At 37.6% G+C, this 144,179-nt stretch overlaps 1 pseudogene across 1 annotated transcript; it reads right to left on the bottom strand.

Annotated features, from left to right (window-relative positions):
* Positions 1-8,224: 8,224 nt before the first annotated feature.
* Positions 8,225-91,064, bottom strand: LOC311203635 (histone H2A-IV-like; annotated as a pseudogene). The gene is made up of 2 exons: positions 91,021-91,064; positions 8,225-8,650 (listed from the first exon to the last, which is right to left on the bottom strand). The product of its transcript is annotated as a histone H2A-IV-like (transcript).
* Positions 91,065-144,179: the final 53,115 nt, after the last annotated feature.

Below are 144,179 nucleotides of genomic sequence, written 5' to 3' on the forward strand. Positions count from 1 at the left end.
AATCATAGGCAGCTTTACATGCAAATTAAAATTAAATATCTGTCTGGTTGAGTATAGATTGAAAATACATTCATGCTTAACAAAAGACAATTATTAGTTAGCTGAATAGAGATGGAAATTGAATATAAACTGAAGCAAAGTATTAGAGACATTGAAAGGACTATGAACTGATAAAGATGGTTTTATTCATTACTACATTAATTTTCTAAAACAACAATATAAGGAGAAGACACTGGATAATATCTTTAATAAGGGCAAACTTACAATAGGTTATGAAGCACAGAGTTTTCATTAGGTACTCTAGAAGCCTATAAGTGAGTAATTAAAACTGCAGAAGTGAAAACAAAACTGTGAGTTTTTCATATTTACTTATATAATGTTCATTATTATTTATCAAAAAAGCTTTAGGAAAAGGGAAGGGTAATTTTGGCGAATCACAGTGTCATTATGTTGCTTTAAGAAGCTGATTTGAGGGAATTGTGTGCATATTGAGAACTCATTTTCATAAGATGTAGGAAAACTGTGACCACCATTTCTTTCAGAAACAACTTGTGAACTTGCTTCTGCAGGTCAACTTTCTCTTGATAAACTACCCTAACAAATCACTGCTATCATGCTTTCTTTACCAAGAAAATGTATAGGTAATCTGTGATGTTAACTCTATTTCTCAGACTTAGAACATTGAAGAAGAGGAAAAAAATATCCCTGAGTAAAAGATCTTGAATGCTCATTTGAAAAGCAAGGAATAGATGATGACATGACAATACTTCTTTTGTCCACTTACAGATATTTATACTGTGTAGAACAAAAAATCGCACAAAACACAAAAAATTACTGCAAACTTCCAGATTAGTCATAATGGTTGTGAATTTCTTTGTTACAGTCGGAACCCTGATGTTCCATTTACTGCTGGATCTTCAATCTGAATAAATATGAACTTCTTAACTTCATTAATGTTGAACCATGGTTTTGTAAAACACCACCACTCTACTGAGTTTGATCTCCAGATTTAATGTATTAGTAATGAAATTAAAATACAGAGGTGGAAGGGAGAATTTTATTTTTCGCAGTCTAATAGGGTCACCCTGAGATTTTTCCTAGTGTATGGATGATACCTCACCAACCACTAAAATGTTAGTGGGTGTTGAGATAATCTTGGTCCACGTGCTGGAAAATTTTCACAAGACTGACCACAAAGTGTTATACCAGGTACCATCAGGACAGGACAGAAATAATTAACAAAGACAGTAGCAGGGAACAACTTGAAGAAGCTGAGGTCTGTCTGATAATAAGTTTTGTTAGCTCTCCTGGTAACACATCAAAAGCAGCCATAGACATCAAATTTACTAAACATCATTTCCTTTGAACTTGTAGCCATGTAACCATGACAGATACAACAGCATCATGCCTGCTAAAAAAAAAAAAAATCTCAGAAGTTTGTTTAGCCACAAATTCTCCTACAAGTATAGTCCTTACAAAAGGTTTACAGTAACTTGCAAGCTTAGTAAGATTAGTACAGTAGTATATTTGATTAAACATGCTTTCAGGTCTACATACTTACAAAGATCGGAATGGTCTTCCTTGGTTTCTGATATCACATGAGTTCAAAGATTTAACACATAGTGATAAGTAGGCATTATTATTTACTTAGGAAAAATGCTGCTATATGGAGTTGTTTGAACAGTTTTTGTTTTATACTACTAGTACTATAATATCAACAATGACAACAATAACAAGAAAAATAAGATGATGAGGATGAGTATTTTATTTTTTACAAATAAGTACATTCTATACAGACTTGAAGTGATATGAAATGGACCTCTCTGCTGCAAAATTAGACTCTGAGCGTCTTAAATTTGTGACTGTTTTCTAGCAGGTTGTATCTCAACTGCTACAGATTTCCTAGCAAGTTTCCAGACTACTCTTATAAAGGTAGCACTTCATCCATCCCCAGACATATGGGTACTTTTCCAAGCAACTATTTAGTCAGAAGTATACCTTGTCACACATGTAACATTCTATTTATGTTTATGCCTATTATGTTTAATATCTTCATCAACAACCTTGATGAGGGAACAGCATTCACCCTCAGCAAGTACGCTGATGATACAAAGCTGGGAGGAGTGGTTGACACACAGGAACACTGCGCTGCCATCCAGAGAGACCTGGACAGGCTGGAGAGCTGGGCAGGGAGAAACCAGATGAGGTTCAATAAAAGCAAGTGTAGAGTCTTGCACCTGGGAAGAAATAACTGCTTGAATCAGTACAGGCTGTGGGATGACCTGCTGGAGAGGAGCTCTGAGGAGAAGGACCTTGGGGTCCTGGTAGATGACAAGTTGGCCATGAGCTAGCAGTGTGCCCTGGTGGCTAAGAGAGCCAATGGGATCCTGGGGTGCATCAGGAGGAGTGTGGCCAGCAGGTCGAAGGAGGTGATCCTCCCCCTTTACTCTGCCCTGGTCAGACCCCACCTGGAGTATTGTGTCCAGTTCTGGGCTCCCTGGTATAAAAAAGACAGGTTTCTCCTTGAGAGAGTCCAGAGAAGGGCTACAAAGATGATTAAGGGTATGAAGCATCTCCCCTATGAGGAAAGGCTGAGTGAGCTGGGACTGTTCAGCCTAGAGAAAAGAAGACTAAGGGGGGATCTAATTAATGTTTATAAATATCTGAAGTATGGTATGCAGGGGGAAATGTCCAGCCCCTTTTCAGTGGTCTGTGGAGACAGGACAAGGGGCAATGGCTGCAAGTTGGAGCACAGGAAGTTCCACACCAACATGCGGAAGAACTTTTTCCCAGTGAGGGTGACAGAGCCCTGGGACAGGCTGCCCAGGGAGGGGGTGGAGTCTCCTTCTCTGGAGATATTCAAGACCCGTCTGGATGCCTATCTGAGTGATATGTCCTAGGGAGCTGCTTTGGCAGGGGGGTTGGACCTGATAATCTCTCGAGGTCCCTTCCAACCCCTATGATTCTATGATTCTATTTAGAATAAGACCCTAAATCCTTCAGCACTAATATATATATTGAAAGATAGTGAAAGGGTTTGATGTTTTGAAATTCACTAACTGAAGCCTTGAAAGTGATGGCAACAAAACAAAAGCTCAGCTTCAGAAAGTTAACGTTATGCTTATCTTTAGGCAAGTGAGAAAGGCAGAGAAGCTTCACACAGAAGCTTCACACAGAATCTTCTCACTTGAATTATGTAGATTTAGCACATCTCTTGTCAGAACTCCTTTTATTTTATATATCTATTTTCTTTAAAAGATTTATTTTTTGAGAGCTATTGACAAACGATGACCCAAAATGTATGAAGTGGTTCTGGAGCAATTTTGAAAAAATACACTATATAAATGTATACTGAGTATATGTTCAAATCTATACTAAAAGATACACTATATATATACTTTTAGTGTACACCAAGTGTATCTTTCAATATAGATTTGAACATATACTCAGTACATATTCAGAATATATTAGCTTCAGTATACAAACATTTAATATCTCATTTGAAAATACCTGTTCTTTATAATCCGTACAGGAAGTATATTTGTGAAGAAAGACATAATTTTAAAGAGGTTTTATAAACTTTTATTTGACAGTATATGGTTATTTTAAATGCTGCCCCTAGATAGGTGTTTCCTGTTAAATTAGAATATTTCAGAGAAAATATTACTCACTTGTATCTTTGAGAATCTCTTTCATTCACAGAATTTATTTTATTTTTGTATTCTTGAAGAAAGCATAAAAGTGCCAAAGGGCAAGTCACTTTGCCATATTGGCTTTGCAGAAAGCAACAACAGGAACAATAGTTTTTAAAATACAATCCCAGCCCATCTGGTTACGTGAGATAGTTTAAAAGTTTCATTAAAATTTCATTAGCATTATGACAACTGACTCAATATCAGCAGCCTACCTGGCAAGCTTACAAATTTTATCAGAGCATTTAAAGTAACCACAGTCTATTGTTTCTGCAACAAACCATGGCAACCACAATTTCATTCTACTTCAGATTAATCATTTCCTACGTAAACCAGAATGATTACATTTGTATTGTATAACTACACCTCAGTTCTATTGTGATATTTGCTTTTATGTTATTAAGGAAATTCTGCCATTCCAGTGTCAGGTGGAGTTGTTTAGTTGGTGAGGTTTTCTCGGGAGGGGTGGGGGTGGTGGGGTGGGGAGTGGGGTGGGGGATTTTTTCATTGCTTTTTTTCAGATGCAGTTGTGGGGTTTTTTTATGAGAAGAGTTAAGAAAGTTCAGCAGTTCAAAGATATGATTCCAGATCTGATGCTTAGTAAAGCATTTGGATATCTCAGTGGAATTGAGAACATTTAACTCTGAGAAAAAAATTGAGAACAGCTTTATACTTTAAGTTCTTGGATGTTTCTCAAGTGCAGAGGAGTAGTTTTTAAGCCATGTGAGTTGAATATTTTCTTGACAATTCTGTTTCCCTACCAAACTGTATTATTGCCATTCTTTTATCTAAATATATCCATTCTCATTTAATCTATTTTGTTTCTCCTTCAGTCAGGTAGTAGTAGATCAATCACATTACACAGTCTCAGTGAAAAACAGACCAAAGTTCTTTGCTACTTATAACTCAAATTGGAAATTTGACTCTCATGTGTGGCTGTAGAAAAGACTGCTGATTGGGGTCAACTAATAGGAAATGTTTGGTTGAGATCTGGGCAATGATCAAACATTTGGATAAAAGAGCTAAACTTTTAAAGTTTGGAGCTGTTTGTGCACATAAACATATTCCTACAAGTAAGTTCAAGGATTTTCTGTACTGTTTAGACAATGATAAGCTCCTCAGAGTGTCATCATAGAGGGAAGAAAAATAGGACTCTCTTTAATGGTACCTATTTCTGTTGTGGCAGACATTAATTCTCATTAGCTGCATTTTGTGTTGTCATTTGGGAAATATTAGTGAGCTTTGAAGACATGAGGTACCAGTCATTTAGCTAGTAGAGGAGAATGTTCTTTTCTCAGTTCTACTGCCTGTTATTTCACAGGTATATTGCGTATGCTTAGTCCATTTGTATCCCTCTGAGACAAATATGTGGCATTTGAACTAAAGTGAAAGTGTGACTATGCTTAGGGATGGAAGAAAAATACATGCATCTGCATAAGCTGAAGATAGGGGTTAGTTTCTTCCCTAAGGTTACAAGAAAGTTGCCCTTGTCTTAACTCCACAGATGCTCAAGGGCCTGGGTTTGTTTCTAAATGAATTATTAGTCTGACTTACTATACCAGTGGGGCAAATCCTAAACACATTTGTTTTCTTCTGCTGACATCTGTGGCAATTTTGCACACAGAATGAATATCGAACATACCTTTTAGACTTTCACTCGGCAACAGGCAGCAAGATCCAGCAGCTGAAATGCTGTTTTTAATTTTAATGGAAGTTTGTATGTGGAATGAATGGAAAGCATTGTCCTACAGTTTTACAGGCTAATTCCTGGCTAGTCTCTTTGTAGATATACAAGGGATTTTGGTTTCTTTAATAGAAAAAAATTAATATCTTTTCACTGGAGCAATGAGTGAACCTTCTCAGTAATGAACAAATGCTTGATTTTGATAGGCATATGGAGTAGTCAAGGTCTACTTGTTATGAAACCTTTTTCCAATGCAACCTTAAACAGGATTATGTGTTATCTTTAAATGTTACAAATTAAATGAAGGAAAAATGTAAAATGTTACAAAAATGTATAATCATAAAAGAATATATAACCCTTTTGTTTTATTCCCAGTCAATTGAGTAGCATGCTATTAGCAACCACAAAACATTCTAGTGCATATCAATTTGTATCATATGCATTTTTATTCATACAAATCAAGCAACAATACAAAAATGAACTTTAGAATTTTTAAAGATTTATGTCTACATCATTTAATATATTGTTTCTTGATAGTAGTATTTAATGTGGTACCTAAAAATCCTGTTAGAGATTTCCCATAATAAGATCATGTTTTATGTGTCTTTTTACTAACTTATTGTAGTGCCATGACTGTTGGCTTTTGTAATGCAGTCATAATTCTCAAGTGGTTCACAAAAAAATTGTTGTCTGTCATAGCCTACAATTTTGATGAGGTTTTTTGTGTATTTGAGTTTTTTGTTTTGGTTTGATTGTTTGTTTGTTTGTTTGTTTAATGGAGTTTACTTGCATGGTGAAAGGGTAGGGAGAATGTTACTATATTTTTGTTCAATGCAAATTACCTACTGGAAGGAACAGAGCACTGCACATCATGTAGCAATTCTATATCTTTTGTTTTCACATAGTTAAATTGTTTTCATTTTCCAGTCATAACTATGGTGATACCCCGTTACCCTGCTTTCACCATTATTCTGTAATTATCTGTTACAGGCATGATTTTGAATGTCAAAAATAAATAAATAAATAAATATTGAAAAAGACCAAAATATATGAATGTCTACCTGAAACAGTTTTCTGTAAAATTTCAAGTGAAAGAAAACAAAACAAAACCAAAACACTTCTCTGACCTGCCACGAATCTATTAATATGATTTGCCTCTTTATATAATTGAGACAACCTGGTTTTGTTGACATGTCACAGTCAAGGCTTTGTAACAATATATACTGGAACATATTATAGGTATCCAGGTATATTTTTAAGGACAAGATAATTCCTACAAATAAATTGTTTTAGCTTAATTTAGGTCTTTTTTCAAGTTACTGAATCAAGTTTCAAAACTGTTTATCAGTCTAGGGAAAAAAAAGTGAAATCAAGCTAGGAGGAGTGTGTTGAACACAAGGTAATTCTTTCTCCATCCATAAATCTGCAAAGGTACAGTGTTTCTAGAATAAAAAATAAATTTTGATTTAACTAGATTACTTTTAACTCTAATTTTATTATGAAAAAATAAAATATCTTGAATTCATGTGCTTCAACTGCAGGAAAGAAATAATTGTAACCCATATTTGTGTTTTTGAACTTTAGGAAAACCCTAGAACGCATATATTCCTCTAATGAATTTTATTTTATAAGGGATATTTAAAGAGATGTGTTAAGTTCATATTTTATTTGTGATTGTTATGATCAACATATTTTTTTTTCTCTCACAGGCTCATGCTGTAGTTATTGGATGTGGTCACATCAAAGTAGATCGTTAGTCACTCCTAAGGACTAAGTGAAATGACAGTACACTTATCAAAAGTGTATTAGACATAGAATCACAGAATTACAAGGTTGGAAGAGACCTTTAAGATCATCAAGTCCAACCATTCCTGTCCTAAGTTAAAACATATTCCTAAGTACCTCACCTAACTTGTTTATAACAAATCCAGAGATGGTGACTCAACAACCTCCTTGGGCAGCCTGTTCCAGGCCCTGACAAATCTTTCAGTAAATTTTTTTTTCCTAACTTCTAATCTGAACCTGCCCTGGTGCAGCTTGAGGCTATTTCCCCTTGTCCTATCCCCTGTCACTTGGGTGAAGATACCATCGCCCAACTCTCTACAACCTCTCTTCAGGTAGTTGTAGGCAGTGATCAGGTCTCACCTCAGCCTCCTCTACAGCCTAAACACCCTCAGCTCCCTCAGCCACTCCTCATATGATTTGCCTTCCAGCCCCTTCACCAGCCTGGTTGCCCTTCTCTGGACTCGCTCAAGGACCTCAATGTCCTCACAGTGAGAAGCCCAGAACTGGACACAGTACTTGAGGTGTGTTCTCACCTATGCCGAGTACAGGGACACAATCACCCCCTTAGACCTACTGGCCACACTATTGTTGATACAAGGCAGGATGCCATTGGCCTTCCTGGCAGCCTGGGCACACTGCTGGCTCATATTCAGCCTGCAGTCAACCAACACCCCCAGGTCCTTTTCTGCCTGACAGCTCTCCAGACAGCCTCCCCCAAGCCTATAGCGCTGCATGGGGTTGTTATGTCCCATATGCAGCTCTCTACACTTTGTGATGTTAAACCTCATCCTATTGGTCTCAGCCCATTGGTCCAGTCTGTTCAGATCCCTCTGAAGAGCCTCCCTACCCTCAGGCAGATCAACACTTCCTCCCAGCTTAGTGTCATCTGCAAACTTACTGAAGGAAACATTCAATCCTTTCCTTGAGGTCATTGATAAAGATGTTGAACTAGACTGGACCCAAGACTGAGCCCTGGGGGAAAAAATAATTAAAAATAATTACGGCTCTGAAAAGACCATTTGAATTATCTGGATGAAACAATGTGCCGCATTTCTGTTGACGTTTACTTAGCTTTAGCCTTGTGGCTGTCAGTCTTCTTGGGCAGCAGCACAGCCTGGATGTTGGGCAGCACTCTACCCTGTGCAATTGTCACCTTGCCCAGCAGTTTGTTGATCCTTACAGGTGGCGAGCTGCCGGTGCTGAGGGATGATACATGTCTTCTTGTTGTCATGGGCCACATTTCCTGCCAGCTCCAGGATCTTGGCCATTAGGTACTCCAGCACAGCTACCAGGTACACCTGGGCGCCGGCACCCACCTGCTCCAAGTAGTTGCCCTTGCGCAGCATCAGGTGGACACAGCCCAGGGACCTGCAGCCCAGCCTGTGATAAGCAGGACTTGGCCTTGGCGCGCGCCTTCCTGCCCAGCTTCCCGTTCCCCAATATCGTACCGTTCTTCCAAGAGCAATCAGCAGCAGTGTCAGCACCTTTGCTAGAAAAGTTTAGTTAGGTCACGGTTAAGCTATCTGAGAAAACTTCACAGTATTTCAATTTCCCCAGAACAATGTTTCATATAATGTAATGTATGAGAAAAAAAAGAAGCCTGAAGAAAGTTGTGGGTTTTTTTTTTTTTTGTTTCCTCAGTATTTAATGTACCCTCTAAATCTCAAGACTTCTATTAAAGTCTGTTTTACCTCTGAGCTTTCTCTTGTTCATTATACCTATGCTGAAATATACCTGTGAGTTGAAGTTAATTTTGATTTCTCTATGAAAAAGAAATCACGTTATGGATTATTCAGATATTTCATATGCATTTCTTTAAGACAGAAATATGTCTTGTGATTTATTTATGATTAGAGGTCTCTAAGTATTCTAAAGAAGAGAAGTAGCCAACAAATCAGACCTAAATACAAATTTTTGCACAATGTATTTCATACTCAATTTTCCACATAAAAGTAATACATGGCTATGTTTCCACATAAGACACCATTATAGCCCACTTCTGATATGTTTAAGATTTGTATTTTATTAAATATACAAATCTTGATATATAAAATACAGAATATTAAGCAAGTAATGAATTTGAAAATGTGCAAGCCTAGTAAGTTATATTTTTACTTGTACTGTGATATGTTCTCTTGGTTATAAATCATAACCATGAAATTTATATAATGGATATAAGACAATTTATCCATTTTAGTTTGTACCCAAGTTCTTTCAGCTCGGATTTTTTAAATGCATATGCAGAGTAATTTCAACAAGTATTACATTATGGCTGTAAGATCTAGCAATACAGCATTTCATTGAGACACCACCTTACTCTAAGTTAGTTTCAGGATGAAAACTGTAGCAATTTTTCTCCTTCTCAGAATTCAGAATAACACAGGAAAAAAGTTTAAGACAAATTATAATGTGTGAGTCAGGAAAAAAGTAATGATGGGGAAAAGCATAGAAAAAATATGCATACAGCTTTCCACTACATTTTGAAATTAAATATACAAGCCATTGTGTTGCTTCTTGTTTCCCATTCCTCTAGTAGATGTCTAATTTCTGAGGACAGGGTTTCTTTTTTCCTTTTCTTTCATCTTTGACTTGGCTTTTTCAAAGACTATCAGGGCTACTTGAAAAACCCTGACCAGATTTCCTGTGTCCTCATGACCTGACAGTAGTGAAAATATTTGCAAAGGCAAATTTATCACATTCAAGATTTTGGAAGAAAGGGGAACAGTGACACATAAATGATTTTGGATTCCAAGAAATGTAAATTTGTGCCTGACTTTCAGATGTGCAGAAGTTCTTTAAGCTACTTTATTGAAGTATTGTAAATCAACATACAAAGTTGGTTGATTTACAATATATCAGCAGTGTAAAATACATAGGAGTATTGTAGTTTTGAGTGACTGGGTTCTGGTGGAGAAGTGGCGAGGGGGGCTGCAGGGGTGGCTTCTGCAAGAAGCCGACAGAAGTTTTCTGCAGGCCCCAGAGAGTAAACACCAGCTGATTCAAGGCCGGAGTCATTGTTGATCAAGGGTGAGCCCATGCAGTGGTGGTCACAGCGCTTCCAGGAATCACATTTAGGAGAAAAATACCCATACAAGCAGCTGTATTTTGCCACCAGGGAAGGGAGTTAGAAGAAAACTGTGCAGACACCAAGGTCAGTGAAGGGGGAGGAGGTGGCTCAGATGCCAGAGAGAAAGATGCTCCTGCAGCCCATGGAGAAACCCACGGTGGAGTGGGTGTCCCCCCCACAGACCATGGAAAAGGCCAAGACCCCACCTGCAGCCTGTGTAGAGGTCCCATACTAGAGCAGGTGGAGACATGCAGAAGATGCTGTGACCTTCATTCGAGCAAGCCTCTGTCAGCATTTGCAACCTGTGGAGAGAGACAGAGACAGAGATGAGAGAGAGACAGCAAGAGAGATCTATGCTGGAGCAGATTTGCTGGGAGGCCTTGTGACTGAGGACTAGGCTGGAGCAGTCTGGGCCTGAGAGACTGAGAAACATTCTATGACTTATGACTGCACCCCATAGAAGTGACCCACACTGGGGCAGCTGGTGAAGAGCTGAAGTCCTGCAGGAAAGGACTCCCGTTGGAGATATTTGTGGAGGACTTATCACCCCTACATACTTACAATCTATGCCAAAGAACTATCTAGGCCCTGCCTACCTGTGGATCAGGCGAATAGAAGAGTGATCTGTTTTCCTTACCTGAGTTGAATCTGAAGTTGGAAGATAGGATAATCTGGTCACAACAACTTTCTTTGAAATTAGATGCATGAAACACTTATGAAACTAAAATCAAATTTATGTATGTGACTGAACTGGCAATTGCATACAAATAGATGACACATAAAGCATGCCTATATATATTTTTTTCTGGTTATGTATACTGAGAATTAGCATCTACAGAAAAAAAATTATGCAGTCCTAGTTATTCTGCAACTGCTGTATATGATTTTAAATATCAACTCAATTCAGAAGCAATTATATATGAAAGTAATCTTATTTTTTTATTTTGTTTACATATTCCTTAAATGATACAATTTAAATTTAAGGACTTATCTAGTATGTGTTCCATAGCATAGCCAAATTATTCTATCAAAAGGTAACTTTCTCTAGCTAAGGAAATAAGTGTTTGCATTTAAAACCCATCTTCTCTACCCAAGAAAATTCACAGATAACTGTCACAGTTTTTCCAGGTGATTTTTGAGTGCTACTATATTGTTGTTAAGAAATGTTATTAAAATTACTTTTTAATTCATAAAGTCATATACTGCACAAAAAAAATCTTTAAGACTTCTCAGAAACTGTGAGGATTCACTAAAGTTATGGTAGTTTTAAAATGAACATGCATTTCTGCTCTTTTTTCTTCTTTAATGAGTTAGAGCTTTCAAGTATTTCCAACTTACATTTATTATACTGTTCAGTATGCCCTAAAATTGCCTAGATTCTATGAGTTTGCATATTTATTTCCTGTTTATCTATGGCTTACTAATATATTTCAAGTACAACTACAAGCATTTTTTCAATTTCCAAGAGATCTTGGAAGTCAGGAGGAAAAAGAAATTGTATGAACTCTAAAAGACAGGTCAGACTTTACAGGAACATTGCAGACCCCCAATTTCCATATGTGGGGAGAAGACATTTTTAAGTACCACAAAGTGAAGAAAAACTTTGAACCAATACTTAATGAAGATGGTAATCTGACAAATAGGGACAAAGAAAAAGAAGTTATTCAGTGCTTTTTTTGCCTCAGTCATTAGCAATACTCACAGATCCTGGGATGCCCAGTCCCCTGAATTGAAGGACCATGACTACAGGAACAATAACTTTCTGTTTGTGGACACAGAAAATGTAAGGGGGCAGCTGAATTAGTTAAATGTTCATAAGTCCATGTGGCTGGGGGGGATTCATCGCAGAGCACTGAAGTAGATACGGGATGTTACAAGAAGACCACTCTCAATCATCTGCAAAAGGATTTGGCAGTCTGAGGAGGTACCCATGGACTGGAAGTTACCAACATTATTTCAATTTATAATACAGGCATGAAGGAAGAGCCAAGAAACTACAGACCTGTTAGTTAGTCAACTGGAAAAATTATGGGGAAGATTATACTTTATGCTATTGAAAGACATTTAAAGGACAATGGAATTGTCAGGCACAGTTAACATGGGTTCACAAAAGGAATGTCCTGTTTAGCTATTCTAATAAAACTTTAGAATAAGTCACCCACCTAGTGGATGAAGGGAATGTAGTAGTTTAAATTTTCTGGATTTTGTTAAGTCTTTTGATTCTCTCCTTCACAGCAAACTTCTGGATGAGTTGTCCTACTGTAAGATCATCAGATATATGGAGCACTGGGTGATGAACTAGCTGGACATCAGTTCTTAAAGGGTTTTAGTGAATGGGGCTATATGTAGCTGGCAACCAACCATAAGCTTTGGGGCTGAATCCTAGGCCCAGGTCTGTTCAATATTTCTATTATTCATCCTGAGGTATGAGTTGAGTGCATCATTAGTAAGTTTGGTAATGATACAGAGGGATCTAGATATACTGGATCATTGAGAATCATCAAAGGCATGAAATTAAACATGAAATTATGCTAGATTCTGTACCTGGAATGGAGAAACACTGGACATAATAATAAATTGAGAGAGGAGTGGTTGGAGAGCAGGCATGCAGAAAGGGATCTGAGGATGCTGATTGACAGCAGGCTAAGTATGAATCAGCAGCGTACCATGGCAGCCAAGAGGGTAGACCACATCCTGGAGTGCACCCAACACAGCATAGGGATTATCTTGCTGCAATTAGCATTGGTGTGGTCTTACCTTGATGATTGTATACAGTTCCATTCACCATAATTTAAAAAGAACATTGAATGCATCCATTGAAGGGCAGCACAGCTGGTGGAAGGGCTGGAATGCATTTTCTGTGAGAATCAGCTAAGGACTTTGTGTTTGTATAGTTTGGAGAATATGATGCTGAATTGTAACCTGACTGCTCTCTACAGCTTCCTGAGGAGGGCAATTAGAGGGAGAGGTGCTGAGCTCTTCTCCCTGGTATCTAGCGACTGGATCCCTGGGAACTGCTCAAGTTGCATCGGGGTCATTCAGACTTGACAATAGGAAGTATTTATTTACTGAGAGGAAGTTTGAACACTGGAAACAGGCTTCCGAGAAAGGTCATCAATCCCCCAAGCCTATCAGTGCTTAAGAGGCATTTGAACAATGTCTTTAATAGCATGCTTTAACTTTTGTTAAAGTTACTGAAGTAGGCAGTCTGATGGACTCAATGATTGTTGCAGGTCCCTTCAGACTGAAGTATTCTAACCTAGTCTACTCTGGTCTAGTAATATCTCTATTATCTTTTACTGATAAATATCTGGGAAATTTAAATCAGCATAAAAGAATCTGCCTTGGTTGATGAGGATTTGCTCAAGGATGAATTAAACTGTCTGCACATCCATAAATCTATGGGTCCTGATGGGATGCACCCAAGGGTTCTGAGGGAGCTGGCAGAAGTCATTACTGGGCCACTATCCATTATCCTTGCTAACTCCTGGGAAATGGGAGAGGTGCCTGAGGACTGGAGGAAAGAAAATGTTACTCCAATCTTCAAAAAGGGCAAGAAGGAGGACCAGGGTAGTTACAGGTCAGTCAACCTCACTTCCATCCCTGGAAAGGTGATGGAAATATTTATCCTTGGTGCTGTCTCTAGGCACATCAAGGATAAGAGGGTTGTTAGGAGCAGTCAGCATGGTTTTACCAGGGGGAAGTTGTGTTTAACTAATCTTAGAGCCTTTTATGAAGACATAAGCAGGTGGATAGATGTCCTGGTTTTGGTCAGGATGGAGTTAACTTCATTTGTAGCAGCGGATGGAATGCTGTGTTTGAGAGTTAAAATGAAAGCAGTGCTGATAACACCCTGATGTTTTTAGTTGCTATCAGACAGTCAAGGACTTTCTCAGGTCTTCATATTTCTCTATTCATGAGAAAGGAGGGGCGAAGCCAGGACAGATGACCCAAACTGGCCAAAGAGAGTATTTCATGCCAATTACGTCCTGCTCAGTTTAACAGGGGGCTGATGGGAGAAAGGGCAGGGGCGGCTCCGGGACGCGTGGTTTTGGGGGATGGTCAAGTTCCAGGACGGCTCTGGGTGGCACGGCCTGAGTTGTGTGGTTCAGTGAGAAACTGCATTGTGTATCAACAGTTTCATATATTTTTTGCTCTGAAGTCCTGTTAGCATTGTTATATTGTATCTTTCTGCTATTTTAGTAAACTATCTTTATCCCAACCCGGAGACCTTTTGCTTTCTTGGTTTTGGGGTTGTTATTTGCCCCTTCCTTTTCCCTTCCCTTGCCTCTCACCACCCCACCCCACCCCCCTCTTCCGCTGCTCTTTTCCTTTAAGGAGCAGGCAGCTGGGTGGATCTCGGCTCTCAGACGGGGTAAAACCACGACAATAGACAATGATAGGACAGTAGATGTGAACTACCTTGACCTTAGTAAAGCACCTCATGTCATCTCCCACAGCATCCTCATGGCTAAACTGATAAAGTGTGGTCTGGAAAATCGAGTAGTGAGGTGGATTGAGAGCTGGTTGAAGGGAAGAAGCCAGCAAGTTTTGATTTATGGGACAGAGTCTAGCTGGAGTCCCTCAGGGGTCGGTACTGGTTCTTGTACTGTTCAGTATATTACTTGATGACCTGGATGAGGAAATAGAGTGTACAGTCAGCAAGTTTGCTGATGACACAAAACTAGGGGGAGTAGCTGCCACACCGGAGGGTTGTGCTGCCATTCAGCAAGACTTAGACAGGCTGGAGAGTTGGGTGCGGAGAAGTTTAATGAGATTTAACCAGAGCAACTGTAGGGTCTAGCATCTAGGGAAGAGCAACCCCAGGTACTAGTATAGGTTGGAACTGGCCTGTTGGACAGCAGCCTAGGTGAGAGGGATCTGGGGGTCCTGGGGTGCAGCAGGATAACCATGAGCCAGCAATGTGTCCTCCTGGCTAAGACAGCAAAAGGCGTCCTGGGGTATATTAGAAGGGGTGTGGTCAATAGGTCAAGAGAGGTGCTACTTTCCCTCTACTGTGCCCTGGTGAGACCGCACCTGGAATATGGTGTTGAGTTCTGGGCTCCTCAGATCAAGAAGGACATAGAACTCCTTGAAATACTCCAGCGCAGGGCCACCAAGATGATTAAAGGATTAGAACACCTTCCTTATGAGGAAAGGCTGAGAGAGCTGGGCCTTTTTGTCTTTGAGAAAAGGAGACTGAGGGGTGACTTTATTAATGTTTATAAAAGGTGAGAGTCAGGAGGATGGACCCAGGATCTTGTCAGTGATGGCCAGCGAAAGGGCAATGGGTGCAAGCTGGAGCATAAAAAGTTCCATGTAAATATGAGGATAAACCTTTTGACTGTGAGGGTGACAGAGCACTGAGACAGGCTGCCCAGAGAGGTTGTGGATTCTTCTCCTCTGGACATATTCAAACCCCATCTGAATGTCTTCCTGTGTGATTTAGTCTAGGTGATCCTGCTCTGTCAGGGGGGTTGGACTAGATGATCTTTCGTGGTCCCTTCCAGCTCTTAACATTCTGTGAATCTCTGATTCTGTGAAAATACCAGTAGTCTTCATGTTAAATATGAAAATGGAAGAAATTGTACTCTTATGATTTTTTATTTCCACAAAAGAAAGAGAACTTACAATATCTGAGAGAATATTTTTCCCCAAAATTTGCTGATTTGTTTATAATTTTCATATATTTTTCAAGTATTTTGAAGATTTGCATTTGGATTCCACACTCCTATTCAGATATTTGGAATTAAGAATCTTAAACCCTTGTAAATTCTCGGTCCAAATAAACTATATTGTTTCCATTGTTCCAAAACTTATCCACAGACACTGAGTCAAATTAAAAACCAAGTGAGGAAGCTCAGAATAAGAAATTTACATAAGTTGTAAAGGACATTACTGTCAAGGAGCCTGCATGATTCACTGTGTCTCTTATTTCTTACTGTTGTGTTCAAGCAAATGAAAATCAATCTCATTGTCTACTTGTAAAATAGTTGATAGAAACTGTGCTAAAAAGGGGGTATCAGTATTGAAAACACTGATATATGAATAAAATCTAACTATCTAATAAAATTCTGATGCATTAATGGTTTCTTTATAGCAGAATATTCCAAAGAATGTAGTACACTCTTAAGGAGATTTTGAAACACTTTATGTACACTAACACTTGCAGATGCACATGTAGCAAATAAGCTTTCAGGACAAATATAAAAATTGAAAATTATATATGCCATGCTGAACAGCATTCTGTAATATAAAGTGTTTTGTAGTTGGAGCGATGGACATCAATACCAGTTCTGTCTGAAATGACTTCTTATTTATATATGTGGAAAGTGAGATGGTATTTTAACAGGTTTAGTTTCACTCTTTTTCAAAGGACTATCATATCCAAATAGCTGTAGCTGAAGGTTATAAAAAAAACCAACAGCACAGCGAACCCAAAACAAAACACATACGTATTTCAGACGTAGGCTGTGCTTTCACTTATCAGAAAATTAACTTTTACTTGTGAGATACTGTGTGATACATATATCTTCTAGTTCAGAAATTCAGTGAAGTATCCTGTGACTTAAATCAATGTTTTCCTTTTCCTTTTCTTTTTTTTTTTTTTTTTTAAAGGCTTTTCATAATTATTTGAGCACCCGTATGCTTCTCAGGCAGAGTCCTTCAGTGCACCTTCTGTCACATATTAGTCCCATTAATTGGTTCTGTAATGTCAAATATGTGTCTGGAAAGAGAATGAAGAAAATTATCTTGTGTACTACTATCTCCCTACCATTATGGGGAATGTTCCCATTATAACTCCTATGCTTTATCCCACTTCATCACTTAGACCTTTCCCATGCTAGCTCTCTAAAGAGCTCATGTTGGGCCAAATTGCTAGCTGGTGCAATCTATGAAACTAGATTTGATTTCAAAAGATTCACATTGCTGTGATGTCCCTGTCTTTTTCTCTCTGTATACAATACATAAACATATACTGATCTTTGCATCTATACCCCCACCTTTCTTTTTTTTTAAAAAAAGGATGCTGTACTTTAAGTTAGTGACAACAGAACTTTACAATTATTTTGGTAGCCTTTTTGACTGGCTTCCTTTTTACTCAAGTGTAGCATGTATTACACTTGCAAATTCATCTATCCCAGACCCACAAGCATTTTGTTACAGAATAGACTAGCCTCCAACAGAACTGGTGGAGAAAGGTTAGAAAAATATTCCATCTGCTTTTGAACAAAGTTGTATATTGGCTATGAAGACAGAAAGAGCAATTCTCTAAATGCTCTAACAAAAAGAGTATTAGGATATCAGAAAGAACAAAACATGACTAATTTGGGGTGGATTGTTCACCATTCTTCCATGCAACAGGGCACTCAGAACATGAAGTAGTTCAGGATGAATAAAGCTGAATTGTTTTCCCAAAGGAGGCTTTAGGGAAAATAAAAACTATGATATACATCTCTCTTACAGGGATCATACCTTGTCACCTTCGAAAGGAGGTTAAACGCATAACAGTGTAAGAGAGACCACAACAACAATAAACACCTAGGCTAATGCAATTAGATGACACAGGACTTTAATATCTTAGCTTTTTATGTTCAATACTAAATTCAAAGTTGAATCAATTAACACTAATTTAATGGTCCCATTTGAGCCACCAGTGGACATTTTTTTCACAGCATAAAATCTGTTTGGAGCACTTTAGGATGTTTCCCTTAAGACTTGTTATACACACATTTTAGAACAAGACTAAAAAGCCTTTTTAGGCATTCAAGAAGTAAATAGTGAACATTCTAGAAACATGTATGACAATTTTTAACATTCCCTCAATATTAAAGAATATTTAGATAATAATGTATGGGCAATCTTAGTTATGAAAAGCTTATTTGTGCAATTTTTTTTAGGCCCATATCGCAATAATCAGCAATGACAGACCTTACACTGAACCTTACATGATGGAACTGCAGACTCTGTTATAACACAGTTCTGGTTTTCAGAATAAACCTCTGATCACAGAACATCAGCTTTTAAAAGTAATTAAGAAGATTGGTTTCAAGTATCATAATGACTGGTGATAAGAACTAGGCTAAACTGCTTATTAGTTCTCTCTATGATTATATTTGACTAGCTAGATCTTTTCACTTTCTCCTCTGAAACAGCTGGCTATTTTATCAACAAGTACCTGGTTGATACAAGTCCTCAGCTTCTCAGTTCCAATCCAAAAGTGGCCAACTACTTTTGTTTGTTTTTTCCTGGATTTGTTAGGGATAGAACTAATTTTCTTTCTAGTAACTGGTGTAGTGCTGTGTTTTGGGTTTAGGATGAGAATAAAATTGATAACACATTGAAAATTTTATTTGTTGCCAAGTAGTCAAGGACTCACCCTGTCTGCTAATGAGAAGGTAGGGAGCAGCCAAGAAACTTGGAGGGAACACAGCCAGGACAGGGGAACCATACTGGCCAAAGAGATATTGCATATCATGTAATATCAAGTCCTGTTTATAACTGACATGGGCTGAGACGTATGTCAACTGGGGGTCTGGTACAGCAGCAGGGTGTATTGTGCAGCATTGATTTTGAAGTGATGGCAATTGTCTTCCCATGTAACTGTTACTTGTGGTGTATCCCTGTTTTCCTGGAGATGGTTGAACCCTTACCTGCATATGAAATAGTGCTGAATGAATTCCTCATCTTCACTTGTGCATGTGGTCTGAGAGGCTGAGGGGAGGGGGCTTCCACAGTAACTGTGCAGTCTTGTGCAGCAGCTAGGTTCTTATATGGCATAGACTTCATGTGCTAAGAGATCGTGCTGTTCATCACTTGTTCTGTGTATTTTTAATAATAATGATAACAATGATGGTGGTTATTACCATTACTTTCCCTTTTTTGTATGTGTCCTATTAAAATACTTTTATTTCAGCCCATGAGTTTTCTCAATTTCACTTTTCCAGTTCTCTCCCCCATCCCTTTGGGGAAAATGAGCAAGTAGCTAAATGGTGCTTAGTTGCTGTCTGGGGCTAAACCACAACACTGGTGAAGAGTTTTCCGTGTGGCAGCAGGACCCCTCATCTTGTTTTATCATGTTGGAAAGATAGTGGTAGACAGCCTGTATTTTTCATGTTGTTCAAATAGCCACAGCATTGTAGAGACAAAGGTGCAAGTTTTCTGCCGGCACAAGAGACAAGTCTGAAGTAACAGAAGAAAAAGGAAGACAGGCAAAATCATACAGGGTCTCAGATAGTAAGAGAGGAGGTCTCACCTGGCATTTTACATGAATGTGATCTGTCTAGCTTCTCTGCCAACACAGTATAGCAAAGGGCAGGCTGCTTTTCTACTGACAGGACTGTTTTCTTGCACAAAGCCCCAGTGAATACATGCCACAGAAGTTCCTTCATTCTTTATTGCAAAGTTCAAATGAGCTCACCCAGACCCTCTCATGTATAATGCTTTCTCAACAAAACTACCTCACCTTCTTGTTTTCTCCAGCTTGTAGCAGTTCACAAGGAGTAACCTATGCTAAGGGAAGTCTGTGAAAGCAGACAAAAGAATGTAAGACCACTGGATGTGATTACAGATGAATCAGATTCCGTCATATAAAAAAGAAAAAAATCAGCATGGGATGAGTGACAGAATTGGCTGATTGTGTGCAGCATGCTTGTGGTTTATGTAGCACCCATTGTGGTACAGTGTGAACACAACTGGGTCGCTGCTATGGTACTTCAAGAGACTGCAGTGTGGTAACAGCAAGATCCTGAGACTATGCACACGCCACTAAAGCTTCTTTTATTAAGTGATCAATCTCTCTTTGAGACTAGTTGTGTTGTTTTGCTTCTAATGCTTCCACTAGAAAAAAGTTTCACAACAGTCTTGCACAGAGTTCAAAGTTTTATTCCTGTTTCTGATCCTGTTTGATCTGGAGCTAGTCTACTCTTGTATGTCCTTGTACTACCTCTGTCCTCTGACTCAAATGTTTTTGCATTTCTCTGTCAGTGTTGAACTACTGTAACCCCTGCCTTGCTGCATAAGAGTCACACAGAAATACCAAGATAACACAGGCACAAAGAAAAGTTTCTGCTGCTAAATTCATTACCACAATGATATGCTGTCTTTGAAAAATCTGTTACTCCCCTCTCTGTTTTTAAAAATAGAGTGTGGTGGATTAGGTTGACCACTGGTTGCAGTATAAACTTAGGCAGAATCATTTTAATGTTCTCGTGTTCAATTCTCATATGTTTTTTGTATCTCTGTTTACTCAAAGTGAAGAGCTGTCTGGGAACATGCACTGTGAGTTTACACAGTACTCTGTATTTGTAATAAGGGACCAGCAAAATTGCTGTGCTTCCTGAGAATGGAGCCCTGTCAGTAATCAGGTTAAGTAATACATATCAACCAGAGCCACAACCAAAGCCACTCCTGGCACCTCCTGACAGCTTAGCATATACATACATTTCTTCACTGCATTTTAAGTCTTCTGACAGGGGCTGCTTCTCCTCTTTTAGGTTGTTCTGTTCAGGTTGTATTTGCTCAGACTATTTGTGGTTTCTTCTTTTTTTTTTTTTTTAATTTTCTAAACAAAATAGAAAAATACAAAGGCTCTATCACATGAAAAGTTACTTTTTTCAATATGCCTTTCCAACATGTCACCTTGTAGTAACACCTGGTTATATTCATTCTAAGAGGAGGTTAAAGTAGGATAAAGAAAAGAGGTCTAAATTTGTAAAAGCGAATGATATTGATAGCTCTGAAGAGTGACTGACATCAGCCTCAAGGCTATCTTGTCTTGAGAGGTTTCTCAGTGAAAAGCTGACTTCATCACATCTCTTCATTCAGTTATCATGAGCTGTTAGTTCACCAAAATGCTGTTCTCTTTCACCAGTTTATAGGATTTGAAAGCATGAGGGGAGGCAAATTAGTCCCTGGTGTAACCCCAGTAATTTTGCTTGTCTTATACCAAAGAGGAATGAAGCCAAGCCTGTACATTTTTTTTCCATTAAAGATTGACTAAAATGAAAACAGAAACGATCCTACATATTTTGAAATTATAGTATAGACACAAAAAAATATAACATTGTATTTCAAATCCTAATTTTGTCCACCTCTGAGTGGCACATTTCAATTAATTTGAACCTTGTGGTACAGACGATATTCACAAGAACTATGGATGAAAGAGATATTAAAAAGAAATATTTATCTGCAAATGAAGTTCAACACACAGCTAGTAATTTTTACCTGGTTAAAAATCTAAAAGTGCTTAATCTTGGTGTTATATTTGTCATAGCATTGATAACTTTTTAGAAATAATGGCAGTCAGAAAAAGAACTGTGGCCAGGAGGGTGAGGAAAGTTATATTCCCTTTTCAGTCTGATCTTGTGAAACTTCATCTGGAGTACTGCATTCAGGTCTAGTTTCCCAGCATAAGTAGAACATGAACTTACTCAAGTGGATCCAGAGAAGGGCCACAGAAATGATCAGAGGGATGGAGCAACTCTCCTATGAGGACAAACTGACAAAGTTGTGGTTGTTCAGCCTGGAGAAGAGAAAGCTCCAGTGACCTTGCAGCACCCTCTCAATGTATAAAGGACGCTCACAATAAAGTCTTAGACATTCTACCAGGGCCTATATGGAGGGGGGATGTGGTTATGTGTAAGAACAAACCGCTGCATGGTGCTTAGGCCAGCAACAAACAATTGCATACACACATTTCAACATCCAGAAGGAATGAACAGGTAATTGTTCATTCTACATGTAATGTAACTACATTACATGTTTGCATTTTGCACAATTCCTGCCTATCACAAGTCATATTCTAATGCATAACACAAAAATATGTACTGCCACTAAATGAGCAAATTAAATAAACAAGTTTTAAGATTTTTTATTTTGCCCACCTTTATCCATTATATTTAGTTTATTCTCTCTCAAACATGGAACAGAACACCTCTAAGAAACAATATACATGCTGATATTTAAATGAAAAAGAAATAAAATTCTTTAATTGGAGATACAGTAGCACACTGTGCTTTTTTTTTTTTTTTTTTTTTTTTTTTTTGGTAAATAATCCAGTCATTTATCTCTTGCTAAATAAGATTCCCTAACAGAAAGAAGTGTTCCTTTCAGACTTACTTGCTGGTTCTTGTTAACAAACTGATACTGTGGTTAGAATCCTGGTCTTACTTAAAGCTACCTTTTTATAGGGGATCATCTCACTATATTTCATTGATTTCCTATCTTTTCCTTAGCGTTACAATGCAAATTGTAACAAAAAGATTTCTTTTAAAATTCTTAATGTAGTAAGGAAAGAAAATGGAATAGTCTTATATCATAGCATATTATTTTGTAATTGTCAGCTCTAAGTGAAAGATATGATAGACAGTTTCAGAGATCTTCTAATTTCTTTACTCAGGGTTTACAGTCTTTCATCCTTATTACATATATGTACCATCACTGCATATAGTCATATCGATGCTGAACATCTACAACATTAATGAAAGAATACTTTCTTATCTCCTTTTGTCTTTCAAAAATGTATCTCTTATCCAGGCAGATACCACAGCAATGAGCAATAATGCCTGTAAATTTTCTTTCAATACAAAAAATGAAAGACTATGCACACTGCTGATGAAATGCTTCTTCAGATTGCCCATAGATTTATTTCACCTTGATTTCAGTGTCATATCAGTTCATTAATTTTCAGATACCAAAGAAGATTTTAATGTTGCAATACAATGTACCAATGAACCAAATGGAAACAACATGATTGTATCTTTTGGGAATATAATGGATCTTTGTTTTGAATTCCATTTTGTCTCATCCAGGGCTACCCATCTAAGTAATACATTCCTAAAAAGGTCTTTTGGAGACTTTGCACATTGGAGTTACAGAATGTTCATGTATAACTTTTCTAATAAAGGAAACTAAGATCACAGATTATTTCTGGACTATTTGTGACGTAATTGTCTTCTTAAATTCTTTGTCCTTAGCAAGTACAATTTAGTCACTCATACACGGTGATATAGCACTACTTGGTAAAAAGGATGTTAGGAGAAATTGTGATGTATAAACCAAAAAAGCCTCCTAAATATGTGAGTCAGTGGTAATGGCTGGGGTAGAGGCCTGCTCCGTTTGACAAATGATTTCTAGCAGCTGGCTTGCCAAATCTTAGTTTCAGTCAATTTGATCATTTCTGTTCATACTGTCAAGTGATCTATCACTAAATAATATTGCTTCTTTCTTCTTTTATTTAATGTTGTACTTTGCTGCCACCTCACTTTTCATTTTATCTCAGACTGGTCGGAATAAGGAAAATTTTTGTTCAGTGTCAGCCTCCTGCTTATAATCACCCAATTAAAAGGTAGAACTATTGGTGTCATTTGGATAAAGTGTCCAGTATCATCTAGGATTTTCATCTGCCAAATCATTGAAGTGCCTATTATATATTTATATGAGTTACCAACAACCAAAGCAACATCTCAGACATTATGATTGCAACTCTGGATAAAAAGGCTTATTTCTGGTACCACCGGCGAAGTCATTGTCACCTTTGAAAATGCTGACCTTGTTGCAGCAGAGTTCTCATGCAAGTGTTATTGAGAAAGAAGATCTGAAGCCCTGAAGCCCTAAGAGTTGAAACAACCACTTAATGTTACCTGCTTCTGACATCAAGGTATTACACATCCCGGATGTTTTCTCTGTGAAGGCCACAGGGCATTAAGCTCTTGAGCTCCACAATTCTCTGTGGGTTAGAGTCTGGCTACAAGAGACGACCATATGTCATAATACTGCAGCAGTACACTAGCAACAAAAGAGTTTCAGCTGATATCTTTAATTTAAACAATGAGTTCCAGGTCAGGCATTTTCTGTAAGTGTAATTTTGATCCTTCCTGTCCTTAATTGTAACTTCTTCTGAACTTGTGTGAAAGGGTCTGAGAGAGCTTGGGACTGTTATATAATCCCTGTGAATTTCAGGAATGCAAAGGCAAAAAAACCCCTCAAGCAGCTGCTTTTTGCCACTAGAGGAGGGAGTGAGAGACGTAAGAAATTCTGTAGAAACCAAAGTCAGTAAAGAAGGTGGGAGTGGGGAGGCTCTGTGAGTGCTGGAGATGAAGACCATGGTGGTGTGGGTTGTCCACCAACAGCCATGGAAAATGATGGGGAGCAGAGACCCCACGTGCAGCCCACGGAGACACCTGACACTGGAGACATGGAGGATCCTGTGACTCACATTGGAGCAAGCACCTGGCAGGACCTGCATCCTGTGGACAGAAAGGCCCATGCCAGAGGAGGTTTGCTGGGGAGAAATTGTGACTCTGTGGGGGACCAGGCTGGAGCAGTCTGGACCTGAGAGACATTCTGTGACTGCATGCCATCGAAGTGACCCATGCTGGGGTAGTTGGTGAAGAAATGAAGCCCCATGGGAACGGGCTCATATTGTAGATGTTCGTGGAGGACTGTCTCCTGTAGATAGGACCCCATGCTGGATCAGAGAAAGAGTGTAAGGAATGCCCCCTTCCTCCTCCTAGACCCTGCCTAAGAAGAAAAACAACTCACGGGGAACTCACCAAAATCCTCATCCCTGACTCTCCCTGTGACACAATGAGGAGAGACAGGGAAAGAAATCATGAATAAAGTTGAATCCATGAAGAAGAAACAGGTGGAGGAAAATATTTTAAGATCTGGTTGTACTTTTCATTATCTGAGTCTGGTTTCAGAGTGTGTGTGTAATAAATTAGATGCTTTCTTTTAATTCCATGTTGAGTCTGTTTTGCCCATGAAGCTGATTGCAGAATGATCTCTCCCTGTCCTTATCTTGACTCCTGAGCCTCTCGATATTTATTTTCTCCCGTCCAGCTGAAAAGTGGAGTGATAGAGCAATTTTGGTGGGCGTCTGGCCTCCAGCCACAGTCAATCCACCACAATAACCATTGTAATCCTTTCCAAATCTGTGTATGGAAGAATAAGTGATTGTTTCTGAATGTCAAATAGATGTTACAAATGTGAATTATATTCTGAAGACAGTCATGCGAAGAAGCCTTGGTTTACTCCGACATACCTATAAATTATAAGACATTTATCAGGCATATAAGAATAATCTGTCATATGTAAGTAAATTTATTATTTGTTAACATCTAATTGCTCCAAATTCCTTTTTTTTTTTCCAAGACAACACTGTAAAAATACCATTGGTATTATATTTTAGATTTCTTTGTCAATATTATCAAATTAGTTCTCAGTTCAACCCAGTTACATTTAATTATTCCTGAATTATCTGCTTGATTTCATTGAATTCCCTGGCTAGTAATTTGATGACAATCATATCTTATCTAAACATAGTAACTGAAGCAGTGATGGATATTCACATCATGTAACTTCAGGTTCTTAAATTATATATCCAATAACCTTATACTAGCTCAGATTCCCTAGGCTACGCCTGCATTCAATGAAAAGACATGTGCTGCTGCTTCACTGCAAAAAAATCAGGAACTGAATTTAGGCTCTTGCTCTGAAGGAATCCCTCTTTGTTCTTTGACTAAAAAAGTAGTTGACTTCTATGACTTCTACATCAAAAATTGATGAGCATTTATTGCTACTGATATAATTATTGTTCCCTCCCCTTTAAGTGAAATATATAATGAAATATGTTCTTCAGAAAACAGATTTATTTCCTGCTTCATTTTATAATTTTTTCTTCAAAATATATTTCCTCTTGCTAAAAAAAATGTTTAACTGGGCATTATGTTCTATTTTACCCTACATTTGCCTACTGTTGGAATGGTAAAATTATTTTATTAAAATCATTTTTGGTAACTGTTAACGTTCAAGTTAGTGTAAATAAAATGTTTCATTATAATTTTAAACTTCTGCAACTATTTGGAAAAATAAGTACTGGAGCTTCACTGCTGCTTTTATCTAGTATGTAACGAGAAATTTAAGGAGCTAATTTCATAATCTATTTTTTCTCATGATAGTGTGACCACATGCAAACATTTACAACCAAAACATCATAATTAAGGAGAAAAATCTAAATGTGGTTTTAGTAATTTTACTAGCCTTATTAACCCCTGTAGAAGGGTATCACCTTTTTAGAAGGGATAGGCTAGACAGGAGGGTTGGTGGAGTTGCCCTCTATATTAAAAAGTGGGTAGACGGTGAGGAGCTCCCTTTGAGAAGTGGTCAGAAGCAGGCTAAGAACCTGTGGGTCTGAAATAGGGATGGTACTAACAAAGGACAGCTACTGATAGGGGTCTACTACAAGCCACCTGATCAGATACTACTGACGAGGCCTTCCTCCATCAGCTGCAGGAGGCATCGCAGTCACAGGCACTCATCCTGATGGGGGACTTTAAACACCCAAATATCTGTTGACAAAACCACACAGTGAGCTGAAAGAGATCCAGGAAACGTCTGGAGTCCATGGATGACAACTTTCTGGTTCAGGTATTGGACAGACAGACAAGAGGCAATGCGATGCTGGACTTGGTGCTCACCAATGTGGGGGAGATCATTAAAAGTGTTAAGATTGGAGACAGCCTGGGCTGCAGCGACCATACCCTGGTTGAGTTTGTGATCTCAATGAATGTGGGCCTGTCAAAGAGTGGCATCAGGACCCTGAACTTTAGGAGAGCAAACTTTAGGCTGTTTAAGGATTTGTTGGCCAAGATCTCCTGGGAGATGGTCCTTAGAGACAGAAGTGTTGAGGAAAGTTTGCTATACTTTAAGAATGCCTTTCTGAGAGCTCAAGAGCTCTCTGTCCCTCTGAATAAGAAAGTGGACAGGAGGGGCAGGAAACCAGCATGGCTAGGCAAGGACCTGTTGGTCAAACTGAGGGAAAAGAAAGGCAAATACAAGCTCTGGAAACAAGGGTGTGTTGCCTGGAAAGAATACAGGGATGCTGTTCGGACTTGCAGAGATGGGATCAGGAAAGCCAAGGAGCAAATGGAACTGAACTTGGCAAGGGAAGTCAAAAAGAACAAGAAGGGATTTAACAGGTACAGAAGAGATAGGGTAAAGAGAGCATATCCCTCTTTGGTAAAAGAGAATGGAGAATTGGCTGCAACAGATGTGGAGAAGGCTGAGGTAATGAATGAGTTCTTTGCCTTGGTCTTCTCTGGCAGCCAGGATTCTCATAATTCCCAAGTCCCAGAACCTTTCATCCCTGGATTTCTAGGTGGGAACTGAGGGAGTAAATTCCCCCTGCACTGTAAGGGCAGAGCAAGTCTGAGACCACCACATGTGACTGAATGTCTACAAGTCTATGGGGCCGGATGACATGCATCCCAGGGTCCTGAAGGAGCTGGCTGATGTGGTTGCCGAGCTGTTCTCCATCATATTTGAAAAGTCATGGCTGTAAGAGAGGTCCCTGGGGACTGGAAAAAAGGTCACGTCACCCCCATTTATAAGAAAGGGAGCAAGGAAGACCCAGGGAACTACAGGCCAGTGAGCCTTACCTCTGAGCCTGGGAAGATCATGGAACAGATCCTCCTGGATGACGTGTTGGAGCACATGAGAGATGAGCACGTGATCCGGGACAGCCAGCCCAGCTTCACCAAAGGAAGGTCGTGCCTTACCAATCTGGTGACTTTCTATGATGGAGTGACAGCATAGGTAGATAAGGGGAAGGGAACCTATGTCATCTACCTGGACTTGTGCAAGGCCTTTGACACAGTCCCCCACCACATCCTTATCTCTAAATTGGGGAGATGTGGATTTGATGGGTGGACCATCCAGTGGATAAGAAACTGGTTAATAGACCGTAGCCAAAGGGTGGTGGTCAATGGGTCTATGTCCAGGTGGAGGCCGGTGACAACTGGGGTCCCCCAGGGGTCTGTCTTGGGACCGGTGCTCTTTACCATCTTTATCAATGACATCGATGATGGAATTGAGTGCACCCTCAGCAAGTTTGCGGATGACACCAAGCTGAGTGGTGTGGTTGACACCCCAGAAGGAAAGGAAGCCATCCAGAGGGATCTTGACAGGCTGGAAAGGTGGGCCCAGGTGAACCAAATGAGGTTCAACACTGCAAAGTGTAAGGTCTTGCACTTGGGACGGAAGAATCCCAGACATAGATACAGACTGGGAGAAGAGCTTCTTGAGAGTAGCCCTGCTGAGAAGGACCTGGGTGCCATGGTGGATGAGAAACTTCACATGAGCCAGTAGTGTGCTCTTGCAGCTCACAAGGCCAATGGTATCCTGGGCTGCATTAGAAGAGGGATGGCCAGCAGGGACAGGGAGATGATTGTCCCTCATACTCTGCCTTCATGAGGGTCCATCTGGAGTACTGTGTCCAGATCTGAGGCCCGCAATACAAGAAAGATGTGGAACTGTTGGAGAGGGTTCAGAGAAGGCCACAAAGGTGATTAGAGGGCTGGAGCACCTCCCCTATGAAGACAGGCTGAGAAAGCTGGGCTTGTTCAGCATAGAGAAGAGAAGGCTGCGGGAGGACCTCATTGCAGCCTGCCAGTACCTGAAGGGAGAATACAGACGGGAGGGGAATCAACTTTTTAAAATGGTAGACACTGGCAGGACAAGGGGGAATGGATTAAAACTAAAGGAAGGAAGGTTTAATTTGGATATTAGGGGGAAGTTTTTTGCAGAGAGATTGGTGAGGTGCTAGAACGAGCTGGTGGATGCCCCATCCCTGGAGGTGTTCAAGGCCAGGTTGGATGGGGCCCTGGGCAACCTTGTGTAGCTCCAGGCCTGGAGGTTGGTGTCTCTGCCTGTGGCAGGGGGGTTGGAGCTCTCTGATCCTTGGGGTCCCTTCCAACCCAGGCCATTCTATGATTCTATGATTCTATGATTATCAGGTTTATAGCTAGTATAATAATTGGTAAAAAGGACTCAAGATTTTTCTCAGCTAATAGCTGTGGATGTTGGGAATTATTACCACACCTATTTTGCTTGTCTTACTGAGTGTGTTCAGTATCTGGGAATGTAGGACATAGCGTCAGTTCCTGCTACACATCAATGGCATTTTTACTAGTCAGTAAATACATTAGCAGTATTTTTAAAGCTATAAAAAAGACAGGGACCTCCTTGAGAGAGTCCAAATAAGGGCTACATAGATAATTAAGGGCCTGAAGCATCTCCCCTATGAGGAGATGCTGAATAAGCTGGGGCTGTTCAGTCTTGAGAAGACTAAGGGGGGATCTAATTAATGTCTATAAGTATCTTAAGCATGGAATGCAGGGGGAATTAGCCAACCCCTTTTCAGTGGTCTGTGGAGACAGGACAAGGGGCAATGGCTGCAAGTTGGAGCACAGGAAGTTCCACACCAACATGCAGAAGAACTTTTTCCCAGTGAGGGTGACAGAGCCCTGGGACAGGCTGCCCAGGGAGGGGGTGGAGTCTCCATCTCTGGAGATTTTCAAGACCCGTCTGGATGCCTATCTGTGCAATATGTGCTAGGGAGGCTGCTCTGGCAGGGGGGTTGGACCCGATGATCTCTCAAGGTCCCTTCCAACCCCTACGATTCTGTGATTCTGTGATCTAGGGTAAAAAATTTAGAAGTACTTTGAGTCCTGTAGTTCAGTTTAGGGCTTGATTCCAGAAATAGAAAAGGGGAATGAATGGAGCACAGGCAGAGGAATAGATGTGGACCTCAATGCAGTTCTTATAATTTAGCATATGGTAGAGATGTTGTCCATAAACCTCTACCTCTCCAGGTTTATTTTGTTCAAGCAGTTTTTGCCAGTAGCAAATAGACTTCACAACCTTAAAAAAAAACCACCAAAAATTAATATCGTATGCACAAAAATAGTAAAGACAAACCAGCTATTGGGCTAGGTGTTAGCATGGCCACTTCCACTGAGCTGCTGACCAGGCAGTTTTCAGTTGGGAGGGGAAGGAACACCTTCCACTGCTCCTGAGTACACACTTGATATTGCTGGTTGCCATCTGTTGACAGCTTGTGTTTTGCTCTGGGATTTTCTAATTTACCCTGTAAATGTGCTTCCTCTTGAATCCTGGAGGTGCTGACCTCCACTGTTTCACCAATCTTACTTTTTCCTGAGGTTCTACTTTTCTTTTTTTGCACAGATCTCTGACCTTTCTCACAGCTTTTTGCCAGTACTCAGCAACACCTGTAGAGGTCTGAGCCAAGGTTATGCAGCTCTAGACTGCTAGGCCATAGATGAAACTTTATGGAGGAGGGAAGTGACAGGTGATACCCCCCCCAAACCTTAGCATTCAGTAGGCAACAGCACTAGTGCACTGAGATCACATTTCTTGTACATGTACTCTTCATCCTGCTTCCAGGACTGCACTCATTTAAGTTTTCCCCCAAAGGACCAGCAAAACATACATGGAAAGAAGGATTTATATTGAAAGATTTTGGTCCTCTCTTTGTCCTATTCCAAAAATTCTACAAAAGGTCTGACTATGCAAGATGAATCTTCCATTCTTTGCTGAATTATAGCCACAATTTCTTCATTACCTCATAAATTATTCCTTTTAGCTTGGCTATGATTCCATAATGCTCTGTGGAAGAGAAAATGGCTTTTTGGGTTTCTGCCTGATGAATCTCATAGGAAAAGAATAATCCTCTCTCATTTCCACCTTGGTTATTAGTTATTAGTTAGAGACATTTTGACCCAGAAGCCATCACAGCAAATACCACAGATACAAGAAGAGAAAACAGGGCTTCTAGCATAGTAAGAAGTTCCTCCTATGTAGGGCAAGGGTATGCAGAAGAATTCAGAACTCACAGGTCAGAGAGCAGTATTTTTCCTTTTTATACCACACACCATGATGCATCTGGGAGGGATTAATAAGTACATCACAGAATGACAGAATCACAGATACACAGAATGGTGTGGTTTGGAAGGGACCTAGTCCAACCGCCTACCTAATGAAGGATCACCTAGAACATGCTGCACTAGATTGTATTCAGGCAGGTTTTGAATATCTCCAGGAAGGAGCTTCCATGACCTCTCTGGGTAACCTGTTTTTTCCAGTGCTCTGTCACCTTCAAAGTAAAGCTTTTTTCTCATGTTCAGACAGAACTTCCTGTTTTCTGGTTGGTGCTCATTGCCCTTTGTCCTGTCTCTGGGCACCATTGGGAAGAGTCTAGACCATCCTCTAGAAATTCAGCCTTTAGATATGTACAAAAGTTGATCAGACCCTCTCTCAGTTTTCTCTTCTTCTATGTAAAGAAACCCAACTGTCTCAGCCTTTCCTCATAAGTACCCTCATCATCTTTGTTGCCCTCTGCTGCATTCTCTCCAGCAAACTATCCCTAAGATACCCCTTTTGTTTCCCATGACCTTTCAGATGAGTGTGGCCTGACAGGTTTTAATGAATTGATCATCTTGGTATAACAATGTAAAAAGTTACTCTTCTATTATTTTTCTTTCTTTTTTTTTTTTTTATTTCAAAGTCTTTTGAGATTATATCTACTTTAGTAAGCTGGAATCTACTCAAGCAGAACAAAAATTCACCTTTGAGAGAGCTGATTGAAGAACATACATATAAAAAATCCCCAACAAAAGTCTTTTGATGAATAGTTACCCATCCTTAACCATCTTACTAGTTCTAGGAAGCATATAATTGTGGAGAAAATCTTCCTTCAAAAAGGTTATTTTAATTTACACCACAGAGATTTAATTTATGCTGTGGTTTATAACAATACTTGCTGAACCTATCAGTTAAATCAAATCTCCTAGGAAAGTCAAACCAGCATTTTTGAATGCAAGATCCCATTATTAGTCAGGGTGTTATCCTTACATAAAACAAATAAATTTCCTAGGAATCAAAAGTGAATTCTCAATCAAGACACAAATTTCTTGACAGACAAGAATTCTTACCAAACGACCTTCTGTGTTCTTTTCTGGGAGAGATTACTTGAATGTGGGACCTGACTAATGTCAACAGTTTAAAATAGATCTTTGTTTTAGATATTATGGTATGAATCTAGCCACTTCAATAGATGAAAAGGTCAGGTTTGTTTTTCTCCTTCAGCATAAGGCAGTATTTGAACAAGCTGTGGACCTTGTAAACATTGCTACATATGCTTCTAAACAGTCATTCTCCTTTCATCTGGAAGCCAATCTATCTGGAGTGGTGTCTTCACCATCCTATAAGGTACCCATGCCTCTTCACAGGACACATTCCTACTATTCTCCTTCTATTACATCTGTATTAATGTTTATAAGCTACTGTGTCACCTGTGTGATGTTAAGATTCACCTTTATGTTTGTTTTTCACTGCTTCTACGTACAGGTTTGTGCTTGCTTTCTGACTGTTTGAAAACTGATCTTTCCAGCCTATTCTGAGTAAGACAGAGGGATTGCTGAAGGGTAAATTCATACAGCAAGCTGAGTGGTGAAGTTAATGAGGGATGGGATGCCATCTAGAGGGACTTGGACAGGCTGGAGAAGTGGGCCCAGGTGAACTTCATGTGGTTCAACAAAGCCAAGTGCAGGGTCCTGCACCTTGGTCGGGACAATCCCCATTATCCATACAGGTTAGGAGCTGGTGTGCTTGTAAGCAGACCTGAGGAAAAGGACTTGGGAGTACTTGTGGACGAGAAGCTGGATGTGAGACACCAATGTGCATGTGCAGCCCAGAAGGCCGACCACATCCTGGGCTGCAACAACTGAAGCGTGGCCAGCAGAGTGAGAGAAGTGATTCTGCCTTTTTACCCTGCTCTGGTAAAGCCTCACCTGGAGTACTGTGTCCAGCTTTGGAGCCCTCAACACAGGAAGGACATGGTCCTGTGGGAGCATGTCCAGAGGAAGACCACAAAATGATCAAAGGGCTGGAGCACCTCTCCTATGAAGACAGGCTGAGAGAGTTGAGGTTGCACAGCCTGGAGAAAGGCTCTGGAGGGACCTTATAGCGGCCTTCCAATACCTGAAAGGGGCCTATAAGAAAGCTGGGGAAGAACTGTTAATGAGGGCATGTAGCAACAACAGAAGGGTGATGGTTTTAACCTAGAAAAGGGGAGATTTAGATTGGATATTAGAAAAAAAATTCTTCAATATGAGGATGTTAGATCACTGGAAAATGTTGCCCAGAGAGGTAGTGGTGGCCCCATCCCTGGAGGCTTGATGGAGCTCTGAGTGACCTGATCTAGTGAAGATGTCCCTGCTTACTGCACAGGGGTTGGACTAGATGACTTCTGAAGGTCTCTTTCAACCTTACACATTCTGTGATTCTATGAAATTTCAGGAAGATTCAAGAACTGATGATTCTATTACCTGCTTCCATTTCTGACATGATTATTCAGTCATTCACATAGTGAGACATAATTCTATGGTGCTAGAGTTTTCTGTGACTGGTTCTTTCAGTGTAATTTTTCCTAAAGATTTTTTTCCAGTTTTGGCTGCTTATAATATCTTCTTGTTGCACTTTCAAGTGGGACTTCTTAGGAATATAATTAGATATACAACTACTTCAGTATTAAATGTTTTACTGTTTCATATCAGAAAATTCTTTATTAAGAGCACCTTTTATTCTAATTCAGATTTACACTAACAGAAGAAAATTATTTTTTTCTAAACTTTTCAGAAATACTTATTCTTAATTCTTGTCTGCTTCCTTCCACACAATAGGCGTCAGTTTTATAAGCAGAGTTCATCACAGAAATCACAGTACTCCCAATACACTTGCTATAGTGGTAAAAACTATCCAGAAAAGCTTTTTACTACCTAGAAGACAAATCATGTCTCCCTATCTTAGTCTTTCTCTTTGTAATGTAAGAGGAAAAAAGATGAGCTGAGGTAAATGACTTCATCACTGCAGAATAAATTTATTCCAACTGGAAATATTTAAAAATGTAAGTCTAAGAACTGTAATGATTTTATACAGTATTTTTTGTAGTAAATTTCTTTCTTCAGTATCCTAGCACTGACTTTCCTTCTCATCCTTATTCTTTTGAAGGTAAGATGTCATGAGGTATTTAATTTTCATTTTTGGAAAATTATGTTGCACTTTACTCATGGAAATATTATAAATAGACATAATAAAGTTTCTTCTGGGTTCTTTTACTAGCGGTAAAAAAGGAGGTTTGCAAATTGACTGTCTTTCCAGGTTTGGTCATGTCAACTGAAATTTTACATGACCCATATAAGCCAAAAAACATGGTTATTTTGGTTTTTTTTGTTGTTGTTGTTTTGTTTTTGCTTTTTTTCAGTAAATATTGTACTTTTCCTCACTCCAATACTTCATGCTGCCCTAATATCTTTTAGCTAATACAAAACTAGAAATATCGGTCTATGACAGTACTTAGTAATGTTCACAAAATACAGTGTCATTCTGCACGCTGAGAGTCTATAACCTTTTTGTACAATTGTTCTATAAAGATTGCCTAAAAATTGTGTGACCAAGTAGTGTAGGCAGTGTTACTCCTGTGACAGAAAAACAATAGACTGAGTAGTTAGTAGGGAAAATTTTGGTCTTTGACCTCTGAAACAGAAGTTTGAACTCAATTTTATCTTCATTTTTAGTGATCATTAGGTCAAAAGCAAAACTAATCAAGTATCTGGCCACAACATAACACATGAGAAAGAAATGGAGTTATCATTGTCATCTATCTTCCCAGTGATGGAAGAAGAGAGACACAGGAAAGGAGCTAAAGGTTAAGGTTTATTAGCTCCTTTCTGTGGAAAAGCCATCACTCTCTGAATTAAAAAATAACTTCTAGTCCCAGTATAGCAGTACGTTTCACTAACCATTGCATCAGGTTCAACTTCCAATATATGATACACTAAAAAAAAAGACCGCTAGAGTAAAATTCAGGTTGAAATTTAGTAGAAGAAAATTTGGAAATTAAAACCATCAAAAACCCTCAGAATTTTCTCCGTTTTGTTTGTTTGGGGTTTTTTAACTGAGGAAATTTTCAGTAGGAAAGTGAAGTTCATGTTTTGTTTTGATGCTTTTCAGAACTTTTGTTTAAGCTTTTTAATTACAGAGCCCATCCTTGTCCTGTCATATTCCCTAGGCCACCACACTTAACTGCCTTTTATTTTCGACTCCACTGTCATTAAGTGCCTCTTCCTGTTCCACTGTGGTGAACATTTCTTAAATGTAGTTTCACATTGTATAATGCCAAATTTTTCATCAAGCTGGGGTGGAGAAATTGTTGCTTAATGCAGAGCATGATCTTGCTTAATTCAGAACATGTCTAGAGTTAAGCACAGACCTGTGGAGGGCTTGTGAGGGGCATGTATACTTCTATGTAATCTTTGTAATATCCTTCTGTGTTCTGAAGGATATTACGTTTGCCATTATTTTCATCACTCTGCTGGAATATGTCCACTCCCCTTTTCTTCTTTCTCAAGCACATTGAAAGTATTGGAATAATAATGTCAGAAACTAAAAGATGAAGAAAACATGAACTGATCTACTCATAAAGGTATATATAGTGATGCCTAAAATAGAAAATGTTTTTAAAGATCAATTGATCTTTGTCAAGCAGAATGTATCTTTAAGACAAGCCCTGTATCAACTAAAAAACTAATAAAAATGTTAAAGTTCTGCATATGATGTTCAGCTCAGGGACAGATCAGATATACAGGTGAAGAGCTTTTCTTATCAATAAAGGACTATGCATTGAGAAATTTTTTTTTTAAAACACTGGTGGAATTATCTTTTAAATATATCTTTACAGACAGAGGGACTCTTCAAGCCTGTAAGAATGTTCCAGCCTATACCCATTTGGATGACTTCCAGATTATACTTTTCTCCCTTTGCCCCTTAACTTTCCAGTATAACTCAGTTCTGACATAATACATTAACACAGTGAAATGTTTACTTTTATTAGCTAAGAAAAATTCAAACTAGTAGAGATCTGATCATGAATAAAATGAAAGGCTAGAAATAATGCATAAGACTTCATTCTGAGAAAAACATGACTACTGTCCCAATAGCTTAAACTATATATATGAAAGCTGCATTTCAAAAAGCCATACCATTTCAATCTCTCAGTTTTGGGTTTTGGGCTTTTTTTAATTATTATTTCAATAAATTAATAGTCCCCTGTCTTACAAAAATTTATAGGGTTGTAGTTTCTGTTCTTCAAGATAGGTCAACAAATCTGCAGAGATTCAATTTTTAAAAATGTTAATTTAATAAATAAATACATGAAATTGTAACTGTTTTGTGCAGCTAAATGAATGTTACACTAATTTTCTTTCCTGTGGTACTGACCTCCATGCTACTGACTTTAAACAGCTGTACATCAGATTCTCCACATGGAATGTTTTTTCTTTTCCATATTTTCTAACCATCGCTCTAGATTAAACTAGACAATTAAATGAAACATGTACTCCAGGACACACAAAAAAAAAATCCTTTTTTTTTGGGCCTAAACCAAACTCTTTATGGCTGTCAGCAGTGATGGTTTTATATATGTACATATCAAGGTAATCCTTAGCACCCAACTTCTTTCTCTCTGTGTTTTAGTCTTTTGCACTTCATCAAAATAGTCAGCAAGATGGTTTGTGTGTGTATGCACATACATAAGTACTACTTGCAGTAGATATTCTCTTAAATTTGCTAGATTGAAAGGTGTAAGCCAGTCTTAAGACCAGCTGGAGTCAGAGGGCTGGGCACAAGGCTCAACTGGTTCTTCCCAATTCTATTTCTGCATGCAGTGGAGATTCAGTTAATTAATTTGTGGTCTTAAATCAAGCTGCTTCACAAATTTGCTTCCTCTCTGTCACTTCTGGGAAAATAAAATTGTTTTGCAGTAATGCGGTTTTGAGTCCAGTTTGCTCAGAAAAACATGGAACATGATATTCTGATAAAGCTGCACTGAATTGCTCATTCCTTTTTCGGAAGAGAGTACTTTCATTTTGTCTTCTAAAATGCTTATTTAATTCCAATATTTCATTTTTAAAAATCCTAACTTTGTATATATATAACTTTGAACATCCACCGAATTCTCAAGAAAATATGAGAATTTCCCTTCAAAGCACAGATTACTGTGATATTTCAGAACTTGTAGAACAAAAAACATGGACACTGCTGGCACTCCTGTCATTTTGCTCATCCATAGTTTTACCTTGTAATGTCTCTGCTTTCACATGTTCAAAGACACCTTAAAATTAAAATAAAATTAAGTATATAGATATACAAGCAATTAGATTAAGTATAAACTCATCAGACTACCTCTGTACTGAGGACTTAGCTTCAAGGTAGGAAAATCATTGTCTCTTCTCCTAAAGGAATGTTATACATAGAGCTAAAAGGACATAAAATCTGGGTATCTGTCACAGAAATTAAAAATAGGATGGTCATAAGTACCACATGTTGAGATGTAGCACAATGTAGCTTTTAGAAAAAGGTGAACTGTTTCTCTGATACGAGATCTTACATAACCACAGTGCAAAGATTTCCAAAACTAAAACCAAAGTAGAACTGAGAATCAACACTTCGTTCCCATATGATCTGGCTGAAGTGTGGGCAAAATATTTACTTCAAGCGAATATTTATGTAATGCTGTTATTTTCAGTAGCTGTCTGTAACATGGAAAAATATGAGCCTTAGAAACATTTGTGGATCCTGGTAATCACATAATAAAGGATTGATTAGTGGTAAAGACTTTGGATTGAATGACAGGTTAGTATTTTACTGCAGAAAAAAATCCCAGATGAAAGAAGCACTTAAACTTACAACTGCAAACAGGTTAAACAGAAAAGAAAAAAGTGAGTAACACCCTTCCAAAGTCCTTACAAGTTAGCAGGTTGACCACAGACAAATAGGAAGATAATTTCAGGGGGAAATATACCTGAAATGTTAACAAATAAAAAACTTAATTTGTTAACTATAGAAAATAAAGAAAAATAAAATTACTCCCCATCCTGTTATTTGCTGCAGCAATTGAAACATAGTATGAAAATTCACCATGGATGCTGGAAAATTAAAATCATACCAAATTGCATTTTGCAAATGACTACTCATAATGAAACCATAAAATTAGGATCTTCCTCATTTTGTCAGCTATTTTCAAAACTGCAACACAAACAGCAGGTGTTTGAAAGCCTTAACGTGTAATCTCTTTGATCAGCAGGAGAAAAACAACCTTCCACCAGCATCTTCACTTATCTTAGAGATGCCCCAAACTTCTAAAGTACCATCTGGTGACAACCAGGTCTTTCAGTAAGTGTGAACACATAGGCTATAACTCAAGATGTTTGTGTAGGCAAATGTCTAGCATGCAGAATTATTAATAGAGTGCTGGACCTTAAGTGATTCAGTTATGTCTGGGTGCTATAAATTACCAGATAGCACTCAAAAGTCAACAAACCCTGAAAACTCTGTGATTTTGTATGTTAAACCTCCAGAGGAATCCATGATAGCTTAGATTCCGATTCTAAGTCACATACAGGAATCTCGTCTATTCTTAGCTGCAGGTGTTCTCCCATTTAGCATGTGTCCACTCTATAACACTACAGAAAGTATACAGCCGTGATATTACCAAAGACATTATGAGTTAGTGCATGCATGAAAGTACAGCAGAAGTTGATTGTGTATTGTCAAGTTAATACAGGAATGGTGAGAAACTTGGAATATTCTTTATAGAAAAATACTTGGAGGAAAATAGTTTTAATTTTAGAACATACAAAACACCAAACAATAAAGGTCAGACCACTTGGTAAAGATTAATACCTTGGATGTTCTGAATTTTATTTTTCATCCAGTGGACAGAAAGATTTCTTTATGTTAGCATCTTTTTGCTGCAAAATAATAAGCACCACCCATAACAAATGACTTGAAGAAAGACGGACTTACATCAGCTCTGAAACCCATCAGCTTCCCAAATGCATAAAAGAAGGTTCCTATAGGGTCAAAGGAACATGAGTAGCAGCTGAGGCAAAGGATGGGAAAGAGGTCAGTAACATGGTAAGCCTTTCATCTGCAGGTCACTAGTTTAAATTCAACTCAGGTTTATAACATCTGAAAATAATTAGGATGACTGCTGGTCTATATGTAATGTTATTGACTTCTACATCACAAAAGTGATCCACCAACAACCAATTTTTTTGTCAAGGTTAGGGGGTTAAATGAGCCACACCTGCAGGTATGATATATCAGAGTTGAGACCTATGGAAAGAGAACATGGGGCAATGTGTTTCTTTTTGACTGAGCTGCTTATGTGGATAAAGGGAAATTCTGGTCTTCAGAGGACTTAAGGGCACTTTTCTTAAGTTACATATTAATCAAAATGATATCATGTTGTTTGTCTTTCATACTGATATACACAACACTTCATTTAATGTGTTCTATTTGTTTGTTCCACCTCAAAGAGATAATTTGCTGGTTTCAAAGATAAATAGCTCAATACAGGTTTTATTGTTTGTATATTTGTCTGTTTATTTGTTTTCTTATAGGAAGTGTGTCATAGATGGAACACAACTGATCTGGGCCCAAACAAAAATTTTGCATATTAAAACTATGTTAAAAAAATACGACAGTGTTTTATTTGGTTTTTTGGGGAAAAGAAGGCTTGATATATATATTTTTAAAATAATACTTACTTCTGTGTTACAGGACCGGATGCTGCATTTTATCCTTAAATATTGTATGAAACAATAATGACATTATATGGCAGAAGATACTTTCTCTAGCAGAAACCAAATAAATCTTAAGTAAGACTGTGATCCCCTTGAAAATATCTGACTTTTTCTTTGATTTACTTCCTTCTCTGTGTATCATAAACATATGGAAAAATTGCAGCCTCATCTATCCATCCTTGAAAACATGATGGGGGTAGGAAGATAAAAACATAAAAGCAACTAGCAGAATTCAACGTAACCTACACTAGACTTGATACTCTTACAGTATTTTTAATAAGACAGCGGTGAAGTGCAAACCAGACAGCGAGGTGAGCTGAAAATAGAACTGCCAGGTTCAAACACCTGTGATCAGCAGCACAAAGTATACCTAGGGGCCATTCTCCAGGGATGTTCCGTAGTAATTAATACTGGTGCCAATATTGTTAACATTTTGGTTAAAAAAATGGATGATGGGGCAGGGTCCACCCTGAACAAGTTGGCAGATGATACAAAATTAGGAGTGTCTGGTGCACCAGTAGTTTGTATTGTCTTCCAGAGAGATGTGGACAGGATGAAGAAATGTGCTGACAGAAACATACAATGGTGCAACTAGGAGAAATGCAAAGCCTAGCACCTGGGAGGAACAACCCCAGCCACCAGTACAATCTGGGAAACACCCAGCTGGAAAACAGCTTTGCAGAAATGGATCTGGGGATACCTAGGGGCACCAAGTGATCAACAAGCCAGCAATGTAACTTTGTGATTCCCTCTGAACATCAGGAAACATTTTTATTCTGAGAGTGACTGAGCACAGGCACAAGCTTTCCAGATAAGTAAGGGAATCTTCATCCTTGGAGATACTGACAATGTGAATGGACATTGTTCTGGCCAGCCTGCTCTAGGCATCTTACTGCTTTGAGCAGGGACTTGTATTAAGTGTTCTCAAGAGATTTCTGAAATCTAACCTGTTCTGTGCTAATGTGCTACTGAGCAAGATTTTTTACCATCACATGTCTGTTGAGATAAGTATCAGTGAAACAGTTTGAGATGTACAATACCGTTTTTGTGTTTCCTCTAACATCTCCAGATAACTTCATTACCTTTCTATTGGTTAGTTCCTAAGCATGTCTTATACTAAGACATTTCTCTCAGGATTTACTAACCTCTTCGAACCTTGGTCATTTACTACAGAACATGATATATATAGTCAGAATATGATATATATATATATATACTCATCTTCAATAAACCTGGAGATATATGTGGGAAAAAAAAACAAAACGGAAAAATATTGCTAGGAAAAGAACAGGAAAAATAAAAGAGAAAGAAAATAGAAAAAACAAAAAAATATCCAAATGAAATTTATTTTCCTCTGTAGTTAGAACAGTTACAGTAACTCATTCTTTTTTCATTATTATCTAAGAGTGCTCAGTGTTTAGCCTTGTTTATGTCTTTTATTTATTTTTATTGATCTCTAAAGAGCAGTCATACCTTCTTCTTCTTTACCACTCCATTTCTGATTTGCTGAAAGAGCTTTTGCCTGTGTCTGTATGTCTGTATACTTAGAATCATAGAATCATAGGGGTTGGTAGGGACCTGGACCGATCATCAGGTCAAACAGCCCTACCAAAACAGGCTCCCTAGCTCATATTGCACAGGTAGGCATCCAGACGGGTCTTGAATATCTCCAGAGAAGGAGACTCCACCCCCTCCCTGGGCAGCCTGTCCCAGGGCTCTGTCACCCTCACTGGGAAAAAGTTCTTCTGCATGTTGGTGCGGAACTTCCTGTGCTCCAACTTGCAGCCATTGCCCCTTGTCCTGTCTCCACAGACCACTGAAAAGGGGCTGGCCATTTCCCCCTGCACCTCATACTTCAGATATTTATAAACATTAATAAGGTCCCCCCTTAGTGTTCTTTTCTCCAGGATAAACAGTCCCAGCTCAGTCAGCCTTTCCTCATAGGGGAGATGCTCCAGGCCCTTAATCATCTTCATAGCCCTCCTCTGCACTCTCTCCAGGAGATCCCTATCTTTTTTTATGCCAGGGAGCCCAGAACTGGAGACAATACTCCAGGTGGGGCCTGGCCAGGACAGAGTAGGGGGAGATGATCACCTCCTTTGACCTGCTGGCCACACTCCTCCGGATGCACCCCGGGGTTCCCATTGGCCCTCTCAGCCACCAGGGCACACTGCTGGCTCATGGCCAACCTGTCATCAACCAGGATCCCCAGGTCCTTCTCCACAGAGCTCTTCTCCAGTAGGTCATCCCACAGCCTGTACTGATACAAACGGTTGTTCCTTCCCAGGTGCAAGACTTTACACTTGCTGTTGTTGAATCTCATCTGGTTTCTCCCTGCCCAGCTCTCCAGCCTGTCCAGGTCTCTCTGGATGGCAGCACAGTGTTCCTGTGTGTCAGCCACTCCTCCCAGCTTTGTATCATCGGCGTACTTGCTGAGGGTGGATGCTATTCCCTCATCAAGGTCGTCAATGAAGATATTAAACAGGACTGGACCCAACACCGAGCGCTGGGGAACACCGGTAGTCACGGGTCTCCAGTCAGATTCTGCTCCACTGATCACCACCCTCTGAGCCCAGTCCGACAGCCAGTTCTCAACCCACCTCACTGTCCACTCATCTATCCCATGCTCTCTCAGCTTTGCTTTCAGGATGTCGTGGGAGACAGTATCAAAAGCCTTGCTGAAGTCAAGGTAGATGACATCCACTGCTCTCCCTCGCTCTGCCCAGCCGGTGATGACATCGTAGAAGGCTATGAGATTGGTCGAGCACGATCTCCCCTTGGTGAATCGATGCTGACTACTTCTCATGACCTTCTTCTCTTCTAATTGCTTAGAGATGGCATCCAGAACAAGCTGTTCCATTACCTTTCCAGGGACAGAAGTGAGGCTGACTGGCCTATAGTTGCTGGGATCCTCCTTCTTGTCCTTTTTAAAGACTGGAGTGACATTGGCTATCCTCCAGTCCTCAGGCACTTCTGTTCTCCAAGACCTATCGAAGATGATAGAAAGCGTCTTACCTGTCTACCTATCTTTTCCTTGAAATCCTGAGAGTAAATGAGAGAAAAATTCTTCTGTAGCCCTGGGGAAAACATAGAATTTTGCTTTCTCTAAGCTGCATTTACTCTGCTTAATACATTTTTTGAACTTTGTGTCACAATGCTAAATGAAGTTTTTCCATGCATATTAAAACAAGACCTCTATAAAAGTAAGGTGATCATTAGAGTGATTATCAAAACAAGGGAAGGAGAGGAGAGAAGAGAGGAGAGGAGAACGCTAAGAAGAAGAAAAGAAAAAATAAATCCCAATAAAACCCACCACAACTTACTGTCAGGGTATGATGTGTTAGTCGTGAGTTTATTTGTGAATTAATTTTTGTCTGTGAGGGAGAAGTATTTTCACAAAAAGGTCTAATCTCTACTGACAAAGCTGTTCTACAGAACTCTAACTCAGGATACAGTACAGTCTTGGACTTAAAGCATTCACAGGAGACATAGAGGATACAATTTAAATCCTGTGTCTGTAGGATTTATAGGCAGAAATTGGAAACATAATCTTTTGCCTCTTGGGAGTACTGTAAACTGTACTGTTAATGAGTACTGAGAAGTGGAATTCTCCTTATTCCTCATGCTGAAACTAAACCACTTTGTAGAAAATATTTTAACGGTCATCAATAACAAAAGCATAAACAGCAAGTCAGAGAGAGTAAACTCCAGTCTGGTATTCAGACAAGTTGGTGGAACACCTATATCACACCTTGTTGGGACACACGGTATGGTATTATTTGAATGCCAAATTATATGAATGAAGGACTTAATCTGAATACATGAATTTGTGTAGGATAATATCAAACTTTATACAAAGGTGCATTGGAAGTGTATTTCCCTAACTAGGTCTCTTCTCTTCTCTCAGTCAGTAGAAAGGAATGGTATGGAAAATGTTCTGCCAAAAAAAAAAAAAAAACAAACCAACATAAATTTTGGATTTATGGAATCAAACATATTGTGAAAGGTGTAATTTGTATTGAACCATGGATGTACAAAACATTCAAAATGTTTTTTTGTTGTGATGTGGGGCTTTTTTATGTTGTTTTGGGGAAGAGGGCTTAATCTGGATAGATTAGAGCTTCACCTGGGGTAGATTTAGCTTGGGTATTAGGAAAAAAATTTTTACTACAAAGGTAGTGAGGCATTGGAACAGACTGCCCAGGCAGATGGTGGATAACCCCTCCCTGGAAGTGTTAAAGATTGGGTTGAATGAGGCCTTGAGCAGCCTGGTCTAGTGAGAAGTGTCCCAGTCCATGGCATGGGGGTTGGAACTTGATGATCTTTAGGGCTCCTTCCAATCCAAACCATTCTATGATTCCATAGGGCTTTTGGTTTCTCTTTATGCTGAAGAAGATGAAGGTTCCAGAAAAAAATGGAAACCAAAGAAAGAAACAGGAATGAAAGTCAGACACAAAGACAGGCAGAAAAAGATTTTTGTGTGGGAATGAGAAGCAATTTGTTAGCAAGTAGGTGAATTAATATCAAATTTCTTCAACTCTTGTTTCACGTTTTTCTACTTTAGATATTTTGCAAGATTCCTGTATAGAAGGAAACATGATGAGAAACGACTGCTCCAGAATATGCTTTGACTAACTATTTAGGATGTAAGGAAAGTATTTCTACTCACTGTCATGGTTAGCCCCAGCTGGCAGCTGAGCAACATGTGCCTGTTTGCTCCCTACTCCATTTCCCAGCAGGATGGGGAGGAGAATAGGGAGACAAAGGCAAACCTTGTGGGTTGGGATAAGGACAGTGTGGTGGTTTGACCCTGTTCCCTGGTTTTGGTCAGGATAGAGTTAACATCTTTTGTAGCAGTGTATGGAATGCTGTGTTTGAGTGTTAAAATTAAAGCAGTGCTGATAACACCCTGATGTTTTTAGTTGTGGTCAAGCAGTCAAGGACTTTCTCAGCTCTTCATATTCCTCTATTAATGAGCAAGGAGGGGACGAAGCCAGGACAGGTGACCCAAACTGGCCAAAGAGAGTATTCCATGCCAATTATGTCATGCTCAGTATAAAGGAGGGCTGGTGGGAAAAGGACCGGGCAGCTCCAGGACACGCATTTTTTGGGAGTCGGTCGGGTTCCGGGATGGCTCTGGGTGGCACGGCCTGAGCTGTGGGTTCGGTGAGAAACTGCATTGTGTATCAACAGTTTCATATATTTTTTGCTCTAAAGTCCTGTTGTTATATATTATCTTTCTGCTATTCTAATAAACTAACCTTATCCCAAGCCACGGGCTTTTGGTTTCTCGCTTTTGGGGTTGTTATTTGCCCCTTCCTTTTCCCTTCTCTTATCTCACCCCCACCACACACTTCTCCCCTTCCTCTTTTCCTTTAAAGAGCAGGCAGCTGCGTATATCTTGGCTCTCAGCCGGGGTAAAACCTCGACACCCTGTCCGGACACCAGGTGCCCACCAAAGTAGCGCTATCTGCCCTTCTCGTCTGGACAGGGCAGAAAATATATGAGAGGCTTACAGGTTGAGATAAGAAGAGGGAGACATCATTCACCAATTAATGTCACAGGCAAAACAGGCAACACAGAATAAAATGCATCTAATTTATTACCCAATGAAAACAGAGTAGGATAATGAGAAATAAAACCAGATCTTAAAACACCTACCCCCACCCCTCCCTCCTTCGTGGATTCAACTTCATTCATGATTTTTCTCCCTTCCTCCCCATCCTGAGCAGCATAGAGGGATGGGGAATGGGGTTTGGGATCAGTTCATCATGAGTTGTCTCTGCTGTTCCTTTCTTCTTAGGAGGAGGTCTCCTCACACTCTTCTACTGCTCCACTGTGGGGCCCCACTCATGGGAGACAGTCCTCCATGAACTCCACCAATGTGAATCCTTCCAACAGTGACTTCTGTTCTTCATGAACTACACCAACATGGGTCCCTTCCATGGCATGCATACCTTCAGGATCAGACTACTTCAGCATGGTCCCCACAGCATCGCAAGTTCCACCAGCAAACCTGCTCAAGCTCCTGCTGCAGGTCCTGCCAGAAGCTTGCTCCAGAATAGGCTTCCCATGGAGGCACAGCCTTTTTCACGTGTCTCCACCTGTTCCACTGTAGGATCTCTGTTCCCCATCATCTTCCATGGGCTGCAGAGGGACAACCAGCTTCACCATGGTCTTTTCCATGAGCTGCAGAGGAAATTCTCCTCTGACACCTGGGGTCACTCCTCTCCCTCCTTCTTCACTGGTCTGCAGAGTTTCTTACATTTTCTCATTCCTTTCTCTGATGACAAAAATCTTCAATGTTGGTTTTTTTTCTTCTTAAATATGTTACTACCTCAAGTACTAGATACCTGTCTCCATGGTGGTCCATATCTTCACTGAATTAATACCTTTCCTTAATGCTTTACAGAGTTGCTTCTAGAGGTTGAGAGGTTAATGTCTCTTTTCCAATCACCTTGTCAATGCTGCTTTCCCTAGACAGGGATTCCAGCTTAAAGTTTAAGCTAATCCTGCTAAACTGTAGTTTCACTTTTTATCAGTAATTTTAGTAAATGAGATCTTTTAAAATTTATCAATTTTTGAAGTATTTATCAAGGTACAAAGAAAAAACATATCATTATGTATCTAGGCTGAAAGATTTCTTGATGTTTTTGTTATTGGTATTCAGAGACATCATTCACATGAAAGAGCTCATTACTTTGATGATGATAGAATGATACAATCATAGAATTCTTTTGACTGGAAGCAACCTCAAAGATCATCTAGTTCCAACCCTCCTGCTGTGGGTAAGGACACCCTTCACAAGACCAGGTTTCCAAAAGCTCCATCCAAAATGACCTTGAACACTGCCAAAGAGGGGGCATCCACAACTTCTTTGGGCAACCTGTGCCAATGTCTCACCACCCTTAAAGAATTCCTTCTTAATGTCTAATCTAAAGCTACCCTCTTCTAGTTTAAACCCATTACCTCTTCTCATATCACTACATGCCCAGATACCGAGTCCTTCTCCATCTTTCTTGTAGCCTCCCTTTAGGCAAAAGGATAACAGCCTTTGTCAGAAGAGCTTGTTTCCAAAAGATGCTGGGTTTAGAAAAAGATTGGAAAAAAGTCTCCACTCAGAAAGAACAATATACATGCTGGGCAAAAAGATGGCATGTTGTTCTAACTCTTCCTGATCGTTAACTTTTTTTCTCTAAAGACAAGTAAGCAAATAGATAGGGAAGAGTAGAGGAGAGAGATGTGAGTGGTTCCCAGGAGTAAGGTGGACGTAAGGGTTCCCGGGGAGTAAGGTTCCCAGGAGTAAGGAGTAAGGTCGTTGTCTGAATTTGCCTTTATTTACATGAAGCGACTCATTGGTCTCTTACTGACTCTAAAAGAAATGCCTAAATGTCAAAGAATGTTTTCATGCAGGAAATTGTGTGTGCTACAGATGAAGAGTATTGTCACATGTTACTCCTATAGTAACATCCGCATGTGTTACTCAGGTACGTGCCAACACAGCGAGTTTTTGCTTTGAAGTTATGCCTTGAGAAAAATATTAATTTACTGTTGGCATGGTTAATAATGTCAAACAAAGAATATTAAATTAGTTAGCACCGTTGAATATAGAAACATCATTGTGAGATGTATATGTATTACTTTCAGGTATGCAGAGAATTCAGGTGAAAAGTCAGAATTTTAATTACTTTTATTTAGAGCCATAAGACTCCAATAACATACAATTTAAAAAAATTGCTCAAATATTTAGAAATAGCAACTCTTACAGACATCAAATTTTTAGTTAAATTTGACTTGAAGACAGTAAGGACATCAAACAGCAATATCACTGCTGGTACAAAAATATCTCAAAACTTTTCTCATAGCTTGGATGGTTTTACATTTTTTTACATATGAAATACTAGGCTGCATGTTAATTGCATGTACCTATTTAAAAACATGTATGACTTTTTCATAGCTACTTAATCTAATTTTGGCAGGTTACATAGTATTTTAGTTTAGTTCCTATAAAACTAGGAAATAGTTTTAGTAATGCTAGTGATAAATAAAAGCACTGTGCCTTTGTTATTGTGATGGTGGGTTTTTATTTTTTCTAATATTGAATGAAAGAGCTGAATAACCCCAGTCACTGTTAGTTACCATGAAACTGCGTGAACTTTGTCTACTGCATAGAGGCTTACAGTTAACTTGTCTGGTAATCTTTCTGCATGCAAAGCTTCCTAGTGTACACAGTGCCACATAAAACCAATGCAAACACATACAACTGAGTACCCTTTACCTAAAAGATAGCTTTGGGACATAAGAACAAATCAATATTCTATTTGTAGGTAAACAAATACTAAAAAAATCACTACAGACCAAGGTGTACAGCCTTTTTTGCTGACCTTAAATTGCCTATAGCATTAAACACCAGATAATAGGTAAATAGAACTGAATTCTCTCGGATTTATCACTTAGAATTGAATTTCTTGAAGTATCACTGACAGATTGATTTATATGAAATGAATTATCTTAAATACTATTCTTTGAGACATATCATCAGTTATGATTGTATATCACCTTACCAGATGGGGTCCTGCATCTGACTAGAATCTCCAAGTAGTACTGTGACAACAATAATACATTTTAATATAAGAGATGGTAAAACTAAATCTTATTTCATATAATCTCTTTGAGGTCAGTAAAATTCGGAAGACCTGACTATTGTAAATGTAAATTTGTGAAGAATAAATAACAAGCAGATGTTTAATAACATTTTATGGGAAAAAAATTAGAGCTCATCACAGCAGAAAAGACAGTGAACAGTGGTTAGATTTACCTGAATATTATAGAAAAAAAAAATCAGGAGCACAATAAACCCAAATATTAAAACTATGAGGAAAAAAATGTTGATTATAGAAATTTGGTTATGCTAACTTTAAAAGGAAGAAAATCAAATGTCGTGTGTAATAGGCTTTCTAGTAGAAGAATGACAAAAATCATACAATAGTCATACGCTTTTATAGAACATAAGGCATTCTTGGTTCACAAAAATGTTAATAATATATTTTAATATTTGTCATATTTGTATTTTAAATAAAAGTGGAGGGCATAACATAACATATTTGGCATGCAGGTATCCACTTATTTCTCTGTAACATGGAGATTCCATTTAACTGTGCAAAACATGCTATGTACCAATAAGCTGTGTAGCAACGGCACTGTACACTACAGTCTTGTCACACAGTATGTTAAATACTTCCAGTAACACCTCAGGAGATGGCTGGTGTTTTAATAGAGAAATTAAACCCAAAATGCAGGCATATTAGGAAACAAAGTGGTATCCAGTGTGGTTCTGGGTTGTTTTTGTTTGCTTGTTTCTTGTTTAACTAGTATTGATACGTCATTGAAAAAATAATTTAAAATTATGTATTTCCTTTAAGATTTTTTCTTTTTAATTTATTGCTTAATTACTCAATCCAGATGTCTCATATTTTAAAGTCTTATAGCTTTCACTAATCTATTAGGTTAAAAAAGCCCACCAACACTGATTCAGCTGATTCAGTAACCTTTAAGGTCCTGGCGTTTAGAGCTCAGTTCTGTTCATAAGCACAATTTGCAACATTGTGATCCTGAGTCTCTTGGGAAAATAATGCTTCTTTGTTGTAATTTTTACTCCAATTAAAAAAAATTGTTTGCTTGCTTTCTGATTGAATTTTTTTAAAGAACACAGTAGAACCTCAAATCCAGTCTTTTTTTTTTTTTTTCTTTTTGCCTTATACCTCAGCATCCATATTACATGGATATCACAGTACATTTTTCTTGTGTCCACACTCCTGTTTCATTTCTGGATTGCATTTAGGCTTTGAGATGCAACACCTAAATACTTAAGTTTATAAGCAGAGGACAATTAAATTACACAAACAGCTTGAGGTTTTATTAATGAATATGTAGAACTCTGTTTAGAAAATTAACATAAATCACTTTGGGAGGTAAAATATATCTTCTGAAATTGTTCGCATGGATAACACCATGAAAAGGAAAACGCCTCACCTGAACACAGAAAAAGCATAGCTAATAGGTCTTTTGTTTGTTTTCTTAGTGGGGGCAGGTTCATGAGGGGTTTTTTGTTGGTTGGTTGGTTGGTTTTTATTGTTTTGTTTGTTTTTTTAGGTAGGCCAGCTACCAGAGTGTTCATTCAGCTCCTTGAAATCATTAAAGATAAAATGAAATAGGACATAGTTTAAAATATTATTTATGATTCAAATCTTAGATAGCTGCTACTATAGATTGAAATGCATTTTTCTATAATAAATAATGTCTGAATGCAATGTATCATATGAGAAGTATATTTCTCCATTTGACATAGTTATGCAGCCTAATGACTGGGAAAGGGTTTCCCAGGCTTCTAGGACACATGCACCTGAAGCTATAATGTGATATATATAAAATCAGCAAATTGGTTACTTAGCTTCATAATTTAAGATCTGAAAAATCTAAGCTTCTTATTCCACATTGTTTTTTAATTTTATAAAAAATAATAAGTTTTTTCAACCTCAGAGAAAAAATGAGGTTGCTTTCCAAGAGCACCTTGAATATCATAATCCAAGTATGTTTTCAGATTTTAAGAGATATTATTAAGAAGATACTCAAAGTGTATATAGTAGAAACACAGGAAACTCTCATCACAGAAAGTTATGTGATTATGGTAACACCTTAAATTAGAAAAATTACAATAAGTCATTTCAACATTTTTTTATATACAGGTAAATCAAATAAAATATTGGTGTTTAAGTATTCACATTAAAACATAGATGTTTTACATGAGACTAGGAGAGTACCTTAGAGAAATATCCTACAGTCTTTCTTTGCTTTTCCTTGGGCATTGATTCCTTAATAACTTGACTGAAATGAGATAAATTCATATATCTGAAATGCACAAAGACTAGATAACCTATGTTGTAACTCATTTGAGCCATTCATATACTCCTTTGAGTCAAACTCAATTGAATTAAAAGTGCCTCAGGCTGAAAGAATTAGATCTGCTACATCTAAGTAGAACTAGAAAATTATGAAAAATTGAGAAAATTCATATAACTACCTCCTGCATTGAAAGAAATGGAAAATTGTATCATAAATTTGAAAAGTAAGAAGGAATATGGAAGTGTTAAGGAAACCGCTGATTTTTACTCTTCTGGGTTAGTTTTTTGTTTATTTGTTTGTTTTTTTAAAGTGAATTAAAAAACCCACAATATAAAACAAAACCAACAACCTAATATCTCAAACAGTTGTTGGAGTGTTTGTTGGGTTTTGTTTTTTGGTCGATTATTTTTCGGGGGGGAGAGGGGCAAGGGGGAAGCATTTAGGTTTTTGCCTTGTTTTGTTCTTAAACAACAGGGAGCTTGTTTTATTAAACTATTTCATTAGACTATTAGAGTGAGTCTGATATAAAATTGTGTATCAGCAATACTTCTAGGAAGAGCTTAAAAAACCAAAATCACATTCATACAGTGTAATTTAATATATGGTATTAAAACTCTGTCAAGTTCCATGTACAGTGTAAAATCTTCATTATACACAGCCTTACAGAATCATACAATCATAGAATTGTCATAGAATGTGTTGGAAGGGACCCCAAGTATCATAGAGTTCTATGCATTTAGATTCTATGATTTTATAATTAAACTAAACATGATTTTAGCTGTTGTTTTACAAATAAACTTGCAACATTATACTCACAATCTGAATACTTTGGAAAGAATAATACACAAATAACTGCAAAAATATTTATTGCAGTTTACAGGAATTTATCTTCCAGATGAAAATTTTAATAATTTAGGATTTTCATTAAGTACACATGATGCTGTACTACTGAAACGTAAGTTCAGATAAACCTCATTTTTAGACCAGGTTCCTTAGAAAGTAATGTGAGTGACATCACATTAAATTACACTGTTCTGTGGACAGCATTGAAGTTTTGAATACATTAATGTCTGATTTGGCTTAAACAAAAAACAGGTTCAGTCTCTCTTAATGGAGTAATTGGAGTACATAAGTGTGTCCTACTGCTGAATTAAGTGTAATCTAAAATCCATGTTGAATTGAAAATCGTAAATATATAAAAACAAATCCATCCTTTATTTCCCAAAATATAAAAGAGGCCATGGGTGTGTGTCTGGCTTAATTTGGTACAAATCATCCAGAATTTGATGCCTGTTCCTACTTCAGGCTATGTCTGTCTTAGAAGCTGTCACTTAAACATTCTCAATTTCTTTTCAGCATCTGTAAAATGAAGATTAAACTTTATTTATTAGAGTTTATTAATTAAACTCTATTGACTGGGTGTGAAGGGTAGCACCCATATGAGTAAATGATTACTTTCACTGCTGTTTAGAGACTTTTGGAAGACCTTAATGCACATCAGTTCAGGAGTTTTGCAAGGACCAGTCTAGAAGGTGATCTTGTTTAGCATTTTCGTTAATGAATCTGGACAAAATAACACAGCAATTTAGTTCAGTTTGTCATGGAATCAAATTGAGAAATATCTGTTAATACAGATGGTATGAAAGAAATGGTGAATAATGAAATTTTATCGATATGGAATGTCATATTGTGCCACAAATTTAAAGAAATTTGTCTAGCAAGCACTAAAAAGTGGCAGCTTCTTGGCCAGATATAATTGGAAGTAAAAAAAAAAATCCTAATGATACAATAGTCAGTGATGTTTCCATAATAATACAAACAAGTCCTTATTTCCAGTAGAATGAAAAGAGCATTCCTGGGCACTGATGAGAAAAAGGGACAAGTTTCATCCTGACATAACAAATTTTTTACATTAAGAACAATCATCGCTGGGACAAGCTACCTAGGAATGCCGAAGAGTTCCCATTGCTGAAGTTTTCTCATTACACTGTTGGACAGTGTGCTAGATAATCTCATCTAGCCATCTTTTCCCACAGATTGTATCAGATGATCTTTTGAGGTTTTTTCCAAACTGGGCTGATCTGCCATTCTATGAAATCATCTGAAATACAAAACCAATAAACCCCAAACAAATCAAAATAAAACAACAACAACAATGAAAAAAAAGAAAAAAAAAGGCAAGTATGTACTTCTTGGATCTAGTGGGTGGAAGACAAAATACTTGCATAAAGGACAATGGTGGTGTAAATGGAAATAAACCAGGTTATCTCTCAGTAAGTTTAGGCTGGGTATTAGATGTCCAGTCATCAGAATCCTGGTTGCTAATTGTGGCAAAACCATGACAGTTGAATGAGCTAACACCTTATACACTAAGGTGTTAGGATGATATTTGGAAGTGATTACAAGATGTTGATATCTAGGATAAGAGTACCTATGTTTGATGATCTACAATAACCAGTTTTCACTAAATTACAAGGTATTAGTATGACAAAATGCTAGCAGAGAAATACTGGATTCTAGATGAAGCTTCAATCCTGTTTTCAATTATAGTCCATTGATTAAATTAATGCAAATTTCTGCAAGATTTGGTCTTCTGTTACCCTGTGTGAAGCATGGAAATGAAAAGCAAAGGTTTCAATTAATCAAACTTTTGCATCAGAGAAGAAACACAAACAATGCATTAGAAGAGTTCTAGTTTTATTGAGTTTCTTTTTCCTATTGTGGCCTTTCAAGTCCTGTTGTCAGTTTTCTTCCTATGAATTATTTTACTAGAAATAGGTGTCAGGAATTAAGTAGATCTTAAGCAATGCGGAAAAAGGAAAATGAATTGGAGAAATACAGCTGTGTATCTGGGTATAACTCCCTGCAGTGTAGATAGATCTACACAGCTTGATGTTGACCTGTCAGGGTCAGAAGCAGGTGGTCTGGAGTTACAATCACACCTTGTGATGAATGTTATTTACTTTGTATTACTTCTGAAGAACATATGACAGCAAAGTCAATTAAAATAGGGTATGGCTCTACTGTCCAGATAACCTCTCTGTGGATATACAATTACCTGTGTCCTTTGTCTGAGTAGACAGCACAGAGTCAAATGTTGCTCTCACTCATATACAAAGACCACAAATCAATCTCTGTTTGATCCAGTGTCTCAGATCTCCTATTCAGTTTTCATAATATGTAGGCAGAAAAGGAGGGTGACTTTAATGGAGTTAATTCTTCCCTTCCCTCAACACAGGATAGACTTTCTAGTTCCTAACACCAACCTCCGATAAGGAACCAAGCTGAGCTCTCTGATGCCACCACCTGCCACCATCTGCTCCTGCATCCCATATATGTGTTCCATACAGGCCCTTGCTGTGACCTGCTTCCTCTTCTGCTACAGTACTCCCAATCCTTGCCTGTATCCCAGCTCTTTTCCAGATTGCTGTCAGCACTTCTCTTTGGCTCCCAGCTGGCAAAAAATGGTTCATGAAAGGCTGGTTCTGACTGTAGAATAACCAGATAGTAGGCAGAATGTAGGCTCACCTAGAGGCCAGATAAACCAGACACCTGCCTAATAGTGCACATCATAACTTTTCCTTTTCAGCAGAAACAATTGCTAACAAACAAAAAAATGCAGGCATTAAAAAGACCCCCCCCTTTCACTGTCAAAAAATGGCTAAAACAGCTAATTCGTCAAAAGTTATTGGAGAGCACTGACAAAATGGTTGTGTGATACATACTTTTCAGGAAAACAAGATAAAAATAAGATTAGTAATTAATTTCACATTTTCTAACTCAAAATTATCCTGTAATTTTCTTAGTATGACTTTTTTTTTCCTCAGCTTTCTATAGCCAGTGTTTTTGAAGGACCCTCTGTACATTTCAGCAGTATGTGTAATTCAGATTTCAGTATTTAATTTTATTCCCGTAGCTATCGGTTTAACTTACTTATGCATATTTTTGTAGATATGCCACTCCTGTTCTTTACTATGACATATGTATATGTTTTTTACCACTCTTCACTTCTTGCTTGAACTGCTCTTTATATCACCTTACTTAATCATGTTGGCCTTTTCCAACCTCTTTGCTGCTTAAATTTAAACAGCAATGGATTTCAGTTGCAGTCCATTCAAGTATTTCTTAAATATTTACCACTTCTCCTCAGTACATTTGCCATGCATTATGGAATTTCTATCAAAATCACCCAAGGCATTGTACTTCCTTTCAACTCAGCTTTTTCAGAGTGAAAAATAATGAAATAAACCCTTAAAACCCTTGTGCATTTTTTTTCAAGTGCTTACTACCCTCTTGAGATTTTAAAATTCATTAATCATTTATCCCAAAATTCTAATATTCTGTGACTTTAATTTTCTATATATTATGGTGTTCATTTCCAGCAAAAAATCTAATTCATGTAAGTCAGAGTGTGAACCCATATGCATTTTTTCCTGATTGTGGGTCTATGGTTTCTAGATAATACAATGCCTATATATATTCTCACTAAAATATCCAGAGTAAATATTCCTAAATAAGCAAAAAAAAAGTATCCATTTTTATATCATACTAAATGCACTTCTGAGTGGTTTTAAATTGTAAGGAAACTGATAGGGCTGTAGATAACTGTGGAATCAATGCAAAGGTATGAAACACAATTGAGAAATGTAGAAGTCAACTATGACTTCTTTTGTAAAAGTACATCATATTTTACAATAATGAGTTATTTTCTACTTAGGTATCAAGGCCTCTCTCATTCTCTGTTCACAGGAACATCTTCAGTTCACACACCAGGTAATGAGTTACAGTAGTCCATAAGACATTTTTGTATTCAATGAGATTTCTTGTGTGAATCTGCTTCTTCTCTTCTCTCTATGGCTTTAATACAAATATACTGAAGACTCATAATTCCTCAAGATTAAGAGGAATTCTATGTGACCTTGCATGAAAGACTCAAGGCTAAATCTGGACTTCTGTATGAAAGAAAAAGCCCTTGAAACTTGTGCAGAAAATATGTCAAAAGGATTAACATACGTTCACACAGTAATTCTACAATGTGAAAATTAAAATTAAACAGGTTACAATAGCCTCTGTATTTCCACTACACCAGAAACTAGCTCTCTTTTCATACCTATAAAGTTCTGTGCAATACACTTGACTTTGTGCACACTAAATTATTATAGGTATAATAACTAAACCATACAGCTAGGAGTGGGAAAGTAAAACCCACATGTTGGACTCACAGTAGAGCATCTGAGGCAAGTTTCACTTCCTCAGAAATATGCTCACTGGCTTTGGAACCTTATGTAGTCCCAGGTTCATTTTTCCAGCTACACAGGGTTAAATCAGTTTCTGTAAGAACACCATGGAAAAAATACATGTTTTGGGTGCATGTCTTTGAAGTCCCTATAGCTTCTGGGTAGCTATGAGAAACAAGAATACAAAAAGACCATTACTTAAAAGTAATTTCCTAATGTAAGGTAATGGTTAATATTTGGGTTTGTTTGTGGTGGTTTTTTTTCCAACTCCTCGTTCTATGATTTTACATGCAATAACTTAAATGTGTAAAAAATCAATGCCCAATTAATCTGACTTGATAAAACATAAGTTTCAGCACCTATCTGGTCAGAAGAAATACACTGAATCTGTAACCATTAAGTAACAAGATGTCTGATGAATGTAATTTATCTGTTTCAGGAAGAGGTTGTAAAATGTCATAAACATCCATGTGGAAATGTAACAAATTGTTTGAATGAACACTTTCAGAAAATAAACAGATCCAGTCTGACTGTGGAGGAAAAGAAAAAAACAATAAACTAATGTGAATTGCAGTAGTCCACAAAAACAAGAGAAAAAGAGAGAAGTATTTTATTACATTGAGTGCATTATAAAGTACGAGTGATTAGATAAAACAAAAAAACCCACAGAAATGCTATGTTATTAGTTAGTTCAATAAAGTAATCTCATCTTTAGTATGAAAAATGCATGTGTCAATGAAAATGGCAATACATATTAGTAAAGCCGTAAGTTAAAATACAGTATCTCACATAACAGTAAAAGATATGACAACTTCCATGCCTTAGTTTTCTGTTTCTGGCATAGAAAGTTTATAAAATTTCTGTTTGTGGTTTTTCAGTGCTCATGAAGACTCTTGGAATTCTTCCAAAACCACGTAAGTGCTGTAGTCACATTGAAGTACTCTATGAGCTTTTAACAGCTCTTAAGTTAAATAAGATACACACCCACTCAAAAACTGAACATCTTGTTGGAGTGTGTTTTCACACAATGTAACATGTACCCTTTCAGTAAACAGGATGCAATATCTGACTGTATCAGAGGATATCCTCACAGCCAACATGGTGTTATAAGTCCAAGCAGGATTCCTGTTCCAATCACCTAATCACACATGCCCACTTACAGCCACTCTTTCATCCTCCTGGATGATGGTCTTACCCTCCTCTCTCTCCCTTCTCTTCTCTTACCTATTCAGTTATGTACACACTTCTATTATTCCAACCAATGCTTAAAATGTTATGCAGTTGTCATAAATATATTTGCAGCGGGATAATCATCATAATACAACATACCTTTTACCCTAAACAAAGACCAAGGTTTACTGTAAAAAACCAAGATCTTCAGATTTCCTGACACTTCCTGCAAGAACATGCTAAAAGAATGGCAGTCCTTTCTCTTGAAGCATGAAAACAGTAAATCAACAGTTGAAAAGTCCCTGTTTTAATGGAATCATAGATCTACATAATCCTTTAGGTTGGAAAAGACCCTTATAAACACCAAATCTAACAAACCTTAACACTACCAAATCGGACAGCATATTCCAAATCTTGATAACCCTTTCAGTGAATGTCCAATTTAAATTTCTCCCAATGCAACTGGAGGCTCTTTCCCCTAGTCCTATCACTTGCTACTTGGGAAGAGACCAATACCCATCTTGCTACAACCTCTTTTCAGGTAATAGTAGAGATTTACAAGGTATTTCCTGAGCTTCTCATAGATTCTCATCAGAAAGACATTTTCAGTGAGCAGAAAAGACATAAATAGGTGAGCATTATTCATTGCCTCCCATCTTTGCAGGCTGATAGCAAGCAAGGTAAAAATCAGCAAGATGTATTTCTCACATAGATAACATAATCATAGAATGGTTTGAGTTAAAAGGTGCCCTTAGAGGCCACCTAGTCAAACATTGTCCACCTGATCGGGTGCTCGGAGCCCCATCCAACCTGACCTTGAATGTTTCCAGGAATGGGGTGCCTACCACCTCTTTGTGCAACCTGATCCAGTGTTTCACCACCCTTGTCATAAAAAAACGTCTTCCTTATATCTAATATGAAAATATGCTCCTCCAGTTTAAAATGTTATCCCCTATCTTATTTGCTACAAGCACTACTGAAAGAACCTGTCCCCATCTTTTTATAAGCACTCGGTAAATGTTGAAAGGCTGCCATAATCTGTCCTCAGAGCCTTCTCTTCTCCATACTGAACCACTCCAACACTCTCAGCCATTGCTTATAGAGAGGTGTAACATCCCTCTGATCATTTTTTGCAGGCTTCCTCTATATCCACTCCAGAGGTTCACATCATTCTTGTGCCAAGAACTCCAGCTTCATCTGACTATCAGTTTGATACTGGCTAGTCAGTAAAAGACAAATGATAAAAAAATGTTTTTAGTTAGGAGAACCAGTAAGATGCATGATATACTGCACAGTGATACTCTTCCCTTTTTCCTGTTCCCTTGTTTTAACAATCCTTCCAACTGACTTACTTTCACTTTTGCTACAATATGTTACTTGACAGTTTACAAGATCATAGGCAGCATGGATCTAATCTGTTCCCATCTGTATTGCTTTACAGGGTATTATTTAAGTCTCAAGCAGTTTCTAAGCACTCAGGTAAGAATGCTTTCCTGTTGACATAGATTTCAAGGAATGAGGCCTCCAGCCAGCATAAGCTTATTTCAATAACCCACAACTTCCACACAGGCACAGATTATCTTTGAAATCATTTTCCTTATATCTGGATGTTCTCTGACACCCAGATATAGTATTCTTGAAGCTTTCTCAGAAGTCTTTGGGACAAGCAATATCTTCAGGGGTTTACACCTTTAGCACTGAATATTTTCTAAGCAGAGTTTGCTGAAGTTCATCAACACTAAAAAAGGTGCATCTGTAAGAGACTAAAGATAAGGTTAAGCTGTACCCTCTAGAATATACCAAGACGTGCAAGAGTTAGAAGATGAGGAGAGTGAGGTGATAGAGAAGAAATATGGATAGATATTCCCATAGCTCTTATGAACAGGTGCTACAGAATATTTTTATCTTGAATCAATATTAAAAAAGTATTCAAGCAAAATGGGAAAAATCTATATTGTTTCTCTTTTTTTTCTGTGTGTGCATATTATTTGTTCATTCTAGAAAGCATCCTCTTTTAAAGGAATTAAAAGATTTAAAAGCTAGATAGGGACTCTGAGCAGGAATATTTTTGTCTTTGTTTTTCTGTTAGAAATTTTGTCATGTCCTCTTTCTATTTTGTCCCTCATTATTTTTTGCAGGATCAAATCAATAGAATCTGCAGAACAGTTTGTAGGATTTCACCAGATCTTTCATGATTACTTGACACAGTTAATGGTGGATCCATTCTGAGAAAAATCTTTGAGAATTTAGTATTTGCTATTTCTTAAGAAAAATTATAATCCATGTGATTATTTTGAAGCTCATAGTACATTTAACATCTACTGTCACTGTCAGTTTAAAGTCTTTCTAATATAGCGTGTCTGCATCTGCCCTACAACAAGAGGAGATATCAAAGACTTTCAGCCATGATTATTTTCAAATAGCCCTAATTATTATAAGGCTTTGCTATGACCAAGAAATCTCAAGACTGGAAAATACCCAGCATCTGGATTCTCATTCCATTCAGTAATGCCTTTATATAAGTCACGACACCACCTGAATCACCTTAAAGCAGAATTTTTGGAGCTAGAACCACTGAAAAATTAAAATCAAACAGATTTCATAAAAAGAAAAAAAAAAAAGGATAGTGTACTATTACCTACTGTAAATGCCTGTATTTTTTATTTATGAATCTGAGAGCTGGCCAAGAAAGCTAAGACAAATAAGAGCAAACCAAATAATATACAAGGATAAAAACGCTTCTAGTTTAAGAATTCAACTATTGCGTTACTTAGAGCATTCTTAAAAAACTTTGCACTGGTTAACAGTTAAGGTTTCAAAACCCTAAAACCTTCTTCCCTTGTTTTCTTCCTCAAAGAATTTTCTGTGTCAAATTACAGCTCCCAAAATGACAGTTCAAGTGATCTCATCAACAATTAATGTTTGAAAGAGATTATTAGAAATTTCAGAAAGCTATTACCGTGAAGAAGCATTACATCTTTCTGAGTTCTTCTTACCAGTAAGAAAGAGAGATGGCAGCAAATCTTAGAACCATGAACAGAACTGTGTCTATCCTTGCCTTTTGTCTCCACCACTCCCTTATTGTATGCTAGACTGCCAGCTGGCTATAACATGCACTTTTCCAAAAAAGAGAAAGTTTTCTTTTATTTTTATTAACTTTTAAAACCTGATGGCTGAAAACTTATTAAGAGGAAAGCCTCCAGGCAAGGTGAAATAAATTGTGAATTGTCTCCCAAGATAACTATGTTTTCCCAAATGGACCCCTACAAACCTTATTACGCTATAAAAAAAGGCTTTCACAGTGGGAGGAAATGTTCTCTTTAAAGGTCTGATTACACTATACAGCACCCAAGGAGTAAATGAAAGACATTTTCTGTGAATGTCTTTGAGTATTTATAATTTCCATTGATGCTGATTATTACTGAAATTCCCAAACTGTGTTACCCCAACTCATTTTCTTTTCAGGGCAAGGCAGGTGGCCTACCATATATAGTCAAAACTCAGTAACCAGTTAGAAAGTTATTGACCTCCTGCCTCTTATTTGAATTGCTGCATTTGTAGTTATCACCTAGGAAAGGATAAAAATTGCGGTCCATCCCATCATATTAAATAACAGAAAATATTCCGCATTTCAAGCACGGTCTTCAACAGCCAACACAGTTTGCTTTTGGAAATAGTTTGGGATAGAATCCCTACAGCTCTTGAGTTATAGGTATTCCTCTAGCTGTTAAAAAGTAGAGCCATTGCCTAGGTTTTACTGCCGCTCTGGCTTTACATGCTACAAAACTATTAATCTCATCAGATACTAGTTTACTGGCAGTCATGTCTGTCTTTCTGGCACAGTACTATGTCAGCAAGAACATTAAGTGAAAGTGAAGTAGAGCTGGCTTTCATGCTAGTCAGTGTACAGCAGAAAGGATGCAGTGGCAATAAATACAGTAGATTAATAGATCTGGAAATGATATCTGCTCCCAACTTAGTATTTTAATCCTGTTTCTTAGAGCAGTTGGTAAGAGGGAGAGAAGGGAACAGGGGAAGAAGGTGGAGGAAAGAAGAACCTCCTTATGACCTCTGTTGAAGTGAGTTTTGTTTCAGGTTGCAAAATGTGCTTGGACAGTGCCAAGTATACTCATCTATGATGACAGAACCACAGGATGTTCTTAGAGATATGTCTAATATGCTCCACTGCTAGTGGGCAACCAGTTCTTAGTACTAGACAAGAGTAAACTAGCAAAAAACCAACACAGTGTGTACATTTTATTGCCCCACATTTACCTTTTTCATCTTTTTGGTTTTATTTGTCTGCATTACTTCAACAATAAAACAGTTAAGGAAATTCAGATGATGAAGCAGTTGTATCTACCTGAGGGGTTTCTAATGCTTTAAATCTGCCCAACTGATCTCATTTCAATCTTCTTATGACACCCTAGAATATATCTTCAAATGTTTTATTGATATGTGAGGCATTAGAAGCATTTGGACAATATTGCTGTAAAATTGAATACAAAAAGGACATTGTGAAATTCCAAACTTTTTCAGAAGATAATTATTTAAATGAAATTACAAATGTAACAGGTTAGAGGAGCATCAGATTCAAATCATCTTGGGAAACTGGTAGAAAAAGAAATTTAAAACATGAGATTTTTTGCAGACAGGGCTTATTAGAAACACTTGTATATTAGATAAGTTCTGGTTTCATGCAGTGAAATGAGAATACATTTTAGAATACTTCCAAAAGCAATACAGCTTTTAGACGACAGATTCTAGGCACTCAAAATCTTTCAGGATAAAATGACAGAATAATCTGGAGAAGAAAAGAGATAGAGGGAATCATATCATTCTGTTTTGTGTGCCATGCTATTCGCAGGTTACAGAATTTTTTCCTCTTGTGCTTGTTATATATTAATTCAGATATTTTAACTTGCTATCAATGACACCATAATATATTTTCAATGCATATATATCTACGTAACCATATATTACCTCCTCTACTTCTATGACAATTGTTCTTGAATCATATTTTTGTGGATTTAAAAGAAATATAATTAATTCCTGAAACTAGATTTTTTAAATGATCCAATAGCTATCATTTTTAAAGAAAATTGTATCAAAATGAAAGCATCCATTACATTGTTCAATGAAATTAATTACTTAAATAAATAGATTTGTTTACGAAGGAAACATTGCAGCAGTGCCGTTACCTATTGAAATAAGATTATTTGAATTATTGGTTAGTGTTTAACATCATTCATCACATGCTTTACCAAAATTGTATAAAGTGCATAATAATGTTAGAATATAGCCTTGAGACACTGTATCCAGGATTAAAATTTCAATGCCCCTTGGACAAAGAAAAGCATGGGATCATGCAGCACATTTTGTTCTCAACTTTATCTTGGAAGATTAAGGACAATTAATGAGAGACACATTGGGATTAAACAAATAGCCATTTGGTAAATAACAAAGCTCATGTGATATACCATAGCTAGGCTTTGCCCTCCAGTGCTCCATTAAGCAATATTTATGAAATTATACCAGAAAGAATTGACAGTGATTTTTTGTTCAATACAAAGTAATTTAAGACCAATGTATGTAAACATTTGTCAGAACTCCTAATGGTTTTCTGCAAACACTTACATTAGCAGAATTTTTTATTATCTGAAAATAGCCTACATCTTTTGCTACTCCTGGCCATGTACCTTCTGAAGTAGCCAAAAAATCAAAAGCTAAGGTAGCTACTGGAAATTACTGTTTTTCCTCCTGTGTTATATTCCTGCAGTGTTGTTGAAATTTTAAGACTTTATAAGTAACCAAAGATGCTTGGTTTGTTTCAAGAACAGTCATAAAAGAAAAAAAAATAAAATCAGAAACTCAAGAGAGTCAGAGACAGTAGCTTCTTTTGCAGCAGTGTCTTAAAGACTTCAATGATCAGTAGTAATAACTGATTAGGTTAGAGAGTAGAGACAATTCTTAATATTAAATGATATATTAAAGTGTTTAGTATTCCTAGACCAGGATTTCTGAATAGCAATTCTGTCATCCAAATGGAAAAATCATAGAAAAACTATCCATGTTAATGGATATGTCCAACATTTAAAAGATAACATCAAATAGGTAGAGAAAGAGCTTTGAAGGAGAAAAAACTGTGATTTCAGTAGTTCTAAAGCTTATACAATATTTTTCCCTGTGATGAAATAAAAAAGCAAAAGTCTTAATATTAAACCAAATAATGTGAGCTTATATAGCTGAAATTACAAAGGAAGTAATCTAAAGTAAAAAGACCAAACTAAGAAAAAATTGTAGCACTTTTATAACCACTGCATTCTGCCATGATAGTGGCAGATTTATGATTGTCTGCTCACAGGTATCTGAATGTTAGTAAGAAAAGAAAATAGTGCTTATTTCACTTAAAAAGTAAAAGATCTCTTCATGTACGTTTCGCTAAAAGATGTTGAAGTGAAGCAAACATAGGCTGAGCACCTGAAATTGGATTTCATTTGTGGAAATTGCATAGTATTCTAGAATCCAAGAATACTCTTTCCAAGGGAAAAAGTAGGTTCATGTCTTGAAGTCTTGCAATCCTGTTGGAATTTGTCCTTTTTTTAAAATTTTATTTATTGCAATATGGAATATTCAGATGGAATTCTGTGGTGTTCTATTGAATATTCCAAAATTTAAAAATCTGAAAATTCTGAGAATTGAGTCAAACAAACTGGAATCAAAGCTTTTACAGGTGAAGGCACATGGCTAATAAAAATCATTACTAGTAAAGTCTGACTTGCTGTGAATGAAAAGTATGTCTTGCATTAAGTGTATGGCATAATGATTCCTCTTATTCCAGGATTATCTGTTCTACAGCTAGTTAACGTACAGTATAAAAGCCGGATTGGATTAAAATTCCAATAAAATCCACTGCTGACAGAATGATTACTATCCCCAGAAAATACTCTAGGTGGTCCTTATGGAACAAGTAAAAGATCTCTTCATGTACGTTTCACTAAAAGATGTTGAAGTGAAGCAAACATAGGCTGAGCCCCCAAAATTGGGTATTTCCATTGAGGTCTGATAACTTCAACTACTTTTCTGCCAACTGGTGCTTAGTTAAAAAAAAAAAAAAAAGAAACTAAAAATCAGAATAAATTAATATGTTTTATCACAATCATCTGTATCAGGCATAGAAACTAATAGAACTTTAAAGTTTTTTCAGATGGTAGCTGCACTCAAGACACCTGTTTCATTGTCCTACACTTTATATATAGAACCTTAGACCACTACAGGAAAACTGACTGGGGCCAGCTACTTATCACTGATGTACTATCATAGAAGGTCCTTATTTAGTAAGTTTATACACAGTTACAGAAATATCACATACCACATGACATATGTGTATATAGAGATTTTACTTTCTCTTCAGAAAATTCAGAAATATTTTTTCTTGTTCTGTTTTTGGTGAAACAAAGAACCTCTTTTATTTGCACTGAAAGAATTTCCATTTTATCATTTAGAAATATCAGCAATATGAAACAAGAACCCACATGAAGAAAAAAACATTGTATTAATATCTTCTTTTACTGAAGGACTTCTTGTATTTTATTAGTCAAAGTATGAAAGACCTCACAGAGTAATGAAATGTTTATTTGAGAAATCTGCTGGCAAATTTGTAGTCCTACTCTTCTGTATACAGAACCATGTAGGATATAAAGAATTATTAATATCAAACTTCTTACTATCACAGCAAATAATAAAAAAAAAAGAGATAAAAAGAGAGATTCAAACGAGGTGGTATTTTAATTGCAAAACTCATTTGCATTAATATTACTTCTTTCAAAAGTTCTAGGCTGGAAGTGAGTGAAAGAAGGAAAGATACTTGATTGAACTGGGCTTCCCCGTCACAAACTGGAAACAGTGCCAAGGTTTATTACAGTGTTCTTCCCTTGTTTTGATAGTGTAATTTTCTTTTTCTAAGGCTTTAATTTTGAGATGAAAGTTGTTGTGGAGCTGAGCACCATGCAGCCACTCTCTCTAAAGGTGGGGTTTGGGGACGAGGGGTTTGGGGAGGAAAAGGAAGAGAGAAGAAAGGTAAGCCATGTGGTTTGGGATAAGGATGGTTTACTGGGACAGCAGAGAGAGACAAGTAACGAAAAAGGACTTCATAGCAAAATATACAAAACTGGTGATACACAATGAAGTTTCTCACCAAACCACACAGCTCAGACTGTGCAGCTGAGAGCCATTCTGAAGCCAGACTATCCTCAAACCATGTGTCCTGGAGCTGTGTCCTCATCCCCCACCAGCCCTCTCTATGCTGAGCATGATACAATTGGTATTGAATACCCTCTTTGGCCAGTTCGGGTCACCTGTCCTGCCTCTGTCGCATCCCAAATTCCTTGGTTCATCCCCGCCTCACCTTCTTGTTAGCATGGCAATGTGAACAAATGAAAATTCCTTGACTGCTTGGCAACACTTAAATCATCAGTGTGTTATCAACATTGATCTTATGCTAACTCCCCAACACAGCATTCCACCAGAGGATAGAGGAAAATTAACTCTATCCTAGCCGAACTCAGAAAAAAACCATTTGACAGCCACTAACAATTTAATGTCATAAAAATATGACCTCTAAAAAAAAACCCTTTTTTTTTTTGACATTTCTCTAGAGTCTTAGTTTGGAGCACACAGTTAACTGTTACAAGGATTCATATCTACGTTAAGTATTATCCTACATCCACTCCCCTGCCTAGCTTGCATGGAACAGAATAAATGTAGATTCAGAATGGCTATGCATTTTTCAAATTCTATGCAAATTCTCAAAAGATGGATTTCTTTAAAGTAAGAGGATCCACAATATCAACTTACAAGTCTCTTACTCTTCCTGTTCCTTGTCCCTTGGTCATTCACACTCCAATTAATTCTTTCTGACACAACCAAACTTGACCTGCAGGGGTTAAAACCTGCACTTTATTCCAAGGCTTACTCTAGATTTGGTTGGGTCAAACACCATAACATCAGGTTTTACATGAAAATGAAAAAAAAAAAGAAAAACGCAATTTAAATGCAAAAGATCAATTGGTTTATAGGGCCTACCTATGAGTACTTCAGCAGCTTCCCACAAAGTCTGCAAGATACATAATAATGCCATGTCCAGAAAGAGAGGCAATATTGACTCGCCATGTCAGTTGCAATGAATAAGTATCTCAAACACGCACAGATAATGCTGAACTTGGAACAGGAATTCATAGGTTTCATGTTGTTTCGGTGCACAAAAAAATGAGATATAAAATACTGAAATCTAGCTATAAACTTGTGTAGAATAAGATAACTGACTGAATCTTACAAACAAGTCACTTGAATACAGAAACATCTGAAAGCTGATCAACTCCATTCAGGGTGCTGTTACAACGCTATAAAACTAATGTTCTTAAAAAGATGGAGTACAGCTTCTTTACAAAACATGGTCACAGTTTTCTAAAATCAGAGGTCAGGCCAGAATCATAAGGCTGTTGGATGAACAATATAACTCTCTTTAATGTGAACAGGAGTTACAGGCACCATCATGACTGCTGAGTCATTCAAGCACTTAGACATACTGAGAAGCCAATTACAGAAGCCAGTCTTGCAAGCCCTTCTTCACACACAAGCACATATGTAAATAAAGGCTTATGACAGAACCAAACCATTTACTGCACCTGTACAGATTCCTTCTCATCCATTTTACTTTAGTATGTAATTGAAATGTAGAAAGTCATGTTCCTGCAGGTCCTATACTGCTGTATTTCTTAAGTAGTTTCATGTTCTTCTATGTGTAGATTTATGTTGTTGTATATGTAGTTTTATGTTGGTTTATGTTGCTGTATTGCTTACACATGCTTTGTAGACTGTGTATCATCACCAGCAATCCAAAAGGGAATGCACTTCCTTTGTGTCAATAAATTGCACTATTCATTAATCTAGCCATGAGAGTTCTCATTAAACACAACTAAATTCCATAAGTCTGTCCATGCTAGTTCACTGAACATGACTAGACTAAAGGTGCCTTTAACTATTTGTGCATCCATAATCGTTCTACTTCAGTATATTGAGTATGACTAGACTTACAGTGCTGAATTTGGAATCCCCCAGAAGCCGCCCCAATCCCTGTGCTGTGTGAGGACAAGCTAGAACACAGTAGAGTTTACTTTCTGTCAAATTCCTCTACCCTTTAACAGAACAAATGTTTTATTCTAAATCTTCACATTTGTCATTGATTTTGAGAAACAGAATGGAACTTCTCACCTATACAGTCTTCATTCATTCAAAAAAGACCCAATGCCAACTAAATTAATCCTAAAATAATGTGAAACTGGGAGATTGATGGAAACATGGAGAATGGTGATTTTCTAATATCATTTAACTAGAGCATGAATTTCAGCAATTACATAGTAAAGACTTGTTCATTAAAAAGGTATAATTCATTAAAGAGGGAGATTTGAATTCAAAGTCGCAGAAACTTTGTTGTGGCAAAATAATTTTGGTGAAGCAAATATGTGCTCCTGCCAGTTACATATTTTTCTCTTTATGGAAGTTCAAAACTCTAATGCAGCAAGAATGAAGACCCCACTTTTCCTCATTTTTCAAACCAATATTATTTCTTTACTGGTCAGACTGCATTCTGCTTCACAAAGATGGTCTGCTTTTTGTCTTCTCCAAAAAAAAACAAAAAAAAAGGCAGTTTGATGGGGAAAGTTTCAGACTATCAAAACCTAAATGGATATGCTATCTGTCCCTAAGGACAAAACCTACTAAATCAGGTCAAGAGATGTCTGAAAAAATAAATTAAAAAATTATGAAGTCCTCATAAATTTACATGGCAGAAACAATTCACAATATAAATTCATATATCTATCTTTCTAAAGATACAGCATGTAGGAAAAAAAACCCTACCTTTCTTGTGAAAGATTTTATATGTGAGTAAGGTTTGTTCTGCACATTGTTGTGTCCAGAGATTTATAAAAATATTATAAAATCTAATAATTTCTGGTAGTCTTTATATCTTAACCCAAACTTACCATAAGATGAATACCAGATGTGGCAGGAATGAACTTGCATTTAACAACTCTCACATTCTGGAATTATCTCCAACACTTATTGCATGGTTTTGCAGTGTAAGTAGTTCAAGAATGACATGTCTAGAGATATAAAATGTTTCCTAATCTAGCCCAGTGACCAACACAGATTTTTTTTGGTCAGCCTGATAAGCTTTTCATTGACAAGCCTTGTTTCTTCTTAATTAACCATTAGGCCATACCTCAAAACATCCTGGGTATGTTTGGTGCCTGAATTTTTTTTGAAAAAAAAGTCTTATCTCAAAGTTTAGCACATAATTTCCCAATATTCTGCTATCTCAGTCAGTATTAAAAGAACTGTAATTATCTTAAAGCAAAACCCAGTTTAATAGATCAGTAATCTGGACCTGTTTAGTTCCTGATCAATTACAAGTTTGATTTTAGCCTTACTCAACGAATTCTTCAAGTTGTCATTCTGGAGCCAAATTTCTCCCAGATTACTTCTATTTGTGAAAAGAAAGGTTGATAAGCCCTCAAAAGATTGAATCTAAAATTATGAACCTACATTGAGGTCAAATACCCAAAGTTTCTCTAGAGTTTTTTTCAATATGAAATTCTCTAATTTTCCCTCAGCAAATATTTGGCTAGAAACATCAAAATATATACTTTTGGTATCTATTTTTGTCAGCAACTCACTTGCTAGGACAGTCACAGAAACTAAAGACAAATAAGACACAATCACATCCTAAGCAGATTCTATTTTTTATTCACATGAATATTTATAGTGGAAATGTAAGGCCAACCCTAACTGATTTTCTTCTGGTAGTTCAATATTCTTTTTCTGGTACTGGCTGAAATAAGAAAACAAAAAAAGAGAATTATGGAAATGTCAAAAGAAAAAAAGAACAAACCAAAGTCACTTCAACCTTTAAATACTCCTTTTTTGTACATGGGCTATGCAAACAGTCAAAATATAGGAATATGAACTTCTTATGCAGGAGGAGAGGAAAGAGAACAAAATAGAAATGGTTATAATAAAAAGAGTTTGCATAGGATACTTTTTTTTTTTGAAAAAAAGATGCATAAACTAAATTATATATTTTCCTTGTACTACTTGCTGTTTTTTCTTAGTATGAAAACTCTTAGCAAATGAACGTAAAGTAATGTATGCAAAGATATTTTTACCTACATAGTAAGAAGTCTATATTCAGCATTGTTCATAAAACCTAATGGTTCTACTTCATAGAAAGAAATTAAACCAAACCAAACCTATCCTGATAGAGATTGCCTTGTTTTATTCACAACTATAACAAGAAATAAGATCAGTTGCTATGTTGGAACCAGTTTTTATAGAAACAGAATTCAAGAAGGAGGCCAGCTGAGTGTACTTTTCTTTCAAATGAACACTCAGGGTTCCAAAGCCAAAATGTTTCAAATGTATTGTGGAATTATTTCAGTTTTTATCCATAAAACATACTATTAATCCTATGAATCACTTACTAAACTTTACTAAATTAGAGAAATTGGAAGAAATAAATTCCTAATTAAAAATAGATTACTAGAGATACCACCTTGAACAGTTTCTTGTAAAAGCAAGTTATTAGCCAAATATAGCAGGATCATTAAATGTAACAATGCAGTTTTTTTCTTAAATGTCTCTATATTTCAGATAGCTTATAGGATTTAATTCCTATTGGGCATAACATTCTGAAAGTCAACTGCAAATTGAAACATCATGCAAATGGTTTAGAATAAATCTATTTTCTGTGGATTTTCCTCCTCTTGAGTATAAATTGTAAGTTTTGCATGACTGCAGCAAGATTAGAATGCATCCCAATGGAACTCATTGGTGATCCTTTTCTTGGAGAAATTTACATTTTCTTTTTAATGTAATACAGAAAGATGCAAATAACACTTTAAAATATACTGTACGAGTTCAGTATACTAAAACAACCAATGATTCACTGTGTATTCAAATAAAATTTGTAAAAGAACACAAAGTGCCAATACCCACCAGAATATATAAACATCCCTATTCTCAAGTCAATTTATAAAGTAGTTAAAAACATATTAAAAGGGCCTATTGACTGATTAAACATCCCAGCAAAACATTCTAAGAGTAACTTTAAAAAATTGCCTTCATTCAAAATTTTGCATTGATAAATTACCCATCTATTAAATAAGGGCATTTATAATGAATTCTGCAGGTTCCTAGTATGTTTCAGAGGTATACAATGACTTTGAGTTTCACCTAAAACTGGAAGAGAAAGTTTCATTTTCATCTCTTGTAATATATTCATGTATACCATTTATTTAGTAAATAACTACAAAATTAGCATAATTTAAAATGTACAAGATAGCTGTAATGTGGTCACAATAACTCAGAAATAAAAAAGTATTTTTCACTAAAGGGGTTTAAATAAGTTTAAAATAAATCTGTTTTATTTATGTGATATCTTTGTACTTTAGCACATAACAAGTTGCGGGGCAGATGTTAAATGTAACTTCCACAACCTTCCAAAGAAAATGCAAGATACCACCACTGACTATCTATAGATACAGCAGTATTTCACCAAAAGTTGATAAGAAAGTGACATGGAAGATTAAATGTAATGTATATAAATATCATTGTGTAATTATTTCTCTGAAGAAACACATTATCAAAGACAAATGTTTTAATAGACACATTTAAGTAAGAAATCCAAGGTAAGTTGACAAGGCAACCTAGAAAAACTTTGAAAACTGTAAACATTCATTCATTCATTTTGAAAGTAGGCAATCTAGGTGCTTATGGAATACCTCGATCTGAATGAAGTACAAAACTAGATGTGCTATCCTGAATGGAGATGATTTTTCATCCAATTAGATAATGCTATTTTTTTTGTCTACACATACAGGTAATAGGATTCTAAGTCCCTCCTTACATGGTTTATGAACATGTTTTAAAAAAAATGTAACCTGTAATTGTTAGAGGAAAAAAAAGGGTAGTGTGTTAATATGTTTATATGGAAGATTTCCTAAAGGCATGGTCAAAGCAAATGAATTAGACATGAAAGCAAGAAAATTGGACTTCTGAGTCCCTATGGGAGCCTATGCTCAGCACCATGTGAGTTAAACAAGTCAAAGTGCAGCACAGTGCTGAAACATTATTTTCCTTTTTATGCCAGCTTTGTACATTAACAGGTATTGACCTGTTCTGAACAAACTTTCTTTATGGTTAGTCTCTTCTGTTATGTCCCCATGACTGGCCTACCTGGAAGCCACATTTTCTACAATGCCTCTTTAGGAAATAGACTGATATTGCTATGAAGGAAAAATGGAGTAAATTCTGAACAGCATTGACAATCCAGAATATTTTCCACCTCAACTTCAAGAAAATTAATTACATTTTATTAACAATTACAAAAAGAATCAGATAAATCTAAATTAAAGTAAATTTGGTGTGGCTAGATGACTATAATGTATACATTTCCTGCTTTTATAATGTCATTGAGTTGGCTTTGGCTCTTTTTGGTCTCTGTAGAGCCTTGTATGAAAGTCAGTGAAAAAGTTAACTGAAAGAGAAGTGAGACTTCTCTTTTTGCCTTAGTGTACACTATCTAAATATGTGCATAATCAGGATGTTATACTAAAACTAATCAATATTAACTGCCAAGAGTAGTGGTTCAGCCCAAGCCAGCAACTGAGGACCACGAGGCTGATTATTCACACCACACCTCAAACTCAGCAGGATGAGGCAGAGAATGGGGAGACAAAGTCTCCCAACTCATGGATTGGGATAAAGACAGTTTTCTGGGACACAAAGGAAGAGGTAAATAAACAACAGAAATTACACTATAGGAAACTGGTGATACACAATGCAGTTTCTTGCCAAAAAATGTACAACTCAGACCACACAGGTCAAACCTATCCTGAAGTTGGACCGTCCCTGAGACACAGAGCAGCACGTCCTGGTCCTGGAGTCACACCATCCTTCTCCCACTAACTCCCTTTTGTAATGAGGGTAATGTTAGATGGTATGGAATTGCCCTCTTTTCAATCACATGTCCTGTCTGTGTCCTATCCCAACCTGTGGTGAAAATCAATCCTATTGTAGCCAAACCCAAGACACAAGTGTTGCTTTTTCATGAGAACTTCTGTAGTGTGGGTCTATTAAATAAAAAACTGTCCTGTGGAGACTATTTTACTATATTGGTTGGATTCCTTTTTTAATTAAAAAATATTGTTGCTGTCCACTGCAAAATCACATTTTATGATGGCTTTCCCCTTCGTGCCCAAATTAGAAACTTTGTGTTTCCTATTATATGTAAAATTGCTTTATTATACCAAATGTCATTTGATTTTCTACAGTAAGGCACAATGCCTATAGTCTTAAGCATAGGATTTTATATTGTTCTTCAATCTCTTCAGTAAAACTAACAGCACGAGGTAATATTTAAACAGCATTCTTTGCAACAGAATTACTTTTAATCAATTAAATGTAGTTGGCTTGTTTTTCTAGGCAAAGATGTTTGCTTGACACTGATCCATGACCCTTTCTAATGACTTTGATAATGTACTAGCTATCACTCCTCCCTTCATGACCACATAGATGATTTTAAAACCATATGATAAGGAAGCTCCACTATCCTACTTAAATGAATTTATTCAGGAAAGAAATGAGAGAGGTGGTGTTACATTTCACTACAGTCAATACATATGACTATTCTTTGTATTTTTTAATTTTGAAAATCTTTTGAAATAAAATATATTTTGATTTAGTCTTTCTTTTTACTGCTGTCTGGTCTGTTATTGTTTAGCCTCAAAGTCTTGAAATCTATGAAACATTTGAATCAAATTTTTTAAAAAGACATCTGTGCTGTGGCACCATAATTTAGGGCATTACTCTGCCCTAGTCACATCTGCAAATGCATCATTTCTATGATTTTTTTCCTGCAATGCTTAGACTTCAAGTAAACTCAGAGGATAAACAATCCAGCACATTTTAAAACTCCAATTCTAGTGATTTCAGTTGTTCACAGACATTTTTAGTAACTCCAGGATGAGCAGCGGTGTGATAAATTAGCTGAGATCATGTACAAACCATTAGTGAAATTAATATAGACCCTCTTCCAATACAAATAGCTTGAGACTTTTCTGCTGCTTATCTGTCTTCAGAGTACAGACAAGAATTAATTATATAATGATATCCTCTGAACTTTTCCAGTCTTTTTTAATGCAACAATGATTCAGACCTAGCAGAATAACCTCAACTTACCTGTAAGAAATATGTTTTGAACTAAGAATTTGTCTCTATGATTATCTCACCCTTTGGGACCCAGTCCAAACTGTGGTATGTGTGTAAAACTCCCCTGAGCCTTCCTGGCCAGGGCAAGGGAAGGTGTTTCCCACCCACTTCTAGAAGATGAAAAAGTATGGGGAAAAAAGAGCAAGCTTCTGAATTAAGTTGGTTCAGGTGCTATGCAGTCCCTCTTATTTCCACAGGGACTAGGGGAAGGAAATCTTTGCTGCTGTGTTTTCTTATTCCACAATGCATCAACAGGAAAATATTTGGCAGTGCTTTGCTTTCAGTAAGCAGAATAATGACCAGATCAAGACTAAAACTGCAAATATAGAAACATCTCAAGAGAAGTGTGCCATAATTCAATTCATAGTTTGCCTCAGGAGCAAGAGGGGATTACAAATTGTTGGTTTTCGTATGTTGAAGAATTGATGTTCAATCCTTGGAGCTATTAACTGGCATACATGCAGATTTATGCTAATTAAATATTCTATAGCTTTTTTTGCCACAGAATTCACAGATACACTGATCTCACATGGTTAGTCACTGATACTACGAAATATGACCTTGAAAAAAAGACTGAATAATATATTGCATATGTGATGTGGGAAACAGCATAATTCTGTGGGAAGACTGTGGTGTATAATCTAAACATTTTTCACACAGGAACCTGAGCCAGTTGCTGAATAATTCTTTCAATTAGGCATCTTGTATTACACTAAGCTCAGTATAAGCAGTTTCTCTATTTCATACTTCCAAAATGCCATAAGTCTGTATAAAATTCCTAAAAAAGGAAAACAAACATAACTGGATTCTAGACAGACACCATAAATACATTCCTATTATCAGCTTTCAGATATGTCTAGGTTTGGTTTTTTTTTTTTAAGATTCTCAATCCAGAAACATTATTAGTAAGCCTTCATCCTCTTCTGTTACTTCTGTATGGGTTTTGGTTTTGTTTTGTTTTTTCCCTCACCTTTATGGGGCATGGATGATACATTTAGTACATTATTCAAGAGTAGCACTCACTTTAGGGACAGATGTTGATATTTAGATCCCCTTAACTGAATCGTCTTTGACTGCGAAGTGCAGGACATAAGGGCCCTGGCTCCCTGAGGTAGACATGTTTGGGAAATCCTCTTGAGAATATGACCATCTGGCATGCATTTTGATGACATTTCAGCATCCTGGAAGAGCTTTTGAAAAAGATTTTAGCAAAACAAACGCCTGTGTTATGAGGATACTGAATTTTTCCTGTTCTGTGGGCCCAGATCTTGCTCTCTTTAGAATCAGATCTAGAGTTTACTTCGGTGGAAAGGATCAATCCTACAACAGGGCAGGAATTGTTTCTGTTACAGCCACTAGAATGTGGAAAATACATAAAGAACAAGTATCCTGAAGGGATAAGCTAACTTTCAAAGAAAATATTAAGAAAAAACAGTTCCCTGACTGGTAGGAGTTAGATAAGATTCAGAAACCATTTTAGGAGAAGAAATAGATATGCCATCCAAATATTTCACAGTTTGATTGAATTGGTTCTACTTGTGACGAGGGACAGGAATTTCTGCCTTATATAATACTTATTAATGGACTCCTACTAATGTGACTCAGTGTAGATCATGAAGGTTGAATTGCTAAGTTCATGGTCCTGTGCTCATCCAGTACCTTCCTCCCATAGGGGCCTGTCTATATTCAGGATATTTAGACTATTTAATTCGAGAGAAGTACTTCTACACTGCTATTAGGCCTGAAAATAAGTAGGGCATCATCTTCTTGTACTTTAACCCCAACTGGTAATTTACCACCAAGCAGAAGTTTTCTCTCCCCCTTCTGCTTCCACCTCAAGGGAATAGGTAATAGAAGTGAAAAAAACCTTATGGGTGGTGATAAAGAGATTTTAGTAGGATAACAAAGGAAGCGGTTCATGATGATGATGGCAATGGCAATAATAACAACAACAATGATCATACAAGTGATGCACAAATGCACCACTCACAAAATATACTTTGATGTTCAATTTGTTTCTAAACAACAAATCTGCCTCCCTGCTTGTTTCCCCCTTACGTCTGGAGCAAGATGTTCTATGGAATGGAATATCCATCTGGCCAGTCTGGTTGAGCTCTCCAGTACGCTCTCCCAGCTTCTTGTGCACCAGCACGGTGTGACAAGAGGAAAAGTCCTTGACTTAGTCTAGACAGAACAACTACCAAGCAGCAACTGACAACATAGGTATGTTATAAATATTACTCTCAGATTCAATCTAAACCACAGCGCAATAAAGCCTACTTAAAAGAAAAATTAACTCTATCTCAGCTGAAACCAGGAGACATCCTGGTATCTTCTGTTGCACTATAATAATCTCTTAAGTGTTCTGTCCTAATTTTCTAATTAACTTTTTCATTTACATCCTGCCATATTTTCAGAATTCAGCACTCATTTGCTCAGTCCAGTCCAAACAGAAATGTTTTTCATACTTCTTTAGGTTTCTGAAGTTCTGAATTCTCTCAAATTTTAATTTCTTTTATGAAGAATAATTTTTCTACTCTTACACTGATAGTGGAGAAAACACAGTTAAGTTTTCCTCTGGGATGGGCATTAGTGCTCAAATTTTGCTATGACAAAGTGTATTGAAAATTGTTTAAAGGCTCTCCTTGTCACGCCTCAGGAACCACATAGCACTAGCACCTGTCTCCAGTTCCTGCTGGACTATTTCTCTCAGAGATCCTTCTTCATTAAAGTGCCTTGGAGCAGTGCTGGCTGCTGCAATCTCTCATGGCTCTTTGGAATAGAGTGCCTTGCTGTAAAAGGTTAATTATTTATTTCGATCACAGGTATCTAACCTGGTTCACACTTTCCAGAAGCAATAACACTTTTGACTGGCTTGGCAACTCACTGATATTAGTGCTAAGCTCAGAATAAGGAGTGAGGAGGAGATAAAAAAGGAGTCAGGCAGAAGTCAGTTTTCTGCTTTGTGAAACCTCTGGCTCTGAGTTAGGCTTCCTATAAAGATAAAAGATTTAGAGGACATAAAGGCTTATGGCACTAGGAAGGTGCTGAGGTCTATGTAGTACAGTTCTTTGTCACTTGTTTTTGTATCTGTTATATGCCATAGTTATTTTAACACAGCACTCTAAATGCAGAATATACTAGTGGCTCAGAGATTAGAGTGTTGTAGAAAGAGCAGTTTGGAGAGTCTCATTGTCTCTTGTAGAAGAGACTGAAATGTTCCGAAACCTTTTGGCATGACATGAAGCAAAGGTCAGCAGATAGGCAGGGATTAGTGCTTCTAAATTGCCAAAACTTTTTATTTTTTTAATTGGACTAATTCTAGTAATGATCTCCATGTGTCAGGGAATCATCTATAAAAGTAGTCCAGAAAGATAAAGAGAGAGAATGTAACTACTTTTTTGGCAATAACCATGTTTCCGTGGTCTAGCTCTCATTCCACTCTTCGCTCAAAAAATAAAAAAAAAGCCAACATATTCCAGATCATTTCACAATTATTCAAAACAAGATTTTCCTTTCACCTACCCTGTAGTTTAGTAAGTATTTATTGTAGAGATAGTACGCCCTCTCTAGAGTCCTGTGCACCAAAAGGATGGACAGTTTCCAAGTAGTCCATCAAAACAAGGATGTCCTGTCAAAAAATGAGCAGCTCAGAAACAGTCCTTTCCATCATGGGGGATTCTAGTAGCAAAAATATAGCCTCTTGCAGAGTTTAGAACTACATTTTGGCTGTTGATACATATATAGATAACTAATTTCTGTGAAGAAAAGTATCCCTTTCCAAGAAATCTTCCCCTATAAAACATAGCTTCTTCCTTGTGCTGAGAGAGACTTTTAACTAGGGAGGTAATTACGGATGTATTTAGTCATTTTAGAATGCAGATGAACACTGTAGGAAGTCCTGTGTTCAGAATATCCTAGGTACCAAACTTCCATGGTGATTTCATTCATCAAGCTTGCTTCTTTTCTCCAACTGAACTTTTATCGAGCTTCATTTAAATTGTACACTTTTTTTGCTGTGTTTGCAGTAAAAATCACTATACCGAAAACAATACTTTTCCAATAACCATTCCAGAAGATGAAAAATAATATATGCAACATTACCTACCCAGCTGAGCTTGTAAAATTCTTATTTGGGAAAGAACAAAGTAACACTGTTTTCTTCAAAAATGGGGCCTTGTCATTTTTGTACTCTTACAGAAAATAGCTTTACTGGTTTATGATCACTCCTGCCTGAAACGGAAGTAGAAGGAGTGCAGATACTTTTGGTTTATGAATATTCCTGTAAATTATATTCTGTAATAAACACAGAATTTGATATAGTAATTTAAAGCTTTCCTACCACTGTTTTATTTCTTCTTTTTTTTTTTTAATGTAGATTACTCCCACTGTGCATATAGAAAAAATCTGTTATCATTGCAAGTTGTTTGAGAATTAGCAGACAAAAAAATGACATCTGAAAAAGATTGCAGAAAATAGTGTGAGTGACACTGTTATGGGTGTGTACTACAGGCCCCCTGATCAGCAGGAGTGAGTTGCTAGTGCATTCTACGAGCAGCTAGAAGTAGCCTCGAGATCCCAGGTGCTGGTCCCTATGGGGGACTTCAATTACCCAGATATTTGCAGGGCAAGCAACAGGGACAGTCGTATGCAGTCTAGACAATTTCTGCAGTGTGTAGAAGACAATTTCCTGCTACAGATGGTGCAGGAGCCTACAAGGGGACGGCAGGTACTGGACCTTGTTTTTACCAACAAGGATGGACTCGTTGGGGAAGTGAAAATCGGGGGCAGCTTGGGACAAAGTGACCATGAAATGGTAGAGTTCAAGATCCTGAGTGGAAGAAGAAAGCCAAAAGGTAGGATAGCTACCCTGAATTTTGGAAGAGCTAACTTTGATCTCTTCTGCAACCTAATAGGGGCTATCCCGTGGGCTACGCTGTTAGAAGGTAATGGAGCCTGTGAGAGCCGGGTAGCATTCAAACAGCGCTTCTTCCAAGCACAAGACTGGTGCATCCCTTTGAGAAAGAAATAGGGAAAGAGAGGTAGAAGACATGCATGGATGAGCAGGGAGCTAATGAGTAAACTCAAAGGGAAGCAGAAGGTCTATGAATTGCGGAAAAAGGGTCTGAGCACCTGCGAAGAACACAGGAATGTTGTCAGGGCCTGCAAGGATGCGACTAGGAAGGCTAAAGCCCACTTGGAATTAAAACTGGCAAGAGACACAAAGGATAATAAAAAGGGTTTTTTTAGATATGTGAATAGTAAGAGGATGACCAGGGAAAATGTAGGTCCCTTGCTGAATGAGGCGGGTGTCCTGGTAACGGGGGATGCTGAGAAGGTGGAGATACTGAAGGCCTTCTTTGCTTCGGTCTTCACTTCAAAGGCCCCTGGGGACCCCCAGACACTGGAAGAAAGTAACAGAGTTTGGGAAATGAAGAGCTTCCCTCTGGTTGAGGTGGGGGTGGTCCAGGAGTGTCTCAAAGGGATTAACACACATAAATCCATGGGATGAGGGAGCTGGTGGAAGTGATTGCTGAGCCCACTCTCTATTATCTTTGACAGGTCTTGGAGAACAGAAGTGCCTGAGGACTGGAGGATAGCCAATGTCACTCCGGTCTTTAAAAAGGGCAAGAAGGAGGATCCCAGCAACTATAGGCCAGTCAGCCTCACTTCTGTCCCTGGAAAGGTAATGGAACAGCTTGTTTTAGATGCCATCTCCAAGCAATTGGAAGAGAAGAAGGTCATGAGAAGTAGTCAGCATGGATTCACCAAGGGGAGATTGTGCTTGACCAATCTCACAGAAATCTACGATGTCATCACCGGCTGGGCAGATGGAGAGAGAGCAGTGGATGTCATCTACTTTGACTTCAGCAAGGTTTTTGATACTGTCTCCCATGACATCCTGATAGCAAAGCTGAGAGAGCATGGGATAGATGAGTGGACAGTGAGGTGGGTTGAGAACTGGCCGTCGGACCGAGCCCAGAGGGTGGTGCTGAGTAGAGCAGAGTCTGACTGGAGGCCTGTGACTAGCAGTGTTGCCCAGGGCTCGGTGTTGGGTCCGGTCCTGTTTAATATCTTCATTGACGAACTTGATGAGGGAATAGCATCCACCCTCAGCAAGTACCCGATGATACAAAGCTGGGAGGAGTGGCTGACACGCAGGAACACTGCGCTGCCATCCAGAGAGACCTGGACAGGCTGGAGAGCTGGGCAGGGAGAAACCAGATGAGGTTCAACAAAAGCAAGTGTGGAATCTTGCACCTGGGAAGGAATAACCGTCTATATCAGTACAAGCGGGGGGAAGACCTGCTGGAGAAGAGCTCAGTGGACCTGGGGGTCCTGGTAGATGACAGGTTGGCCATGAGCCAGCAGTGTGCCCTGGTGGCTAAGAGAGCCAATGGGATCCTCAGGTGCATCAGGGTGAGTGTGGCCAGCAGGTCAAAGGAGGTGATCCTCTCCCTCTACTCTGCTCTGGTCAGGCCCCACCTGGAGTATTGTGTCCAGTTCTGGGCTCCCTGGTATAAAAAAGACAGGGATCTCCTGGAGAGATTCCAGAGGAGGGCTACGAAGATGATTAAGGGCCTGGAGCATCTCCCCTATGAGGAAAGGCTGAGTGAGCTGGGACTGTTAAACCTAGAGAAAAGAACACTAAGGGGGGACCTTATTAATATTTATAAATATCTAAAGTATAGAATGCAGGGGGAATCAGCCAGCCCCTTTTCAGTGGTCTGTGGAGACAGGACAAGGGGCAATGGCTGCAAGTTGGAGCACAGGAAGTTCTGCACCAACATGTGGAAGAACTTTTTACCAGTGAGGGTGACAGAGCCCTGGGACAGGCTGCCCAGGGAGGTGGTGGAGTCTCCATCTCCGGAGATATTCAAGTCCCATCTGGACGTCTATCTGTGCAATATGAGCTAGGGAGGCTGCTTTGGCAGCGGGGTTGGACCTGATGATTTCTCGAGGTCCCTTCCAATCCCTATGATTCTATGTTTCTATGGTTTTATGAATTCATTAATAATACCATCTAAATTCAGACATAAACACCATCTTGCTTGAATACCCATGTTCATTTTGTTGTTTGTTTTTTTTTCTTCTCTCCCCGATACCAGCTGTAAAGACTTCAAAGTGTGTACTAGAAGTAGTGATTGAAAAAACACCAAAACATAAAACCACTAATAAAGAACCTGTATATCTAAGAGATGAATAGACCTTTGAGCTGAAATGTAATATGGGCATATGTTCTTGTTTATGTCTATTGTAACATATCTGATCTGGCAAATATTTTTGGCAAAGTTTATTACAAATACACCTATTAATGTACTAATTAAAATGTTCTTCATGTCTTTATTTCATTTAATTACATAGCCAACTTATTTCCTGGCCAAGAAATCTAATATGCTTGTATTAAGAGCTATTTTTTGAACCCCTTCCAAAAGGCATTGAAAAATCAGCCTAAGCATCTCTTCCGTCTAAAGACAACTTGAAAAACAAATTTTGTCACTATTGAAAATTTAATATTTAGGTTTTTTGGCTACTCCAGTCCTCCACCATTTGTTGAAATACTGAAATCTACTGTAAACACTGTGGAACAGGGCCTGGCCTAAAGCATAAGTGATGCTTATGAAATATGTCTCAGCCTGTTCTTCAATGTCTTGGAAGCTGGTTAGCACAGATTTACAGAATAGGAGGTGTTGGAAGGGACCTCTGGAAATCATTTAGTCCAATTCTTATGCTAAAGCAGGATCATGTAAAGTATGTTGCACAGAATTGGGTCCAAGTGGGCCTTGAATATCTCCAGAGAAGGAGACTCCACAGCCACTCTGGAAAACCTGCACCAGTGCTCTGTCGCCTCCAAAGAGAAATAGTTTTTTGTCATGTCCAGATGGAACATCTTGTGTTTGACTGTATATCCGTGATTCCTTGTTCTGTCACTAGGCACCACTGAGAAAAGTCTAGCCATCCATCCTTTATATATTTCTGTGTCAATCAGATCCTCTCTCAGTCATCTATTCCTTGTGCTAAACAGACCCAGATGCTCAGCCTTTCATAAGAGATATGTTCCAGTCCCCTCATCATGCTTCTAGGCCTCCCCTGGACTCTCTGCAGAAGTTTCCTGTCTTTCTTGAGCCTGGGAACCCAGAACTGGAGTCAGTACTCTAAATGTGGCCTCAACAGGGAAGAGTAGAGGGGAGGAGATCCTCTTTTCTTAATGCATGCCAGGATGTCTTTGGCTTTCTTGGCCACAAGAACAATCATGGATCTTTGAGAGCTTGTTGTTCACCAGGGCTCCCAGGTCCTTCTCCACAGAGGTGCTTCCCAGGAGGTCAGCCCCTAATCTGTACTGATGCCTGGGGTTGGTCCTCCCTAGGTCCAGGACCCTACACTTGCCTTTGCAAGCTTTAATTTGGTTTCTTTTTGCCTCATTCTCTAGTCTGTAAAGATCTCGCTGAATGGCAGAGCAGCCTTCTGATATGTTAACCAGTCCTCCCAGGTTTTTATCCTTCAACACCATCCTATTCAGAGGTTTGGAGTCACAGATTTATTGAAAAGGGTTAAGTATTACATCGGAAGGATGTGTAGAAGGGAATACCAGGCCCTGGGATTTTTTAACTTCGGTTTAGACCAAAACTACCATCTAAGTACCATCTAAATGCTGGTGTCATTATATAGAAATGCAGATGAGTTAGATTCAGATTTAGTGAGATTTATGTTTTCTTCTGTCAAAATCTATGTAACCTGATATAACAAAATATATAAATATGATATTATAGTAATTTATATAATAAAAAATAAATATAATACAATAACATTATGGTGTAAGAACGTATTTTTAGAGTCTAAGAGCATGAACAACTTATTTTCTAACCCATATAATTCTGGGTGGTAGACTTACACCACAGAAAGACAGCACTACCCTATCCAGACTACCCTAGTTTTAGAAAATTTACTTAAAAAGAATAAAAATTTGATAAAAATAAAAGGTAAGTGAAAACTCAGAAGTATTTTTTTTGTACTTGCTGTTTTTCAGCCTCCTTTACCTAAAAATTTAATGTCACATTTGCATATACTATGGTTTTATGCATTCACTGTTGGTTTTCTTTATTAAGTAATCATAATAATATTTTTAATTATTCCTTGGTTGTAGGTTATTCTTGATGCAGTGAATTAGAGGTAAAAATGTTTGTACATTAAATTTTTGAGTAATAATTATTATATATCTTATTATAAAGTTGTATTGATTATGGCTATCCATGATGACAGAATAAAGTGCTTCTCACAGAACACAAGAAATTAATGTCTACCAAAAGAAGTCAATGCTTCATGAAGAATCAAATGGGGCTGAAAGAAAATGTCACCTCTAAATCAACCCCAACAGCTGTTTTCAGACATTTTCTAAAAACTTCATACTTCTTGAGCTTAAATATCAATATACTTTAAAAAATACCTATCTCAGAACTACTCAACCCACAGTCTGGACAGTACTGACTCAGAATTTACTACCCATTTTAATGATGGACAGATGTTCTGTGACTTAACAGAGAGGATTTAATAATTTGTTGACTTGGAAAATACCTTTTAACAACCTTTTAATCTTTCTGTTCTCCAGGTAGACATTTTTAATTGCCTTCCTTTTAATCATCCTATGTTTTCTTATTTTCTTTTTAAAGTTGATTGGAAGATAAGCTTTCAAAGACTGTTGTGACTTCCAAAGCAACTGTTCTTCCTACATACCCTTTATTTTTCGTATTCATGAACCCATAATGCAATGCAAAAATACACTGAAAAATTATGCAGCCTCCACTTTTAATTATAGTTCAGTACAAGAATAGGACTTCCTTGAAAGTGGCTCTGTAAAAGTCCTTCCTTACAGGGGACTTCAACTACAGAGTATGTTGAAACAATTTTTAAAAACACAGAGAGGAAGTCCTAAATACAACCACACACTCTCAGATTACAGTAACTTCAGAATTCATACTCACATTTAAAGTTCTGAACACGTATGTTAGAGTCAAAAAACTTCAGTGCAAAAAACACTCTTGTACAAGCTGGAAAGAAAGTTTCTTTCTCTTTATTAAAAAAAAACAAAGGGACCTGGAAGCCCTGTCTGTTTCTTTATAGTATTTAAACAATATTCTTAGTTTTTGAACAACGACCATATTTTTAAGACATTAAAATGTATTACATAATAGCATTCTAATATGTGATCTCTACAATGCTTTCTCATTCATGAAGTTGTGGTCTGGAATATTGTACAAAACTTTCTTACAATGGTTTCCTGGTCCCTGTACACACAAAGACTTTATCCAGCTTCTTTTTCTTTTTTTTTCTTTTTTTTCTCCTATAAAACATGCTAACAAAACTGTAAAACCTGTTTCAATATTTTTATTAACCTGTAGTAGAAAAACTGCTTTAATGTCTAACAGTGGAAACATATATTGTTTCAGCTTCTTCACAGTTCCAAAAGACAAACATTTATATAATTGCTTTGTATATTTACAAGCATGGCCTCCATACCCTGAGGGACAGGTCAATTCTATCTCAGTAATAGTATTCTATTGATATAGTTCTATCGATATATTGCCCTTTCACTGTATGCTAGAGAACTCTATTTCTAACTGAGAAATTTAAATATTGATGATTTTTTAAAAATTAATTTCCCACACTAAACCTGATTACAAGAACATTTTTAAAAGAAAAGAATAAAATCAGATTAAAACAGGAATACAGAAACATGTCTGTCACTCAAACCCAAAAATTTCGTATAAATGGAGACATGAAACTTTAAACAAGGATTTAAAATGTCTCTATATGTTTGGATAGTGAACGGATAGAAAACTTCACTGGAAATACCTGAATTAAATATATATATATATATTCACTGTAAACCCTACATTTTTCCAAAATGTTCTTTCTGCTTCTGAATTCTGATTTTCAATGAACATTCTGCTTTTTAGGGAACTTGTTAAAAATCAAAAATCATCCTGTCTTTCTCATTACTTTGATATATACTGTATTATGTCATCAACTCACATAATTCTCATTTTTACTAAGGATTTATAGGTAGGCAAAGAAGGTCATCGAGCATGCTTAACACAGTTCTTCGATTTCAGTAGACAAGAACATCAAAGTGAAAATTGGACTATTGCATTGCCAGTGAAGCAATAGGTAAACTGTTCAAGAAATCCCAAACCAAGATTAACCCAAAGATGCAGTAGGTTCACGTCTTCACCATGTGTGTATTTCTCTAGACATGATCCCTCAGAGTGAAAAAAAATTGACATTTTAAGCATGTGTTAAAAAAAAACAAAGAAAAAACTTCAAACACAATGTGGTGAGAGTTGCGGAATGCAAGTTATGCATAAGATTTAAAGAAGGAATTAAAATGTGTCCTATGGTTATGTTGCTGGTGCAGCTGTTTATAAGGGTTGGTGCACTTACCAATTCTCTGAGTGGTTCAAGTGCCCCCTTCACAGTGGGGATCTTCACAGGAGACAATGAGCTGATTGGAGATAACAAGCAAAGGTAAGGCTCCTAGAAGCCTTCACTGCTATTGTGGCTTAGTCCTAGGTGGTGCCTAAGCATCACATGACTACTCATTCCCCATTTTGTTCCCTTCCTTTCAAAGTGGAATGGGGAGGAGAATTGGGAGAAAAAGATAAAACTCATGGGTTGGTGTAAGGGCAATTCACTAGGACAGGAAAAGAAATTGCAAATAACAACAATACTTAGAATATACAAATTGGGTGATAGCAATTTCTTCACCCTGGGAGCCCAATGTCCATCCCTTCCCCAAATGTTGACTCCTCCTCAGCCACCTCCCTTCATATGCTGAACATGACATCATATGGTATGGAATAACCCTTTTCTAATTTGTGTTAATTGTCGTGGCTGTGTCCCTTCCCAGGTTCTTGTGAAAATTAACTCTATTCCAGCCAAAATATAAGAGAACTGCTGCTCAGGTGTTAGAAGTTCCAGACTGACACCCCATAGTCTGTCTATGAGTATGCAGCAATATACAATGAACACAAGATTTGCTGGCTCACAGTACAGTGCATAGCAAGCATTTAAAAATAAATAAATAAATAAAAATCAGGGAAAAACTATAATCTCTTATTTTCTGATTGATTCATTTTGTGTCTTCTTTGTGATGTAGAAAGAAGAAATCTGAAGCTTTGCTGAAAGAAACTATAGAATTGTTCAACAATGGCTATGGATGTGTCATTGGATTAAATGATTTCTTATAATGTTAAAAAAAAAAAAAACCCCAAAAAAAGAAAAGTAGTGAAATGACATTAGCTTCCAGTAGCATTTGGATAAGGGCATTTAAATTTCCTCCAGGCTATCACTTCTCTGGGGAAATGAGGAGTACTCAACCCCCTTCTGATTCTATCAGCTTGTGATTCAGAGGACTAGCATGTATTATCAAGTTCAAATGCTATTGTAAGTAATTTTCTCTACTACAACTTTGATATAGGTATAGACAAGTCCTAAATATCTCTCTTACATTTTACAATTTTTTAAGAAGAATTTTACCTGCTTTTCAGAAGGAAATTGAAAACCTTATCAGGTAACATGTTTTTTTACATATTATTTCAGAATAAGAGGAGTCTCAGAACATATTGAAAACATCAATTCAATTGATCAAGTTAATGGAACAGCAATAAGACTATTGGAAGTTGGAATAGGTCTTAAGAAAACATATCAAACTAACAAGCAAAAAGCTTACAAGATTTAAAATCTAGAAAATAGTGAATCTAGGGCATAAATCCATGCATTGCTTCACTTGACATCTGGTTGAAAAGCAACACTAAAATATCAACGGAGTGTTGTTGGACACAGTATTTTATTTTTGGATGGAATGCATAGAATGCATGTATCCTTATGCTCTTCCACACCTCTCCCTGCCTCTTCCCAATAAAAGAAATGTCAGCTGAGGTAGCCATTTTAATTTTTAGCCAACAATACTGTATCACACATGTATTTAATAATGATATTTTAGCTTCCTGGTAATTAGGACAACTAAGTATTTACTGGATTAGAAGAGGAAATATATAAAAATTAATATCCCAGAACAAACAATGTCTAATCCATTCCAAATAGATAATGGACAAATATAATTTGCTTTTTTTTTCTTTTTTTATTTTTTTTCTACGGGCTTCATGCAGGTACACATGAAAGATGGTGTGCTCTGTGTTAGAAGTGCCATCTAATGAGTCACATTTCTTCTGAGAATGCTCATCCTCCTTCCATGTGAAGCTGAAGGCACTGTCTCTCACAGGGGCCAGTAAAAATGTTGGCAGAATTATGATGTGCATTTTGTACACATCAGTTCACAGAACTGGAAAGGTGCACCCCTGAGATCAGCTTGTATTTTTCTGCAATCCTCTTGAAGCTTCAAGAAATTCCTGCTATCTCTCAATTTCTGCTTGTTTCTCCCATTGATAATGATTTTATGTATACATATATGTGTTCAGTCCCAATAATTGTGAAGTAATGTCATTGCTAAATACAATTCATTGGCATTATTCTTGTGTCTTTACTAATGCCAGATAAATGTAAAGGCCAACTTTAAGTGTAAAAATTTAGGCACTGGAGGAATTGATCATTTTTTCCTTTGCCCAATCATTAAATTCAGTGAAGAAAGCAACCATGAGAGCAGAAAACTGTGGAAATAGTAGTCAACAGTGGTTGTACTGTCACAATGGAAAGGTCTTTCTACATACCAATTTCACTAAGCCAAACGGAATAAAAAGGGGGCAACATATGAAAAAGAACCTTGAGGCATTACTCCGTAATCTAAATGTCACCAGACTAAATATCTCTGCTGCATGGGTAGGAATCAAAAGCATAACAGTATCATGTGGCTAGTCTTACCAGTTGCTTGGAAGAGAAATAATAGCTGCCAGGGCATTTTATATTGTGTATCCCAGTGAGGCTGTTTCTGGTGAGTGGATGTCAGAGAAGCCATCCTCTGTTTTTTTCTTTTGAGAAAAGCGCATTAGATTTTCAAGGAAGGTTTAGTATTTGTTGCAGATTGGAACATATATGAGAAAATTTGTGACTTATTTTATAAAGAAGTTACAAAATACATTTGGAGAAGGAAGGGTAATACCTAAATAGAGAAGACAGTAGACTAATGCATTTGTAATAACAACCAAAGATGGCATGGCATCTGTTTATGGAACTAGGCAAGATTACTTGTTAGGATTTTGAGAAAGGTCTTCCAATACGCCACAAGTCTTTAAAGCCTTTTCTTTTCTTAATCTTTATCCTTCAAGAGTATGTCATCAGAAGTAAAAACTACAAAAGACAGAATATGCCTTTGATTTTGTTAAAATGTACTGGTGTATTCAATCTGCAGCTCTCTTCTTTTTCACAAAGCACTATTTACGTAGTAAGGAACAATTTAATAATTACTGAGACTAGCAGGATTCAGTCTGAAATAGCTCAAGGAATCTGAAATATTATTACAAATTTTTTATAATTTATGGTCTGACAATCAATTACTGAATAATTAAGATGAGAGTCCAGCTTATAAAAAATGTAGCAGTTATATCAAATACTTTCAAGAAACAAAAAAACTATTTAACATTTTGGAAAAGAGTTATGAAACCAATTTCAGGAATTAAGCAGTCTTCATCAAAGTGATGCATTACAACTAGCTGCATGAACACAATGAATTATGTATGTGTTTATAAAGCTCAGTGCAAGGCGTAAAAGAGATGATGAAGTCAACACATAGAAAAATGCATCTTTCCAATGAAAAACATGTTGTCAAACATCTTAAAATAAAGTTTTAAAAGTCAAAATCTTTTATTTTTGTTTAATATTAGTTTACCTGACATACACAACTCATCATGGTAGAATATGGTAGGTCAACAGTTTTTGAAGGTAAGTGCACCCCTTTCATCCTCGTATCACATATTTCCATACTATTCATAGCTGAAAATCTGAAATATTGAGAAATGCAATACTTGTCTTTAGCCTACAGATCTAACTCCACAGAGGGCCTAGCATATATTATCATAAATAATACTTACTCCTTGTGAAACTTTCTTTGTGCTAATAATAGAAACAATCTCCCCTACTAAATTTCGTTCACAGAAGTCCAGACTTCAGTAGAAGAATGTTTTGACTGACACATTTTTACAAACTTTTAAAGGTCTTCTGAAACATGTGTACTGTTCTTAATTTTAAATTATGTCTTAATGATGAAAGAATTCCTGGAATGAAGTTTGAAAGCACTGTTGTGCACTTCCCTGAAAATCTGAAATATAATCCCTTTTCACTATGGGGTTGTTTCTGGGTTTGGTTTAGGGTTTTTTTGGTAGCCTATGCCTCTGTAAAAGTGGAGTTGTGAAAAATTAAAATCTTATAATGAGGTGAGTAGTAAAAACTGTCTATTCAAGTTTTCAAGAGTGTGTATGCATGCACACTATACTTTTGCAGATGTGGATTAAAAAAGGATCGGTTTCCAAGCAGAGGCTTAAAAAGTGAATAAAAGCCCAAAACAGTAGTTTAAGTTATTCAGATTTTAAAAATGTTTAAAGTCATAAGAGAACACCATTTAAAATGTTTTTAAGTGATTTAAAAAATGGAAAATTTATGTACATTAATTATCGAAAATAACGCTAAGATGTAGGCAGTGTTTCAAATGGAACATAGTGTCTCAGCATATATGTATCCTTAGTAGATACATTCACCATAGGGCTTTTGCCATTTAGTAGAAGAATAAGCTATGTACTTTGCAAGTCTGTGTATTCCATTTAGCAAAAGAGTGCTTTCTGTAGAATTTTCTGGAGAGCAAGGTTACAACATGGCATAACCAAAACCAAAATAAGAACTTTATTTATCTGTTTATTTTTCAGGTTTGAGGAGGTTAATTACAAGAACGCAACATATTGAATTGCTTCTTTTTTTTTAAGCAGGTTATTACATTTTAAAAATTATCAACTGGTCTGGTTTTATTTTTTTATAAAAAAATCTCACAAACCAAAAACCCACCTTTCTCAAACTTTCAAGGATGAAACCTTGTCTTTCAAGTTTAAACAGAGTGTAAATTGTTACATCTGAATCATAAAGCAGGAGGAGCGGTAGTGTTAATGGAATTACTGTGACATAGCCTTAATTATTTCAGTACTGGTAGGTACAGCTGCAGTATAAAACACCCTCCATATAATAAAAACATTGGTTATGCATAATATCAGGGTGTCCTGGTTTTGGTCAGGATGGAGTTAACTTCTTTTGTAGGAGCGGATGGAATGGTGTGTTTGAGTGTCAAAATGGGAGTAGTGCTGATAACACCCTGATGTTTTTAGTTGTTGTCAAGCAGTCAAGGACTTTCTTAGTTCTTCATATTTCTCTATTAGTGAGAAAGGAGGGGACGAAGCCAGGACAGGTGACCCAAACTGGCCAAAGAGAGTATTCCATGCCAATTACATCATGCTCAGTATAAAGGGGGACTGGTGGGAGGAGGAGGGGGATGGATCCAGGACACACAGGTTTTTTGGGGCAGGTTGGGTTCCGGGACGGGTCTGGGTTGCACCGCTGTATGCTGTATGCAATCCTGGCAGGATTTTTTACCATCTCGGGGCTGCAGCTCGTGGTTTTGTTCCCGTACTTCATTTTAGTGTATTTTATGATATCCGTCTTCGATACAATAGTATTGATGACCATGAGCTTGTGCTGGTACTTGTATGAGATTTTGCTGCCCTGTCTATTCTTTGGACAGGAAGATGTTAATAACAGCAGCCGGTATGGTGGGGGTACAGAAAGAAAAAACTACACTGCTTTCTTTCCCTTTGGGCTAAATACAACAGCTCTTATAACAGTTTTTGAAAATCTTCAATTTCCCTGGGATATTCAAACTAGCATTTCATTGTTGGTAGGTTTGGTGCAGATGGTTCAGTTTTCATTATATATTAAGCACAGGTTTATGTATACCATTCAAGAGCTTTCTCTGAGGCTGGATAATCACGAATGGCAGGGCATGTGGCAGAGTATGGGCAAGTACCTGGGCACTTTCTCATGCCCGATGGTTTGGAACTTCACTCCTGAACAGCTACAGGACCCTGATAAAGTGACTGCATATCTGAAAAGAAATTGCTGCAGGTTTCCCAGAGATGCACAACTTACTGCACTGCGCTGAGCCCTGGCCACCATTTACCAAACACTGCTCGATAGCAGGCAGCACTGTCAGTACTGTCAGCACTGTCAGAGGGAAAGGAAAGAAAACAGACCAGCAGAGATGGCAGCTGCTGCAACCCCTGTGACCGGCACTGCGGCTATTGCAACCACTGTGACTAGTGCTGAGGCTACTGCAACTCCCGTGAGTAGCAGTGTGGCTACTGCAACCACTGTGACTATGTGGCTATTGCAACCTTCCCAACTGACGCTGCAGCTACTGCTACCCCTACAGCAGATACTGCCGATAATCAAAAATACCAACCCACACCAGTGTCTGTTGCTCCCATACAAAAGAGGAAACACACAAAGAAATCAGTTTGAGTAGTGAAGGATGATGACAATGATGATGAATCGGGGCCATCTCAAGCATGTTAGGATGAGGCAGAACCAGAGGTTGTTGTCACTCGATCCCTGACCCTGAGTGAGCTGTGTGAGGTTCGAAAAGATTTCAGCCACCAACCAAGTGAGCACATCATCACTTGGTTGCTCCGATGCTGGGATCATGGGGCCAATAGTCTGGAACTAGATGGCAGGGAGGCCAAGCAGTTGGGATCCCTAGCTGGGGAAGGAGGCATTGACAAGACAATTGGGAGAAAACCGGAAATCCTCAGCCTCTGGAGGTGACTACTGTGAAGTGTGAAGGAAAGATATCCCATAAAGGAATATAGTACATGTCAGTCACCCAAGTGTAACAACCTAGAGACAGTTATCCAGCACCTGAGAGAATTAGCTGTATGGAAGATAATTTGTTATGATCTGGACAACTCACAGATTCCCTCTGATCCTGATGAGGTCCTATGCACCCCAGATATGTGGCATAAGGTTGTACAAAGTGCACCACCAGGGCACACCAATTCACCGGCAGCAATGGACTGGAGTGATACAGATCCACCAACCGTATATGAGGTGTCCTGCCGACTCCGGAAATATCAAGACAATGTTTCCCTCTCCATCATCGCAGCGGTAGAGAAACCGGTCAAACGACTTGACAACAATGTGTCCAACTCCCAACCTGTATGGAGCAATGTTGCAGCTACTGGGAGAAAGCATCCATCGTCCCAGAAGGGAGGATACAGTAAGTACACACCGCGAGAGATGCTGTGGTTTTACCTGCGTAACCATGGTGAGGACATGAGGAAGTGGGGTATGCAGCCCACCTCAGCCCTTTGAGCACAAGTAAATGAGCTGCAGGGTAAAAGAATCACACAACATGATTCTGCCAGGAAGAATGCTTCACCAGTGAACAGCCAATACAATCACCAACAATAGAGGGGTCCTGCCTCTAGCCAGGTGAAGGAGAGGGATAACCGTGTTTATTGGACTATGTGGATCCGATGGCCTGGCACATCAGACCCACAAGAGTATAAGGCTCTGGTGGATACTGGTGCCCAATGTTGGCTAATGCCATCGAACCATGAAGGGGCAGAAAGTGTTTGTATTTCCGGAGTGACAGGGGGATCTCAACAATTGACTGTGTTAGAGGCTGAGGTGAGCCTAACTGGGAAGGACTGGAAGAAACACCCCATTCTGACTGGCCCAGAAGCTCTGTGCATTATAGGTATAGATTATCTCCATAGAGGGTATTTTAAAGACCCAAAAGGGTACCGGTGGGCTTTTGGAATAGCTACTTTGGAGGCAGAAGAAATTGAACAATTGTGTGCCTTGCCTGGACTCTTGGAGGATCCTTCACCACCACCACCACCCCTTCTCCCCCTCCTCTTTTGCTTTAAAGAGAAGGCAGCTGCATGGATCTCAGCTCTCAGCTGGGGTGAAAGCACGACACAGGGTGTCAGAGATGCTTTGTTACCCTGGGGGGAAAAAAAATAAAAAAAACCCTCAAAAATCCAGAACTGCTATGAAACATAAATGTAATATATTGGCTTTTGTTCTTAATAGAAGGGAAGGAATCTTATTGTCTACATAATGGAGAAAAGATGGGGGAAATTCTAAACAAAATCATAAAATGATTAAGAAAAATAATTCTTCCCTAGTTGGTTAGTAGGACTGGTCTTACAAAGCAGCTGTGTAAAGTTTTTCTTAAAAGGAGATCTTGGATCCAGGTTGAAACACTGGAATGAGAAATTGTTACAAAATAGAACTTTAAAATGTTTTCGAAGTTTTTCCATTAAAACGCTTCATACTGACTCATGAATCAGATCAGAGCTAACAAACATAGGCACACTGGATTTATTGCTTGTAGACCACACATTTAACAAAAAAAAATCCATGTTTTCCTCATTTTTGCCTCAATTTTATGTCATTAATTTGTTATTTTATATTACAGACAAATATCAACTTAAGTTTGGTGGGTGTTTTGATGTACACATTTCCCAAAATGGAAGCAGCAGTTTCCTCAAGACAGAAGAACTGCTTCAGAGAATTAGGTCTGTAAAGAATGAGTTTTCTTCCTTTCGATATGTTTTCCTTTCAATTTACTTTTCAGCTTTTCTGGGCTTTCAGAAGCACTGCCTAATGATCTGATTAAAAAAACCCAACAAAAAACAAACCATCTAATTTCATTTATCTTCCAATTCCACAAAATCTTTACATCTGAAAAACTTACACTCAGAGTATATTCTCTTAGAATATAAGATTTTACATATGGAAATATGTAAGATTACTGAAATTAATAAAGTTTTCTGCAGAAATCCTGGATTCCTCATTACATTTTAGAGCCTTGATGCCATTGAAGTTTTATGTGAGCAGCAAGGATTATCTCCTAATTTCCTGAGATACATACATACGTTAATTTTTCCCCTTATGTCACATCGCTAAGCACACAGTTTGCACATACCTTAGCAAATAAAATTACTAGAAAGCCTGACTTCACAAAATTCCCTGGCAGTTGTATGGAGACACCGCAGAGTATGTTTCTGTTGTGCAAGGACAGAACATGACACATAAGAAATGACAGCAGAAAATTTGTAACAGTAAGAGAAAAAGTGGATAGAAGAGAATCGTTTGTAAATTAGGCTCAAAGTGGACTTCCAGAATCATACAGGTGGAGTGCCTAGAATCTGTATAAAAAATATAGAAGATTTATTTCCACAGCAATGTTTTTTTTTCTTAGAGTTACTCTGGGTTTTTAAACCTTCAAAAATATTGTCTCTTGTCTATACTTTGGCTGAAAGGGCTGAAAACATATCTGTGAGTCCTTGGAGTATAGTGATAGAGAATCAGGCCATATAATGTTGCATTAACTCATATGCACTAACATTGTCATAAAAACGCTTCATAATGGAGGAGCCCAAAATGGACTAACAGAAGCTTGTGAGTGGAAGAATATCCTGGTTAAAAACACCTATGAAAATCACAGGAAAGATAAATACATTTAGTATGAAACTACAAAGGAAATCACATCTATCTAGAGAGGTCTGCTTGGAGACCTTTAGACTTGAGGAGAGATAAGTTAAATGAATTTGAATAATTATTTCAGAATACTAGAATAAAATAAAGAAAATACATCAATTATATGACTGCTTCAATATTTAATGCTATTAAACATTATAACTATCTTTTAATTGCACATTAGGGTTAAAGTTTTAAGTAAAATATAATTGGTTTATATGATACTACTACATTTGCTATAATAAAAGGAACCCCTGGATACTGACTTGATGTTTCTTGGACATATTTTAACCGATTTTGATTTAACAATGTGTTGATTATGCACATACATGTGCACACACAGGGCTTCATATATATGTATGAGTGTACATATGTATGGATAATATAGGTTACGGATTGTATAATAGTTACAGTTGATGAGACAAATATTGAATGTTTTGTCTATGTTTAACAGTTTTTTCTAGAAAAAAAAACCCAACCAAAACCACCACCAACAACAAGAAAAGAAACCCTCAAACAAACTGGAGGTTCAAGGAAGAAAGCAAAGGAAAATAGTGGAGAAAGATGAAATGTTGGAAAAAAATTCTTTTTCTCTCTCCAAAACCAAACTAGGGTAATGCACCACATTCACTTTATAGGAGAATAAGCATATAAGTTTGAAAACCAAACTATATTGCCAAACCTCAGTCAGCAAAAATAGTTACACTATTCATCTTTAAACAGCAAGGTACACAATTGCAATCTTTATGAATTTCCACTCTGAAAAAGAATAGTTAGATCTTTTCAGGTGGAAATACAATTTTCATCTAGCCTCATTCTATTGTCATAGCTAAATTAAGCAATGGAAAAAAAATCTGATTTATTATTGGAGGATTAATTTTAATTATTAAGATAATATTTTGCCTCATAGGTATTCAAAACTTTGTTGTGATGTTTATGTGGATAAAATACATCCTTAGAGAAAATAAGAAAATTGTCAGACATTTACCCAGTTGAACAAAATAGGTGCAATAAGTCACAGCTACTGTAAATTGATCATATTTAAGAGTAAATATGCTTGATAAATTAAAGGGGGGTGAAGCCTTTTCTTTTGCTTTCTCCTTAATATGAATGTACCTACATAAAAGGTCAGACACGACAAAGCAGGCAGTTACAATGCTAGGTACTTGGATGATCAGTTATTCCCTACTAACACTATTCATATTTGCTTCCAAAATATAACAGTAATATTTTGATTACAGAAAGAAAAATCAAGTTTTAAAATACATCCCAGTTAATAATTTTGTAAATGTTAAAGTTGTTCTTAATAGGTTTTTTAAGAATAGAACAAAACAAAACAAATACTTCATAGAAAAGATCACAGAATGATCTGGATATCAGTACCTCTTCTAAGCCTATTATATGTACCTCTTCATCCTCTCCACTACAGAATGTCTCTCCAACAGATCTTTTACTTTTGTAAGTGTCAGACACACACCTATCAATGTATTTATACAGCAGAATTTATAAATTCTATTTTGACTGCATCTTTACAAACTTTAGATACATCAGCTTCACATTGCTTTTTGTCACTGAAACTTTTAGTTAGATAAGTACTTTAGTAAAGTAATCTTTAGCATCTTACTATTTCCCAGCCCTTGTCTAATGGCTCGAGTTTTTTTCTGTTTCCTCTATCAAAATTTTATCTGTGTCAATCTTACCGTTTCTTCAACAACTGTTTTTTCCAGTTCATTCTAGTTGTGATAATTAAAGAAATTTTCTTTCAACAATCTTCAGCTCTGATTCAAATCTTTTTACTGACTTCAGTTAATTACATATTTATTCCAATATGTTTTATCTCATCTTCAAACCTCTTTTGCTAGAGCTGGAGCTATCAAACTCACCACACTGAAGTTGTTCTGATGTCACCTATTTTCTTTTGTTTGTATCTCACTGGTCTGATGGCTTTCAGTGCTAGAAAAAATTTCATCTTCCTCAGCAGCATATCACAGCATTAAAAAAAATGTCTATATCTAAATAATTTTTTGCACATAGAACACAGTTGTCCAGAAATGTCTAAGTAGGGTTTTGCTGCAGTCTACAACTGACTTCAAAAGAGCTAATATCTCTTTAATAATTTTAAAAAATATATTTGATTTTGAAATGTAGTATTTAGCATGTCTTCATGATCTTTTTTTAAAGTGGCAGTGTTGAAAGCATTCCAGTTCCATGTCTGTCCTGATCACAGTTCTCCTGCATCTCCTTGTTTTCTGACATGTTAGTGAGCAAAATTTAACTTCTTTTTCTCCTATTTCTATTGCTGATTTTTCTAAAATCACACTGAACCACATTAAGACTGCAGTAACATTTCTCACATATATGCTGTCATCATGCATGATTTTAGACATAGCACTTGAAAAAAGATAATCTAAAAAATCCCTTTGGCAGATGTCTCTTTAAAGAGCTATAACGTGGGAAATACAAAATCTTTCTTGTTTTGGAGGTGTTCTATTATCATAAGATTTCTTTGGTCAAATCTATTTAAAGGTCTTGTTAGCAATACGTCTGTACTTCAAGCATATTACTGTAATAGTTTCACAATATTGTCTCTTCCCTGTTTTTTATAATGTGTATTATAAAATGTAATGTAAATTAAACTTTATAAACAATACATCCATTTCATGATATATTTACACTATTAGTCTTTTTATAGCTTTCATGATACAGACTCGAATATTTAAAATGGTCACAAATCTTTCTAATAGCTGACAACACAGAAAATATTTTGCAACCTTGTAATGACTGACATAAATGCAATAACTTACATGAGATTACAAGAGAAGTAAAACAGAGGACTGGACTAGACTCGTGTAAGAGGCTACTTAATGTACTAAAATGAGACTGCTTTAAGTCCATTATATACGATACTATAAATTTCTGTTAGATGCCATCTAAATAGCAACGAACTTCAAAATGTAAGATTTATTTTGTACTGACTTCTAATTCTAACGCCGAAGAAAAAATGTCTCTTTTGTAACGCTGGGTAAATAAGGGTTGCAGTAATCAATTCTTGCATATTTATTATATCAAAGTGCAAGTAGCTCTTTGTGCAGTCCAAGACCCATGCATATTCTACCTGAATAGATACACCAAAGAAGATACAGTAAAATAACAAAATAAACTGGAAACAGGATCTGAAATTTTTTAGTGGGAATATTATTTGATAAAAGGAATATTGATTTACAGAATCAATTGTCTCTAGGATATGTAGAATATCTTAAAAGAATGCATCTGAAGATTGTAACTGTTTTATGCTGCATGTTTTAACATTCAGAAATGAACAGGAATCATGCTCACTCCCTATAAAATAAAAATGATTCCATGCCAATGAGGTGCATTATTCTGGTTCACTATTCATTCAAAATGCTGATAAAACCTATAAGCTCAGAGGACTGAAACAGCTCTAGAAATTGATATTGGTAAAAAGAAAATAAAAGAGAAGATAAAGAAAGAAACTAATTTTTTTTTGTAGTTCAACAACAAATTGCACTGCTTTCAAATGAACCTAGGAGAACAAGGTGATTTCACCTTCGAGAGATAAGTGTGGATTTTGGATGCTTCCTGAAATATTGTGCACCATGCAAATCACTTTCCCTATTATATAACAAAGAATTCAAGTTTGCAGTTGCTATCCCAGGACATTGCTGCTGACACCTCAGTTTAGTCTGCTACCTCTTCATATGTAAATACAGTTGTACTGTGTATGCATATTTAAAGAACAACTTGATTAGTTGAGTATTTACCATAGGAACTTCTGCAATTACATTAATATGATTCCTAACATTTTTAAATGATAAGTCATGACAGTTTATGCTATTGTGAATTATGTGATTACAGTGTGCTAAATTCTGCTTTTTGTACATAAGTATTAAAAGAATAATACTAATATTAAATTCTCCATAGAATTTTACAAGGATATAAGGGCAGCACTCACACAGTTACTATTACCTGAAGAAAAACCCTTTCCAGTTACCTTCAGCAATTTAACATTTCTGTTATATCACTAGTTTTCTACTAAATAAATATCTGTGCTCTTCCATATTTTGTTTCGACAGTCCTTGTCTAATCACAGATCAGACATCTAGTCATTCACCTATATGGTGTTCTGTCCCTGGCTGGAGGCCAGATGCCCACCAAAGTTGCACTATCACTCCCCTTTTCAGCTGGACAAGGAAGAAAATATATATTGAGAGGCTTAGGAGTTGAGATAAGGACAGGAAGAGATCATTCTGTAGTCAGTGTCATGGGCAAAACAGATTCAACACAGAATAAAGGGATGAAACTCTCTCATTTATTACACTACACTGCACAGCCAGTGACACCAGAGTCAGGTAATGAGAAGTGAGACCAGATCTTAAAACACTTCCCCCCACCCCTCCCTTCTTAGCAGACTTCACTTTAGACATGATTTCTCTCCCTTTCCCTCGCCGCCTCCATCCTCCCACCCCATTGTGGCACGGGGAGGGCCAGGGAATGAGGGAATGGGAGTTCCTCACGAGTTATTTTCCTTCTTAGCTGGTGGAGAGGCATTCCTCACACTCTTCCTCTGCTCTAGCATGGGGTCCCACCTAAGGGGGACAGTCATCCATGAACTTATCCATGACTCCTTTCTGTTGGGGCTTAAGCTCCTCACCAACTGCCTCAGGGTTGTTCCCTTCCATGGGGTGCTGATTTTCAGATCCAGACGGCTCCAGCCTGGTTCACCACAGAGTCACAAGTTCCCCAGCAAACCTGCTGTGGTGTGGGTTAGTCTCTCAGTGGGCTGCAGGTTTTGCTGCCAGGAACTTGCTCCAATGCAGGCTTCCCATGGGGTCACAGAATCCTTCAGGTGTCTCTACCTGCTCTAGTGCAGGGTCCTCCGTTGGCTGTAGATAGAATCTCTGCTCCCTATCATCATCCATGGACTGCAGAGGGACATCCTGCCTCACCATGGTCTTGTCCGTGAGCTGCAGGGGAATCTCTCTCTCTGGCACCTGAATTATCTCAAACCCTCACTCTCTTCTCTGGTGGAAAAATGCAGCTGTTTGCATTTTTTTTCCCTAAATGATTCCCAGAGGTGCTGTGATCATCGCTGATGGGCTCGGCCTTGGTCAACAATGACTCTGGCCTTGAGTCAGATGGTGTTTGTTGGGCCTGCAGAGAGCTTCCAGCTGTTTCTAGCAGAAGCCACCTTTGCAGCCCACCTGCCCCCAGTTCCATTTCTCCAGCAAAACTCAGCTATGCAAAACTACGACAACCTATTTTTATATATGTGTAATTTTCAAAATCAAGATGCCAATTAAATTTTAATTTTGGGAAGGGATAAAAAGTTTTGTGGGAAATCCTGGTAGTAGGAAGTCTTACAAGAAGTGATGTAGATATGCACTTCCATGAATAAAATACATGTGTTTTTTCCATATATGCCCAAAAGGATTGATTATTTTGGTAGGTGGGCTGCTGAATTAGGACAATTTATTTCTTGATCTTAAAGATTTCTTACCATTCAAAGTCATAACTCCCATTTTCTAGTTACCAATGCTAATCCTATTCTAGTGGAAATTCTGTTTTCCTTAAAAGATTTTCTTCTGAATTACATCTGCAAGCTGGGAAAAAATATTTACTTAATGGACGTGGAGGAAAGAATGTATGTGAATGTGTAGGGTTGATTCTGTCTTAATGCGAAAGATAGACCAATAGAGATTAAACTGGACTTGCATTTAACTTTTATGTATCTTCCTAATAAATAACAAGTACAAAGATTCAGTTTTTCCCTTTAATGTCTTGTACCTAGGCAGCAGCATGAGGTCAATACTTAATTGACATCTGAATTTATTTTAGGTTTCCTTTGCTCAAGCACAATTTATTGCTCAGGATTTGAGGCAAAGAATTCTGCCTTTGAAAGATGACAAAGTACAGGCATTTTTTTGGGTGTTCAAAAAAAAGGGAAAGGTTGGTATGCTATCCTCTGATTTTATAATTAGGTAACTGTCCTGGGTTTGGCAAACATGGGGTTAATTTTCACCAGAAGTTGAGGTGGAACACAACCAATACAGGTGACCCAAACTAGACAAAGGTGGTATTCCATACCATATGATGTCATGCTTAGTGTAAAAGGAGGCTATTCAGGAAGAATCAGTGCATGGCTTCAGGATGTGAAACTCAGGGATGGCTTGGCTTCATGACACGTCTGAGCTGTACACTCTGATTTGTACGGTTTGGTAAAAATTGCATTGTGTATCGTGAGTTTTGTATATTTAAGTCCTGTTGTTGTTATTTCCCTCTCTGTGTGCTGTCCGAGCAAACTGTCCTTATTGCAACCCATGGGGTTTGCCTCTGTCTCACCATTTTTCCCACTGCTGGAGAGGGTTTGCACAAGTGGCTGTGGTACTCAACTGCGGGGGCTGAACCATGACAGTAGCATTTCGAGTTTACATTGTTTTCTGGGCCAGATGATGCTTATGAAGTGAAAACAATAGAGGCTTGAGCTGGTTTTGGCTGGGATAAAGTTAATTTTCTTCATATATCTAGTATGGGACTGTGTTTTGGATAATGCTGAAAACAGTATTCTAACACAGGGATTAGTTACTGCTAAGCAGTGCTTACACAGAGCCAAGGCCTTTTCTGTTTCTCACAACATCCCACCTGTGAGGAGGCTGGAGGTGCACAAAGAGTTGGGAGGGGACACAGCCAGGGCAGATGACCCCAATCAACCAAAGGGTTATTACATACCATATGCCATAATGCTAATCATACATGAGCATGTTTGTTTGTCTCACTAACTCACTGTTACACGTGACACACGCCTGCTTTCTTGGAGATGACTGAACCCCTGCTTGCCAATTGGAAGGGGTGAACAAATTCCTTGGATTGCTTTGCCTGTGTGTGTGGTTTTTGATGTACTGTCTTTATCTCAATCTGAAAGTTTTCTTGCTTTTAGTCTTTAAATTCTCTCCCCTATCCAGCTGTGGGGGTGTGAATAAGCAGCGGTGTGTGGCTTAGCTGCCAGCTAGAGCAAACGCACCACAAAGTTAGAAGTATGTGACTGGAGGAATGCCTGTGTAAATATTTCTGTGTATCAGATGAATTTTAAAATTTCATTCTATCTTTTTGCAACTGATTAAGAACCCTAGATATGGTGTGCTATATACATTTTAACATACAGTCTCTAAAAAAAAAAATTCATGTTATCTTCCAATGTACAGGATTGTGTGTAATTTGTTTGTAAACATAGAACATGTAGAACATATTCAAAGAACATTCCAACATCAATTGAATACATGTTGAGTATGAAATTACTCTCTATAGCTCATTAGAATCCCTGAGAAAAAACAGAGACGTTTACGGATGGAAGTGTGATCATTAGCAGCTTTCTATCGTGGTAAATTAACATATCTTATTTTTAATTGCTTAAGAAACAGTTGTATGAACAAAGTCCTATTTTTTCATTCTTATTTTGAGTTGGGTTTATTGTTTTGTTGTCTGGAAAAGTTTTACTGAAAATGAATTTAACAAGGCTGACGTGTAAGCTGAGTTATGTGCCTCTGAGAAAGGGCTTTGGTATTTTAGAATTTCTAAATTCCTTCTATCAACCACTAAACTAAGATATGCATAAATTACAAATCTAAGATAAGAAAAATAATTCAGAATTCTTGTTCACATTATTCTATTCCCATTTTTAGCTATTAAATAGTAGCCATCAGTTCAGAAGACTATTTAAAAATATTCTGGAGAAATATGAAAGTCACATTACCATCAGTAATTTATCTCTCTAGCAACTGTTAAATAGAAATAAAGGTTGAAACTGAATGTAGTGAAGTGTAGCAATGGAAGAAAGATATGTTTCGGGAATGACCAGATTAATAAATACCTGGAGAAATATTTTTATTTTATTTAATGTAAAAAAAAAGTCAAATACCTTTCCACCTTTATAGCTACTCACAGATACCTATTACTTCAGGATAAAAGAAAAGGTTGGAATTCAGAAAAACAGAATAAATCAGTCCCTCAGTATCTTATTCAAATCTGGACGGGGAGATTTGAATGAGCATGAACACATCCATTTGTTTGGATCCATGCTTCATATTATTTGTTACAAACTGGCCAGATAAATTCCAAGTTTGATCCCAATCACACACACTCCACTTTTTTTGCTCAGTTCTTCAGCTATCTTATTTTTCTTAATCTTGATCTCTTTCTTCTGTTCTTGCCTGTCACATATATTTGTTCTGCTCATTGTCAGGAGTCGGGTTTTGAATCATCTCTCCCTCCCAATGCTTTGTTCCCATGATACATTTTCCAGCCACATCCTCTGTCGTGTCATACCTTTAATTCTTCAAGTTTCTTCTTCTCTTTTGCACCTTCAAATCTTTAATTCAAGTTGGTTATGACTCTTCTGCCACACAAAAGCAGAGACTGTGTAAATCCCACATAAATCTACATCTGAATGTCAACTGATACAGTGTTACTTTTTAAACTTTGTACCACTCTCTCTGTACCCTGGAGTGTCATAGATGTTTCTCTTTAATTATCTTCCTTCTATTTGTCTATCGTGTTCTGATTAATAGATTGAGTGGGGGTGAACAGCTAAGTTAGTATTTCACTGACTGATACAAAATTATCTCAGACCTCAAATAACAAAATGCCTACAGATTCCCAAGAGCTTCTGGCTGGGTCAATTTTTTCCATAACTTTTCACCTATAATACAGACATAAAAGTATTAAATGTCTGCTTACCTTGTGGCATTATATGCTGAAACACTTCTGATAAAAAGATGGTTTCAAATGACGACACAGGAGGACTAACGTCCATTGCATCAATAGCATCTGGTTTGTTTGTTTAAACAAATGAGCATTGAAAGATTTGAGAATAAACAAATCATAAAGGGTTGCAAGGACTGTGGCACATTTTTAATTGGGAAGCAATACAAAAATTTGGTAAATTTTCTTAGAATTGGATGTTATATGGCCTTCATCCATTATACACATTGAGGCTTGACCTCAATGCACTAAACTTTTTGAGGAGAACAAAGTAATAGTACGGCATTAGGATACGGGACAGTGAACTTCAGTGTAAGCTGTTTTGAGAAAATGGTTATCTGAAGATACTGTCACAGTTAAAGCAGGAACTAAATTAAGTTGTATGAGCTGTATGAACAGGAGGTAAATTCATCATCAGAGATGAAGTCAAAGTAATACAGAAATGAGACTGCTGCAGTTCAGAATGCCCTCATTGCTTGTTAGGAGCATTACTAATTCTGAGGTATTCTGTTGAAGAACACTAAGAAAGGCAATTAAGAGAAATAAAAAAGCCAAGTGTAAATACAGTAGAACACATTCTTCACAGATTTGGAACAAAGGCCATCTCAGTGTTTGAAATGGTAATCATATTACATCTACAAAGTTGTTAATGTGATGTGTATAGAGCAAAGTCATACTCTGAGAGGAACTAGAAGAGAAAAAAAAAGAATGGGAAACAAAGACACTTGCAAAGCAGGCAACTGCTAAAATGAAAAGCACTACTCTCTCTTTTAAAATGTTCAAAATACTGCTAATGTGCTTGGGCTCTTTTCCTGCTATGACTGAAAAAATAATCAGGATTTATTAAACATATTTGTTTTCTCCTGAAAATGTCAGGTTTTTTGTTTAATTAGATTTGAAGACCATGAACAAAGAGACAGCTTCGTACATGCAGGATCAAAAGTCAATGAAGCTCTGGAATTTATGCAGTCTGAGGACTCAAGCCATTTATTTAATTCTTTCTGCTTAAAATTAGTTTTCACTAACCCACAGGTGACATTTGCAGGTATCTTTGGAGATCTGCTTTAGACAAATGATAATGAGGGAAAGAAGATTGGTCTTAGTTCTCCTTCACTGTGACAGCACCTTTGCCATGCTGTAATGCAGTGAGTGTGTCTCAAAGGCCATTCGAAGACACACTTCAGTGAAAGACCTATTTAAGTGAGACCTTGGCATAAAACAATGATTAAGACCCTTGTTGTTGAAAAACTAATGCATTTTTACAGATAAAGGGCTGGATAGCATCAGCATTTTATCTTGTGTACTGGAATTAACTTGTCTATTTAATTGTGGCAATCAGAAAAAACTACCTTACAGAAGGGTCAAGGGGGAATGTTGAAAACCAGACGGTTGTTTTGAAAGGTTGAGTGTTTGGATTCAGTCAGTTACTGGTATGCTACTGGAATAAGAAAAAAATGTAGAGATTACATGGAAAAATTCATAACGGTGTATTGTTTTGTCAGCTGTAGGCTTTGTTATGCTGATTGCCACAGGATGGAAAATAAAAACAAGTATCAACATTACAAAAACCTAATGAATTAGAATATATGTATGTGGTAACTGAGCATATTGGCTACATGCTGTATATGTAGATTTTAAAATTAATGTTATGCAAGTAAATAAATGAATCTGTATCCTCTCTATTGAAAACCTCTTGCTTGGTTTAACAAGATGTATTAATGAATGAGTTAAAACTTTGCTACATTTACATTGTTAATCTGCATCTACAGGTTACAGTTAATCTCACTTCAACATTTTCTCAGGTACTCCTACTTAAAAGTAACATAGAAGAGGAAATGGTAGTAAATCTTAAGGATTAGTTTTTCGCAAGAGGAGAAATATCTGTGTATCACAACTCTTGGTGATGTCTATATGGAATCAGTGACTGGAAGCAACTTAATGTGATTAAACTGATCCTTGTCAGGTCAAACTGGTACACCTTGTGATTCATTGCATCTGAGGAGAGAGGGATTAAAGGAAAGCAGTAGCATGGTCTGAATGACAGCCAGAGAAAATCTTGGCAGTCTGGAGCTATATTATCAGCCAGCTGAAGGAAAGTAAAGTTGTATCAGGAAGAACTGTGTTTAATTTTCAAGCATGCCCTATTGCCCTGTTGCACTGACTATAAACTACAGGCATATGCTAAAATACTTGAAATATTTGCCTAACTCTTTTTTTTTTTTTTTATGTTTTGGAGGCAAACCCCTAAAATATTAATATTACTGCTATACTGATACTTCTACTATATTTTCCTGCTATGGGTATAACTTGAATCCAACTAATTCTGAAGGGTTTACTGCTCCCTTTTAAAATGTCATATTGACTTCTGTACTGATGAGAAACTATGAAATTCCTCAGTTATTTTTAGCATATATCAGAGCATAAATCAATAAAGCTCACTTCTGTTTTGGTTTTGGTCTTATAATCCAGTATAAAAGTAGCAGGGGGGGATAAAAACCACTTAAGAAGAATGTAATTGTAATATGTCCATGACTTGAAATTTCTCTGATGCTTAATATTAAATTTAGTTTTGCTGCTAAAATTATTTTTCAAAGAAAGAGAAATGAAGCCTGGCAATCCTCATGAGACTTGCCTTGAGCAGCACCAGAAGTTATATCAAACATGCAGTTGCTCACATTTGCAGACCAGAATGTATAAGATATTAGGAGTCTCATTGACACTTTCAAACCCATCTGCCCCTGCCTTAAATGACTGTGTAATAAATGTATGTGAAATGTAATATATGAATAAAGCTTTATTATCTTTTTTTACTTTTTTTTACATTTTTTAATGTATTATAGGGTTTCTTGGAAACAGAATTTTTAGGATTTCACTAATTCTGTCATAATTATCCAATAATACCCTAAGACTACATTTTACCTGCATTACAATTAACTTTAACCTAGGAGTAAGACGCTTTGCCAGGAGTTCTAAAAACAATTGCATGTATATGTATAAATATTCATGTATATATACACATGTACGTGTATAAGTACATGAACATATTCAGAATCTTGCAGCTGCACATCAATGTGCACATGTAGGTTCTGATCTTATAGCAGACAGCACCATGCAGGTGAGTGGAAACTTCAGCTTTTCCTTTGCTAAGCAAGGAAATCCTGTGCACAATTTAGCATGTTTGAGGGAAAATAAATTAGATTTTTTGAAATATTTATATATAGATTTGCCTGGTCAGTATGCTTACTATCATTAATACAGTTTCACCAGAAGCAACTTATCCTTTTGCCATCTGAGAAGATGCCTCAAAGGTCACATACTAAGGTCTGTGATGTCACACAAACAGGACATCACATAAATATGACACACAAGTAGGATTTCCAGTGACGAAAGTAATTTCTGAAAGTATATTCGTCAAACTTAGTATGCACATTGAAACCATATTTGTAAGACAGATGGACTCAGAACCCTTTTTTAAGATACCTCAGTTTGCCACAGAATTTCTGAGTAAGTCTGAAAAGTTTTATTTTTACAAGACCAACTTAACTAATGTAACATATAGCATAGTCAGTAGTAGCAAGGTGCAATAAGGGTTAATACAGTCTTTTTACCCCTGCAGAAATAAATAATACATTTCTCACTGCATCTGTGAAGTTTCATTCTGAAGGTTGCATAGAGGAATGAATATAGAGGCAGGAGTTAATCTGTTTGAAGAATAAGCAATTACAAATGCATTCAGTTTAAGTGCATATTACGTAAAGCAAATATAATGATTGTGGTGTGAACATTCATTAACTGTAGTTTTGTTTTGATATTTGTTATGAATATATTATAGATATATACATAGAATTAGCTGTTAAGATTTAATTACATGTTTGATAAACAGAAAATTTGCACTACGATTATTTGTGTAACTTTAGGACAAAGTGAGATAATTTTATGTGTTCGTGACAATCATATGTTTAATAATTAAACATTTTCATCTGAAATTAATGCATAAAATAAGAAAAAATGCTTTGATACATAAAACAAACTAACCCAAGTATTTGGAGAATTTTCCCACTGAGAAGATACCAAATAATGCAGTCAAGTACAGTACAGCGACAATCAACTGAACACAGAAATACCTGTAAAAGAACTGGAAGTGGAACAAGTACTAAGTGAACTTCTGCACTACAGTTAAAAGTCTTGCCAAAACATAGACCTCTGCTGAGAACAGTTCTGTATTAAGGATCAAGCCAATAATGTTTTTCTATGCTTTGTGTTGTAATTTGTTCATTTGAAGCTTGCATTGCTGCTTGGTCTAGTGGCTTTGCACTCCATGGTGTTGGCTATATGTATGCTACAGCTTTATCAGAGCAAATAGTCCTTGTGTTTTAGAGGAAAATTTAACTGACATTACCTTCGTGTTTCGACTGTACTTGTTGTATATTGAATGTATCACACTGTAAGTTCAGAACCATGAACATTTCCTGACCCCTACTCAAGCACAACCACAGCATTTAAAAAAAGACTTATAGTAATGATTAGAATGGAGTAAAATTTTGATTTTGTATTTCTAACTGTACTAAATATGTATTAAAAAAAAAAAGGGAAAAAAAACCCTTCTGTAACTGAGATGTGTTTTTGTAAGCCTTACCAGGACAAACATTCCATCGAAAGAAATGATCTAACCTCCTATCCTGAACCCATCTGTGCATGATGATACTTTCATACTGGTAAATTAATTATGGGTCACATTACCAATTTTCCCTAATACATACACAGTTAATCAACTATACCAGACAAATTATCATAAAAACAACCTTTACCAACAACATTTTGATTTGCTTAATTAAAGAATGGTAACCACACTAGACTATCATACCAATGCTGGTAAAATAAAGACAGAATTAATTTCTGATCCCCTTAGTGGTCCTAAGCTTTCAAGTAAATGGGAATGAGTGAGAAACTATTTATTAATGAATTTTTAGAGTTTTGGTTACTTCATTGAAGAGAAAATACAAGTCAGGTGGAGTAAAATTTCCACACCTGACATGAACATTCTATTTATATAAACAACACAAGTAGATCTGTTAGGAGAGGCCTGTTCAGTATCATGTAGTGAATGAAAAGATAGAAAAATTGAACACTGTGATGGCACAGATAGTTTATAAATTAACTGTTGCTCAAGCATGGATCCAGATGAACTCAGTTTACCCAGTAAATGTCAATGATACTAACATTCTTCCTCCAACAAGATATTTACAATACAATTTATGAACAAATTATTCCAACTGTGACTATATTCCAACTATGGATTTCTTGAAACACAAAAAGTGTTAACCAAAAATATTTGAGTTTGTATCTAAGACATTTGGAAAAATCAGAACATGGCCTCACTCCTATGAGAGTGAGGAATACAAGCCATTCCCCTTTCATCATACATGTCCTTCACCAACTTCAGAGTCCAAAGAAACCAACAGGAGTCAGGGAAGAACTTTGGAATTCTTTTCTTTTTCCCATTGGATTAGCATAATAAATGTGTTTGAACTACTATATGTTTCAGGGAAAGAAAGAAAGAAAGAAAAAAGAAAGATGTGGGATGTTTATTTATAAAGTTTCAGTAACAGAAAATCATTTAATGTCTTGGTAAATTTTTCCAACATTTAATTCATGTCTAACAAGAAAATGTGTTTCATATTTCTGGTGTGAGCTCAAATAGCTTGAGCTTCCACCCATTGCTTCTTCTCCATTAGGCTGAAGAACTTTCCATTAATCAGATAACTGTTTCTCACGAGGGACCCACAGACTGTGATCATGTCACCATCAACCAGTACCTTGATAAGCTGTGGGGAGCAAGTTCCTTTCAAGTCAAGTATTTATGATTTAATGAACTGTTTTTTGTTACATAAAAAATAATTTAAAATCCCTAGTAAAATTATGTATATGAATCTTTTTATATTAGTGGTTGGACCAAGAAGCAAAACCTAACAAGTCCATCAAGATACACTGCTAACGAAAAGGATTTTGTATTTTGCAACTCACTACATCAAAACTGATCGATTATCAGTCAAAGGAAGAAGTTACGTGCATTCCCAACATTTGAATTTGTATTCAAGGGAGATACTAAGCTGAAGAGATAAGACTTAGTTTTCATAAGTTCATATTAATTTCAAATAATTATATTAACTCTCTTTAATTAATTTTTAGTCAAACCCTGTAGCAGCAGTTCCATTATTTTCTTCAGGATCGATATCATATTGTCAGGCTTATAATTAACCAGATATATTCCCCAGGTTAATTTACCCTTTCTAAGTAGTGACATGGCATCAGGTTTATACTGCTACTCAGAAATTTCTGCAGTCCTCCAAAACTTGCTTAAATCTTGCATAAATAAATGTGCCAATTTTAAAATGTTTAATGTTAATAAGTGCTGCTTAATATGCTTATGAGTTAATAGCAGAATTCGAGTGTTTATCATCATTATCACATGAATTCTGTATCTAGCTGTTCTTCAAATATAGATATACTGAGTATTTCGCCTTCTCTGCATTGTTGCTGATAATGGTAGTACGTCCTTCTATAACAGCCCACTATCATGCAGATGATTTTTCAGTGTCTGTCAACAAGGGATAAGTGAATGAAGACCAGACGTTTTGTACTTAAATGTTTCAAGTTCATAAGGCAACAAATAAAGCAGTATAAATTTACTTTATTGATACTAGAAGTCATGCAAGTCCTATTAAACTATCACTTTGCTTTACCAGGTCATCAGTAGAAAAAATAATAAATAGTGAAATTAAAAGTGCAAGATCAAATTTTTTGATAGTTCAGGCTGAGTAGTGAAAGGAAATTAAACTCTTCTTCTGAACTTGTAAATAGGTATTTAACAGCCATTGCCCTCCACTGCTGAAGCAAAGGCTTATTAGCTAACAAATGGTCAATGGTGTTTCTCTATTCAGGGTGACTTATGACTGAGAATATTGACACTAGTGGAATTTGTTTCTCTTAACAGTGCAAGCAGTTGAGGGGCAGGATTTTTTAAAATGTAGCTGTTGCAGTTTTGTGAGGTTGTGCTGCTGAGACGGGTTTTGTCAGCAGCAGTTACAGGTTTCTGCCAGCCTCAGTGTAAACTTCAGGCAATTCAAGGCCACAGTTGCAGCCAAGAGATAGTCATAACACCTCTGAGAATCACATATAGGAGAAAAAAACGCAGAAGCAGCTGCATTTTGCCACCCGAGAAGGGAGTGAGAAGATGTAACGAGCTGTGCAGACACCAACGCTGGGAAAGGGTTGGAGAGGAGGCGCCCCAGGTGCTGGAGAGAAAGATGCCCCTGCAGCCCGTGGAGAAACCCATGGAAAAGGCCGAGACCCCACTTGCAGCCCCTGGAGGGGATCCACGCTGGATGGAGCAGGTGAAGACATAGAGAAGAAAAAGCCCCTGCCAGCACTTGCAGCCATGAGGAGAAACAGAGAGAGAGAGATGAGTGAGCGAGAGTTTTGCATTGGAACAGGTATACTGGGGGAGGCTTATAACCCCGTGGAGGACTGGGACTGAGAGACATTGTGATAAAGAGAAAAAGCCCTATGGGAAAGAACTCATGTTGGAGAAGTTTGTGGAGGACTGTCTCCTGTGGGTGAGACCCCACGGTGCAGCAGGGGGAGGGCGTGGAATGAATGCCCCCCCTCCGGCCGAGAAGGAAACCAACATGCAAGGGACTGATCAAAGGCCGCATCTCCCAGTCCCTACCCCCCTGTGCTGCGAGCAGAGGGAAGAAAGGAGCAAGATCATGGCTAAAGGGAAGTCTGCTTAGAATGGAGGGGTGGGGGGAAGGTGCTACTGAGAACCCCATTTTCGCAGTTCCTGCCCCCCCCACCCCGTGCTGTGAACGGGGTGGAAGAAGGAAGAAAAATCCTGACTAAAGTCTGCTAAGGAGGGAGTGGTGGGGGAAAAGTGTTTTAAGATCTGGTTGCATTTGTTTTAAGATCTGGTCATGCTCCTGACTCCCATTTTCTGTTCTTTGTAGTGTAGCGTAATAAATTAGGTAGTTTCTCTCTTCTTCACTCTGTGTTGAGTCTGTTTTGCCCATGTCATTGCTGAAAGGATGATCTCTCCCTGTCCTTATTTTGTTTCCAGAGCCTCTTAATATATATGTTTTCTCCCCTGTCCAAATAAGAAGGGGAGTAATAGACTAACTTTGGTGGGCGTCTGGCCTACAGCCAGGGCTAAACCACCACAGTAGTACATACAATCAAGTGTTTTTATTCCTGTGATCACACTGTCTTTAACCATCACAGTATCTAATGCGAAATCCCTGTATGTCAGACAGTGGTCTACTGGAAAGCTGAGGCATACTTTTAGAAATAGCAGCAGCAATCTATAGATAAATTATCCAGTGTTTTTCCTGTGTATTATAACGTGAAGACACCGTTATCCAACATTGTTTACTTCACACATTTCAATGCCTCAAAATTAATTAGTACAACATTTCAGATAGAACACTACTCCTCCTCTTTCATTCAGTTGATCTGTAAGTGATTTATAACCATTGATTTCAAGAGTCCAATAATGTGAATCCCAAGTCTTCTATTCTTCTTTTGTGGGTTTTTGTCTTGTTTTGCTATGTTTTAATTTTCCTTTCCCCACAGAGGAACATATCAGAACAGTTGGGGCTGACTTGAGCTACTAGTGCAGGGTAGGATTGCAGCATAGCTCCCAAACATTCTTGAACATTTTGAAGCAACTTGCAACATATTATACATCCATTTTTTTCAGCATTCATGTAACATTCATGTTTTCACACAAGGTTTTTGTGTTCACAAGCAGGAATGACTTTCCAGCCATGAGGAATGCTCATGAACATTCATGACTATATATTGCCTTCTGATGAAATCTGGTGCCAGAACATCCCTGACTTTGCAGCAGATGAACTTCATTCTTTCACAGGCCCACCACTCCTGTTGCTTTCAAAACAACCCAACTTTGAGCAGAAATTACAAGTTGGTGATCAGTTAATATATTCACAGAGCTTTGTAGCAGGTGAAAAATTACTTGTATAAACTGACCTTAGTGGCTACTGTAAAACAGTCTAATTATTGTATTCTTAGAGTCACTGTAATTAATGTAATCTCCAAGCACTAAGATATTAATATTTCAGGTTGCAGATTGTCTGTAACATTTGCTGCACAAGCTGGTGGTTTAATGTGCAGGCTGAGTCATAATTCACTCCTAATCTTTCAATACCGTACCTTTAAAGTGCCAGTTCTTAGTAAATAGCTGCTGTAAAACTATAGGTTTGAACTTAGATCTTGTTGAAAATTGGCAATTAAAAACCAACAGTAGCCTAATACAAAAATTAAATTTTCAAAAATATTGTATCCACTGTTTGGTATAGATCTTCAAAATCTTAGCCATTTTTAATGGAATTTAAAGAAACAGAACATAATGATCTTGTTTCCTATTTGAGTATTATCAAAACTTAGAAGTGTGAAAGTCTTGCAAAATGTTGAGACTATTTTTAAGTAACTTTTTTTATAACTTTGCAAGGCGTGAGATGTAGGTGACTTGGTTAAATAACCAAGTGTGTTAAATAACCATGTGCTGTTAACCTTGGAGTTCTTGACACAGTTCAAGCATATTTCAATAACCTAAGAGATTAACAGAAGGTATTGTATTTGTGTTGAAAGGGATTTGAGCTGCAAATGAACATTTCTCCTTGAGTTACACCTAGCCTGCTTAGAGGATTTGAAACTATGAAGAGTTTTAATAAAAGTGCTTCTACTAAATATATTGTTTATATGTATAATGAGTATAATGCCACTTACTTTTAAAAAGTGCCCTTGGCATTGAAATTCTGAAAGCAAACTAGAATGTAGATGTAGAGAGATGAAAGTAATATTGCAATGCATTTGGTTATTGCTTTGTTTTGGGTTGTAATCTTTTTTGGGGGGGTGAATTTTATATGCTGTAGGCTAAATTTTTTACACTGCTCTAGTAGACTAGTTAATACATACTGAAGACTAAAAGATAAAAAAGCGATACAATATTAATGACCCATTCAAATTAATTAGTCTTATTAGTAATTTTATTTATAATTATGAATGAAAAAAATATTAATATTCAATTGCAGTTTTATAGGCATTCTTTACTTAGGCATAAGGATATGCATAAGTTTAATGTTTCATTTGGCTTATTTTAAGGAAACAGTATTGGTTTGCAGATAATGACAAAAATGCAATTCATTATTTTTTGGAACTAATGGACACAGAATTGTGAATTCTTATGAGTCTTGTCATTTAGCCATATGTATGATAAATCTTTCCTGACTTTCCTGACTCACATTTAAGGGCATTTTTTAAATTTGGAACTTAATATGCACCTTAAAACATTTTTGCATTTCTCTTCTGAATGACTATACTTTGTACTCTGGAATTGACTCATTAGAAGAAAGAAGAGTTTCCAAAATGACCGTTTAATGAATTTTGTTATGACTCAGGCAGCCTATGATAGCCAAGTTCTTTCTTCCCATCCTCTACAATTATATAACAGCTATAGTGACCTCCAAAGAGGACATTCTTTGCTTCCAAAGGTCATTCACATTTCAAAGTTTGTTACTTTGTTGGTACCTCCTAAAATTTGCACCATCCTTCAAAGACACTAATCATGTCTGTCATGCGTGTACCATTCAAATCTTTTTCTGTCCCTTCTTTAATAAATGCAGTAAATTACTTACTTTCAGATGCATTTTTTCTCAATAAATATATATATGTTCTACAAATTCTGGCAGCAGTATGTTTTAGTGTGCTTTGTGCTACTGTTTACATAGGTGTTTAGAAAAATGTACTATATAAAACACCTTAGACTTTATGCCTTGTTCTCTATCACGGGTATCAATAGCTTCTGCTTGCAATGAAAAATTTTCAAGGATCTGTTATTTGCATCTGCAGTGCAAAATTTTCAAGGATCTCTAATATGCATCTGTTTATTAGCACACCTACCTATACTTCCAATCTTCATCATTCCAAAGATGATGAGACCCAAAGACTGGTTGGCAACTCAAAGCACAGCTGTGGGACATTAATAGCAAAAAATAGATGAGTAATAAGGCAGAGCTTAGCGTAATTTAGCTTAGCTTAGTTTCAGTTCTCTTATTTTCTCTTAGCTTTTCTACATTTAAACTAAGTCAGATCTATTGCTCAAGCCAGGTGGTGTCAGCAGTGGGATGTCTTAAGCACTGCAGGGAGAGTTTTCTTACGTTTTGGAAATTCTGACAAATGGCCAAAGCTTGATAGGAAGGCAAAGGGTGTCTCAAGACTAGAAAGAGCTGGGAAGAAACATAACGCAATATTCCATATGTGCATGTGTGATAGATAGGAGCAGATGATTTATCTCTCTATCAGATTATTTAACTTTCACACACAAGTTACTCGTCAAGCTAATTGTTCTAACAATTCTGTAGGGTTTCTTTATGGCCCTGCTCCATAAAATTTCTTGGCATGAGTTTAATTTTTGCTAAAACACTAGTCTTATTTCAAATGTTTAATGTGAATCATGTAATAAATGATGCTGTTGATTGTTGTGCTTAATTGCAGAAAGTAGTTGTTCAGTATGTATATATTCCAAGCAACCATATTTCTCCACAGAAAATATTAGCAGCAATGGATCTGATTTTATATACATATATGTTTCATCTTTGATATTAATGCAGTTCCAATACAGATAACATTGAGTTAGTGTGAGAAATTTATTTAAAATTACTGTTATTCCTTTCTTAAACATGAATGTGGGAAAGGAGAAAGCTAACAAAACCCATATGTAAATGTAACCATCTTCCCACATTTTATTTTTCTAAATTGTTTTACTTTGCTTTCAGAGTAGAAGTGCTTTATGCTGTTATAAATCACAGAATCACAGAATCACAAGGTTGGAAAAGACCTTTAAAGATCATCAAGTCCAACCATTCCCATCCTATGCTAAACCATATCCCTAAGTACCTCATCTACTCTTTTTTTAAACACATCCAGGGAAGGTAACTCAACCACCTCCCTGGGCAGCCTGTTCCAGGCCCTGACAACTAATTCAGTAATCATTTTTTTTCTAATATCTAATCTAAACCTGCCCTGGCACAGCTTCATGCCATTTCCTTTTGTCCTGTCGCCTGTCACCTGGCTGAAGAGACCATCGCCCACCTCTCTACAACCTCCCTTCAGGTAGTTGTAGGTGGTGATAAGGTCCCACCTCAGCCTCCTCTTCTCCAGGCTAAACATCCCCAGCTCCTTCAGCCGCTCCTTAGATTTGCCCTCCAGCCCTTTCACCAGCCTGGTTGCCCTTCTCTGCACTCGCTCAAGGATCTCAATGTCCTTCTTATGGTGGGGAGCCCAGAACTGGACACAGTACTCGAGGTGTGGCCTCACCAATGCTGAGTACAGAGGCACAATTACTGCCCTAGACCTACTGGCCACACTGTTTTTGATACAAGCCAGGATGTCATTGGCCTTCTGGGCCGCCTGGGCACACTGCTGGCTCATATTCAGCCTGCAGTCAACCAACACCCCCAGGACCTTCTCTGCCTGACAGCTCTCCAGCCAGTCTCCCCCAAGCCTGTAGCACTGCATGGGGTTGTTATGTCCCATGTGCAGCACTCTACACTTGGCCTTGTTAAACTTCATCCCATTGGTCTCAGCCCATCATTCTAATCTGCTCAAATCCCTCTGAAGAGCCTCCCTACCCTCAGGCAGATCAACACTTCTTCCCAGTTTAGTGTCATCTGTAAATTTACTGAGGGAGCATTCACTCCCTTCATCAAGGTCACTGATAAAGATGTTGAACAAGGCTGGACCCAGGACTGAGCCCTGGGGGACGCCACTCATGACCGGCCTCCAGCTGGATTTAGTTCCATTCACCACCAGCCTTTGGGCCTGGCCATCCAGCCAGTGTTTAACCCAGCAGAGGGTCCACCTGTCAAGGCCAGTTGCAGCCAGTTTCTCAGTCAGAATGCTGTGAGAAACCGGGTCAAAGGCTTTTTTTTTTTTTTTTTTGTCCAGACAGACCACATCCACAGCCTTCCCCTTGTCCATTAAGCGTGTCACCTTGTCATAGAAGGTGATCAGGTTAGTTTGACAGGATGTATCTTTTGTAAAGCCATGTTGACTAGGCCTGATCCCCTGGCCATCATGCATGTGCTGCATGATAGCTCCCAAGATCACAGAATCATAGGGGTTGAAAGGGACCTCGAGAGATCATCAGGTCCAACCTCCCTGCCAAAGCAGGCTCCTAGCTTATATTGCACAGATGGGTGTCCAGACAGGTCTTGAATGTCTCCAGAGAAGGAGACTCCACCACCTCCCTGGGCAGCCTATTCCAGTACTCTGTCACCCTCACTGGGAAAATGTTCTTCCGCAGGTTGGTGTTGAACTTCCTGTGCTCCAACTTGCAGCCAGTGCCCCTTGTCCTGTCTCCACAGACCACTGAAAAGGGGCTGGCTAATTCCCCCTGAATTCCGTGCTTAAGATACTTATAGAGACTAATTAGATCCCCCCTTAGTCTTCTCTTCTCAAGACTGACCAGCCCCAGCTTATTCAACCTCTCCTCATAGGGGAGATGCTCCAGGCCCTTAATCATCTTTGTAGCCCTTCCTTGTAATCTCTCAGGAGATCCCTGTCCTTTTTATAGCCAGGAGCCTAGGACTGGACACAATACTCCAGGTGGGGCCTGACCAGGGCAGATGACCCTCTCCATGATCTTCCCTGGGACTGAGGTCAGACTGACAGGCCTGTAGTTTCCCAGATCTCCTTCCGACCCTTTTTATACATGAGTGTAACATCTGCCAGCTTTCAGTCGAGTGGAACTTCCCCAGTCTGCCAGGATTGCTGATAGATCATGGAAAGGGGTTTGGCAAGCATATATACAGTGTTTGCATGGACAGTTGTACAGGAAAGGAATAGAAGGGCAACAAATTGAGCTAAAATAAACAGTATGTGACAGGTAAAAAATGCAGTGAAAATGCTGATTTCACTCAAATTTATGGTAATTCTTGGGTTAGTGTTTGATGCATTTGCAATCTGCTGAATAAACTCAGAAAATCTAAGATTAATTTCTAACATCTCACATCATATACTGGCAAATTAAATCCTGATTGCTTATACTTTCCATTTCAATTTACAATTGAGAAAAGTATTCAATAACTGCGCATTATTTACTTTAACAATTATTATTACTTCAGCGTAGATTTATTCAAAATCTACTTGAACAAATAAAAATAATCAGCATTTTGTGATTGAAATTTTGATCCTTTTTTAACAGAAGATGTGTGAAAATCATTTCAAGGGACAAGATAAATTTGTGGGTGTTCAACAACCAAGGGCCAGGAAAGTTCTCTTGTTTGAGAAGTCTGTGATGAAGGAAAGTATGTCCAAAACACACTGTTGAAGCTTGAGTATCTACAGGCACATGAACTGAATTGTAGAGTCTGTCAATGAAAGGTCATATGAAACACTGAACTTCCTTGGATCTCCTCTGGTACAGGGACAATTAACAATACATGAAATGGAATATTTAAAACTTATGAATCAGCCTACTTTAAACAGGAAGTCTTCATTCAAACATAAAAAAGTCAAGAAAGACATTACCCAGATTCACTGACCTTTTCAAGCATGACAGTAGTGCTGTAAAAATAAGCAGTTGTGTTAAATATCCCTGTCACATTTCCCTGTCAAAATGGTTGATTGATGAAATTCTATATGTTTATTGTCTGCAACTGGTATCTAGATTTATATTTTGAGAGAACAAAATGTACACAAATATGTCCAAATTTAAATCCACTTGTAGCACATCAACAAGACAGAACCTCACAGCTCTGTGGAAGAGACCTTCCCTGACTTTTCTTAAATGAAATTAACAGTGTTGACATTTCAATTACCATCACTGAAAATATGCGTGAAATCTTTTAGCTGAAACAAATAGAAAATTTCACACATTTCATAGCTGCTTTTCATAACTACTTTTCATGCCTCCCTACAAGTTTAAGCAGATGCCTCATCAGTGATGTGCCGAGGTTTCATTTACTATCATAAATGTTAGACATTTTTAAAATGGAAGGTCAGAACCTGAATAAAAGGACAGAAGTTGATTTCTGTTTCCTAGCAGGCAGTGAATAGCCTCAAAAAGTCATAAACATATAATTATCCCATTTGCACCTTTTTCCAGAAATATTAGTGTCACATATTTTAAAGAGCCTAAGAAGTGAACTATTCTTCCTTACTTGAAGTGATTTTATCTTTCAAAGTAAGAATTTCTACCCAATAAGAAAATAGAATTTCCAAAAATTTGTTATTTATCTTTCTGCTGAAGCCAATGTTCTGCAAAATCATTTTAAAAAAACCCCAAAACAAACCAAACCCTCAAAACTTTCTCTCAGGAGTTATTTTTCCCAAATTAAAATACACTTGCTGAAACTAGCTTATGTCCCGTGATGTTTTAAACATAGATGGATGCCAGCTGTCCATCAAGTGATCGTCACTCCCCTCCTTAGCAGCACAGGGAAGGGATAAAGATAGAAAAAGCAACCCCAAACTCATGGGTCAAGGTAAAGGCTGTTTAATACAATGAAAAAAAAGGGGTTCATGATTATGCAAAGCAAAACCAAATGATTATTCTCTACATCCCATCAGTAGATGATGTCCAACCACTTCCTGGGAAGCAGGGCTTCAGTATGGATAGTGGCCTCCTCTCCTTATCTCACAGCTTCTTACTGCTGAGTAGATGCCATATGGTATGGAATATCCCATTGATCAGCTGGGGTCAGCTGTCCTGGCTGTGTTCACTCCCAGGATCTTGCACAACCCCAGCTTACTGCTGAGGGAATGGGGAGAAATGTTGGAGAGCTGTGATATGCATCAGCACTGCTCAGTACTAGCCAAAATACTGGTGTCTTAACAACACCTTGCTGGCTACCAAAACACAGCACAGCAATATGAAGGCTGATGTGGAGAAAATTAACTCCATCTCAGCCATACCCAATACAGTCCCAGAGTGATTTCCACGTGTTTCACTCCTAAAAATTTCTGAGTAGCCAGAAAACTGAACTTGTGAGTGCTGAGCTTTCAAAAGGGAACTACAGATATTAAGGCCAGCCTGGTCCACTCAGTGCATCAACCCACCTTTGGTAGGTTGTTTGTCATATTTATACAGGTAGCGTCAAGGAGAGTTCAAAAGCAGAATCAGCTTGTATTTCTCAGATTTGTGGACAGAAGACAGTTCCATAAAATCTTGCAACAGAAAAGGCATTCCAGGATAACTTTCTAGAGTCTCTTTGATTCTACTTTAACATGACAGTCGGAGCTTATTACTTAGTTATCATCCTATTTGCTAAGATGTATATAGCCCATGTAAAAAAGAATCTGGTTCATTGGTCTCTACATTCAAAAAGAGAAATCTTGTGCACAGTTCCTCATTGAATGTTCACACTTTATTAGGGGAACTTATAGAAAAATGTAAACACAGTTACATAGTTACACATAATGTCCAACAAAATGTGAAACCATATTGGTTTTGTAGTTTGTTCTCACTCTCTTTGCACTGCAAGCTAACAAACTACTCTGTCTTATCCTGTAAATAACCTTCTGGAAGAGGCAGGCTGACTGCAGCTGGCTGGGTAACTTAGTTAGAAATGGAAAGATATTTATGTATGGAAACACTGTACCTAGAAACTTTACATTTAAGACATTTTTGTGTTTGGCATGGTATGCATTCTTGGGAAAAGCTGTACTGTAGCTTAAGAGACAATTAATACAGCTTTAATATAAGTGGAATTTGAGTGTCTTGAGAACAGACGGTAGAGTAGCTGTAGTGCCTACAGAATTTAACCCTAACAGTGGAACACCCTTGAAGATAAAGAAAGTGAAGATAGGGGAGTAATAAATAATGAGACCAATGACCAATTAAGAGACAGAGTATACCTTGTTTTCAGCTAAATGGGGTTCCTAACTAGTTTGTGCAGGAATGCGGTTTTGAGACTATGGAGAAAACGGTAAAGAGCATGCTCTGTGAGAGTGGAAGAGGTCCAGAAGAGGTCTTCATCCCTGAAGACCACCTGAAGACGCCCTGAATTTCACTGAACATGCTCTGTCTGGGAAAAGTTAATGTAAATGACTTTGTGGAAATAACTTGCATAACCCTGCCTTTTCTTAGAAATTATAATGAATATATATAGTTAATCTGTATAAATACGAGAAATTTAGGTTTAGATGGTGCACACATTAGGAGGACCAATCCCCCTGTATGCTCAGCACTGGAATAAAGGATACCTGCTTCATAGTCCCCAAGGCTATTGAGTTTTGATGCTGGCTTTTTCAGGCTTCAAATGTAGATGCTTTGTAATTCTCATTGAACCAAAGGCAAAATTGTCTACATATTTACTAATAGTTTTGCTATAATGCTTGTGAAATCAGTACCAAATCAGTTGGCACTAAGGGAGGAAATGAGCCTGCAAATGGTATCTGAGACCTAGTGTTTAAAGTATTAAGCTACCAAAAGTTTTCAGTGAAGTATGTGTCATCATTGCCTTTCTGATCTCACCATAACACAGCAGTAAACTAGAAGGTAGCTACAATTTCTCATAGAGTTCATAATTCTCTTTCACTTCACTAGTCAAGTGCACTCTTTCCAGCTTTCATTTCCTTTTAGTCAATAATGTTGAAAATTTCAAATTGAAAGAACAGTAAAAATTGTTAATAAAGATCAATTTGCTTTATTCAAAACCTTTGTTTACCATTTGGAGAGAAAATATGTCTGTTTTTTTCTGCTCCTTGCAATCCATATATTCATTCTGTGATAAATACAAAAAAATCACGTGACATATTGATGCATAAAGTGCCCTTTCTGTTCGGTAGGAATAGTTTTCATCTTATATGTAGTTCCTAAGGTAACAATATATTTTATAATTTTGGTAGCATGGTACAGCAAGGATGAGAAAGATATAAATCTTCTGGGGGTTAATTACTATTTGTTTTCAATTTCCAAATGCATAAAAATATGTATATCCTGTTCATTACCCTGTTTTTAACAACTGAAGACAAGAGAATGTAGCATTAAGATATCACAATGGTTGGTGACTATAGTACGTGCTGAGAAGAGGATTTTAGTTTTGATTGCCAGTTCCTATCTGCCTGTAATTAGTGATGCAACAGCTGGTAGCTGTGGAAATTATTTTCGTTTCTAGAAAAATGAGGAAAATGCTATAGGAAATTATGAATTATTTAGGCATTTATCTTTTTTCTAACACAAATTATTTAAAAAAAAAAGATTAAAAATATTCAAAACTGTGGTAGGCCTTATCTGTAATAACCCTTAATTCAGGGAGACTTAATGAGACTGCAATCACCAGGAGACTACACATGTTTCAAGGGTCTGTTGTAGTTTTGTGTGGCTGGGTTCTGGTGAGTGGCTGCAGGGGTGGCTTCCGCAAAAAGCAGCTGGAAAACTTCTGCAGGCCCCACAGAGCAAACACCAGCCAATTCAAGGATGGAGTCGTTGTTGACCAAGGCTGAGCCTATCAGCAACGGTCACGGTGCCTCTGGGAATCACTTTTAGGAGGAAAAATAAAACACAAGTGGACCAGAGAACGGAGTGAGAAAATGTAAGAAACTGTACAGACACCAAGACCAGTGAAGTGGTGGGGGGGAGGGGGAGGACATGGGGGAGGTGTGTGGAAAGAGGCACTCCAGGCTCCAGAAAGAAAGTTTCCTTTGCAGGCCATGGAGAAGACCATGGTGGAGCAGGTGTCCCCTTGCAGCCCATGTAAGATGATAGACCCCCACCTGCAGGCTGTGGAGAGGCCCCACACTGGAGCAGGTGGAGACATACAAAAGACTCTGTGACCCACACTAGAGCAAGCCTCTGCCAGCACTTGCAGGCTGTGGACAGGCAGAGACAGAGATGACAGAGATGACAGAGGCAACAGAGACATCTATGACTGAACAGGTTTGATGGCAGGGGGCTTCTGAGTCTGTGGGGACCAGGCTGGAGCAGTCTGAGCCTGAGAGACTGAGAGACATTCTAGGATTCTGTGATTGCACCCCATCGAAACAACTCACACTGGAGCAGCTGGTGAATAGCTAGAGCCCTGTGGGAAAGGACTAATATTGGAGATGCTCATGAAGGACTGTCTCCCATGGGTGGGACCCCATGCTGCAGCAGGGGAAGAGTGTGAGGAATGTTCCCCCACTCAGCTAAGAAAGAAAACATCTCAAGAGGAGCTGACTGAACCCCCCATTCCCCCATTCCCTGACTCCCCCCATGCCACAATGTGGGGGAAAGAATGGAGTGAAATCATGACTAAGTTGAAGTCTGCTAAGAAGGGAGGGGAGGGGGGGAGTTGTTTTAAGATCTGGTCTCACTTCTCATTATCCAACTCTGATTTCACTGGGTGTGCAGTGTAGTGTAATAAATTAGATAACTTACTTTCCTGTATTCTGTGTTGAGTCTCTTTTGCCCATGACGCTAATTGCGGAATGATCTCTCTCTTTCCTTATATCAACTTCTAAGCCTCACAACATATATTTTCTTCCCTGTCCAGCTGAGAAGAGGAATGATAGAGTGACTTTGGTGGGCATCTGGCCTCCAGAAAAGGTCAGACCACCACAAGGTCATTACATATTTTAAGGAATTTTGACCCAGATTATCCAGAGAGTCTATGTTGGAACAAGATATTTCATAGTAAAATGTATGTGGGAAAATGCACCAGCTTCTATTTATTTAGGGTTTCGTTCTCTTTGCTTAGGTTTTTCATTTTTTCTCATTTACCTATCTCCTCTATTGTATTACTGGTTTAGAACAAAAATTTCCTTCACAATTTAAATTGGCAAGCCTGCTTACAGAGAAAGGGAAAAAACCTTACTGCTAAGTTCTTGAGTTTAGTGGTCTGATACTGCTTGGTTTTGGATGACTAGTCAAGTTTATGAAGTGTCATTACTTTCTTTCACGCTTTCTGACCCTCTATCAAAATTGTACCTTTCCCTACATACTGACATTCTATCTCCTTAATAGATGAGGTATATTTCTGTGGCATTGTAGAAGGATAATTGAGGAAAGTGTAATTTATTTTGGGGCATTATGAAGGGAGTATTCTAAGTTATGACAAGTCTACCAGTTCCAGAGGGACTTGAGTAGCTGTAAGAAATATGAGCTCTATGGTCAACAGTGAGGATGCATTTATAGTTAGGAAGCATATATCAGTATTCTGTTACTAGTTAGCAACAATTTGCATACATTTCTGGAGTGCTTTTCCTTTGTTTTAATAATTGCTTACTATTATAGACAGACATTTGGAGGCACCAACTACATTCAAGAGCTTGGTGTCAGTCTCAGTTTAAAGCAATGTGCAAACTTCTTAGGATAAGGTCTTTCTGCTGAAGACAGTAACAATGAAAGTAGATTCAGACTTATAATTTGATGAGTGGAGAAGTAGGAAATATAGAAATAGCTTTCTAGCTACTCTCAGGTTCAGAGTGCATTGCAAATGCCCTGACCTACAAAGCCATAGAGATACCTCTAACTATATGGTATCTTTTTATAATTTGCATGAGATGTTATGTATTCATCACAACAGAACCTCACTGAGACCTGTAAGTATTTCTTTCAATTTTCATATGCATCTTTTTATAAAAAAAAGGGATAATTTTTTTCAGAAGTATTAATCCTATAGGTGTAATGCTATTGAAATTGCATATGGGCTAATAAACAGGTGACTGCATTTACAGTGCTACCCAAGCTTTCACAAAGTTCTTGACTCTGATAGCTGCCAAACCCAGTAGCCTAACAGAGGTGAGGCAGCTCCAGCTCTGTGGCCCTAAATCCTTCTGTGTGTGGCTGAACATGTATTGCCAGTAGGCTGACACACACATAATAGATTTGTGTGTATCTACAAGGCCAGTGACTGAGATGACTCAGAGAAACACATAGAAAACAAACACAGTCAAGTCGAGATAATGTTAACAGCTTGTTGTAGTTTTGTGTGGCTGAGTTCTGGAGGGGTGGAAGAGGCTGCAAGGGTGGCTTCTGCAAGAAACACCTCTAAGTTTTCTGCAGGTCCCAGAGAGTAAACACCAGCCAGCTACAGGCCGCAGTTGTTGTTCACCAAGGCTAAGCCCAGAAGCAATGGTCACAGAGCCTCTGGCAATCACATTTAGGAGAAAAAAAAACCCCACAAGCATCTGCATTTTTCCACCAGAGAAGAGAGTGAGAAGATGTAAGAAACTGTGCAGGGACCAAGGCCAGGGAAGGTGGGGGGAGGAGGCATCCCTGGCGCCAGAGAGAAAGATTCCCCTGCAGCCCCTGAAGAAACCATTGGTGGAGTGGGTGTCCCCCCACAGCCCATGGAAAAGGCCAAGACCCCACCTGCAGTCCGTGGAGAGGCCCCACACTCGAGCAGGTAGAAACATACAGAAGAAGCCATGACACGCGTTGGAGCAATTCCCTGCCAGCACTTGAAGCCCATGGAGAGAGACAGAGACAGAGACATGGGCGAGGGAGAGGGAGATCTGCGCTGGAGCGGGTTTGCTGGGGGGAAGGAGGGACTTGTAACTCCATGGAGGACCAGCCTGGAGCAGACTGAGCCTGAGATACTAAGAAACATTCTATGATTCTATGATTACACCCCATCAAAGTGACCTAATTGTGGAATGATCTCTCCCCGACTTTGGTGGGTGTCTGGCCTCCAGTCAGGGCCAAACCACCATACAGCTTCATCCTATTTTCCTCTCTTGCTGTTCAGAGTGAAAACCTGTAAATAGAAAAAATATACATTAGTATGTATATATTCAGTACAGATCGGTACAGTAACTGACCAGTACAGTCCATCCAGCAAGCATCCATTGGATCCCTTCTCTGCCCAGCAGCTAGTCCCTGAGCATGAGAGACACTTGTGCACAGACGTGTACTTATATATGCCCTCACATATACGCTCACTATGGATCCCACTTGTAACTGGTTGTGTACACCCATCCTAGCCAGTAGCTGAGTCTTGGATTTTCTTGCATTCCCAATCTTCCAGTGGCCTCATATACAAAAAAACTCATGCAAGAAGGGTCTCTCTGCTATCTGGCCTAGAGCAATGGCCTTGCCAAGAGTCCCTTTGCTTCAGCTTTGGCTTGGACAACTGATCTCTCCAGGTAATCTCTCTCAAACCTCCAGATGGCTCTAGAATTCAGCCTGTACTTTCATCCACTTTGCAAATGGGTCTTCAGCATCTTATCGTGTCAGCCTCATGTTCACTGTTAATATCACACTGACATGCATACCCATACCTTGCACACATACTCGGGTCTCTCCAGCTGCTGCTGAAAGAGACACATGTGCCTCAGCAGTGTCTGTCTCCATTTGCTGGCACTCACCCCCTCATTGCCTCTCCATGCACATGGAGGTGAACAGAGCCTAATGCCTGCTTTACTCATGAACCTAAATCAGGGAAGGTCTGCGCTGGGATAAACTATGTAGAATACTGATGCAATGTTTCTAACAACATATTTTCATCATGGAATTGAATAAAGGGCCAAAAAAGGTCAAGTAAACTTAGACCAAGTGAATATAGAATCATAAAATCATAGAATCACTTAGGTTGGAAGAGAGCTTTAAGATCATCGAGGCCAACCACACGCCTAACCCTGCCTAGTCCACCTCTAGACCATGTCCTCAAGCACACCTACACACCTTTTAAATACCTCCAGATATGGTGACTCCACCGCTTTCCTGGGCAGTCTGTTCCAAAACTTGACTACCATTTCAGTAAAGAAATTCTTCCTGCTATCTTACTTAAATCTCCCCTGGTGCAATTAGAAAACATTTCCTCTCATCCTATAACTTGTTAGCTGACAGAATAGACAAAAAATATAAAATTATAGAAATAATACGTTTTCAATTTAAACAAAATTTTCATTGTCCTGTCATTTGGGCTATTGATCCAGCCACCTTTTTGAGGGGAGAAGCCATAAATCATATGTGACTGTTCTCAGGTGTTTCTGTGGTTTCTAGCAACATTAACATGCCTAATGTCTTCACTGCCACATAGACCTCTACCCCCTACCTCCACTGAGATGCAGGGTGCTGTGCACATCAGTACATGGACATTTCACAGTGTGCTCCAGTGTACTCAGCACATTGAGGAGCAGACTGTAGGACCTCACTGGCACACTGTCCCTCAAACATTGGTGTGCCACACACAGGTTTATTCCTAACAAGCCTTGTTTTATTCCATTCCCTCTTTAAGTTTAGTTTAGAAATCTTTCAACTAACTTTTGTGCAAGATCCTTTTCCCTCTTCAAGAGAGGTGTACCTCATCCGTTGCCAGCAAGCCTGGTATAGTGGAGGACAACCCATGATAAAAAAAACCCCAAATTCTTCTTGTGACACAAGTCATGGAGCTGCATATTGAGCTGCTGGGTCTTCCTGTTTCTTCCAACATCATTCCCTTCAGCTGAAAGGATAGAGAAGAACAGTACTGTGCTCCTGATCTCTTAACCAATCGTTCCAAGTCCCTGAAATCTCTTTTTTGCCTTTGGACTTCTTATTTCAATTTCATCCCTGTCTACATAAAAAATCAATAATGTATAAAAATCCAAGGACCATACTAGGGCTGGTAGTTTTCTCTCAACGTCTTTAATCAGGGTCGCAGGGAGGCAGCAGACTTCCTTAGGACATGGGTCCAGTTGTTATCCTCTGTTACTTCCGAGGATATTTTGTAGTTTCCACGATCCCTGTTATAGGTTTTCTCCATTATTCATAGTACTTTCTGCAACTTATTTATATGTCTTTACCTCTCCTATCCAGAGCTTTAACTTTCCTCTGTGCTTTGGAATGATTTCCCTCTGATTCATTTACTCCATTTGCTTGTTTCCTCTATCACATTATCTCCTGATAAAAAATGAACCCGGAGTCGGCTGCTTTTCAACTGAAAATGACTGTCTCAATTGATTTTATAGCCTGCTTTATACAAACTGAAACAAATGGAATAGTTAAGTAAAACCACAGAGCTCTACTTTAAGTACACTGTGGATATTTTAAGAGCTTTCAAACACACAATTGCTTTATAGTTAACTCTGAATTGTGGCTATAAGGAAAAAAAAAAGTAATATGAAAATACAACATCTACTTTGATGAAAGCTATTCCTATTCATTATGAAAGTCTGTGATATTTTCTTCTTCAGTGCCAGGCTAATTGTGACAGTGCTGCTAACAAATTGTACCCTCCTCTCCATTTATTTCCATGAACTTAATTGACCATTTTAAGAAAGAAATGGCCCTTTGTGATAGCAACAAGATAAAAGCCAGTAATTGACTGAAATGCATGGGTCCAGCAAGCTAAAACACCTTTAAACTAATGGAAACCTACATAGAGGGTACGGAAGCTTCGGGCAATAGCAGAAAAGGTCACATCATTTTTATTTTTTTTTTTTAACGGGGAATGAAGACAAAATGTCTTTGATATGAATTAAGGACAGTACAACTTAAAGAAAAGATGGAGAAAACAAATACTGATACTTCAAAATAATGTTTGAGCGTGGATCATTTAAAAAATTGTGGAAATATGTTTTTTATATGAATATACTATGGAAAATTGACATTATTTAAAAATCTTTTTCTAGTATCATTATGGTGTCAGCACAAAGTTGTTTGATGTGCATGTATTCAGGCAAGCTTTTTCAAGACTCAGTACCTACAGGTGTAATGGTATGCAAACAACATTTAGATGTTGTGAGAAAAAATATGTCTTTGAACACAGAAAAGGCTTTATTTGTAAATGATCGCAGACATAAAATTTAAAAAGCAGGCTTGCATATCTATGACAAAGCAATTATCTCCCTCACTCAGACTTTTTTTTCATTTTCTAGTAATAAAAAGACACATTTTTAGATACATATATAATCTCTGTCCTTCTGTAAGTACCTCTATGTCATTTGTGATGTGGCACACTAGAGAAAAGAGAACAGAATAGATAACTTCCTTTATTCTATGCAAAGCATGAATGGATCATCCCAGGAATTTCTTAGTGACTTACATGTGATGTCCTCCTCATTTGACATTACTCCTGTGCTCTTCACTAATAGTCACTTAGGCTCATGTCTGCAGGTATAGAACTACAAACATTGCAATAATTTCTCATGCAATGTGAGTGTTCATCACATGAACAGACCTCTTATGAGATAATACTTTCTCATGTAAAAATCAAGCATGATCCAGAATTTTATGGGGGTTTTTAAATTGAACCTTCACTAGCATGCAGGAGATGTGGGCCAAAATAAGTTACATCTAGGCATCCATGCTGTACATTATGAAGTGACATTTACTTCTGTCAGGGTAATAGGAAAATAATAGCATGACCCTCAACTCAAATGTGTGCACACACATATACAAAGAAAAGAGCTATGATACTAGACACAGGGAGTGAAAACTGGATTGAGGATTCTGTTCATGTTAAACTATTTCAATAAAAACAAATGTAAGAGTTAAAAAGTGTATCACTGACATAATGTAATATAACTATATGTATGATGGGGCCACATACGAATTTTTGTTTGGGAAAACAGTGTTTGAAAGGAAAGGAGCATGAATTCTGTGACGAGTGGGATTGGGACTAGTGCTAATGTGCTTCAGGTATTAGCCTTAAGATGTCTACCAGTTACAGGCTGGTAAATGTGTTCTGAAACCAGTCTGTACAACCAATTGACATTAGAGAATTTACGTTTCTCTAAAATGCTTCAAATCATTGGTGCACAGAGATAAAAAGTAACTACTGAAAACCTAAGCCTCGTCAGAGGTCTGGATTAGTTTGGAGTAGCTGATGTGTTATGCAAAATGTGGATTTATTCTCCATTCTATGAGAAATCAAGAAACAACACTTCCACATCACACCATGAATGGAACAACATGCTAACAATGCTTCTACAGAAACATTTCAGTTCATACTAAGAGTGTGCATTCTCCTGGTCACACACACTTTCATACTTATAATTCACAGATAAGGTTGAGAGAACAAGACCTGGTCTGATTCTGTAAGCAACTAAACATGTGAACTGTGAGAGCTGGTGCTTCCTTACAGCTAGTGAGCTTTCAGTCCACATTGTCAAAGAAAAAAGTGTAACAATATCAACCACCAGAAAGGAAAAAAAAACCTACATATCTCCAAAATGCACACACTTTGCACTATTTCTCCTATTTTCTGCTGTGTTCCTAGTAGGCCATGTTCTTCATTATTGTGGACAAAACTTTTATCTCAGAGATTTCATTTTTTAAATGAAAATAGCTCTTGAATGCAATAGTGCAATATATGGATGAAATAAATCCAGATTATCATTCTGTCTTTCATAGCTCTAAAACAAGGAAAAAAACCCCTACCAACAAACTTGCAATGTAATATTCTAACTCTTTAGACCCACAGATCCATCTTTTGATTCACAGAGGAGACTGTTACTTATTTTGTCTTTTTTTCCAATTATGATAAGTGGAATTGAAATAAACAATACTGTGGAGTGCAAGTTTTACATAAATTTTCATTTCCTACCCTGTCCATATCATGTAAAAGTGTGACCAGAATGCTTACACTCTGACATGAACCAGTGGATTTCTGTATAAAGGCTGTAATTGCAGCTACTACAGATGGAAGTACACAACACGAAGTGTAAGGTAATGCTATTGCTTATGACGAGAACAATACTGGGGTGATTTGTGATTTAGATCATTATATTAACTGTTTCATCAAATAAAAATCAGTTGCATGTAGAAAGAAATCTCCAGTATTTTATCCAATTTTGAAATTTCATCCTTATATAACAATGACTTGTTAGAAGGAACCTGTTGAAACCTGCGTTATTATTGAAGAGCAATAGTGTCACCCCTGGTTTTCAGCATATGATTTCTAATATTTTTGTCTGAGGACTCTGTATCATGTTTCAATGTTCTCTATTAAAACAAACCATAAATAAAACTGCAAAATATTTTGGAGATAAAAGAAATAAAGTGTTGAAAACCAAGAAATTATGTTTGTCATTACTTACTTACATTACTTACTTTTCCAACTTTGGATGTGCATGAATAAAAGCTAAATACTATAGAATTTTCTCTCTCACACTGTTATAGAGTTGCTTGTTGGTCTTTTGGGTTTTTTTAATTCTTTTGCAAGTTTTATTTAAAAAGTAGACTAGCCATGTAAAGTGTACTAAAACCAAATAAATTGTTTGGCATGTTTTCTCTGATTCTGTCCAATACTAATAATCCTCTATCAGAAGCAATAAACATCAAAACAGATGCTACAGGTACTTGAAAAATAGGTATGCATTATAGTGGAAAAGTCATACATCTCTCTATAAAACATTGCACCCATTTCCAAAAAGGGTAGAAAGGAGGATCCTGGGGCTTACTGACCTGTCAGCCTCACCTCTGTGCCCCAGAGGTCTGTATTTGAACCAGTACTCCTTCATGTTTTCATCAGGGTCATAGAGAGTGAGATGAAGTTCAACCTCAGCACATTTGCAAATGACACTACACTGAGTGGAGCAGTTACATGCCTGAAGGATGGAATGCCATCCAGACAGACTTGGACAAACTTAACAAGTGGGCCCATGTGAACATCATGAGGTTCAACAAGGCCAAATTCAAGGTCCTGCAGTTGGACTAGTACAACCCCTGGCATCAGTACAAGGATGAAAGGTCTGAGAACAGACCTGACGAGAAGGACTTGGGCTACTAGTGGATAAAAATTTGGACATGAGTGGAAAGTGTAAGCTCTCAGTCCAGAGAGTCAACTGTGTCCAGGCCTGTATCAAAACCAGTGTGACCAGCAGGTTGAGGGAGGTTATTCTACCCCTCTGCTCTGGTGAGATACCAAATAAAGTATTGCCTCAAGCTCTGGAATTGTCAGCACACAAAAAAAAACATGGACCCATTGTATTTTAGTCCAGATAAGGGCCACAAAAAGGATCAGAAGCATGAATCACCTCTTCTATGAGGAATAGCTAAGAGAGTTGGGGTGGTTCAGCCTGGAGAAGGTTTGAGGAGACCTTAGCATTTACAGGACACTTATAAGAAAGATGGGGACAGACTCTTTAGTAGGTCTTGTAGTGATAGGAAAAGAGGTAATGGTTTAAAACTAAATGGTAAAAAATTTTTTATGATAAAGGTGGTGAAATGCTGGAACAGGTTGCCCAGAGAGTTGGGTGATGCCCCATCCCTATGAACATTTAAGCCTAGGTTGTGTGGGGCTCTGAGAAATTTGATCTACTTGAAGATGTCGTGTTCATTGCAGGGTGTTTGGACTAGATGACCTTTAATGGTTTCTTTCAGTCCAAACAATTCTAAGATTGTGTGAAAAGATATTCATTAAACAACCTGAATAATTTGGCTAGTTTTTATAGTTGTATGGAATTAGGTACATCTAATGGAAGAAGTCACATTAACATTTATTTTCATACAATAAAAAAAGCCCAAGAAGTACTCTTAAGCTGCTGATTTTAAAACATAAGTGAAAAGTTTTTCTGGGGAAAAAAATAGAAAAAAAAACACTGTTAAGAGCTAACTATTAGAATACGTGTCAACTTCATGGCAACAGAGCAGAAGGCTGAAGTGTAAGAGGCAAGGGCAGCAGGGGAACTGTGAAAGGTCATTTTAAATGGTTAGATATGCTTGTAGAAAAATTTACAGTGAATTCAAATGTCTCCGGATTTACTCAGGTAAAAATGTGAGTGTAGCATATGAGTAACTCTGGAAATAACTGAACCTTAAAACATTGCAGTTGTAGATGGAAGAAGGTGGTATGCGTTCATTTGCATGCTGAGTAGAGGTGGTGACAGGGTTTTGAGGAGTCAATTGGATTGTCAGTGCCTCTCCGACTTTCTACCACATTATTATTAACATGTCAATTCACATGATAAATTCAACAGAATAAAAACATCTTGCATTTTCTTCTTAAATCGGTGTGTACGTATTTGTGAAAGGCTCATGTAGAGTAGTTCATTAGGATGGCACACTAGTCCTACTAACATGATCATGCTTTTGCTTCCTGTTACAGTGGTGATAAAAAGGAAGAAAAAATAGACCTACATCTTCAGGTTACACAAGTTGGATCATTCACCTGGAATTTTCTGATATAACACAGGTGATTCTTTTTTCAACAGAATTATTTTCACACTGCTGTGCAAAAAAAATCTGTTTTGAGGACATCATTTTCAGATTGCACAAAATTAACTATATAAATAAAATCTAATTTTAACAAATAATTAAGCTGAAAAGAGCTAGTCATGACACGTCCTGTTGATTTTCTTTGACATTTTTAGAAACGTGTTATTTCAGGCCAAATTTAATTAAGATAGGTGCACACTTTTAAAAATAAACAAATAAGGTTAAAAAAAAAAAGTATCACTCCAAACTAAAGTTTTCCTTTTTGGTCAGTAAGCAAAAATAATTTTTTAATTCAACCCAAAATTTCAGGGATTTTATTAAACTATTTATTATTATTTAAAAATAGACTTCCTAATTTGGGAGTTAGGAAATTGAACTCTTGAGAGTTTTTGCATTATCTTCTCAATCATTAAAATGACAAAAGTACAATTACTGACCATAATTAGAGCTTTTCTCCTTTTCTATCCACAACCTTGATAACATAGGGATGTGTTCTTTCCTTTAACTGAGATTTCTCTTAGCTAAAATATTTGCTGTCATTGAGCCTTCTCTTATTAACACGTAGATTAGAATTCCAGTGGCCTATTAAAATTTGAAGTACCTATGTGCAAATCTTGTTCAAATTATAACAAAATTCAGTTCATTTTGGTGCTAGACAATATCTCTATCGCAAACAACAGTAGAAAGATAAATATACCTTAGATGATACATGGAATATGCCAATTTTTGCACAAGTTAATGGTTAGTTGTTGTTAGTGAATAAGAACTCAAAATGTAGCTGGATGACTCAGCAGTACTGCATTGGTACATGGGTAAGATTTAATTATTAGTAGTGGAAACTTTAATAAGCAAGTTGAAATGATGTCATTAAAGGATGACAATTTACCAAATATGCCCTGTACTCTATATTTAAATCATGAATGAAGAAAGATTAAAAGGTTGCCAGCTTCAAGCAAATACCTGATGCCTTTACACTTTACCCATCTGTTTGTTATAGACATCAAAGATCAACAGTTCATTAAAGTAGAACATAATCTTTTACATATCATATAGATACTAGCTAGAAAAGATTTCAAATAGTTGTAGATCAGAAGAAAGTAGAAGGTAGTAAAGGAAGTGGTTATTATTCTATTAGTAACCTCTGATACTAGAAGAGATGAAAGTTCAACAAAACAAACTGTCCATTAAACAGCTTTTCATGTTTGATTCATGGAAAGCTGCGTTAAACTATTAAATGAAATTAAATGAACATTTCATTTAATAGTTCCAATGGTATTTTAAAATAATTTTTGAAGAATGTTGCAATGTCTTTGAATGAACCTTTTCTTAGTAGTGATATAAATATTTAATTTAATACACAATATTTTTGTTTAGGGAAGGAAGAAAACCAACACTAATTTAACTCATATTTTTTATTTTTATATGGTTCATCATATTCTCTTTAAATAATGTTCTTTCAAACCACATACCCATATTATTAAGTGTCTACAAAGGTCACACACACTTGCTAATAGGTGTCTTACACTGTCTACATGGGTAGACAAGCAAGATGCTTGAAGAGTGTATTATGTCCATAGTGTCATGTGGAAGAATTCTGTTGCTTCTCAGATTTCTAGTTGTTGCATGCCAAGCTGCATTCAGTCTTATAACTAACTACTACACTCCTTTAAAATTTGGGTTTAGCCCAGAAGATACTTTGTCACTCTGTAAGAGCTGTGATGTGAGCATTTTGTGCTGAGCTATTTCATCTTTCTAGGGCTGTAAGACTTCCACTGAAGCAACAAGAACCCATTGTATTATATACTTTGATGTGCTCGAATTCCAGCTTTGTTTAGATATTCAAGAATCAAAAATCATGTTTTACATACTCTTTTCTGAATTCCTTAGCAAGTTCTTCAAAGTGCTTGGAAAAGGAAATATAAAACCCCCCCAACTTAATATTTCCAAAATGAAGTAGTTTTGATACTTGATTGAAAAGTTCTTACACTGAACTTCTTTATTTTACAGAATGAAAATTAAAAAAGGAACTTAATCCAACCTTAGCATGATATTTATTTTTAATTTTCTAAATTTAATTAGTTTTGAAAGTTGTTAATTTAGCAACTAAAGTTAAACAAAGGGATGATCATTTTAGCTCAAGTGTACCTTCCAGAAGAATCAGACAAGATAATCATTAAGCAAATCTTTGTAATCTCTTAATCTACTACCTTTACACATTGCATCACCATTTACAAACTGTGGCAACTGAATTGCAATAATTAGACTAATATAATGTCAACTACTATGTTGAAAATACAAAAAATATTGTGTTTAAATACAATATTTCCATAGCAATACTCACGCAGATGAAGTCCTAGTCTTCATGAAGTAAGGATAATTTGCTGCTGATGTCAATAGTGACTTTAAGTGATTAGTATTTCTAAAAGATGTCAAAAATAAAACTTTCCAGAGGAACATATAAGTATCAACAGTACTGACATTTATGAGAAGGACCTACAGCCACTTTGTCTATATATTTAGAACATTTACTAACAATGGTTTATAAAGCAGAATTATATTTTCCAATTTTCTCCCACCATATCGAATTACCACTGGGAATTCTACACCAATAAGAAATATGCTTATATTAGAATACTTTTGTGCATAAATGAAGCTGCTCTTGTTTACTTTGGATGTATGTAATCAAATATTAATGATCATTATCATCAGTTCAAAGATCCTCTTCCCTCCCTGCCTTATTATCATCTCTGTGTTTGATATTATTTTCTTTACTCCTTACTTTTGTCTTCAACCATTCATGACACTAATCATTTAATGCTTTCATAGAACTATGATTATATTTAGAGGATCTTTACCAGTTCACTGAAACTGTTACTTAAACAGCAACACAAAAATATACAGACTGATCATCCATTTATGTTTAAAATTTATATTTGGCATTAAAATCTTAAAGATTCGGCACAAAAAATCAGTGAAACTCATTATTTTCTGTAATCAGCGTTTGACAAACTGGCACTGGAAAAGTATAGAGTAAAAGTGCAACTGTGAACACAAGATTTGCAGTTTTCTAGTCTTTGGTCCTGAGTTTGTCATATGCTAATCAACATAACTACTTAGTTACTGAAATTGCTGGAATGAAGTTTACTCACAAATGACATTCGGCATCATGCTGTCTCAAGCCTTACACAGGTCACAAACATAAAAGGAATACAGTGTTCCTGACATAACTCTATTCTGAGTGTTGAAAGGATTCTAGGAATTAATGTGCCTCATATAAATGTTTGCTTAAGTAAGTTTCTGCTAGAGTTTGATTGTCTTTTTACATACAATATTAAAATAAATTAGAGAGCAATCATGCCTGCTTTGCCTGATCATACACTGTAAGTCACTACAATATGGAAAGAAAAGCAGCTCTTTCAATGTCCACAGTCAATATCAACAGGAACAAAAATGTATGAGGAATCTTTTAGAGATTCTGCTTTATGTAGTCTGCTTCCCAGAAATTAGTATAGCATCTTGTGGACCTGAAATCTAGGTACATGAATTTAATTTATTTCATAACTAAATGCATTCCTACATGTTAGTTTGAAGATCCCTGGTACTGCAGCTCCTACCACTTTTCACGTTAATAACATGACCCAATAATTTTACCCTTTCTAGTATAGAGGAGGATTAAATTTTCACATTATGATAAGTATTTGGATTTTAGACAGAACTTCTGGCAAAATGCTACAGTATAGCAATAAGCAAAACATTGTGTAATATATAGGATAGGAGAGTACAGTGAATAAGCAAGTAGACACCACTTTGCACAAAAAAAGAATTAAATTGATATACTCAGTGGTATTAAAGAGTGGCATAGGTAGATTATGTAGATAAATCTTAAGTGACAGAGCTATGGAAAAAAGCCAATGACTACATTCTTTAGAATCAACTTACTAGTCAGCTGCTGAACTACCTTTACAATAGTTTGAGATATACAGTAAGCCCTGCACCATGGGTTGTCCCTGAAATAGATAATCTTCAAGTGCTTCTGTATTGAAAGGTTTTATTTTCATTCTGTATTTATATAAGATCACGACTCAGAGATATGGAAAAGGAAAATGCAACTCTGATCTGATTGTCTGGCACAGCTCCTTTTTCAAAGAAAGCACTTATAAATGCTTTCGGAAGGATCATTGAGTCTGTCTTTGTGTACTGTCAGAATGAAATGCCCCTTCCCCCCTTCCCCCAAGGTTGTCTGTTGCACATAGAATGCTGGAAAAAAGGTAATATGTACATTCAAAATAATTGTAAAATGTCCCCAGGTAAAAACACCCTAATGATACATAAAATATTAATAGATCTGCTTCTATGCCTTTTCTCAGATCAGAAGCACCAGCTTGTAAGTATTCAGGCTGGCAGAACTGTTCAGCTTTGCTTTGTGATTCTCCCAGCCTTAAAGGCCACATACTTGATCTGGCAAGAAAAAAGAAGCATGTCTATATTGATATATAATAGCTTCCCCCTATGATAAATTCTTTGGATGAAGACATCAGTGGCTTTGGATACAGAAGAATCAATATAGGGAAAAAAAAAAAAAAAAAGTTGTTCCAAATACACAGTGAGAGAACGGTAACAGTTTATGTTTGATAAAAGGACCAACAGTTTGTGAGTGAAACTCTGCCCTAAGGAAAAATGAACAATAGTAGAATAATAAGTTCCTGGTGAGGACACACATGGGAGGATGCCTGTTTAAAAAACCGCACAGTTTCAAGTGAGACTACTTGCTAAATATTGAGTAAGTCTGACTTTAAAGAAATAATGTTTAGATATAGAATTTTTCTGATTTTATGTCATGGAAGAGATTAACCACAGGGAAAAAAAAAAAAAAAAAAAAAAGACAAAAATCTCCTTCCTGTGGGCAAAATCCCAGCTTCTTCTCTTTTGCCAAACTACTAGAGCAGAAAAGTTTGATTTCTAGAAGTTACTTATTTTCTGCATACAAAATAGAGACTTAATGTTTCACAGGCTGTAGGTTGCTATTAGCAAGTAAGAGGAAGCTGCTTTGTGCAAATGTTTGTCAGAACAAAACACTTTTAAGTTACTAAAGACCTTTCTGTGTCCTTACGGTTTTTACTGTTGCTCACCAAAACAACTATTGAATATGTTTTGGCACTTGTCATGTATTACAGATATTGTTGTAGCAGTTTACAGGATCTTCAAAGAAAACTAAGGCTTAGTGTCGTTGCTGTAACACAGATGCCATTAAGACATCTTGGTGTATCTAAGGTATCAGCATGGAGCTGGCAGATTTCACCCAGAACTTGTCATAACCATGTCCTTTTGGAAGCTGAGAGGAATACTCTAGGGAGTCTCAAATAACTTTTGCTTAGGCAGCTGAAGCTTGCCCAAGTGACAAGAGATACTGAAGAGAAGAGAAGGAATGTGACCTTCAAATTGCAAAGCAGGCCAGTGGCAGTCTTGAATCACTGTGAATATAGGTTTCTTGATCCTTCAGACAGTGATCTATTTCCTAGCAATCCCTTCCTATCTTTACATGCATCAGCAATATTTATTCAAATACATTATGTATGCATTTATCTCTTACTTTGCAGCTGTTTCCCTCATCTCTCCCATAAAAGAATACAAAAACAAAACCAATAATATAGTGATGAAATTACATTACCTTCTTCTAAGTATCTTGCTTCTTGTACTATTCACCTGTTTAAACATTAGATTTAAAATAAAACCCCAAAAAATCATAACAAAAAACCAATAAATAACCAGTAAATGTCACACATACATTAAAGATATTAATATTAAGAAGAGCAGCATTTAACTTGGTTGAGAATTTTACCTGTACAAGTGTGCCATTATTAGAAAATTACTGACGTGCCCAACTGTTTTATTACCAGCAGAACATCAACCATTATAAAAGTGTTTTCTTTTGCTGCTGTCACGTTTCACTTTTTATGACTCTGGCACTGTGATTCTTACATAAAAAACATGCAAACTCTGATAGAATATACAGTTTTCCGAGAAATAAAAGTGTAGCTATCTATGTTGTCTAAAGTAGCTTAGTCAATACACAGAATACCACCTTTATCTCACAACGTTTTTGTTGGCAGAAAATCTTTTAGAAGAATGCAATTAGGCAAGTAAAAAGATTACGCCAGTGATATACAGTAAAGCTATATCTGTGACATGCCTTTCTGCCTATATAATGAAATAAAAGAATGCAGTACAAGTTACTCAGGTGAACCAGGCACTGAGATATGATTGTCCTTCTAGTGATAACCTAGATCTCCAGCTGATTAAAAATGGCATTGTTCTTTTAGCTTTTCAGCTATTAGGAAAATCACAGGGCAGTATAAAATGAACTAAAAGGTATCACAAGAAGGAAAATCAATTATATGGGCAACATTTAAAGACAGCTGTTACTCTGTTTATTGAGGACAACCTCACAGTTTCCAGTGTAAAGCATACACAAAGAACAGAAGAGAGGAGATTCAAGAAATATGACAATGTGTTATCTTCCAAGTATCCAAATTACTGTTAGAAATCAGTCACACTGCATAGATTAGGAGCAGGAAAGACAGCCCTCTTACCAGAGCTGAATCTTGAGTTTGGAGTTGGCTGCTATACTGTTCAGCAGATGCAACAGTGAAATTCACACAGCTGTTACTTGGGAGATAACTGGTTAGGTGTAGCAGCTGTAAAGTACACAGGTAAATTGGATTTTTAAATGGGTAAATGTCTGTTAAGATATAGATTAGCTGACATATGATACGTTAATATAGTAGTTTGATTTATAGCCTAAATACTATGGTTTCACTCAATGCAAAGGAACTCTTGTGCTAAAGACTTCTTTAAAAAATAGGTTTATTATATTTGTTAGTTAGAAATGTCAATTTATTGCTGAAACCTATCACATTTTATAAATATATGGTATATATCTGTGATATAATTTTATGGTTAACTGACTTTCAGAGTCTATATCAGATTTTCACAATGACATTAAGTACTTGGAAATACAGAATCTATTCAGTGGCATATGTTCACTGATCATTTTTTTTAAATTGAATTCCATATTCTCTTAATTATTCTTTTATTTTCCTCCCAAATTTCCTACTTCAGTGAACTTCTTTTGGGTTTTGTATTTTTCCCCTTTCATTATCTACTTGTACTCTTATCTGCTCACACACCACTTATCTGTGTTCTTGCAGTTGTTAGACATCAGAAAACTTGCTCTTCAAGCAATTAGAGCAGCAGCAGTTTAAATTTTTCCAGTGGCTTTGCCTTCTCTGGGTCCTGGCTAGCCAGGTGGAAGCACAAATTTCCATGATCTGACAGTTTCCTGTTTCTTTACTCTGCTATGTTCTACAAAGACTTATTTCTTTCTCACTTTAGGTCATTCTCTCCTTCTAACACTCAGATCAAACAATTGTAAAGCCTTTTTGTGTAAAGCTTGTTTTATAAAGTCTGCTGTGATTGCTCGTGAATTATATAAATCCCTCATCTGACAAAAAGAGACTAAAATGACACAGTAGAGAAAAAAGAGTGTCAGTATGTCCAGAACAGATTGTCTCCTTCCTGTTAAAGATGCAAAAGGCAAAAATTAATGGACTGTCAAACACTGAATGGAAAGAATTCTCTACACATTTGAGGTAAAGCGTTTTTATGAAGGACACTGCCACGCTGTTCATTCTGCCACTATTTATACGAGGTCATAACTTACCAAAGTATCAACTGTAATGATTTCACTTTTTTTGATTATTTAACAGTTTCAGGTATGACTCATTGATATTATCCTTGCAGTATTAAGTTCTGATGATCCGTTGAGGTATAGATCTAACCTGATGTTTAGATTTGGATTGATTCCCCCTCCCTGTCCACCCCCTTATCCCTACCACGCTCCCAAAACATTTTTTTTTTTTTCATGTGGAGGATTTAAATTTAAGACAATGTTACATATTATAAGAGTCTTCTTCAGGTATAGTTTTGACTTTTACACAAGAAACAAACCAAGCTTTCCTCTTTTCCACAGACGCATTATTTCTCAGGAAGAATAAAAGTACTTTGTTCATAGTAATTATGACTTTTCCTACCATATAGATATTTACAATGATATAAGACAATGTGGGGAAAAAAATAAAAATTCCTGTGTTCTAATTTTGAAACTTTATCTATTTTCCAGTCCATATCTGAAAAGAATTTATGGATATTCCTTTATACTTTGACACTGATCCTAAAAATGCCTTTGTATATAGCAGCTTTAATCATATAAGAATCTCCATTGATTTCAATTTGCCTACAGAATAAATATTTGCTGTATGAAAAGCCTAACTAGAAAGTTAAGTTGTATCAATGTGGAAATACTAAGGAATATTTTACTGCAAATAATCTAAAGCAAATTTTAACTTTTAAATTAAACTTAACTTGAGTAAGATGCATTAGTAACAAGAAGTAAATTATAACTTGGTAACACTATTAACACTAATAAACTTTCAAATATTCACTCATATTAGGATATTGCTACATTTACTAGATTAGTATTGTTAATTATCATTGTATGAGGATATAAATGAAATCCATGTTATCCTTTCTCACTGTATTTTTTGCTGAAGTGTAAATATGTATCAGTCACTTTGTAAAGATAAGGTCATGAATCCTGAAGGACATATAGTGGACTGTACTGCTATATGCTTTGCATATATGAGTTTCAGCTCCCTGTATCAACAACAGTTGATTGAGATGCAATTAGAGAGCCACAGCCTCTTATTAAAAGAGCAGGTAGACTGGGAAGGAAAGCATTTGAAATTGTCCCATCAGCCAGGGATCAGATTAGGAAAGCTAAAACTCTGATAGAATGAAATTTGGCCAGGGACATGAAGGTCAATGAGAAAAGATTCTAGAGGTATGACAGTGATAAAAAGGAAGATAAACAAAAATGTGCCCAAGTCAAAGAAAGTGTAAGAGACTGAATGTAGAACGTTTGTCTCAAAGATTGCCTACAGCAATAAGGTCTCAAAGGGCACCAACTTGCAAGAAACATCTTGCCCATTAGATCATCCAGCAGTCACATGAGCAATGTGTGAAGAGCAGAACCAAAGCCGCGTGGAATAAGTATGAGATAAGGCCTACCCCTCATTGGGGGGAACATGGAGTCATGCCAAAACTTGACACAGTCCCTCACAACATCCTTATCTCTAAATTGGAGAGCTGTGGAATTGATGGGAGGACCATCCAGTGGATAAGAAACTGGTTGACAGAATTTAGACAAAGGGTGGTGGTCAATGGGTCTATGTCCAAGTGAAGGCCAGTGACAAGCGGGGTCCCCCTGGGGTCTGTCGTGCGACCGGTGCTCTTTAACATCTTTATCAATGACATCAATGATGGAATTGAGTGCACCCTCAGCAAGTTTGCAGATGACACCAAGCTGAGTGGTGTGGTTGACACAATAGAAGGAAAGGACGCCATCCAGAGGAAACTTGACAGGCTAGAAAGGGGTGCGTGGGTGAACCTAATGAGATACAACACTGTGAAGTGTAAGGTCTTGCATTTGGACAAGCAGTGTGCTCTTGCAGTTTGGAAGGCCAATGATATCCAGGGCTCCATCAGAAGAGGGGTGGCCAGCAGGGACAGGGAGGTGATTGTCCCTCTCTACTCTGCCCTCGGGAGGCCCCATCCAGAGTACAGTGTCCAGGTCTGGGGCCGCAATACAAGAAAGATGTGGAACTGTTGGAGAGGGTTCAGAGGAGGCCACAAAGATGATTAGAGGACTGGAGCACCTCCCCTATGAAGAGAGACTGAGGCAGGTGGGCTTTTTCAACCTGGAGCAGAGAAGGCTGTGGGGGGACCTCATTGCAGCCTTCCAGTACCTGAAAGGAATCACAGAATCGTAGGGGTTGGAAGGGACCTTGAGAGATATTGGGTCCAACCACCCTGCCAAAGCAGCCCCCTAGCTCATATTGCACAGATAGGTGTCCAGACAGGTCTTGAATATCTCCAGAGAAGGAGACTCCACCACCTCCCTGGGCAGCCTATTCCAGTGCTCTGTCACCCTCCCTGGGAAAAAGTTCTTCCGCAGGTTGGTGTGGAACTTCCTGTGCTCCAACTTGCAGCCATTGCCCCTTGTCCTCTGTCCACAGACCACTGAAATGTAGCTGGCTAATTCCCCCTGGATTCCGTGCTAAAGATACTTAGAGACATTAATTAGATCCCCGCTTAGTCTTCTTTTCTCTAGGCTGACCAGCCCCAGCTTATTCAACCTCTCCTCATAGGGGAGATGCTCCAGGCCCTTAATCATCTTCGTAGCCCTTCCTTGGAATCTCTCAAGGAGATCCCTGTCCTTTTTATACCAAGGAGCCCAGAACTGGACACATTACTCCAGGTGGGGCCAGACCAGGGCAGAGTAGAAGGGGAAGATTACCTCCTTTGACCTGCTGGCCACACTCCTCCTGATGCACCCCAGGATCCCATTGGCTCTCTTAGCCACCAGGGCACACTGCTGGCTCATGGCCAACCTGTCATCTACCAGACCCCCAGGTCCTTCTCCACAGAGCTCTTGTCCAGTAGGTCATCCCACAGCCTGTACTGATACAAACGGTTGTTCCTTCCCAGGTGCAAGACTTTACACTTGCTTATATTGAACTTCATAAGGGTTCTCCCTGCCCAGCTCTCCAGCCTGTCCAGGTCTCTCTGGATGGCAGCGCAGTGTTCCTGCGTGTCAGCCACTCCTCCCAGCTTTGTATCATCGGGTACTTGCTGAGGGTGGATGCTATTCCCTCATCAAGGTCGTCAATGAAGATATTAAACAGGACTGGACCCAACACCGAGCCCTGGGGAACACCGCTAGTCACAGGTCTCCAGTCATATTCTGCTCCACTGATCACCACTCTCTGAGCTTTGTCCGACAGCCAATTCTCAACCCACCTCACTGTCCACTCATCTATCCCATGCTCTCTCAGCTTTGCTATCAGGGTGTCATGGGAGACAGTTGCTGAAGTCAAGGTAGATGACATCCACTGTTCTTCCTCCATCTACCCAGCCGGTGATGAGATCATAGAAGGATATGAGATTTATCGAGCACAATCTCCCCTTGGTGAATCCATGCTGACTACTCCTCATGACCTTCTTCTCTTCCAATTGCTTGGAGATGGCATCCAGAACAAGCTGTTCCATCACCTTTCCGGGGACAGAAGTGAGGCTGACTTGCCTATAGTTGCTGGGATCCTCCTTCTTGCCCTTTTTAAAGACCGGAGTGACATTGGCTATCCTCCAGTCCTCAGGCACTTCTCCTGTCCTCCAAGACCTGTCAAAGATGACAGAGAGCAGCTCAGCAATCACTTCCGCCAGATCCCTCAGGACACGTGGATTCATCCCATCCAGGCCCATGGATTTGAGTACATTAATCCCTTTGAGATGCTCCTGGACTACCCCCACCTCAACCAGAGGGAAGGTCTTCATTTCCCAAACATTAATTCTTTCATCCAGTGTCTGTGGGTCCCGAGGGGCCTTTGAAGTGAAGACCAAAGTAAAGAAGGCATTCAGTATCTCTACTTTCTCAGCATCCTCTGTTACCAGGACACCCGCCTCGTTCAGCAGGGAACATACACACAGGACGGGAATCAACTTTTTAAAAGGGTCGACAATGGCAGGACAAGGGGGAATGGATTAAAGCTAAAGGAAGGAAGGTTTGATTAGATATTGGGGGAAGTTTTTTACAGAGAGAGTGGTGAGTTGCTGGAACAGGCTGCCCAGAAAGGTGGTGGATGCCCCATCCCTGGAGGTTTTCAAGGCCAGATTGGATAAGGCCCTGGGCAACCTTGTGTAGATCCAGGCCTGGAGATTGGTGTCTCTGCCTGTGGCAAGGGGGTTGGAGCTCTATGATCCTTGGGGTCCCTTCCAACCCATGCCATTCTATGATTCTATGATTTTATGATACACAGAATTTTGAAGGGTACTGTGCCTGGAGTGAGAACTTCTGCTTTGTTAACTGCAAAATGAATATTCAATTTGACATCCCTAAATATGCTAATGAGTAAAAAGAAATACATGCTAAACATGTGTGACTAGAGTACTCAACACTCCACCCAAATCATGTTAAAGACTACCTGTGGGAGGGAACAGCTAAGATTAGGGTATAAAGGGTATTGAAGAAGCTAACACTAGTGTTGGGAGAGAAGAAATTGAAGACCCTGAAGACATAGTTGACAGGTGGTGCTCCTTCTCCTCCACCCAAAACAGGATCGCCTTCTCGGTAAGCATTGCAGTTTCACCCTTTTGGTGAGAATACACCGGACAATATTTTGCTGGCATTTTAGTTATAATCATAGAATTTAAATTATAACCATAATAATGTATTAACT

Source organism: Gallinula chloropus, assembly GCF_964237585.1.
Source record: "Gallinula chloropus genome assembly, chromosome: Z".
NCBI lineage: Eukaryota > Metazoa > Chordata > Aves > Gruiformes > Rallidae > Gallinula > Gallinula chloropus.